We start from the raw sequence: 138,746 nt of genomic DNA, 5'->3' as shown, positions 1-138,746 counted from the left end.
TTGTTGCTAGCTAGTTAGCGATGCTACACACCTGTTACTCTAATAGTCTGTGTTATTGAAGGATCAGCACTCCTTAGTTTTTTTAACCATTTTTAGACAGCGATGAGATCATCTGCACACTCTACAGAGGCCCAGAGTTACTGTTAATATCAAAAATATAATGCTGTCCTTTGAGATTTTAACATTTAAGACTGAGTGTAATCGATCTGAAACTGTTTAAATCTCTAGTCTACAGCCTGGTAACATGGAAACTTTAAAAACAGCAGCCGAAGGTTTCAGTAGTGTAGTCTAATGTGTTTTTTTTTCATTTAATAATAATCCGTATTATGTATAACAGCTACATTCACCCTGGAGAGAAACTAGTGAGGGAGACCATCAGGACCAAGCTGGGTTTCTGGGTCCAGAGGTTTGGAGAAACTTCTTCCCTTTCTTTCATCACAGCTGTCCTGTGCCAGAAGTTCTGTTGACCCACTGAAAGAGGCTTCATTTAAGAAACACCAGGAACACTGAAGCTCATCGCATTGATCAAGCAGGACTCATGATCTTCACCAGCAGCTCCCTCACAGGGAAACCTTGAGAGCTCCTCTGTAGGCCCGCCCCAGAAGATGGATAAACCCAGCGTTTCATGAACACTGTGATGGAGACATTTGGTTTGTGTAATGTTATAAATACTCAGATACTCCCCAGAGGCTCCGGACTTTTACATAAAGATATTATATTTAGTCCTGTAGAAAGTTATATATTTAAGAATATATGATCCTCTCTGGTTACTCTGGTATGAATAACTCTGCATCACTTTATGGTAAATAACACACTATCTGCAAAAAAACTGTTTGTAGCTCAACAAACAAGTGACGACCTTTGACCTTCATCAGGTTTTATTTAATTGTGTTAGAGAAACTCAAACGTGCTCTTCGTGCAGCTGAGTACATCAAGCGTTTAAAACGGAAGCTGTGCAGGTCTGAGATCAGCAGCTTTGTGAAACACCAAACTGAGGTCCTGTTAATGCTGATATATAGTGACACAGTTACATGAGTGATTAATCCTTTAGGTTTTTTATCTTTAACTTTATCAATAAAACAGCTGCAGCTTTCACTACAGCACATGTGGTACTTTAACCTTTGTACTGTTTTGATCAGTTCATTTTGCAGTTAACATGTTGGATGATCTGTCTGCTGTCACTGGGTGGTGCTAAGGTCTGAATCTAAGGGCAGCTCCTGTAATCACAAAGACAACAGAACCATCAAACTCAAATATAAATTTTATCCCTCAAAATTGAAATAAAGCTGATTCTTCTGTCCTCACACACTCAGGATCTGAAGTTGTTCTCTTACATTTTTTCCAGTATTACAGTACACTACAGTACTTTAATCCATAGTTCCTGAGTAATGAGGAGCTTCAAGGTACAAGTAGAGCTGGGCGATATGAGATTTTTTCATATCACGATATGTTTTTTTCATTTCAGGCGATAACGATATCTATCACGATATGAGCCAAATAACTATATTTGTAAGATTTAAATGTGCCGTTGCTCACAAGTAAAATGTGAAATAATCAGCAGCTTGTTTTTATTTAAATATTTGTTTCCCATAATAAGTTCAACAGGGTAGATGTACTTAAGGAACATGAGACTTTTTCAGATAAATAAAGGCAAATATTACAAACTACACAAAAGGCAGCCGCTAAAGCGTTTAAGTTTCAAAATAGAACAAACGAAACAGACTACTAAATTGTCAATTCCACTTAGAAACAAAATATTAATTCTAAAAATAAATCTTAGTCAATTTTGTCTGTTCTTCTGTAAAACAAACTAACTTTTGTCAATATCAAATAAACTGAGAACTAAAAGGAAATTCTCAATCTCTCCTTGTTGTATAGCTGAGCTTTTCAAACAGTTTTAACAGTTACTTTAGTCTGACAAAAGCCGAATGACGAATTAGCGCTTCCAGTCAGAGACTGAGGCTACGTCCACACGTATTTTTGAAAACGGAGATTTTCCGTTTTCGTTTTAAAAAATAATCCCGTCCACACATAAAGGCAGAAATGAAGGAAAATGCTGCTATGAACATGCCAAAGCAGCAGGTGGCGCTAGATTCCTAACCGTGCAGAAATGTTGGCCAATCAGAAGTATAGATGCCTCGGTGGGAAAAAGTAAACAAAGCTGGGGCATAGAAGCAGAACTGAGTCGTATGTGTGGAGGGACAGTAACTGTGTGTATATGTAAGCATTTAAACACTGCAGAGAGTAGAATTAACAGTATTGTAGAAATTCATTTCACCGAAACAATAACGTGGCGCACAGTGTGACGTCAAAAAATGCACACACCTTTGACGCTGCGTTTTCTCCGTTTTTCTAGTCCACACGTAAATGCAAAAACTGAGTTTTCAAAAATCTTTCAAAAAGTTTTCAGTGACCAAAAACGCTGTTTACGTGTGGACGAAAGGTGCAAACGCATAGAAAAATCTGCGTTTTCAAAAATACCCGGGTACGTGTGGATGTAGCGCATGCACCAGTTTATTGTATTTCCAGACTTGCTTTCGGCACAATTTACAGTGCACGCTACTCTGTTTTTTGTCAGACTTGAAATAGCCGAAATACCTTCACACTACGGAACTTCTATGGCTCTTCCGTTCGACAATCTCTCCGGCATTGGAACCTTCATCTGTTTTCTTTTCGGTAACCTTCGGTCACGCTCGGTTGATTTTTCTAGTCGGCACACTCATTTCCTCCATTACCCGGGCGGTACGGTGGCTGGCTGCTTCCCAAACAAACACACATGTGCGGCTTGGCACTTGTGCTGTACGTAACAAGTCACGTGACGTGACGCTGCGGCTGTGATTGGTTCGGCTCTGCGCTACTTAATTTGGATTGGCTGACCTCTTTTTTTTTTTTTTTTTTTTTTAAGAGGACAAGAGCGGCGAGGTCTATCGCGATAGTTTAATTTTTCTATCGAGAAAAAGTTATATCGCGATACATATCGTTATCGTTCTATCGCCCAGCTCTAGGTACAAGCTTTTTTTTTTTTTTTTCAAAAAAAGTTACTGTCTTTACAGATGTGGCAAGAAACTGAAAACATGCTGTTGTTTGCACATATTTAATAATCAGCTCTGCACAGGAGCTGAAGCAGGATGCAGCCTGTTGCTTTTACAGTATAATACTTGTAATAAAAGTACAGTAACAGTAATTAGTGACTGAGCAGCCCGGAGCGTTTCTCTTGATTTCTTTAGTCAGGGTAAATTCATTCACCTGCATGGGTTAGCTAAACGAACCCTGACAGCCGAGTCCTCATCTTAGCTAGCTAGGTCTCAGGACCGAGCTAAGGACGGTAGTTACGGATTAGCTTACAAACACGTTTAACTTACCGAAAAAGTGCAGCAGGGCCTCGGGTCCTTCTGTCGGGTAGTCCAGTTTACTGAAGAACACCTCAGGCTGTCAGGTTAAAACACTCGGTCATGTTTTCGTAGCGTAAACGCTGGCCCTCCTCTCAGAGCCTTCGCTCTATCTGCTATTCCCGAACAGAGATACGCAAGTTTCTCCGTGACTGCAGCTGCCAGTCAAAGCTGTAATGATGACGTTTCACCCCAATTTAACATCACCGCGGTAGGAATTAGAATCAGACTTATGGGAGAGGAGACCCCTTGGACATCAATCAGCGTGATGAGAACTATTGAAAACAAAAGAAAGAATCTTTGGAAAAAAATTATCTGAGGAGAATAAATTTATTATAGTCTGACCCCAGTCCCATCCGCTAACATGGAGGAGGCGGGGTTTATGACCTATACTGCAGCCAGACACCAGGGGTCGGTAGAGACATTTTGGCTTCGTTTTTGGGGAGCTGTCGTGTCGTCCCATGTTTTATACAGTCTGTCACTACCCGATCCGTACCGGAAACCCGATTTATTTATATATGTTTATATATAAATATATGCGGTGGCCCCTAGAGACAAAACACGTACAAACTCCAAAACACATTTCTAGCATGAACTGAACTTCCAAAGCAGAGCTACTAGATCACTTAAATTACACAATTGAAAGCATGAAAGCATATGTGTATTGCTTGTGTATTTATACACAGGCACTCATATATATTCAAATAATTTAAAAACAATGTTCATTTACCTGTTACTACCACACACCAAATCCGGTCGTTGGTACTTGCTGGCTTGTGTAGCCACTAGGTAACAAAAGCTCAACACTGCACCTAGCATCCTGGAGCACTTCTGTTGTCTTTTGTACGTGTTTTGAGTTTTTACGTGCTTCGGAGTTTGTACGTGTTTTTACGTGTTTTGGAGTTTGTACGTGCATCAGAGTTCGTACGTGATTTGAAGTTTGTACGTGCTTTGTCTCTAGGGGCCACCGTAAATATACTTTTATTTATTCACTCCACATAAAATGTAATAAATAAATCATATAATACAAAAATCAACTATTCACATTTCAACTTTTAACTAATTAAATTTTCAGTTTTTTCCTTTTACAAATTTAAAGTAAAACAACACAAAACACTGCAAACCACAACACAATTAAATATAAATTAAAATATGAAAACTAAAAGAACATGCACATTCTCTGTCATATGGACCTGCATGAATAAACTTTCTGAATCCTTTATCATCTGCAACTGAAAATAGTTGTGGATGATTACTATACCTTTCTAATGTGACGTTGTTGTCCCTGGCTCTCTTTCTCTCCCTCTGGCTCTGTTCCTGTGCTGAGTGTAACTACCGCCCCTCCCCCCTCTTCCCAGCGTAAAGCACACAGCTCGCGTGCGGAGTGAAGCGAAAAAAAGTGCTAGAGAGAGGTTGAGAGAAAGGAAAAAAAAAACCATGTGACGACTCGCGATAAGGAGCCGGCTCGCGTCGTTCACGTCAAAGAGGCGGTTCTAAGAGCCATTTCGTTCACGAACGACCCATCACTAGTACCGATCGGGTTTCCGGTACGGATCGGGTAGTGACACAGTCATTGGTTGCAACAAGCTTAGCTTCTGTCTTGCTAGCGTGTGCTGCGCTCAGTGGATCGACAGTGCAGCATAGGCGGAGTAGTCGAACTCAGATCCACTGAGCTCTCAACAAGACGAGAAGAGACAGACAGCATTGTCAGAAGAAAAGCTGATTACCCTCCCCCTGGCTCTACCCGTGGCTTCATGTCCTGGGGTGGGGGTTGGCTGTTCTCTTGCCCTGCACTCCATTCTTTTGTTCATATTCCAAGATAATTTTTTCTATATGTACTCTTACCCTCTAGCAACCGCCATATTAGAATATTGCAAGCAATCACAAACGCTACAGTCTCTCTAACTTCAATGTATAGTAAGCAATCTATTATTCTCACTAGAGAAAAACTCAACATAAACTAAAACCACATCAAAGTTAGCTCCGTGCTTACCTTTAGATGAGCTCACAAACGAGAGAACTCTGTGATTAAGCTACAATCCAAGAGACAACGGTGGGCAGATCGATGCAGGTATCGATTGAAAAGTAGGTAGTTGTATATGTTCCTGTAAGTTTACTACTTTACTCCCGTTTCACGAAAAAGCAGCAGTCTCTGCTCGACTCCTCTCCTGCACACGCACTTTGCTCCGCCCCCTTTACCCAGCTCTGCAGCGATTTTTTTTGCTGTGCGGCCACGTGACTAAGCTGCGCAACGTAATCACGTGGTGCGTTATTTCAAAATTAGCGCAGATAGCGCTCCTATGGGATCAGAACATTTGCTGTGTCTGAATTCAGGGGAAGGATGCTCATAAGGACACTACCCACCTACGTCACAAGGTAATGTCCTTAGACAAACTGGTAGTCAGAAAGTGAGCGGCTGTGGATCGCCCCCTTTTTTCAAGAGCGTCTGGCTGCAACCACCGGGAAGCGTCATATTGCGACTTCACACTAACCGGAAACACGTGACTTCCACAGTAACCGGAAACACGTAACTTCAGTTAAATCGACTTTGACAGCTAAAACGAAATTGTGTTTTTTTATTATTCATGCAGCTGATAAATAAATTTGGTTCTAAGTGGGGTTTTTTAACAATATGGGTTTATTAAAAAAATCCATCTCTTCAGCTTGTTTGTGGAAAAAGTCTTATGTGCTACTAAAAAGTTCAAAAATCTCTGTTTTCTTTGTTATACTTAAGGATGACATTGATGCTCGAAGGGAGGCCCTCATCAAAGTGCTCCACATGTGTGTGAAAGACAATTGCAACATCTTGGTGCAGGAGTTCATGGTGAGTGTTTTATGAGTAGATTGTGGCTTTGCAACATTTAAAAATGCATTTAGTTATCCACTTGATCCTCATTGGACTGGTTAGGACCAGTAGTCGTCTTTAATAATTTGAAGTTCACATGAGGCCTGGTAGTGAAGTCAGCCACCGGCCCTTGAGGCCCCACCCCCACCCTGTATTAGGGGTCACATCAGTGTGAAAAAACTTTAAATTTGTCATTCTAGTGAACAAAGGAAAATCCCACCAATATTTACATTAGCTTTTGTTTGAAAAAAAAATGACCAACTGACCAACAGCTAACCAAATTGTGAGGCTGAAAGTCTAAATTCTAACATCTTCTGAGTGACATAACCTGGATTTCTGATGGGCCGGTGTCTTTCTAACAAAAACTAATGTAAAGCATTTTAAATTATTATGTTTTTCACTCTCTCTTAGAAACTCTGTTAGACCATGAATGGCAGCATGGCAGGCCACTCTTTGGCTATAGCTATTTACTAGTGATGGGCAGATGAAGCCCCATGAAGCACTGAAGCTTTTCATCCAATTGGTTCACCCCAACGCGAAGCTTCATGAAGCTTCATTTGCTCTAGCAGGACACCTACTGGACGTAAAAATAATAGCTGGCATGAATTTGAAGAGTGTGGCATTTTGCACACAGCCTGTAAATGTCAACAACAAAAGGAGTGTGTAAAACATGTATATTGTAGTGATGGCAGTATACTGTGTATATTTATACTGGCAGTATGGAAAATGATTATTTGGAAATGCTTGAAATGGAAATGATCATTTACTGTGAGGTGAGGTGTGGTTGGGGTGTGGACAGTGGTTGTGCTTTTGTAACGTTGAGGTATGGACAGCTACACACTGAGGCTTTGAGCCTCAGTCCTGCCTGTTCACATTTTATTCTGTAAAAACTAAATTTTCACTGCTTTTATGACCTTTTTAGTGGGGAGAACATAGCTGGGATTTAATGATTTAACAAATCTTTTGAATCCTTTGTCCTCCACAATGCTAAATGGCTGGGAGTCCTCAATCACCATGCTGACCAGGTCTTCATCTATTTGAGATTGTTCTCCTGAGGAAAGACAATAAAGATAAAGCACAAATATAAATATCACACACGTAACTTATAACAGTTGTATAATATTGTTATATCATTTAGTAACATTACTGCATGCTATATTATCATTGCATTTGATGGCTCACCTGGTCTTGCTCCACAATCGGTGTTCCCTTATTCTCATGCAAAGCTCTGTAGTGCCTAAGCATGGATGAGGTGTTGCTGTTATATCCCAGCTCCCTGGCACATAGCAAACACTTCACCTTGTACAAAAGTCAAGACAGCTCAACATAAATTGTATTGCACCATCAGTATCATGAAAATACATCTTCTGTAGAAATTTACATACCTTGTTGGGAGGAATAAGATCAAAATGTTCTCACACAGGGGAGGACATCCTCCTCTTCTTAGCTGGCTCCATTCTCTCCTGACTTTCTCTCTTCACTCTCATAAACCTCCAAACTGTCTCCAAACTCTCACTAACCGCAACTCTCCATCAAACACCCACATTTTTGAATGAAGTCTGAGGGGTTTATATCGCTGTCATATCTCGCGGCAAAGTTCGAACCACTTCATGAACCAGTCACGTGGTACAGCCGGGCAGCGAGGCTTCGGACGTCATCATTTTCAGCTCCTCCCATAAATGAAGCAAGCCTCGATACGCGCTTCGCGGAAACGCCCCCTCCATTACTCGACACACGCTCCGAAGCCTCGATACAGAACGTCCCATCACTACTATTTACTATGTTGCTTGCATTGGTTTAGAGAGTTTAAAAAGGAATCTTAAAGAAATGTTTTGTGTTTAACCAGGACTTGACTGTGGCCACTGCACAGATTGAGAAAACCACAATGAACATCTGTCTCCAGAGGATGCGCCAGGCAATGACTTTTATGATGTTGGCATCATCATCGAGGGTATAGTAGTTCTTCAAGATCTGGATAACGTGACAGGGCTGGGGGTTTTTTTTGTTGTTGTTGTTTGTTTTTCCTGTTGCTCTGTACAAGTTCTCTGTTTGTCTGTTTGGCAGCATTTTTCAATTTCTGTTTGTATTTTTCTTTCTTTTACTAGTGAAGAGATGTAGCGTGAACAGTTATACAGTCTAAATATCCCATATGTGGATATGGTATTTTCAGTTTCATTCGGTTGAAGTAAAGAACGTTGAATATTTCTAAGTTTGCTGTTTTGAACCAAGATGTCACAGTATGATCAGTGCTGTAATTTTTGACAGTCACTGTATCAATGTTATTTTTGCGTCTCTTGAATAAAGGTTTTGACCTGCAAGTGCTAAATTCTTTAGTTATTGGGGTAAAATGGGTAATGTTAATAGGAAGGTGTTTGCCAATTCAGTAACCTAATTCAATGTTAATAGAAACTAACATTACCTCAAATTGTTTAGTTATAATTGTTGTTTAACTGAATCTTGATGTCACAGGCCTTAAATAGAATGTTTTGTATTGCTCTTTCCCAAGATGGTTAACTGCAGAGATGGGCAGTAACACGTTACTTGTAACGCGTTACTGTAATCTGATTACTTTTTTCAAGTAACTAGTAAAGTAAGGGATTACTATTACAAAAACGGTAATTAGATTACCGTTACTTTCCCGTAGGAACGCTGCGTTACTGCGTTACTAAAACCGTAATTTTTTTGCGAGAATGTCTCACGACAGTGACGTAAGCAAGTGCGACGTTCATGACAACAGCTGTGTGCAGATCAACAGTGGATCATATAGCAGTGTGGGAGAGGGTATGAGCGTGCAGCGTTTAAAGTGTGGAAGTACTGACCTTATTTTAAGTTTGATTCCATAAAAAGTGACAAAAACATTAGTGTCCGTTGTGCGTGGGAAGTGTTACGGATTCAAATATTGGGGATGGATACAAGAGGAAAAACCACAATAACAACACTGGTCCGGCTGGGTTGAGTCAAACGATGATTTTAATGATCACACGCGTGGGAGATGGACACTGTACGCAGACAGCATTAGATCTCGAAATGGTGGAGCATTGATCAAACTCTTATAGCCTCTAGTGGCCCCCACCTAATCATAAAAGCCTAAACATTCACATTCTTTCTCTCACACAGCGCCTAAGCTACGACCTTGGCTCCCTGTTTATCTGCTCCTGCTGAGATGGGGCAGAAAACTCCAGCATGTTCTGTTCTCTTCTACTCAGACAAATAAGGCGATGACTTTCTGCAAACAGTATTTCTTATAACTCAGCAGTATAATGCATCATAAAGCAATATCATTCATTCACAATAAATCAGCAGTCTAATGTAATGCAAATCAGTTTAACAAATGCAATAGTTACCACCTTCTTCTAATTCAGGAGAATAATGCAAACTAAAACTACATAATAATTCACAATCTTTAATTAGGGGTATAACATGGCATAAAATAATATTATAATCCCACAGAAGAAAACTTCTTTTTCAGCGAAAAAAAACCCTAAACTTCCGAGCAAGCACTGAGTGCGCTACCACTTAATGGGAAATTCACAGAGAAACTCGCGGATTCTTCCACTGACCGCTGCGGTACACCTGCACCAGGATAAACCTCCGCCTACCCCACTCCTGCTTTACAGGTGATTATAGAGCAACAGGACCGCTAGTCTTTGACTTTATTTATTTTCTGCTGTGTTTTACTTGCATCTATTTGAAAGACTGAGTGTAAACACAAAAAAAGATTTTATTTTATGTGCTGGAATGTGCAGAAAATAGGTTTAAATATTAAACAAATTTCTTCCAGTCAGAGAATGTTGCATATAATTAAATTTTTGCTTGATGCATAAAGTTAAAAGGTTAAAACTAATAAAACAAGTTTTAAAAAGAGACTTTTCCATTTGATTACATTTTGTATGATGGATTATGCAGAAAAAGTAGAATTGGGCTGAAAGATCTATCGCTTTATCGTTGTAGTCTCTGCTCGTTAGCACATTTAAAAAGATCTCCATGTCCTCTGCAAACTGAAAAACAAAGAAAAAGAAGTCCCTCTACAAAAAAACACAGCAGATGACAGGCCAGGCAAACATCTATTGACCTGTTTGAATGCCTCCTCCTCATGTGAGCCTTGAAGTTTTTTTGTAAGAAGACTAAGACCACAGTGAGGGCGTTTCATTTCCATGGACTTTCCACAAGCCGCAGTTTCATTTAGCACAGAGGGTAGAGCACATGTATGTTCTACCGAATATTCAGAAAATGGTTTAGATGCTGGAGACAAGACATCGAGAGGGAGACCAGGCTCCACGGAGAGTTCAGCAGGAGCAGTCCTGAATGCTGACATGACAATAATTGACTTGCCATATCCCTACGCTGTATGACTGTCATGTTGCAGACAGGGCAGTGAAAGTACACCGGCATATCATTTTGTCTGTAAGAGAGAAAATAAACAAAGAAAAACAACAACATGTAATTTAAATGTAGTTATATAGGGCTTTGGAGCGTGATGCCACAGGGGTGTGCGTGGAAAGGATTTTGGCCCGATCCACCATTTTGGGGGTCTAGCGCAAGTGAAAAGGGAGCACGACCGGCAAGAGAATAAGGTTGAAAATGGTTTTCAATGGCTTTCCCAACCTGGAAGCAACATGAGGCAGCTCGTGTATCAATGTTACCAAACGAAGGTGTCTAGCCTGTAATAATGTGAATTATTGTTTGCAAGATGTTTTGTTCCACAATAGATTGTGTTGCTGCACGGACGTTTTAGAGTGTCACACAAGTAAGGATTGTTAGGCTGTATGTTGCTGTTGTACATGGCAGAGGACCAATCTGAGTCACATGACTTGTTAATAAAACTTACTACCCCGTTGGGTAGGAAATAGATATTCTGGAGTCTGTCGTGAATGAGACCAGAATATAACATAGCCTGGATAGCAGCTGTGAGACGAGCTGACGTGCAGTTCTCTTCCATCTCCAAATATCTGTTGGTGCTCCAGACATTTTCATTCCGGTAAGTTCTAAATATGTTCATATCACTCTTTATAGCCTATTAGTTTTATTTTCGATGCGCTCTGAGGTCATAACAAATTAGTACAAACATCCTACTGAGTGATTTTGCAGAACTACCTTCTATTTATAGAGTTGCTAATTATTTGGCATTATTGCAGCAAACCAGCCTATGAAATGTATGAAACATCATGACTGGGTTCCAGCGCTACACAAGGGACCTGCTTCAAACATACCACCATGCCAATCAGATTACTTCTTCCATGTGAGAGTGAAGAGGTGACCCTTCTGGATAAGATGGTGAAGGTTTGCTGCGTTTTGGTGAACAGTGTGGTAATAAAAACAGGGAAAAATGAAACCTGCTCCTGTTAAATATTCTTAAGTATTGTGCTGTTAAAATTGCTGTATTTTTTCAAAAGATACAGTAAATAAAGTAATGATAGTAGTGGGGGATATCATGTAAACACTCATGATTTTGTGTAAACATTTTGTCATTTGTAAACTATAAATGACATGGATTCTACATTGTAACTGATGTGATGTTCTATAAGGTGGCTTCAATAAAAAAAAAAGAGGCAAAAATTAGTTTGTTTCTTTATTCAACTTTTGAACAGTGGTACTCAGTCAGTACATATTCAGTAAATGCAAATTATTTACACGGCAGTGCACTACAGGCATAAATCTAGACCCCTAGATAAAACACTATGGGTCATTCCCCCTGAGTGGATCCGGGGCAGGCGTGGGAGGTTTGGGGTTCGGGGGTGCTTCGCCTCCGTGCTGGGGCTCTGGCTGGGTCTTGGGGGCTTCGGTCCTTGTCGGTGTGTCACCGAGGTTGTGAGCGGGTGGGTGCACGGGGGCTTAGCCCTGGAGCAAGGGGCCTTTTGTGCATCGGACTAACTGGGGGGCTCTTCAACTGGCGGGGAGGTTGTTCCATTCTTGCAGGAGTCCACTCTGCAGGTGGGGGAGAGACATAGGAGAGGTGGAGAATAAACTTAACCTGGGTGTCTGTTGTCTTGTCAAATCAAATCAAATCAAATCAAATCAAATCAAATCACTTTTAATGTCACATCACATGTGCAGGTACATTGGTACAGTACATGTGAGTGAAATTCTTGTGTGCGAGCTTCACAAGCAACAGAGTTGTGCAAAATACAATAATGTAAACAAGCAAAATACAAGAATGGCTACATCTGAACTAATAAATATATGTAGAATATATAATAGTATATGCATTTCTGGATGTGTATACTAAATATTTTTCTACGTGTGTGTGTGTGTGTGTGTGTACACATATTTTACAAATTAAATAGAGTAAACAATAAATAAAATATATAAAAAATATACAGAGTTGAGACATGTGCAAAACAGTGGCATTACTGTACAGTATGGAGTGCATAATGTTGAAGTTCCAGTAGTGAAGCTGAGTGTCTATGACGTGTTCAGCAGTCTGATGGCCTGATGGAAGAAGCTGTCTCTCAGTCTGCTGGTACGGGACCGGATGCTGCAGAACCTCCTTCCTGATGGAAGTAGTCTGAACAGTTTATGGCTGGGGTGACTGGAGTCCTTGATGATCCTCCCCGCTTTCCTCAGGCAGCGCTTCCTGTAGATGTCTTGGAGGGAGGGAAGCTCACCTCCAATTATTCGTTCAGAGCGCCGCACTACTCGCTGGAGAACTTTGCAGTTGTAGGTGGTGCTGTTGCCATACCAGGTGGTGATGCATCCAGTGAGGATGCTCTCAATGGCACAGTGATAGAAGGTCCTGAGGATGCGGGGGCTCATGCCGAATCTTTTCAGTCTCCTGAGAAAGAAGAGGCGCTGCTGCGCCTTCTTCACTGTTTTGTTTGTGTGTACTGACCACGTAAGATCCTCAGCCAGATGTACACCAAGGAACCGGAAGCTGCTCACTCTCTCCACAGCAGCGCCGTTGATGGTGATGGGGGTGTGTACTTCTCTGCACCTCCGGAAGTCCACTATCAACTCCTTTGTCTTTGCGACGTTGAGGGTGAGATGGTTGTCTTGACACCAGTGGGTCAGGGCGCTGACCTCCTCCCTGTAAGCCGTCTCATCACCATTGGTGATAAGACCCACCACTGTAGTGTCGTCCGCAAACTTCACAATGATGTTGGAGTTGTTAGTGGCCGTGCAGTCGTAGGTGTAGAGTGAGTATAGGAGAGGGCTCAGTACACACCCCTGTGGAGCACCAGTGTTCAGTGTGATGGGGGATGAGGTGATGCTGCCCAGTCTGACCACTTGGCGTCTGTCAGACAGGAAGCTAAGGATCCAGCTGCAGAGGGAGCTGCTCAGTCCTAGATCCTGCAGTTTCCTGTCCATGTTCGAGGGAACGATGGTATTGAATGCTGAGCTGTAATCTACAAACAGCATTCTCACATACGTGTCTCTCTTCTCCAGGTGTGACAGGGCAGTATGTAGTGTCAGGGCTATGGCATCATCAGTGGACCTGTTGTGGCGGTATGCGAACTGTAGAGGGTCCAGTGAGTCGGGTAGTGCAGAGCAGATGAAGTCCCTGACCAGCTTCTCGAAGCATTTGCTCACGATGGGGGTCAGGGCTACAGGTCGCCAGTCGTTCAATGAGGAGATGGTGGAGGATTTGGGTACAGGGACGATGGTGGCCATTTTGAAGCAGGCTGGGACTACAGACAGAGAGAGGGAAAGGTTGAAGATGTGCGTGAACACTCCAGCCAGCTGAGCCGCGCATGACTTGAGGACGCGGCCGGGAATCCCATCCGGACCAGTAGCTTTGCGTGCGTACACCTTCCTGAAGCACTTCCGCACATCCTCCTCAGACACAGTGTGCGCACTGACGTCATCCGCGGTGCGCACACTGTCCGGTCTCATGGTGTTCGCTGTGTCGAATCTAGCGTAGAATACGTTTAGATCCTCACACAGAGAGGCCGTGGTCTGCGGTGTGCTGGGTTTCCCTCTAAAGTCTGCGATCGTGTTTAGTCCCTGCCACATACTCCGAGGGTTGTCAAACTGTTGCTCCACCCTGTCCCTGTACTCACGTTTGGCTGCTTTGATCGTCTTCCGGAGTTGGTAATGTGCGTGTTTGTAGTCCGATGTGTTCGCGGAGGCAAAGGCGGTGTTCCGTGCCGCCAGTGCCGCGCGAACATCTCCATTAATCCAGGGTTTTTGATTTGGGAAGGATTTGACTGTTCTGGATGGGACGACATCTTCCACACATTTCCTGATAAATCCGCAGACTGAGTCTGTGTACTCATCAATGTTCCTAGCAGCCACGTGAAACATTTCCCAGTCCGCGTGATCAAAACAGTCCCGCAGCGCAAACTCCGATTGGTCCGTCCAACAGTGCACCGCCCTCCGGGTTGGAGCTTCCTGTTTCAGCATCTGCCTGTAGGAGGGCAGGAGCAGGATGGAGCGGTGATCTGATTGGCCGAATGGGGCGCGGGGGAGGGCTTTGTACGCATCCCGGAAAGAGGTGTAGCAGTGGTCGAGAAGCCGGTCTCCACAAGTGTTGACGTGGATGTGTTGGTGGAGTTTGGGTGAAACTTTCTTCAGGTTTCCCTTATTAAAGTCCCCGGCTGTGATAAACGCTGCCTCTGGGTGTGCGGTTTCCTCGCTGCTGATCGCGCTGTACAGTTCCCTGAGTGCTCGGTCAGTGTTGGCTTGTGGGGGAATGTAAACAGCCGTAATAATCACTGCTGTAAATTCCCTCGGTAGCCAGAATGGCCGGCACTTAATCATCAGGTACTCCAGGTCCAGTGAGCAGAAGGATTTGACCGGGTGCACGTTCGCATAATCACACCAGCTGTTGTTGATCATGAAACACACACCACCGCCTCTGCTTTTCCCAGTAAGATCCTGTGACCTGTCCGCGCGATGCACGGAGAACCCCGGTAGTTGTATTGCGGAGTCCGGTACCTTGTCCGATAGCCAGGTTTCTGTGAGGCAGATCACGCAGCAGTCCCGCATCTCTCACTGGAATGAGATCCGTGCCCGAAGCTCGCACAGCTTGTTCTCCAGAGACTGCACATTAGCCAGTAATAAACTGGGTAACGGTGGTCTGTTAGTGCGCCGTCTCAGTTGAACCAGAACGCCAGATCTTCTCCCTCTGTGTCGGTGTTTGCGGCCTCCAGGGCCAGAGAACAAAGGCGTCTCAGGTGAGATGAATGGGGGGTCTGCGAACGGAGGGTCCGTGTTGCAAAACTTGAACTCCAGAAAGTTATAAGAAAGACCGTCTTTTATGTCCAGTAAGGTTTGTCGGTCGTACACAAGGAGACATGTGCTACTCGCGAAAAAATGAAGGGAAAGTAAAATTAAACACAGAAAAAAGCTGTTGCTTGGGGGAGCTTGCGACGAGGCTGCCATACTCGGCGCCATCTTGGGTAAACATCTTGTGTAGTCTGGGAGACGATTGAATGTTGGGGTGGGTACAGTTTCCTCTGCGGTGGGGTAGGGTGGGCTGCCCCGGGTCCTGTGGGGCTTGGCAGTGCTACCGTAGGCCCCGGGCTGGATGGACCTGGGCTCCCTTGCCTTGGTGGGTACCAGAGGACGGGGGTGCCTACTGGGGTCAGCGGGGGAGCTAGCCCTAAGGAGGCGCATCCTCCCCTCCCTCCTTTTCCTCCCCATCCCCGGCTACCTCCCTCTTCCCGCTCCACCACACTCACCCACACAGGTAGGGCCTTGGGGTGCGGGTGTGTCACGAGGGTGCAGGGGAGACGTTCCCCCCCCTCTGTCCCCTTCTGGCCACCTGTGCCTCAATTTTATCTCACAACTTAGACATCCACATTACTTACACTCTCACAACACACACATATATATAGGGCCTTGAGGGTGGGCACGTTAACGGCGTCCAGTGGATGGTCTGTGTACTCCAACCTACCTCTGGCGCTGGTGCCCACCTCTCAATTTTAAATCCATGTAGACATTGAGGGTTCTCGGGAGGGGCCGTGCTAACACCTGCTGCTCTCTGGCATGCTCTCCCTTGTTTTAAATGCACTTAATACAGGGGTGTCAAACTGAAATACACAGTGGGCCAAAATTCAAAACTGGATCAAAGTCACGGGCTAACATTAATATTTATTGAAAAAAAAATCTTCCTCCAAATATAACAAGGAATCTTTTCTTATGGACTCAAACAAGTTTTGCTGAAAAACTGAGTATGGAACAAGCAAAGCTTAATACTAAACAATACATATAACTTATATAAACGTATATATAACTTAATATTGCACACATGCAAAATCGAAATTCCAATTAAATAACACATCAGTGGAATTCATTTCTTAAATAAAAATTGTATTTGCAGCCAAAACACCAACAGAGCATTCTGGGAATTGTAATATTAGCAGTACATGAACTGTATAATACCAGCAGGCCAGCTCTAATAGTAATTTTGTATGGCTTCGCGGGCCAAATGTAATTAGGCTACGGGCCAAATTTGGCCCGCGGGCCAGAGTTTGACACGTATGCTTTAGAACAACACGCAGCAACACTACACATGAGCGGGAGGAGGGAGGTATGGGGTCTTCACACACCCCCGTTCTCTGCTAGCCGTCGGGGCGGGGGGGCTGGGAGGAGATGTTGGCTGTCCGATTGGCCTCCCTGCTGCTGCGGAGCCTGGGACGGTCTGCTTGCCTCCACCCTGGGGGGAAGGGTAACATCTCTTGGGTCTGGGTTCTGTTTCCCCCTCTGGGGGCGAGGGTACCTGGGCCCGGGGTGTAGAGTATGTTTGGGGAGTGTGATTGTGTGTACATGTCCATTTATGTCAGTCCTTACGTTGGGTGAGTGCTGAGTGTTTGTGTCAGAATGCATGTTTGTGTCTGTGTGTGCCTGTTTGTCTGTGTCTATATGTCAGGTCAGGTCTTAGACTCCACCTCTCTGGGAACTCCCAGGCCCTCCAAGGCCTATCTCCCCTCACCACACTCCCTGCCGGTGACTGATGCTCTCAGGGGTCGTACGTTGGTGGTTCTTGGTGTCCGGGGCTGGGCGCTCTGGTATGTACCAGCTCACTCCCGGGGGCTACTTGGCGGGGCCTGGCACCTGTTGCTCGGTCAGGCCTCCTCCGGGGTGCGGGGGGCCCTCGGGCCTCCGGCTTCTGGGCCTGCAGCTCGGTCACTCTGGCACAGCTGGCTACCGGCAGAGCCGGCGGGCACGCCGGTGCAACCCCTCTAGTTTCTGCTCGGTGGCTACTGGGTGACGCCTCGTCTGGGGATCCTCAGCCCTTCCCATGAAGGTGGCACGGATGACCCTCCGGTGGTCCTCCTTGGGCTCTCGTGCTCTGGGGCCTCTGGATGTCTGGGGCCTGGATCTCCTCCATGCCTGCTTCATGCCCTGGGGGACGGGGCTATGGCTCGCTACATCCTCTTGCAGACCATTACATGTGGAAACCATTTGAATACAAGCGCGCTGATCCACACAGGTATGCACACGGATGTTCACTGCTCGTAGACTTAAATTACACCTTTCTTGGCTGCTACTTCAAAGCACATTGTGCGCTGTCTGTCCTGCGTGCTGCACAACAACATTGAATATTTAATATTTACTGCTGTTTACACTTAGCTAGATTAATGCGATGGTGTTGTGTTTAGTATGTTGCTTTGTTTTGGGTTTTTTTTTTTTTTTTTTCTTGTTTTCTATTCTTCTTCTCTCAACAGGTGATCCAGGAGATTTTTTTTTCTCCCCTCCTTTCTCACTGTCCCTCTCCCCTTCTGTTTTTCCTTTCCTTCCTCTTTCTCTCTCCCTTTCCTATCCCTCACTCATGTCTGTCCCGTCTGTAACAACTGAAAATAAAACAAAATAAATAATAAAAACAAAGGTCGATCAAATGGACCAATACGGCAATGCCACGATGATCCATTTGGCAAAGTAAATCCACTGGGTATCCTTGTTGGTCTCTAGACAACAATTCTGATGGCTAAAGAACCAAATGGGACAGGCAAAAAAAAAAAAAAGGAATAGAGAGTATTAGTATTTATAAAAGTATAAATCTCTTTGTGACAAACTTTACAATGTTGATGCAGGTGAAATGAGAGACATGAATAAAGCACAATATGCAGTAAATGGAACAATGTGCATTGATGTCAGATAGTGAAAAGCAGTGAAGTGACTTTGTTCAATAACAAGCAAAAATCAAATATGTTTGAAAGGGACCACTAAATGCTAGTCAGAGGTGTAAAAAGTGCACACATTCCTTACTTAAGTTTAGATACCTCGGGGGTATGACCCATATGGAAAAGACACATATAAATCTTAAAAAGTTTGTATCTGTCTTGTGTGGAACTTGAGTGAAAACACATATAAGATCCCTTGAAAAATTATATAATGAAACTTGTATGTTTTGGATACTTACTAAAACAATATATGAAAGTAATGAGAAAGTGGCCACTTTCATGAGTAAATCATGTAAGTTTTTACTATTTCTTTTCCATATGGGGACTGTTGTTGTAACACTAACAAAGTGCCAGTGCCAGCGGTCCATTGCAGAGGGATTCCAGGAGCTCTGGAACTTTCTTCTCTGCTGTGGAGCTCTGGATGGGAAGCACGTCCAGACAAAAGCACCCCATATATCATATAGAGATTGAGAATGTGACGTCATTCAGGGGTAAAACTGCAAAGGATTATGGGAACTCATGGCAAGAGGTACTAGCGCACGCAGGCTTTCAATTTAAATCATTTACACAGCGATAAAAAGGTACACAAAAAATGGCAAGAAGCTGTTGTATTATTAACTGCAATAGCCGAGAGGAACAGAAGACTGCCCTTAACAGCCCTATAACTAAGACCGAAGTGTTTAAGGCTATTAAATCACTACGAAGTGGAAAGTCACCAGGGCCTGATGGCTTCTGTTGTGAATTTTATAAACAGTTTCGGGATATTATTGTGGAACCGCTTCTTGATATGTTCAACCACTCCTTCATTACGGGTGAATTCCCACAGACACTGAAGGAAGCCAACATTTCCCTAATTCTAAAGAAAGGGAAGTGTCCTGATTTGTGCGGATCCTATAGACCTATAGCCCTCTTGAATGTGGATAGGAAACTGCTTTCTAAAATTCTGGCCTCCCGCTTAGAATTTTTTTTACCTGTGCTGATAAGGGAGGACCAGACAGGCTTCATAAAGGGTCGAAACTCAGCCACCAATGTTAGACGCTTACTGAACGCTATTGTAGCTTTCAAGCAAAAATCTATTGACGGCCTGGTGCTTTCTCTCGATGCGGAGAAAGCATTTGACAGAATTGAGTGGTCTTATTTGTTGTATACTCTGGGCAAATTCGGCTTAGGGGAGAATTTTATAAAATGGGTCAAAGTTATCTACAATAATCCACATGCAGCAGTCCTGACTAATGGACTTAGGTCTGATTACTTCAACACTCATAGGGGAGTTATGCAGGGCTGCCCCTTATCGCCCCTTCTATTCGTTCTGGCCATAGAGCCTCTTGCTGAGGCCATAAGGGCGACGCCCACAATACGTAGTTTAGAGATTGGACAGCTGTGTCATAAAATAACCTTATACGTGGACGACATCTTGATTCTTTTGACTAACCCTGTAACATCCGTACCCAGTCTCATTGAGGTGATTGACAGGTTTAGCCATTTCTCTGGCTATAGAATCAATTTGGCTAAGTCAGAGGCCATGCCTCTCGGTACTCTTTTCACAATGCCGGCTACTGTTCCTTCTTTTCCTTTTAAATGGTCTCCTAATGGATTTGTGTATTTGGAGATCTTTATTACCCCATCTCTCGACCAATTGTACAAAGCCAACTTCACACCCTTATTTGGCAAACTCAAACAGGACCTAGAGCGGTGGGCGTCACTTCCTGTCTCCTGGCTAGGACGCATTGCCCTGATCAAAATGAATATGCTGCCCAGGCTATTGTATCCTATCCAAATGATCCCCGTCTTGTTCTCTAAGAGAGTACTGAAGGACATAAATGGTTGGCTCACCTCTTTCATCTGGAACAAGCGCAGACCCAGACTCAAGATGGCAGTGTTGCATCTGCCAAGCTCCAGGGGCGGCTTGGATCTACCTAATATTAGATTGTATCAGCTTTCTGCCCATTTAAGATTTGTGAGCGACTGGGTTAGGGGTAAAACCTCAATCTGGTCGGATATTGAGACAGCTCTGTCACAATGCAAACTGAGCGATCTATTATTTTGTAATGATTTTAACGGAATTAAGGCCCTTTGTACAAATCCTGTAACAATCAACACCCTAAAAGCGTGGCGAATTGCCCGCCGTCTTGAGGGAAGATCGAGAATAACATCAACCTTTACCCCTATAATGAATAACCCTGCTTTCCCTCCGGGTTCCTTGGACCCCGGCTTTCAACGATGGTCTGATAAGAATATTAAGTCTCTTGGTGACCTTTTCTCGGGTGGTGAACTCATGTCGTTTGAACAACTTACCAACAGTTACGGCTTGCCTAGACAGGTTTTCTTTCGTTTTTTGCAAATATGACACTATATCACTCACAGTACAACCCTTGCTGAGCACCCTGAAGTATCTGATGTTGAGAAGGTTTTGTTTAGGCAACAGCTGAAGGTGTCTCTGAGTTCATTTTATCATGTGCTTAATGCTTTGACTACCACTGATGCGCAGGGGATTAGAGGTGTGTGGGAGAGGGAACTGTCGGTAACCATAGATGAAGATAAGTGGGATACCGTTTGGTCTCTCGCAAAAAGGATTTCAATTTGTACTCGGACAAGAGCAATCCAATTTAAGATTTTACACAGATTACACGTATCCCCTCACCGCAGACACCTCTTCAACCGCTCTCTTTCCACTGTGTGTCTTAAGTGCAAAACTGATGTAGGGACTTTAACTCACTGTTTTTGGTCCTGTTACAAGCTTCAAGAATACTGGGCTGACATTACAGGTGAACTGGGGAAAATCTTCCACGTTGATATAGAGATGGACCCTTTATCCCTGATTCTAGGTCTTCCAAGTGACCGCCTAAAAGCGGCGGCCAACAAAAGATTGTATAACACTCTAACATTTGCAGCCACCAAAATATCCTCTTACAATGGATCAATGATAGGACTCCCACTGTCTGTGGCTGGCGCAAAATAATTTTTGAACTGATTCCTCTGGAATACCTCACACACGTTATACACCACAGTGTGGGTCAGTTCTATGGGATATGGCACCCCTTTTTGGACTATATTGGACCGGACCTTTCCGCTATCTTATTCAAAGGACTACTATGCACATGATCACCACCCGGGCGCTGTAAGACTTACTCACCACCTCTTGTATGTTATATTTTGTATTTTGTATCTTGTATTATGCCTTATTTAAGAGCTGTTGTGTACGTTTTGTGTTTGTGCTGTTTTGTTGTTCTGTGTCTAATGTCAAGACACTGTCGTGTTAAAGGAAAATCTGCAATAAAAACAATGATGAAAAAAAAAACTGCAATAGCCGGTGGCATGACAGCCACAGGAAGCCGACGGATAAAGAGTTCGGTTGTTATCGGATTACGTCGTTGAAGAGAAATTGTTCGAGCCATGTTTCCGAAGTAACAAAGAGCCACGGATGGCCTGGATTGCAGGCGTTCGAAGACCAAATATAACGTCCCAGACCACTCCAGCTCACATGTTAGTCTGCTCCAAGCATTTCCACAGAGGTCAGTCTGCTGTTGTAGTTAATGCGTCATTTTTCTTAACATAATTGGTGATATTGTTTACAAGCAAGTCTGGCGCTGAACAGAAATTGTCGCGCTTTGCTCCTTTGTTTATTGCGCGTAAATAGTGAATTTCCTGACACAAAATTGCGTTTCGCTTCTGTTATTACCATGGTACACTGACAAAAACATATACTTTTATTCACAGGATAAAACAGGGTTTTTTTTGTATCATTAATTGCCCAGTACGATTACAGCATACAATATTATTGTCACTGCTACATTTCTGTAACACGTACTGTTAGAGTGAATTGTTAAATGTTGTCATTTCTATGCTTGCCAATGTAGCCGGTCTGGCCTTAAACTCTTATTGCTGTTAGTTCTCTGCGTTGTGTTGTGCGAATGACCAGAGGAGTCAGCTCTCACTTTGCCAGCTGGGTGGATTTATTCTCCCAGAACTGTTTAAAATAAAAACAAAACAGTACAGCAACTTCACTTTACTGGACTTCTGCATGAACACCTCTCCTCAGCGGGGCCTCTCGACGACTGAGGTGCAACATTACAACAAATCCAATTACCAAATAATACTGCTAAAATGTATTTATATTCACATATAACAAACAAAAATGCACTGCATCGTGAACATATAGTGACAATTACCTCATCAACAAAATTATACTTTAGGGAGACTTCATTTACCAGTGGCAATTTTACATATTTACAGTAAGTTGAAACAGTGAACATGAATCACAAACAAGCAGAAGATATAACCAGTTCACATGACACAAAAATAAAAGAGGGAGCTCACATACCTGTTTAAAATAAAAACAAAACAGTACAGCAACTTCACTTTACTGGACTTCTGCATGAACACCTTCAAGGGAGAGAGAAGGATAGCGGACCACATGAGAAGCCACGTGCATGCTCCTATGCTCTCATCTGAGACATGCTAACTAGCATGTTACAATAAAGTGCTGTACTCGACAGACAAACAATAATTCACGCTAAAACATCAAACAGAACTATGAGACAAAATGCACAAAGGGAACGAGCAGTGTTTGAATTACTTTTAGTTACTTTAACTGTGTTTATTCGCTCTGTAACTGAGAACACTAGCGTACGCTCACCTCTCCTCAGCGGGGACGACTGAGGAAAATAGCGCGCAGCTACAGGAAGTGACTTCGTGGGAAGTCAAAGGTCACACAAACAAAATAAAAGCTCCCAAAATATAAATACAGAAAATAAACATATATAAATAAACACATATACATAACCAATACTGACAAAGCGAGATAACACTGCAGGATGGATCTTTGGTGAAATATAAATTATTTTTTAATACACCCGTTACACCAACTCTGATGAAAGGAATTCCACTGTCCTTCCCCCCAGATTCTCGAGGTTCTGGGTGGGGGGCTGTAGTGTTTTATTGCAGATACAACCTATCTGGAAGATCTGCTTCTTGTGATGTTGCTCCTGCTTTTATGACCACACGCACACTGTTTTGAGTTTTGTTCAAAAAAGAATTACTTCATATAGGGAAAAATATATATCACATATGCAGGACACCTTAAACTAGTTTTTTAATTAAGCAGCAAGGCGGAACAAAGTTGGGGCTGCATCAAGACACGAGGACTAAACCCCAATTCAACCAGACCCAGAACTGATCCGGAATTAAAACAGGACTACAACAGTTCGAAATCAGGACCACTTAGGATTTAACCAAGACAGAACCAGAATCAGAACTAGATGATAATGGATTGGATTTATATAGCGCTTTTCAAGGCACCCAAAGCGCTTTACAATGCCACTATTCATTCACTCTCACATTCACACACTGGTGGAGGCAGCTACAGTTGTAGCCACAGCTGCCCTGGGGTAGACTGACAGAAGCGAGGCTGCCATATCGCGCCATCGGCCCCTCTGGCCAACACCAGTAGGCAAGTAGGTTAAAGTGTCTTGCCCAAGGACACAACGACCAGGACAGAGAGCCCAGGGATAGAACCGGAGACCTTCCGGTTACAGATGCGATTCCCAAACCCCTGAGCCACGGTCGCCCCAAATGATGATAGTAGCACAAAAAATCATCATAGACCTGCACTTCACTTATTTTTTTAATTCTACCAAAGTCCACTATTTAGATTGAGAAAAGTTTATATAATTATTTACCCTTGTTGTGCAAACAAGCCCCCCCCCCCCCCAACCCCCCCAAAATAAATAAATAAATAAATAAATAAAATAAAAACATCCCACATGCATACTACCTTTAGGGCTAAGCCCTGGGTGTTTCATATGTCTGGCTCTGCCTCTGATACAAAATACGAGTAAATGTATCCGTTACAGTTACCGCTCAATAAGTGATATTGAGAATGCATTTACTTTGTTGAAATAAATGGATTACATGGCGGTATTTTCCTGTTTCATATGTTAGGCTATGGCCTCTCTATTTTTGGTAATTCCACACCGGTTGAAACCCAAACAAAACACGCAATAAGAGCCTCTAAAAATTATTATATAAAAGTGATTTAATATGAAGGCAATAGCAGAGTGTTACAGGCATCGCCCTAAACAATGTAGCCTCATGGGCAGTGTAGTCCGTGCTGCAGGGAGAATGGACTGCCATACCCGTTATGTGTCTGTGAGCGAGGGAGGGAGAAAAAGGAAAAGTACGAGCTGTCACGGAGCAGAAACGGGAGCTGGAAGCATGTAAATATAATAATAACCACTAAAGCCAAGAAGAGTGCCTGACGAGCCCAGCTGTAAGTAAGCTGTTAAGATTCGACTGTACACCGTGTTCATGTTTTCCTCCGAAACAATAAGCAGCCTTTCAATGCCTCTCTCTGTCTCTCGCTAGCTAACTTGACCCAGACAACAAAGTAAAGCTAGTTTTCAGCTACGAGCCCGACACGAACCCGACGTATTAGCCAGAGGTCCCTTTACGGTTTGGAGCCGCTGACCTGTTTTATATATGCGCTGAATAGTTTTCTACACGAGATCGCTGCAAAAAGTGCAGCCTTACCTAATGTCCACCTACTGTTACTCATTTATATTAAGATTTTAACATCTAGTTGGTATTGGTATGGCGAGTAGCCTTCAGTAATAGTAATAAATCACACAGCAATAGGACATTCATGTAGTTGTAAAGTATTCAGAATACATTACTTCTATAATCTTTGGTGGAATACATTTTAAAATTAACCTTCCCAACACTGTCAACAGGTTAGCACCTCATACCACAGTGCATCAAAGCAGTCTCATGAGCGCTGGGAAGGATGAGCCCAGAGCCCAAAACAGACAGTGCAGGAGATGACAAGGTTAGTAATTGTATGGTGAAAATTATACTTTGTTATCTTGATTGGCAAAAGAAAAGTAAATACAAAATCTGCTTCTCACATTTAGGGCATTTCCAAGATTTTTTTTTTTTTCAAAACTTCTTCAATTTCTTTCATTACAGCTGTCCTGTGCCAGAAGTTCTGTTGACCCACAGTGAGAGGCATCATTTCAGAAACACCAGGAAGACTGAAACTCATCGCCAGGATCAAGCAGGGCTCGTGATCTTCACCAGCAGCTCCCTCACAAGAAGGATAAACCCAGCATTTCATGAACACTGATGGAGACCATTGCTTTGTGTAATGTTAGAAGTACTCAGATAATCCTCAGAGGGTCTGGACTTTTACATAATATAATAGCTTTAAGTCCTGTAGAAAGTTAAATATATGTTTCCTTCTGGTTACTCTGGTATTTATGACTCTGAATTACTTACTAAATAACAAACTATTGTCAAAAAACAGCTTTGTGAAACACCAAACTGAGGTACTGTTAATGCTGATGTATAGTGACACAGTTACAGGGGTGATTAATCCTTTTGTCTTTAAATTTATCAATAAAACAGCTGCAGCTTTCACTGACAGCACATGTGGTACTTTAACCTTTGTACTGTTTTCTTCAGTTAATTTTGGAGTTACTACAAAGATTGAAGATATAGGATGATCTGTCTGCTGTCACTGGGTGGTGCTGAGGTCTGAATCTGAGGACAGCTCCTGTAATCACAAACAGAACAGAATCATCACAAACTGAAATATAAAGTTTATCTATCAAAACTGAAATAGAGCTGATTACTTCTCTGTCCTCACACACTCGGGATCTGAAGTTGTTCAGTCCTATAGTTCTGCCAACAGCTGTTTATTTTTTTATTTGTTTTAAAGGCTTTACTAACACATTTTCTAATATCATGTTTACCTTTGAGTTGTTGATGCTTTATAAATGGACATCTGCAAAGATGAGATGATGGAGCAGGTTTCAGTCGAGGTTCAGTCTGCTGCTGCATCCTGGTCACAACATACAGAGGTGTTATCAGCTCAGTATTGAACAAGAAATATTAATGTTTCAAATTATTTGTCCTAAAGGATGCAAGCTGTACAGAATACTGCACATGTGACTTTGTGAACATAATTCATTAAAAGTAATTTGGACAGTTTTTTTAACCTGAATATTTGTAACAAACTCAGTAAAAAAAAAAAAAAAAAGCTGAAAAAAAAGCTGAAAAAAATAATCAGGGGAAAAATATAACATTTTAACTTAAGCTGACAAGTGGAAGTAGTTGGTTTCAGAGGGGAATTTAAAAGTTGGCGTTAATGTCCTTGCACATGTGGAAAGCGACAGAAAACATGCTGCTGTTTGCACATATTTAATAATCAGCTCTGCACAGGAGCAGAAGCAGAGTCCAGCCTGTTGCTCTTACAGTATAATAAAAGTACAGTAACAGTGGTTAGTCACTAAGCAGCCCGGTGCGTTTCTCTTGACTTCTTTAGTCAGGGTAAATTCATTCCCCTGCACGGGTTAGCTAAACGAACTTTACAAAACATGTTTCCCCTACAGCCAAGTGCTCATCTTATCTTCCAGCGCCGCTCTGAGCTGGCAACCAGCAGCTCCAACCTGACAGAGTCCTTTTTTCTCTTTAATATATGTTTCTCTGTTGTTTTGTGTTTTTGTTTTTCTATTGTGGACTGCTTTCTCCCACAATGGAGCTCAGAATTCTATGGACAATGGTATTCTTAATTACATTTTTTACGGCGTCTTTGTCCGGAGAGCGCGTGGAGGTCCGATCTCCCAGATCACAATCTGGTTCATCTCCAGCCTGTGTATAAACCTCTAGTACACAGAGAACCAGTTGTGAAACGCACAGTAAGGAAATGGTCGGCAGAGACTGAAGAGGCCCTGAGGGACATTTTCTGTTCTACTGTGTGGGACAACCTCTGCAGCCCCCTGGAGGATGACCTCAATAGCATCACAGACTGCATTACGGATTACATGAACTTCTGTGTGGACAACACCGTAACCATCAAAAAGGTATGTTGTTTTTCTAACAACAAGCCATGGATAAATCCTAAAATTAAGGCTCTCCTCAAGCAGAAGAAGAGAGTCTTTAGATCTGGAGACAAACAGGAGCTGAGAGTTGTTCAGAAGAAGCTGAAATGGAAGATAAGGCAAGGAAAGGATAACTATAGGAGGAAGATGGAAGAGCAGCTGCAACAGGACAACGTCAGAGGGGTTTGGAACAGCCTGAAGACAATCTCAGGACAAAAACCAACCCCCCAGGCTGCAGGAGACTTGGGGTGGGTGAATGACCTAAATAAATATTTTAATAGGTTTGATCAAACACCCACCCCTTCCACAGCACCGTCCCCCCCTGCTGCAATCTCCTTCATCTTCAGGTACTGCCTGTCCTTCATCTCAGGACTTCACACCTCCCAGCTCCTAGTCATTACACCCACCCCCGGCTTCTGTGGACTCCAACATACACACCCCTCCCCCAAAATCCACTGTTTCTATCTCAGCACTTCAAGTGAGGAACGAGCTTCGCAAGATCAAGGTGCGGAAGGCTGCAGGTCCAGATGGTGTCAGCTCCAGACTCCTGAGATGCTGCGCAGATGACCTGTGTGGCATCCTAGGTTATCTGTTCGACCTGAGCCTGTCACTGGGGAAAGTACCACAGCTGTGGAAGACCTCCTGTGTGGTACTGGTACCAAAGACCCCCCATCCCAAGGACCTCAGCATCTGATGAAGACCCTCGAGAGGTTGGTTCTAAACCATCTGCGCCCCCTGGTAGGTCTTCATTGGATCCGCTGCAGTTTGCTTACCAGCCTGGCATCGGGGTGGAGGACGGCATCATCTACCTCCTGCACCGAGCTCTGACTCACCTGGAGAAGCCTGGAAGCACTGTGTGGATCATGTTCTTTGATTTCTCCAGTGCTTTTAACACCATCCAGCCACGACTTCTGAGAGACAAGCTGGAGCTATCAGGAGTGGACCACCACATGTCCCAGTGGATACTGGACTACCTCACAGAACGTCCACAGTATGTGAGGTCACAGGATTGTGTCTCTGACAAGCTGGTCTGCAGTACGGGGGCCCCACAGGGAACTGTGCTGGCACCGTTCCTCTTCACCCTCTACACTGCAGACTTCTCCATCAACTCCCCACGCTGCCACCTACAGAAGTTCTCTGACGACTCTGCCATAGTCGGCCTCATCACAGGTGAGGACGACTCAGAGTACAGACAGTGGACTCTGGACTTTGTTGACTGGTGTCAGCAGAACCACCTGCTGATCAGCGCCGGGAAAACGAAGGAGTTGGTGGTGGACTTCCGGAGACACAGACCCACCACACTGACACCGGTGAACATCCAGGGAGTGGACATTGAGATAGTGGACTCTTATAGGTACCTGGGTGTTCACCTGAATAATAAACTGGACTGGAGCCACAACACTGATGCTTTACAGGGAGGGTCAGAGCAGACTCTACCTGCTGAGGCGGCTGAGGTCATTTGGAGTCCAGGGAGCGCTTTTAAAGACCTTCTATGACTCTGTGGTGGCATCTGTCATTTTTTTACAGTGTTGTATGTTGGAGCAGCAGTTTATCGGCAGCTGAGAGGAAGAGGTTGGATAAACTCATCAGGAAGGCCAGCTCTGTTCTGGGATGCACCCTGGACCCAGTGCAGGTGGTGGGAGACAGAAGGACTCTGGCCAAAATAACATCTCTGATGGACAGAGTCTCCCACCCCATGCCGCAGAGCTCCTTCAGTGACAGACTGCTGCATCCTAGATGCATGAAGGAGCGTTTCCACAGGTCCTTCCTCCCTGCAGTTGTCAGACTGTACAATCAGAACTGCTCCAAACAAACATAGAGGTTTACATCCGCGCTGTAACTTGCACTATTTCATCAACCGATTCACACTACAACCTGGTTTGCCTCTTAGCTGTAATTATTTTTATTTAATTTAATAACTATAGAGTAGGCTACTCTCTGTTTATAGTAACCATTGTCCTTAATGTAAATATGTAAGAAAAATTGTGTATGTTTCTGTTCCGTGTCCTGTGTACTGTTTGTTTGTATATTTGTCTTTTTGGCTGCTTTTACAACCAAATTTCCCCTTGTGGGATCATTAAAGGACTATTCTATTCTATTCTATTCTATCTTAGCTAGCTGGGTAGCTAGAGGACCTTAATTACGGATTATCTTGTGAATGTGAAAAAAGTAACATCCCTGCTTGTGTCAAAATTTGATTGATGACCCTAGCCTTGACCTTTTGACCCTACTGGAAGTACTCCGGAAGTGTCTAATCGATTCCATATGTGTGACTAATCGCATCCAGTGGGAATCGCGGAAATGCGAGGCAGCTGCTGAGTTTGGGCAGGCTGGGCTGATTATAGTTTATCATTTTAATGAATTATAGTTGATATAGAGGAGTCCGCGGGAAACAGCTTCATCACATCATCACTGGAGACGTTCTTACCATGGGAACATCGGACGTACAGCTCACCTGTGAGAAGCTGTGGTGGATTTTTTGTCGAGCTTGTCCAAGAAGTTTGTGCTTTGGTTTTGTGAAGTGCACTTGAGGCTGCAGCTGGAGTGCAACTTAACCCTGAAAAAAGACCGGGCTCCTCCACCAGCCTGAGAGGCTAGCTGCAAGGCCAGGCCGGGCTCCACCACCAGCCAGAGCAGCTAGCTGCCAGGCCAGGGCAGGCTCCACCACCACCAGCCAGAGAGGCTAGCTGCCAGGACCCGCCAGGTTCCACCATCAATAGGTGAGGCCAGCTGTCAGAACATGTCAGCCATGAGCACCAGCCAGTGAGGATAATCGCCTAACCCTACCAAGCTCAACCACCAAACAAAGCTCAGAGGCAGGCTGGGCCACGCACCACCAACAGCCAGTGAGGCAAACTACCAGGACAGGCCCGGCTTAGGCAAGCCACAAGGGTGCTTCTCAACTAATAGGCCTTAACACCGAAAAGATGGAGCAAAGTCAACAAGGAGGAACTGGAGGACATAAAGAAATCCCCCATTGAAGCTTCTCGGATGAGAGGTGAAATGTCTTCAAGCAACTTAAAGAAGTCCAGACGCTTTTCTTTCCAAGCTATTTGGAGGACATAAAGAAATCCCTAAACTTTATGTCAGAAGAACAACATTTTAAAACAACAAAAACTGATACTTAATTTAATGGAGGACATTAAAGAACTAAGAAGGCAGACTGAGGAAAAAGACAAGAAGATTGCTATGCTGGAAGGAAGGGTGTCAGATCTGGAACAATATTCAAGAGTAAATGATGTGATACTGACTGGACTAATTAATTAAAATGTGAAATAAATAAATAATCATAAATATTTATGTAATTAATTATTTCCAATTTTAATTTATTATTGCCATATTTAATTAATTATTTAATGGTGTATTTAACTAATTCATTATGGCAGTCCTGCCGTTCCATAATATTGTGGTGGGGCTTGTTTATTTGTTTTGTTTATTTATTTGTTTGTTTGTTTTGTCTTTGTTTTACTTTTCCTTTATATGTTGTTTGTTTAATTTAAGGTTAAAAGAAAATAAAATCAATGAGAGGTAAAATTTGAGGGGTAGTGACTAATAAGTGTATACTTCTGCCTACTCCTTTTCAAACAAAAGAATGGAACTATATTTGTAATGATTGTGAATGCACATGTTTGAAATAAAAATGAATTGAACTGAACTGAACTGAAAAAAGGAGGGGTTGTTCCTGGGGGGATGATTCTGATCAGAGAGGGAGGGGTTCCTGGGGCATGGAGCATTCGGAGGGGTGACGCAGCAGATTTCTGTTGAGTCAGTCTGTCAAAAAGACAGAGCAGCAGTTAGTTTTTCCACAGACAAACTCATAGTTTGATTTCTGTTAAAATGTTTCAGTATTATGACAATGATCTTGATATCCTTTTTTTCGGTAAAGAGCTATTTCTTTTTTCAATAGAAATAGCTTTATTTCAATAGCTTTATTTTGCTTTCTTATATTAACCTTATTACAGACACAATAAAATAAAACCTTTAAGATTATCCGACTAGTAACGGATTGCATTAATATAACGCTTTGTGGAGGCAAGCTACATCCTTGTATGTGTTAAAACAATAATATCCCTTAGTGAAAAGAGCACCGCGCACATATTCAGAACACTGTCCTACTTGAACAATTAAAACACCCTGATGAAGTATTTTGGTTTTGTGCAGACATTCCTTCCCAGACCAAAGTAAAGAGTTTTTCTTCATTTTTGAGCTACTTTTACAACAGGGTTTCTCAATAGAAAGAAAAACAGAAACCCTAAAAGAAAATGACATCAAGATGTCAGACGACCGTCGGTTCATCCCAGTCAATTACCTCCGAGTGCTCAGGATGCTTCAACTTCCTCCATAGGATACCATAAGCACATAAGAAAAAATCCCCAGAAAAATTATTATTTTTCAAGACACACAGAGAGAGAGAGAATCAAGCAAACTTTTCCACAACACGTTATACCACTCCGGGTCAGGAGGGGCGATATAGCACAGACCACTCAGACGACTACGCCAGATGGAAGCATAACCGGAAGCGTCCCGAGGACTGTCCTTTTGATCCTGCTCCATGATAAGCCGTTAAATGTTTCCTCAAAATTGCTGTAATGTAACAACAAAGTTAGTTTTTTAAGAACAGACAGGGTTACAGTCCCAAAACATTCCTTACACATTCCCACAGTCACCTAATTAGCATCTGTGAGACAAATAAGCTTCAGGGACTGACTTTTTTTTTAGAACCGACCTTAAGAGGCCTTTGACACATGGATGCTGGCTTAATTTTTCCCCAAAGAGAAATTTGACCCCAATGAAAAAAAAAACCCTCGATACTGTGGTAACCACTTACCTCAACTTTGATGGATTTTTTTCACAGCTATTTATTTTGAAAAAAAGTGAACATGTTACAAGGACACAATGCACATTGCAGAGTACATGAATAGGATGTAGGAATTCCTCCTCTCTGTACTTACACTCCTCCCTAACAATTGCCAAGTCATCATTTCTATATTGTGTGTCCCACTCTTCAAGTTTCATTGGAGTATACTCAAGTGCACAAGATGTAAAAACAATGTATTAGTTTTTTAAGTCATTCACCAAGTCCCTGTCAAGATGCTATTCATTTAAGAGACTAATAATTTTTTGAATTTAAATTGTGCCAAATTCAACGCAGTAACATTAAAAATAAAAAAATATCAGAACCCATTTTTGTTGGACACAAGAACAACTCAAGCATCTTTTTCATTTGTGAATTTACTAATTTGTTTTTTAACTGCAGTTTTCACAAACTGCAGATGATGAAATCCTCTGTATTGTAGAAAATATCTTTAAACTATCGCTCTTCCTACTTACTCAGTTTCTGAGCTACTTCTTTACTATGTGAATAAACAATTTGAACAAGAAAGGATTTAAAGACACATCTGAATTGAAGCAAAGGCAAAAAAATTGTAATGAAATTTATGTGACCATTCTTCTGAAATCCGGCAGAGAGTGAAAGTCCAAGAGCTGCTGCAATCCCCTGCATTAATGATCTTTCTGTTTCTCTCCTTCTGCGTGTGTGTGTGTGTGTGTGTGCGCGCGCTCTCACAGAGGGGAGGTCACGGCAGGAGTTCCCTGAGTATGAACCATAAAGTCAGTTTGGACTGAGGAGCATTTGGTAAACTACATTTAGTGTATACAAAATTACTTTTTTATCCAAAGCATGCACAAGACGGTGGAAAAAAGATGTATGTCTCTAAGGAAGCTCTTAAGACTAGCTGGAAAGTCTATCAGAGAGCAGTAAATTCTGCCAAGCACTCCTATTTTTCCCAAAGTATTGCTGCCAGCTCGCATAACCCTCGTGGTCTATATAACACTATAAATTCTGTACTTAATCCGGAAGGCTATATTCTTTTGCACTCTTCTGCGGTTATGTGCAATAAGTTTCTTACTTATTTTGTGGACAAGGTTGCTAGTTTGAGACATCCGACTCTATCTATTGCCGACCCAGCCATGCATGGTTCTTGCTCAAGTTTGTTCTCTGCCTTTCTACTAATTGTTTTATCTGATTTAGAGAAACTTGTGTTGAATGCTAAACCGTGTGGCTCTCCAAATGACGTTGTTCCTCCCCGTTTTCTTAAAAAGGTATTTCCTATCATCGGACCACACATTCTGAACATTATTAATACTAATCTTTTGTCTGGTCAAGTAATTTAAGCATGCAGTCATACATCATTTACTTAAGAAACCGGGCTTAGACAGTTCAGTCATATCAAATTTGTTGAAGCCCCATGTCCCCACTCGTTCCCTTCGGTCAGCTGAGCAGTTGCTGCTTTCGGTGCCAAAGTCACGGCTGAAACTTAGAGGAGATCGAGCGTTCTCTGTTGCAGCACCGATGCTTTGGAACAACCTTCCTCTCCATGTTAGACAGGCTACATCTGATGTAAAAACCTATTTTTATTCTCTGGCTTTTAACTCTGTGGGTAACTGATATATATATATATATATTTTATTGCTATGTTTATCGCTATGTCTGTTTTTTATTACTATGTGCATATTAGTATTGTACAACACTTTGGTCCACCATGTGTGTTTTTTAAAGTGCTACATAAATAAATAATGATGATGATGATGATGATGACGACAAGAGTCCAAATCTCTGTATCACAATGATTTCAATAAAGCCTTATTATTTTATGGGGGAAATATCACAAATTACCGTAGTTCATTAATAGGGAACAGAAAAGGAGGATCACATCAGCAATGGGAGACAGAAGTCTTGACACGTGTTTATAACTTAAAACACAAAAAAACCCAGTTACACCTGGTAAGATTTATGGTATAAAGCAGACTTTCACAGTCTGCATCTTTACAGGGGGTTTTCTGCTTTTGTTCACTCCTGGTGTGATTAACAAACAACAACCACAAACACAGAGCCCGCTAACTATTAGCCGTTTTCTCCCCTAAACAGTCAGTTGACTGAGAGAAATGCAATCCATTATTCTGAACGCTGAAGGAGATGTGCTCCATAGTCAAACTTATATTTCCTTCTTGTTATATTTATTATCATCACAGTACCGTATAAAACCGTGCGCTCACTTCTTAATTACCTGGAAGCACCTTAAAGACAACCAGCCCCTCTCAACAGCTGGGACAAATCATCTGGCAAACAGATAAGCATAGGAGACCAAACACTGAGGAACAAATCCTCATTTCATCCTATGATAACAGCATTTTCACCATTTCAGCCAATTCCTTTTGCACAATTTGTCTCTTGTGCTCTGGCAACTTGTAGGGCCATGAATGCACTTTCACACCAGGCTGGGTTTCAAATTGGTGCTGCATGAGAGTCATGCAGACACGCAGGGGGGACAACACATCTGCAAATGGCTCTTGCAATGCATGACCTTTTTGTCCTTGAAGATCATTTCAGAGTTTTTAATGAGCTGCAGGAACCGTGTTCACTGTGAGTGGAGAACAGCCAAGTCTCCTCCTCTGATAAAGCTCCACATGTACCACTGAAAACAGTTAAATTAGTTTGAATCTGAAATCATGGCTCAAACTACTTGTTGTGAGATCATTTCTTTATTTTTCACACCAAACTGTTTAATAAGACAAACTATACACCGAGTTCATCAAATATAAGTAACACTTTAATATTATCAGGATTTCATTATAAAAACTTCAAATCAACAGGAAAACAGCTGCAGAACATGTGGATCAAAATGAATTCATTAAAAACAACACGTGGACTTCAAAAACACAGTAAATATACTAAAGTGAAAGGAGGAGTCAAAAATAGAGCTTTAATAGAATTTGAATTAACTAAGAGTAGTCACCTGTGATCTTTAAAATGGTCCTGATGTGTGCTGCTGTTTTTAACTTTTAACAGTTCTTTGCTGCCACTGTGAATAAGGTGTTTTTTTCACTAATTAAACAAAGGTTACACAGCCTCACTGCTCCATCTTCTGGTACAAACTGGTATTACATGGAAATACAGCCCCAAACCAATTTAGCTTTTGTGGACATGAAGTCACAGCAGGTGTTGTTTCAAAGATGGTGGACAGATTTAGTTCATTTTAGAAGTTTTAATTGCAACTGCTGTGTAATTATTTGCAGTTTTTGGAGAAAAGGATTTAAGAGAAGATTTTACCACAGCAAAAGTTTAAATATGAATGAAGGATTGAAATTTAACTTAGGTGAAACATAAAATGAATACATACAAAAAGAAGTTAATTGGGAAAAAATAAGAATGTTCAAATAAAAGAAATTGACATACATATCCATATCTGCAATTTTGATACAGTATCAGTTTGGTAAACAAGACATACCTATAACTTTAATAATACAGTAAGTACAACTACAAAACACTACTGTGTCCTAAGGGAACAAAGACTAAACTGTAATAGGGATAAAATTTTAGAGAATTAAAATCCCTCAAAGGAAAAACCATAAACTCGATATACATATCTATACATGCAGGTAGGGCTGGGCTATATCATACCATTCACGGTAATACTGGTGTAATGTTGGGCAACAATAAGAAAATGAAATATCGTAATAGAATATGGGTAAAACGCGCATGCGCAGTGTCTTTGTTTACATACACACATGGCGGCGACGCAGAATGAGAAGAGTGAAAGCGGATCGTTGAATGAAACGGATGAACTAGAATTGGTTTGTAAAAATGCTGCAACTTCAGTGGTGTGGAACTGGTTTAGCTTTCGTCCCTCAGATACACAACAAAATACTATTTTTGGTAGAGCATGCTAGCGGGCCATCATTATTACAGTGTTTTTTGGAAAATACGGCACACTTAAAATCAATCCTTTGATTTTTCTGAAAATCGACAGTGCCCCTTATAATCCTGTGTGCCTTATGTATGAATTCTGGTTGTGTTTACTGACCTCGAAACGATTTTATGTACACGGCGCTCGAAAATCTGTCAAATGTTTCAGTACGACTCTGCTAAGCTACGAAGCCGTACCGCTTGATGGATTGTCGGAGCATTACGGCTATCGTAGGCAGGAGCCTCGCGGAGTGATACGTACTGTGCTTCAACATACCGTATTTTCACAACCATAAGGCGCACTTAAAAGTCTTAGATTTTCTTCAAAAAGTACGGCGCGCCCTATAGCGCAGTGCGCCCTGTGTGTTGTAATGAGGACGTAGTAGAGAACACCATGAGAACGCTAAAGGGTGAAGTGCGTGCGTTGACTTCATCGCACATACCTGTATAAAAGAACAGGTATGTGCGTTATGCAGGACATCGTTGTTTTAACAACCCTGAAAATGGCAAAGAGACACGCTTATGAAGCACAGTTTAAACTGAAGGCCATCAGCTATGCGGAGGAACATGGAAATCGAGCAGCGGCGAGAGAATTTAAGATTAACGAATCGATGGTTCGCAAATGGAGGAAGCTAGAAAACAAGCTCCGGCAGGTCAAGAAAACGCAGCTGAGTTTCCGCGGACATAAGGCAAGGTGGCCCAAGTTGGAGGAAAGACTCGAGCGGTGGATCATCGAGCAAAGAACGAGCGGGAGAAGCGTTTCGACGGTCATCATTCGGCTAAAAGCAGTTTCACTAGCTGAAGAGATGAACATTGAACATTTCCAAGGAGGTCTGTCTTGGTGCTTTCGTTTTATGAAACGGTGCCATTTTTCCATCCGGACCAGGACTACGGTAGCGCAGCAACTTCCAGCGGATTATAAGGAAAAGCTGGCCATCTTCTGCTCCTACTGCAGCAAACACATCGGCGACAAAAACATCCAGCCCAGCCATATCACAAACATGGACGAGGTCCCACTCACTTTTGACATCCCAGTGAGTCACACTGTGGAGAAGAAGGGGACCAGCACGGTAGCGATACACACAACGGGGTATGAAAAGTCTTCTTTCACTGTTGTGCTTGGCTGCCATGCTAATGGACAGAAACTGCCGCCTATGGTGATTTTTAAGCGAAAGACTTTGCCTAAAGAGAAGTTTCCAGCAGGAATCATCATTAAGGCAAATGAAAAGGGCTGGATGGATGAGGAAATGATGAAAGAGTGGCTGAGGGAGGTGTATGTAAGGAGACCAGGTGGTTTTTTCCACGCATCACCATCGCTCTTAATCTGTGACTCTATGCGTGCCCATCTCACAGCCGATGTGAAAAAACTAATGAAACAAATGAACTGTGAGCTTGCTGTCATTCTGGGAGGCCTGACAAAGGAACTCCAACCGCTGGACATCGGTGTGAACCGCCCGTTCAAAGTAAGGCTGCGAGCGGCCTGGGAGCGATGGATGACCGATGGAGACCACAGTTTCACCAAGAGTGGAAGGCAGCGCCGGGCGAGTTACGCCACAATTTGCCAATGGATTGTAGATGCTTGGGCTAACATGTCTGCTGGCACTGTTGTTCGAGCTTTTGCAAAAGCCGGCATCATTTCCGAGGAGCCGCACGGCACGGAAAGTGACTCTGACAGTGACGAAAGTGAACTTGGCATGTTTGATGGAGATTTAGCGCAGCTGTTCAATTCAGACACAGAGGATGAGGACTTCGATGGGTTTGATTGATGATAAAAATGTGAGTACCAAACTTTGTTTTGCTCCTGCTTAATTTTTAAATACGCACACTTGTATGCTTGTGTGTTGTTGATGATGGCGATTACCGGTAATAGAAATGTGAGTAAAGTACCGAACTCAGGATTGCTCCCGCTTTATTTTTAAATACGCATACGGTACTTGTATGCGCCCTATAATCCAGTGCGCCTTATGTGTGTGTTAAATACAGTAATGGCACACATAACTGAGACTGCACCTTTTAGTACGGTGCGTCTTATGGTCGTGAAAATACGGTAATATTACCGTATTGTGTGTGTGAATAACCTCTTTTTAAGTTTTGTGGATATTATACATGGTTATGCTGAGGATATGTCAGCCAGTTTCCACTTGAAATGCCTTTTGGTTAAACTGTCAGCAAGGAATTTGTGTTTGCACTGTTAATTTTTATATAATTTTAATGAAGATAAAAAAAACAGCTGCTTGTTTAAGTGAAAATACATTGATGGGGTTTTTACAATACCACTATTCATTCACTCTCACATTCATACACTGGTGGAGGCAGCTACGGTTGTAGCCACAGCTGCCCTGGGGCAGACTGACAGAAGCGAGGCTGCCATATCGCGCCATCGGCCCCTCTGGCCAACACCAGTAGGCAAGTAGGGTAAAGTGTCTTGCCCAAGGACACAACGACCAGGACAGAGAGCCCAGGGATCGAACCGGCGACCTTCCGGTTACAGATGCGATTCCCAACCCCCTGAGCCACGGTCGCCCCACTAATCACAGATGTGCTTCATCACCACACTGTGGAAGAATTTGTGTATTTTAATGTACTTGGTGTGTGGAAGCCTCTCCCACATTCTTTGTAATTGTTCATTTTGTCTCCAGTGTGTCTACATTGATGTGGTTTTAGGTCCCATAATTGATTGGACGGTTTTCCACAAAGCTTACAAAGAAACTCTTTCCCACCACCACAGTGACGACAGGGTTGAGAACTGGATCCATCTGTGTTGCTCTGCTTCTAATCAATATATTATAACACTGAGCTTACCGGGCGAAAATGACTCTTCATGTTTCCAAACAGTTCATTCAGTATAACAGTTCATTCTGTATAACTCCATAAGTTTACTGATCAGACTTGTTCCAAACAATCAGGTTAAAATAACAAGATAAAAAAAAAAAAAATCCATACCTCACAGTAACTGCACTTGTAGAGTTACTTTCAGGAGTGGATCTGTTGGTGTTTGTTCAGCTGATGTGGAGCTTTAAACGTCTTCTCACACAGGTCACATTTATAAGGTCTCTCCTCAGTGTGGGTAAACATGTGTTGTTTTATCTGTGCATCTGTTGCAAACAGTTTCCCACACTGATCACAGAAGTAAACATCATTTCCAGTGTGAATCCGTAGGTGAATATTTCGGTACCGTTTGTCGCTGAAACTTTTGCCACAAAAGTCACAGCTGTACGCCTTAATTCCAGAGTGGGTAACTAGATGCCTCTGTAAGTTTCTATTTCGAGCAAAAGACTTTCCACACAACTTACAGCTGTAAGGTTTAACTCCACTGTGGATGAGTTGGTGTATTTTTAAGTCTCCAGCCTTGGTAAAAGACTTTCCACACAAGTCACAGCTGTAAGGTTTAAATCCACTATGGATTAAGTGGTGTGTTTTTAAGCTTCCAGCCTGGGTAAAATAATTTCCACACAAGTCGCAGCTGTAAGGTTTAACTCCACTGTGGAGGAGTTGGTGTCTTTTTAAGCTTCCAGCCTGGGTAAAAGACTTTCTACACAAGTCACAGCTGTAAGGTTTAACTCCACTGTGGATGAGTTGATGTTTTTTTAAGTCTCCAGCCTGGGTAAAATACTTTCCACACAAATCACAGCTGTAAGGTTTAACTCCACTGTGGATGAGTTGGTGATTTTTTAAGTGTCCAGCCTGAGTAAAAGACTTTCCACACAAGTCACAGCTGTAAGGTTTAAATCCACTGTGGATGAATTGGTGTGCTTTTAAGCTTCCAGCCTGGGTAAAAGACTTTCCACACAAGTCGCAGCTGTAAGGTTTAACTCCACTGTGGATGAGTTGATGTTTTTTAAAGTTTCCAGCCCGGGTAAAAGACTTTCCACACTCATCACAGCTGTAGGTTTTCTCTCCCTTTCTTCTGTGAGGTTTGTCGGCCTCCCGAGAGCGCTGACTTCTTGCTGCATGTTGGTCCTGCAGTGACAGAGATACAAACAGAGGCAGTGAGTGAAATGCAGTCCTGGAACAAACTGAAACTCCCTCCGTTGGTGGATTCAAACATGTCAACAAACACATTGATTGTGTGTTACCACCACCTTCTGGTCATAGTATCACATTACAATGATGTGCTTCAATGAGAGTTGAAAATGACATTATTGAAGAAATATTGATCAGTGGAGAAAATCTTTCAATTCATAAATAATTGTGAGTTGAACTGATGATATTTTTTTATTTGTGTGCTGATAAAATATGACCTTTGTATGTTCTTTTAACTTCTGCGGTTTTTGGTTGAGAATGTAGATTCAGTACAGAGATTGAAAATACGACGTAAAATGGGAATCCGACGAGTAAAGAGATCGGTTTTTATCAGATTACATCATGGAAGAGAAATTGTTTAAGCCATGTTTCCGAAGAAACAAAGAGCTGACGGATGGCCTTGATTGCAGACCAAATATAACGTTTCAGAACACTCCAGCTCACATGTTAGTCTGCTCCAAGCATTTCCACAAAGGTAAGTCTTCTGTTGTAGTTATTACGTAATTTATAATAACATAATTGTTGATGTAGGTTACAAATAAGTCTTATATTGATTTGAATTGAATTTGTTGCGCTCTGCTGCTTTGTTCACTGTGGCTTTGCGGGCTAAAGTTTGTTGTGTTTTGTTGGAAAACCAGCCTACAAAGTGCAGGAATGTACAAATCACCAAAGTAAACTGGACTTGGGCTTGTTGCAGGGATCTGAAGTTACTAAACATTTTGTGAGTGTGTGCACTCACACTTAGGACTATATAATAATAAATATGTGCGTGATGAAAGTTGGGCAGCACAGTAACATCCTTATTCCACTCTGTATGCTTGTATGGGTCTAACCCTTTCATTCAGATATTTTCCTTGTACTTTTTTTTATGCCTTTTCGTCAACTCTGTCTTTGTACAGACCTGCCGTGTTCACCATCGTTTTGTACATAACTGTTTTTGAGGCTAATAAAATGCAAGTTGGGATTAAAAGCACAAAATTTATGATTACAGGTGCTGGAAATGCTAGTGCTTGATGCGGTGTATTGATTTTATTGCCACTCGTACCCACAATGAAATGCGCAAAAGTCACATGGTCTGTCAATCTCTATATATGGATGAGCCCAGGATGGAAATATAAAGCTGGTGTTAAAGAGTTTTTAAAAACCAACCAGCTGTGCACACAGTTTCGATAACAATGTAACTGTGATATTTTTCTCACCTTTTGTGTTGAAGTCATTGTTTCCTCTGTAGTGGCTGAGCTGAGTCCAAATGGCTGAAATTGTTCCTCTGCTGCTCCACCAGACTCTTCTGCTGTTACTCAGCTGGGGCACAAAAAAGTATATATATTTATTTTATTCCTGATAAAAAAGAAGCAGAGCAAATAAACATTACTACACTCCTTAGTGACAACAATACCTATGAAACTTCAAGGTGAAAGCCCAGAAGCAGCTATAAAAAGAAAGTCATTGTAGGCAATTGATGACTTTTTCTTGATGACTTTTTCCTTTTCAGGTGCTTGTAGGCCCTACAAGCACCTGAAAGGATAAAAGCCACTGACTGTCCTGTATGTCACCGCCTTTACCCAGGGGATGCTACACCCTGTATATACGGACTTCCATAGTTCCACAAAGGAGTCCCGCTCAGACTCATTGGTAGCAGTATAAACTCAGCCACCTACAACATTTCCAAGCACCTCATAAAACATTTCAAAAATCTCTTTGCTAATGTGGAATTCAAAAATGACTTTACAAATGCAGAATTTATTCTACAATTCATTATCTAAGCACAGAATTCTGTTTTTGAAGTGTGTGGCTATTGTATTCCTCCATATAGGGGGAGCAAAAATCAGATAGGAAGTGGCACACATCATGAGGGGGTACCTGTTAACAACAAACAGTGTGGTTGGCTAAGTTAACTCGCAAACAGGAGTTAGCTGTGCCTGACTACGATAGAGACTTCTTTCTTTTTTAATGTTAATGAAACAACAAGCTAGCTATAGAAACTTAATTCGAAATAAGAAGTTCTGCTATCAGCAATAAAGATATAGAGACTGACTGGACTGATAATGGGGACAAATGTTTGACTGACTTTACACTGATATGCAAGATTGCAACTTCTCCACCCACACAAGGAAAAGGGTGGATGTATGCATGTTTTTCAGGAGCAGGAAGATGACAGCAACATCCTAGGGTCGCATGAGCTTGTGGGCCATGCAGACTTAATCTTGTAGTTGTTCATTTCTGTCTGTATTTACCAGCGGTATGTTATTCACGGGGCGATCGTGGCTCAAGAGTTGGGAGTTCGTCTTGTAATCGGAAGGTTGCCGGTTCGAGCCCTGGCTTGGACAGTCTCGGTCGTTGTGTCCTTGGGCAAGACACTTCACCCATTGCCTACTGGTGGTGGTCAGAGGGCCCGGTGGCGCCAGTGTCCGGCAGCCATTGTGGCTACAATGTAGCTTGCCATCACCAGTGTGTGAATGGGTGGATGACTGGATATGTAAAGCGCTTTGGGGTCCTTAGGGACTAGTAAAGCACTATATAAATACAGGCCATTTACCATTCATGATGTGGTGGCAGATTTCTTTTCTTATGTATTAATCAATTTTCACATTAGTAATAGTGCTATTATTTCCTCACTTTAGTGTTCACCAGTTGTAATCATGCATGTAGAATGCTATCACAAGTGGACCCCTTGTTATTGCACCTTCACGGTGGACCCATTGTAGACTGGAAGATCTCCAGACATCCTGCTTTAAGGGAGGTTACGGGTGGTCATAACCTTTCTAAGAGATGGAGAAGGTCAAGGATGAGCTGGACTGAAAAACCCATCTCCACAGAGACTGTGTCAGCTCCCAAAAAGACAAAAAACAAACTAAAAACCAGCAATAAACAACTTAAACATAAACAATTACAAAGAAAGAACAATACAGTATCCACATCTGAACCAAAGAGTAAAACAGTGAAAAGTGGATTATTAAATATTAGGTCTCTCTCCTCCAAGTCTCTGTTAGTACATGACTTAATAATTGATCAACAAATTGATTTACTCTGCCTTACAGAAACCTGGTTGCAGCAGGATGATTATGTTAGTTTAAATGAATCAACACCCCCGAGTCATTCTAACTACCAGAAATCTCAAAGCACAGGCCGAGGGGGGGGTGTGGCAGCAATTTTTCACACCAGCCTATTAATTAATGAAAGACCAAGACAGACTTTTAATTCATTTGAAAGCCTGATGCTTAACATTGTCCACCCCAGCTGTGAAACTCAGAAACCGGTCTTACTTGTTATCTATCATCTATCGTCCACCTGGGCCCTACACAGAGTTTCTGTCTGATTTTTCAGACTTTTTATCTGATTTAATCCTCATCTCAGATAAAATAGTTATTGTGGGTGATTTTAACATCCATGTAGATGCTAAAAAGGACAGCCTCAACATTTAATCTGTTATTAGACTCAATTGGCTTCACTCAAAATGTAAAAGAACCCACCCACCACTTTAATCACACTCTAGATCTTGTTTTAACATATGGCATAGAAACTGAACATTTAACAGTGTTTCCTGAAAACCCTCTCCTGTCTGATCATGTCATTCTGTAATATACTTACATATCTACATTATTGCTAATATATATTGTATATTGTATATTGTGATATATATTGTAATATATCTATATCACTAAAGCACTTCTGGATGGATGCAAACTGCATTTCGTTGCCCTGTACCTGTGCATGTGCAATGACAATAAAGTTGAATTCTATTCTATTCTATTCTATTCTATCATTTCCTGGTAACATTTACATTTACAATAATTGATTACACAGCGGTGGAGAGTAGACTTTATCACAGTAGATGTATTTCTGAAAGCGCTGTAACAAAGTTTAAGAATATAATCCACCCACTGTTATCATCTTCAATGCCCTGTACCAACACAGAGCAGAGCAGCTATCTGAACGCTACTCCAACAGAGATCGATTATCTTGTTAATAATTTCACCTACTCACTACGTACGACTCTAGATACTGTAGCTCCTGTGAAAACTAAGGTCTCAAATCAGAAGTACCTGACTCCGTGGTATAATTCTCAAACACGTACCCTAAAGCAGATGACTTGTAATCTGGAGAGGAAATGGCGTGTCACAAATTTAGAGGATCATCATTTAGCCTGGAGAAATAGTTTGCTGCTTTATAAGAAAGCCCTCCGCTTTTGAGCCAACCATCCCTTTAACGTTAACTAGTAATGACTTCATGAACTTCTTCACAAATAAAATTTTTATCATTAGAGAAAAAATTACCAGTAATCATCGCACAGATGTAATATTATCTACAGCTACTCTTAGTACCATTGATGTTAAGTTAGACTCTTTTTCTCTAATTGATCTTTCTGAGTTAACTTCAATAATTACTTCCTCCAAACCTTCAATGTGTCTTTTAGACCCCATTCCTACAAAACTGCTCAAAGAAGTCCTGCCATTAATTAATTCTTCGATCTTAAATATGATCAACCTATCTCTAATAATCGGCTATGTACCACAGGCTTTCAAGGTGTCTGTAGTTAAACCTTTACTCAAAAAGCCATCTCTAGACCCAGCAGTCTTAGCTAATTATAGGCCAATCTCCAACCTTCCTTTCATATCAAAAATCCTTGAAAGAGTAGTTGTCAAACAGCTAACAGACTCACTATCTATTAACAGACCTCTCTGCATTGAATCATATCTGTTATTAACCTCTGTCTCTCTTCCACAGCATGTCTTTTATCCTGTCTTCCTTCTCTCACCCGAACCAGTCGCAGCAGATGGCCGCCCCTCCCTGAACCTGGTTCTGCTGGAGGTTTCTTCCTGTTAAAAGGGAGTTTTTCCTTCCCAACGTCGCCAAAGTGCTTGCTCATAGGGGGTCATATGATTGTTGGTTTTTTCTCTGTATCTATGAAGCGCCTTGAGGCGACTTTAATTGTGATTTGGCGCTATATAAATAAAATTGAATTGAATTGAAGGTATAGGTATGCATGATGTGCTGTGGAATATTCGAGAGTATCTGTGATGGTGTATATAAGCTGTAAGGGTGGTGGCCATTATTTAGAGATGATCCCTGTGTTTGGCTGGAATGTGTCACATTGTAATATGCTTATTAAACGTACTTCAATCAAGCTCACAAGGTGTGGTGCAGGTTGTTCTTAAAATTTCCATAACAATTTGGCATTGGCACGCAGCTAACTGACTTAGCGTGACTACGCTAAGTCACATGGTCTGTCAATCTCTATAGATCAGAAGAAAAGGAAACGATTTGTAAGTGTGTGTTTTGTTAGGATGACTTTGTTAACCCCCGTTTAAAGTATAAAAATGATACCACAGCAAGAAAGCAAACATTTCATGTCATCTTAAATCTCACAAGAATGAGATTAAGTTGCTGTACCCTTGGGAATATTTAGATGTGACACAATTAAAATTACCACTACAAACAATATTAGGAGATAAAAAAAATATATATTTGGAACAGAAAAACAATCTAAACGAGTGGACTAAAACTCCTTTAAAGATATGGTATGATGAATGCGAAAGCTTCAAATCAGTAGCCAACATGAAACAACTCAGATGGGTCACATATGATAGGGAATTTATCCCTGCACAAATAGATGGACGTTATACAAATTGGTTAACAAGGGGGATTGGACCATTTTGGTCAATGTCAGGAAAAGAAGGATTACATAGTTTTGCTATGTCACATTTGTCTCTTAGCAAAAATATGTAATTTGCATAGTTTCGCTAAGAGACACCTATGGTTTGGAAAACTAAGTTTTTTTTTCCAATATCTCCAGGTCAGCTCCTATTTTAACAGTAACATAAAAACTACAGAAGAACATAGTAGAGGCCTAGTCCCTCTTATAATAGAGGCTTATAAAGGTAAAGCTAAAGGTAAAGGTGATGATGAGATGATGATGAGATAGCCATTATTTGTCAGTTGCAGGTCTTTTGCCCACAACCGAGATGACAGACCTTGCCAACCGTACATACAATACAAACATCACATTGGGGAGACAGGTCAGGCCAGGTAGCTAGAGGTAAGATTTGTCATGAATCGCTGTGTGGCAGGCAAGCAGGAGTGGTGGACCCAAAAGCGCAGCTTTATTGCTGGGAAAAACCTCGTACAAACTAAACTCACCAAAAGAAAACCAAAAGTCAGAACAGAGGAACCAAGGACTGAAACACTGGAAAGAAACACTAAACTGGAGCAGAAGACCAAACACTAGGAACATAGAAGCAGAACACACAGCTAGTTGAGGGTACGACGCGACACTAACACAGAGAAACACAGGGCTTAAATACACAGATGGCAGTAATCAAGGGATGAGAGACAGGAGGGGAACACACCTGGGAGAAATCACAGCTGACGAGGCAGGGGAAACGTAAATTGAGCACACTCACATATGACACAGACCTTCACAATAAAACAGGAAACTCAGACACATGGAACCAGACAAGACACTGAACTAAACAGACAGATTCACAAACAGATGGGGAGACACCATAGACAGACAGAGACACAGACTCAAAGGCAGACCAAATATAACACATAGAACTCAAAAAATAATAATCATCATCATAAACTAGAAAATGATAACCAAAAGCGCTGGGTCACTGACCCAGGGCCATGACAAGATTAAAAATAAATTGATAGCTAAACTTATAAAATATTTAAATATGTAAGAAAAATTGAAAAGAAATCAGATGAAAACTACTAGTTCGGGTTATTGGAATTGGAATTCACATGGAGGGAATTCACATGGAAAAATTTTATTAGTTTTTTTTTTATAACCCCCAAAATAAAATACAAACAAAAAGGTCAACCGAGAGATGGATCCTGCTGGAGAAACTGTGGGGAAACTATGGCAGATCACCTTCATATATATTGGAAATGTGGATTTATAATTTGGAAAAACTATAAAACTTTCAATGAAAATAAAGTCTAAAAAAAGCCAGATAAACAGCGTGGAGGACAGGCCAAGCACCCCACTCTATGGCTGTATCCCAATTCAGGGTTGTAGCCTGAAGGCCACCAATGGGCCCTTCACTTTCCCGGATTTGAAGGATGGGTCAGGTGTATCATTCGCAGCCCAGTATATCCCAGAATTCATAGAGCAGCAGTGGCTTTGGCTAATTTTTTCACAAAAAAAACCAAACAAGCAGATGGCTGAAGCGTGGTTGCCGAAAAGTAAACTTTTAAAACTAAGTATTGAATGTTATACCACTTATTTATGTGCAAATGTTAAATAACAAAGAAGATTAAAACATTACTGTTGGCCACACGCTGGCAAAGGTATGTGACATTAGTGATGTTTGTACTTTGTGCGTTAACTTGGTTTTAAAGCTTTGACTTTAAAATATACGCCGTTCAATAGTCGACCTTAATATTAGAGTGAATGTGATGATTTTATGGATAATTAAAGTCAGATATATATCCACAAACACATTAAGCTGAAAGTCAGTGAATGCTGCTCGGTTTGCAGTCCTGAATATCACGGCACAAGCAGGATTCACTGCACTGTTAATGTTAGCTATGTTATATTGCTGCCTCTGTTCGGTGGTGTCGAGCCAAACAAACTTCAACGTATGTTTGAACGAGCTGACGGTTCACTTGTTAAGCTGAAAGAAAGATGCTTTCAGCTTAACAGTGGTCACGCATGTGTCCACTGTACCATCTGGGAGCTCTTCTTGTTTAGCACTCTGTGGTGGAAAATTTCTTTTCTCATGTAATAATCACATATTTAACCATATCACATTAGTTATAGTAATATCGCTTTCTCAGAGCACTCCTGTAACTAGTTCACATACATGTGGAATGTTAACACAGTGAGGCCATTGTAATGGGAGAAGTTAAACAGATAGTGAGACTCCTTTGTAGGGATGGGTATCGTTTAGGTTTTATCCGATACCGGTGCCAAATCGGTACTTTTGAAACGGTGCCGGTGCTCAAATGGTGCTCAAACCGGTGCTTAAAGAATGGAGAACACAAAATTGGTCCAAAAACCTCTCATCTTCAGCTGGTTTTTGTAAAAAGATAACAATGTTAGCCTTTTCTGCAGCTATGGGGCATATATGGTATCACTCTTGGCTAGAAGGAGTGCTTAACCAATGAAAAAACACAAACTTTGTCCAAAAACCAATCATGTTTAGCAGTTTCCCTCTTTTTCTTTGGTCATTTTAGCCTTTTTGGCCAGGGTGAAGGGAGTATCTGCCATCAAACAAGAAGACAGCCGCATGTAGCTATGATGATGTTTGCTAGTTCACCTTACCTGCATTAATGTAATAACGTGATTAGCCTACTCAACGTAAATTACACTCGAACAACATTAAGCTACTCACGCAGAGAAGAACAGCTGCTGCTGCATCATCATCCTCATCATTTCTGCTACACTGGCAGGGCTAGGGGCCAGGACTCTCCTCTTCATGTTTTTGGGGATGTTGCTAACTCCGGGTCCGATAACAGGCACCACACCCGCAGTAGATGCGCTCGGTGTGAGGTCTCGCAGCAAGCTATCAAATACAGCGCATTTCTTGGCTTTTAAAAAAAAAACGCTATGCGTCGCCAGGTGTTTCATCGGATTCTTGGTGTTACCTCCTTTGACAGTATCACAGTATCAGCTTAAAGCACTTGTTGCAGGCTGCTGAGTTTTGCATATTTTGCTTCGAAGTACAGCCAGACTTTTGACCGCTTCGCCTTGGACATTTTTAATCTGTAGCTCTGCTCTAAAAGAACGTACGTACCTGGACCCGCCTACTATCCTCGGAAACGTAAAATGATTGGCTAGAAGTGTATCACAGCTCAGGAAAAAAAAGCACTGAAATAAAGCACCGAAATGTGCTTTATTTCACCGGTACCCATCCCTACTCCTTTGGCTTATCAGGGATGTAAATCCTTAGGTGATGGCCACTCAGAAAACAAGGTCATAATTCTCTCTGTGAGGGAGGAAGTATAGCCCCCTGTGAGAGAAGCCAACATGTGTGTTTGTGGAATGTTCTTTGTCTGTGTGTCTTTATATAAGATGTAAGGTTACTTGTAACGCGTTACTGTAATCCGATTACTTTTTTCAAGTAACGAGTAAAGTAAGGGAATACTATTGCAAAAACGGTAATTAGATTTTTTTTTTTTAAAATTTTGCCTGTCCCGTTTGGCTCTTTTGCCATCAGAATTGTTGTCTAAAGGCAAAGAAAGATGCCCAACGGATTTACTTTACCAAATTGACCATCCCAGCCTTGCCGTACTGGTCCATTTGATTCACTTTTTATTGTTTATTTTATTTTCACTTACTGAATATGGGACAGACTTAACTGGGGGAAAGAAGGGGAGAAAGAAAGAGGGAAAGAGAAACAGCTAAGAAGAGGGACGGGGGAGAAGGGCAAAAGACAAAAACCAACAGAACGGGCAGAGAAAAAAAAATGCATATATCGATCACCTGGATCACCTGCTGAGAAAGAAAAAAGAAAACAAGCAGAAGAGAACAAGAGTAATAGAATAAACAACATCACAATGATATATGGGAATATGGCAGTAAATACTAAATGTTAAACATTATTGTGCAGAACATAAGATCAACAGAACACAGTGTGCTTTGAGGTAGGAGCCAAAAAGGGTGTAGTTTGTGGGTGTGATCACCCGTGTGTACACCTGTGAGCATGGACGCGCTTGTTTTTTTTTTAAAAGGTTCCTTCATGTAATGATCTGCTAGAGGGTGTGGGGGGGCCACAGCCCCGTCCTCCAGGGTATGAAGCAGGTATGGAGGAGATCAAAACTCCAGACATCCAGAGGCCCCCAGAACACAAGAGACCAAGGAAGACCAACTGAGGGGCAGCCGCGCCACTGTCCCAGAAAGAGCTGAGGAGAGTCCCAGATGAGGGCTCACTCAGCAGCCGCGGAGCAGAAGCCAGGGGGAGTTGCAGTGACGTGCCCGTGAGCTCCGCCGGCAGCCAGCTGTGCCTGAGTGACCGAGCCCCAGGCCGAGAGGCCGGGGGCACCCCACCTCCGAAGTGGCCCGAGCGAGCCCCAGGCTCCAGGCCCCGATAAGCGGCCGCCAAGGAGTGAGCCGGTGTGTACCTGGACGCCCATCCCCGGACACAAAGAACCACCAGCGCACCGATGTCTGAGGGAGTCCGCCACTGGCAGGGGAAGTGGTGGTAGGGGGAGATAGGCCTCCAAACCTTGGAGGGCCTGAGATGTCCCCAGAGAGGTGGCGCCTGATACCCAACCTGACATATAGACACAGACATACAGGCACACACATATACAAACATCCATTCCCACCCTCATGCTCTCATATGCACTTAACGGTAATTAGATTACCGTTACTTTCCCGTAGGAACGCTGCGTTACTTTTTTACCAATGAGATGTGGCCATGCAGTCACATGACCAGTTTGAAACTGTGGTGGGCAGAGCGGCCCAAGCGTTTCAAAGTAGCGGACACACGGAAAGAAGAAACATGAAAACATGGCGGAGTCTACGCTAGAGCTGAAGAGGATGAACAACCTTGGCCTCACATACAAAGAATGTTTCACTTAAAAGCAGTACAAAAGAACAGATATGTCTTCAGTGCTGGTGTCTTCAGTGAGAGCCAAAACGAACCTTTTCTTTTTTCAGCGTGAAACAACTCAACTCGTGTAACCTGAGGAAACAGTAAGTTTTCTCTAAATATCTTTTTAGCTGTGGTTAGCTGGATGTCAGTCTTATGTTACAGCAGCGGTGTTGAGCTCGAGCTGCGAGTCATATTTTCGGCGCTACGTTGTAGTGAGATAAGTTTGTGGGTGTTTTGTGCAGCTTCGGCTGTCCTTTTTGCTGGTTAGCCTATAAGCTAACAGCTTGCCTGGTTAATGACGCTAGAGTTCCACACACATGCAAACAGCTCGTCTCTACTGCTTTAACTGTTAAAACAGAAGGCAATACTGCGGCTGACAGGGTTTATTATGTGAAACAGCAGCTTGTTTAGTTTAAACAGTCTGCATTAAGCTGGGCAAACACTGTGCGATTTATTTTCAGTCACGTTATTCAGCTCCTGCTCAATCTGTACAATTAAATCTCAGGGGTTAGAAGTTCATAGGTCACGATGCAGGGTCTCACACTATACGGCCTGATGCTCTGATGCAACCTGAGTGCTCAAACTGTGTGTCCATAACTGAAGGTTATCATACAAAATCTGTCTCTCGCTCTCCCTCTTTGTGTCTTTCACTCACTTACACAGACACCACCACCGTCAACTTTGCTAAATTACTAATGTAAAACATTGACCAGGCAGCTGTAATTGAGCAGCAATGTCCATCCAACTCTTTTCATGGTTGTTGAAGTCGTGATAATTTTGTGAGGCCACATTGAAAGGCCTCAGATACGGAAGCGTAGAGTTACCACCCAGGCAAAAGAAAAATAGAGCTATATCACGTTATAACATGAAAAGTATATTATTATTGTTCTAACAATATACCTTTCACGTTTGAACAATATAATATCACGTTATTACAATATACATAATTATCACATTCGTACAATATAAATATTATATTGCACAAACATGAAAAGCATATTGTCAGAACAATAAACTTTTAAGGTTATAACGTGATATGGTTCTATTTTTCTTTTGCCCCGGTGGCAGCTCTACGCTTATGTACTCAGATGGGCTTGCCTCATCCTACAAGTTATGCCTCCATTTCTTGTGTCCAGATCACACGCTGCACTGCCGTGCTGCTCCACCTTTTCTCTTTCATTTCTGTGTTTGTGCGTGCGCAGTGTGAGAGGCTGCGTTGAGAGGCGACAGGATTTCAAACAGGTTTGATTATCATGCAACCATACGATTGATGATTGGGAGCTGGTCGTGAGGTGTTAACTGCTTTTAGTTACCCCATGTATACTACATGATGCACACACGATTAAGGCAAAACATGGGCCGATCCCCAAAACGGTTGCGCGACTGAAAAATTGGCTCAAAATGGGCCACAAATCACACAGTGTATGCCCAGCTTTTGGAGGCTAGCTCCAAACAAATATCCGCAGCTTGGCAGTGTATACAGCACTATAATGACCAGACCTAATTCTTTTGAAAACCACACATCTTTCCACAGGTCTCCACTTCATCAGACATCACCTAGACAGAGAGCTGGATGAGGCCAGCACAAATGGCAGCCTAACCGACGAAGATGATGGATCCATGGGGTCAGGAAAGCCAGAAGCAGGTAGGGCTGCCACGATTTGTCGACTAGTCACGATTACGTCGACGACTGATTTAATAGTCGACGCGTCGTTTGAAGCTTTGTAAGATCGCAAAAGACGCAGGAATAAGTAGCAGGATTTAAGAATGTAATAACGGACTGAAACAGAAGATGGCAGCACTGCATGTACAAGGATGCCAGCTGCCGTTAAACCCAGAAGAAGAAGCAGCTGTGTCCCAGAATTCATAGCACGGCCCAGCTTAGTTTCCAACAATGGCGGTAGCTAGTTAGTTTTAATATTACTCTTATTATTCTTTCTGGGTCACAAAATAAATGTTTAACATATTTTCAGGCGAGAATGTAGCAGTGTAAACCTCAAATATCGGCTCAGTTTATCGGGACACCACATATTTTCAAAAGCGCTCCGACGTTTTCGGAGACGTCTGTTACCCACTAGCTCGATAGCGAGCCGGGGGCTAGGTCACTAGCGCCGTGAGAACACCGGACTCCCGGCAAATTGTTTTCAAACCCACCGCCGTCTTTCGCTACTCAGGTTAAATATATATGAGTCACTTAGATAAATTAAAAATGTTGTTGTTTGGCTTTTTTTTTTTTTTTTTAGTATTTTATTTGTTCTTGAGTAAATCGGTTTGTCTGAGATTAAAGTTATAGTTTTTACACAGCTGAATAAACGTCAAGCAGACAGCTGATTATCAGAAGTGTGAGATGCTGGGGAATATACTCCGGTGTCCTGTTATATTTTAGATAGCAAGGAGTTTATTAAACTTTACCGAAACAATCTGCAAATTTCATTAAAATTGAATAAACTATCATCTTGTCTTTATTTTTAGTTAGCACCTTAAAAGCTTAAAGCTGTAAGCTAATGATAGTTATATAAGAGCAGATGCTGCTGGTGCAATAAGCTGTAGTTTTACGTGCAGTGGATGATGATCTGATTAGTCGACTAATCGCATAAATAATCGGTGACTAGTCGACTATCAAAATAATCGTTTGTGGCAGCCCTAGAAGCAGGGGAGCTGGAGAGGTACCTTTCATGTCCATTCACTGGAGGTGTGGATCTATTGCATAGCATTCCTCACATCAAGAAGCTGTTGATCAAAATCAATGCAGCTCTTCCTGCATCTGGAGCTTGTGAAGGACTTCTTAGTCATGCAGGACTCCTGTTCACTGCTAAACAGTTACAGCTTCACAGAAAGAACCTTGAAAGCAAACTGCTGCTAAACCTTAACCATCACCTCACTGAGTGAAGAAATAGCACATTTTTGCTAAATATGCAGAAATACATGCACACCCATAACTTATGGTAAACTGAGCTGCCTTGTATGTACATATGTTGAAGATGCCTCGTTCTGTTTTCTCTGAGGCTGCTGTGCCATTTGGAGCAAAAATGAATATACAGTTTACAGCATATCTTGTCACTGGAAATTGTTGCACTGTTTATATGTTTATATTATTTACTGTATTGGTGAAAAAAGCTTTATGTTGTGAAAAACTGAAATCTGGAAATTAGAGTTGTTGTGTTGTTGTCCTTTTGTCCCCACAGAGGGATAAAAGGACAAGGACACCCGAAACTCTGGCTTATTGGGACCCGCACCCAGTTTCACACCTTGGCTCCGGCGATTAGAGGATCATCAGGGGGTCCTTTTGTCCCTCTGTGGGGGGATACTCCCACTAGGTTTATATCTGGGACTCTCCACCATTTGACCTTAGAATTGAAGAAGCTTCTCGGATGAGAGGTGAAACGTCTTCAAGTAACTTAAAGAAGTCCAGACGCATTTCTTTGCAAGCTCCTTTGACTACGATGACCTGGATGACTGAGAACCTTCACAGACAACGCATTCTGTACTGTACAGCAGCGGTGTCCAACCTTTTTTGCACCACGGACCAGTTTAATATCAGAAAATATTTTCACGGATGGGCCTTTAAGGTGTTGCGGATAAATACAACAAAATAAAATGATACAGACAAAGACAAAAACTGTGGTATTTTGTAAATATAATGAACGCAAATTCAGCTGTGTAATTGGGCAACTTTATTAGCATTGTTCTCCTGAAATGCACCAACAGCATCGAGAGTAACATCCTCCTCTCTGCTTCTTGACGCTCTCTAGTCACTATAGTAATGCGTAAATAGTTCTTTCAAAATAAGATACACAACTACAACACGGGAAAAGACCCAGGGAACCAGACTTAACGATTAAAAACCCTGAAAACCATACACTTCACACCCGAGCCTCAACTCTCGCGACCCGGTACCAAAGGAGCCCTGATGTTGCGGACCGCTGCTGTACAGGAGACATGGCACTAGATTGATTGACAATGGTCTACAGCAATCAGAATGCACAACACAATGTGCTGTAAAATCCAGTTAATCTAAGCGCCAGTTAATCTGGAACACCAGTGTTCCAGATCTACTGCCGTTTAGATCGACTGGCGTTGGTCGAACAGATGTGTGGCAGACTTGCGTTTCAGGAGCTGCTACCGACAAATCAGCAAAAAAAAACAAAACAAAAAAAAAAAAACGCCAAATGTGTCATCTGTGACACTTGTGAGGTTATCTCAAACACACTCTGTCAGTCTTGATGCTGTTGAACAACAAAATGTTTAAAAATGTGGCGACTTTACCTGCTAATATCCTCATGCGCGACACAATCACGAAAACAGCAAACAATTAACACCACGCCGATGTTGTCCACAGGACAGCAGGAGTAAACGAGCGGGAGACTCTTGTCGTCGTAATCGTTCCCCTCGCACGTTTTATTTCTCCGGTTTCAGCGTTTTTGCTTCACAACTAAAGCGAGCAGTTTACTTTGTGCACTAATATGGACTCGAGTCAACCAGCGCCACCTCTGGCCAAGTGCCACAGCCTACAGCCAGATCAACCTGTGACACACATCTGCAGCACGTTTGAATTCGTTTCTTGCACAACACATTTGATTGCCTATATTTCTCTGGAAATGAATATTTCCAGCCAATATAGGCAATCCTTCAACATGGCTGGAGAATTGGTAGTTATATACAGTCTGTATAAGTGTGGTTAATCTAATGAACATTTGTAAGGAGATGGCAGTTACTGTGAATTCACAGCAGTTACACAGTGATTAGTACTAAACAGCCAGAAGAAGAAAGAAGAAGAAGAAGAAGAAGAAGAAAGAAGTGTACTTTATTGGTCCCCGTGGGGAAAATCCCTCTCTGCATTTAACCCATTCACTCAGTGAAACAGTGGGCAGCCATTGGGCGCCCGGGGAGCAGTGTGTAGGGACGGTACCTTGCTCAGGGGTACCTCAGGGTAGCTGTTCAGGGGAATCGAACCCCCGACCTTCCGATCATGGGGCCGCCACTCTACCCACTGAGCTATCCCTGCCCTACAGTGAGGGTGAGTGGATATAAGAAAGTCAGTGACTCAGGTGTGTCGCTTGGTTTGTCATCTGTTTGTGAGACTGGAGGAGACGTAGAAATCTTTTGTTTTAAATCTTAGTTAGGAAAGTTCCTGTTTTAAAACAAGCACTTTTTGTGAGAAATGCAAGAAGTACATCTACAGAAAGCACACAGTTACATTCTGTCCATCATGTCGACAAAACTGAAAATGTTGAACATTGAAAAACTGAGAACGTTGGGCAAGTTCAAAAGAAATGTGTTTGTAAGAACGAAAAACCAAATTGTTCCTAAAATAGTTATGGAAAGTCTAACTGTTGTATGTCTTTGTTCTACATGTTTATCTCATGGGAAATAAAGTTGCTATTGTTTCAGTGCAGTTTTTTGACAATTCTGAGTGGATTGACACAGTACAGGTCAAAATGACCCGCAACAAAATCAATGTCACTTTTTTGTTCTTCAACATAATACAAGGGTTAACCCTGGTACATCCAAATCTACCCACAAACATGTTGAAAGATGCAATCCCAGCAATGTGGATTGTCAACACTAAAAACAACCAGTAAGCAAAGACAACAGGGATCAATTTTCTCTGTTTATTTAGCACCCACAACATTTGTAGTTGCCTTCTGCACAAGGGAAGTCCACACACACTGTGTGGTACCACTTTACGCAGAAGGTGCAATCTGCAAGATTGAATGAGATTGTCAGAGTCATTGTCTGACTGTTTATTACTAATCACCTGCTGTACATTCACAGTAACTGTCATCTCCTTACAAATGTTTATTAGATTAACCACACTTATACAGACTGTATATAACAACCAGCTCTAAAATGTTTGTTCGCAGAGAAAAGACGCAGACAGACTGCGCTAACAGCATGTGATGTTACAAAACTAGTGAAATATTAGTGTCATTTTCAAAGGTTTATTTGCATGACGCACAAACAGACACAATTGAAAGGTACAAATGTGCATGAAACGAATTCAAACGTGCTGCAGATGTGTGTCACAGGTTGATCTGGCTGTAGGCTGTGGCACTTGGCCAGAGGTGGCGCTGGTTGACTCGAGTCCATGTTAATGCACAAAGTAAACTGCTCGCTTTAGTTGTGAAGCAAAAACGCTGAAACCGGAGAAATAAAACGTGCGAGGGGAACGATTACGACGACAAGAGTCTCCCGCTCGTTTACTCCTGCTGTCCTGTGAACAACATCGGCGTGGTGTTAATTGTTTGCCGTTTTCGCGATTGCGTCGCGCATGAGGATATCACCAGGTAAACTCGCCACATTTTTAAACATTTTGTTGTTCAACAGCATCAAGACTGACGGAGTGTGTTTGAGATAACCTCACAAGTGTCACAGGTGACACATTTGGCGTTTTTTTGCTGGTTTGTCGGTAGCAGCTCCTGAAACGCAAGTCTGCCAAACATCTGTTCAACCAACGCCAGTTGATCTAAACGCCAGTAGATCTGGAACACCGGGTCTAAAGTAGCCTGCGTTTAATATGGCTTTTGTGCTGTTAACATGTTTAATGTTATGTAGGAACACGGGCCGATTTTTTAGTTTGTTTTTTGTTAAGTCCTATTCTAAAGGCTGATTGCCCTCCCCCACGCTTGTACCTGTGGCTTTCTGTCCTGGGGGTGGGGGCTGGTTGTTCTCCTGCCCTGCACCCAATCCTTTTGTTCATATTCAAAGACTGTTTTTCTGTATGTATTCTTACCCCCTAAAAGCCATTATAATGTTGCAAGCAATCACAAACTCTACAGTCTAACTCCAGTGTATACCAAGCAATCTATTATCCTCAACAGAGCTAAACTCAACATAAACTGCACCCACATTAAAGTTAGCTCGGTGCTTACCTTTAGATGAGCCCACAAACCGAGAGAAACTTCGTGATGAAGCTGGAAGTTTTTCCAAACACAGGGAGCAGAGACCCACGTGATTCACGCTGATCTCAGCTACGATCCAGGAGACAAGGGTGTGCAGATCGATGCAGATATCGATCCAAACGTTGCTAGTGGTATATGTTCCTGTAAGTTCACTACTTTACTCCCGTTTCATGAAAAAGCGGCTCTCTCTGCTCGACTCCGCCTCCTTTCTTCTTCTTCTGTGTGTTTAACGGCGGTTGGCAACCAACGTAAAGGAGCATTACCGCCTCCTACTGTTGGGTCAGACCAATGGCTGTATCCCAATTCAGGGTCTGCAGCCTTAACGTACGCAGCCCCAACGATCCTCAAGGGCCGCGTACTTAAAGACCGCTAAGGCCGGAAGTCCGAGCCTTGTGAAATGGGACGGTCTCCGTTGCGCTGCCCAGGTTGCCTAGCAACCATGATACTAACAGCTGGAAACGTGTCATACAGCTTTGTTTGACAGGAATGAAGGAGAAAATATTTTGTTCATTTGTTTGTTTGTTTCTACATGAGCTTTGATCATTCTCTGTAGGATTAAGCTCAGCTATTGAACGGCGTGTTAGGTTTTGTATTGTTGATTGTCATTTATGCTTAGAAATATTTAACCATATATGCTTAGAGGTGTATAATCAATTGTGTAGTGATAGGACTGTAATCTTTAGCAGGCTGCAAAGGCTTGGTGTGCATTCTAGAGTGGAATGCACACCCACATCCTAGGAGCATAAGAGAGGTCCTATCTTCTCTTTGTTGATATAGCAAACACACATATATCTCTCTAAATATAAGAGCCTTTTGTTCAGATGGACCCGCTAGACTCCTGGCACCAGCTTTGGGGAGTCTTCACAGGGTCACATCTTGACCTCACACAAATCACTTACACACACACACACACACACACACACACACACAGTATTCTTTCTTCACATGTATACCTATGTAAGATGTTATATGTTAATGACCCTATGCATATTCATGTGACCACAATAAAAGGAGTGCTATGGGGAACCTGGCTGAGAGTCTGACGGAGGTCAAGTGGTGGAATGACACTTGGCTCCAGGCAGGTCTCCCTCATGCATGAGTAACATGAAGATCTTTGCCTACTTCGGGTCTTGCTTGCTGTGTAATTATATTGTCCTCAACGTTCCAGCGAATAGGTTCAAGCTACAAACCTATCACGGCGTATATTTTAAAGTAAAGGCTTTAAAACCAAGTTACCGTATTTTCACGACCATAAGACGCACCGTACTAAAAGGTGCAGTCTCAGTTATGTGTGCCATTACTGTATTTAACACACACATAAGGCGCACTGGATTATAGGGTGCATACAAGTACCGTATGCGTATTTAAAAATAAAGCAGGAGCAAAACTGAGTTTGGTACTCACATTTCTATTACCAGTAATCGTCATCATCAACAACACACAAGCATACAAGTGTGCGTATTTAAAAATAAAGCAGGAGCAAAACAAAGTTTGGTACTCACATTTTTATCATCAATCAAACCCATCGAAGTCCTCATCCTCTGTGTCTGAATTGAACAGCTGCGCTAAATCTCCATCAAACATGCCAAGTTCACTTTCTTCACTGTCAGAGTCACTTTCCGTGCCGTGCGGCTCCTCGGAAATGATGCCGGCTTTTGCGAAAGCTCGAACAACAGTGCCAGCAGACATGTTAGCCCAAGCATCTACAATCCATTTGCAAATTGTGGCGTAACTCGCCCGGCGCTGCCTTCCACTCTTGGTGAAACCGTGGTCTCCATCGGTCATCCATCGCTCCCAGGCCGCTCGCAGCCTTACTTTGAACGGGCGGTTCACACCGATGTCCAGCGGTTGGAGTTCCTTTGTCAGGCCTCCCAGAATGACAGCAAGCTCACAGTTCATTTGCTTCACAAGTTTTTTCACATCGGCTGTGAGATGGGCACGCATAGAGTCACAGATTAAGAGCGATGGTGATGCGTGGAAAAAACCACCTGGTCTCCTTACATACACCTCCCTCAGCCACTCTTTCATCATTTCCTCATCCATCCAGCCCTTTTCATTTGCCTTAATGATGATTTCTGCTGGAAACTTCTCTTTAGGCAAAGTCTTTCGCTTAAAAATCACCATAGGCGGCAGTTTCTGTCCATTAGCATGGCAGCCAAGCACAACAGTAAAAGAAGACTTTTCATACCCCGTTGTGCGTATCGCTACCGTGCTGGTCCCCTTCTTCTCCACAGTGTGACTCACTGGGATGTCAAAAGTGAGCGGGACCTCGTCCATGTTTGTGATGTGGCTGGGCTGGATGTTTTTGTCGCCGATGTGTTTGCTGCAGTAGGAGCGGAAGATGGCCAGCTTTTCCTTATAATCCGCTGGAAGTTGCTGCGCTACTGTAGTCCTGGTCCGGATGGAAAAATGGCACCGTTTCATAAAACGAAAGCACCAAGACGGACCTCCTTGGAAATGTTCAATGTTCATCTCTTCAGCTAGTGAAACTGCTTTTAGCCGAATGGTGACCGTCGAAACGCTTCTCCCGCTCGTTCTTTGCTCGATGATCCACCGCTCGAGTCTTTCCTCCAACTCGGGCCACCTTGCCTTATGTCCGCGGAAACTCAGCTGCGTTTTCTTGACCTGCCGGAGCTTGTTTTCTAGCTTCCTCCATTTGCGAACCATCGATTCGTTAATCTTAAATTCTCTCGCGGCTGCTCGATTTCCATGTTCCTCCGCGTAGCTGATGGCCTTCAGTTTAAACTGTGCTTCATAAGCGTGTCTCTTTGCCATTTTCAGGGTTGTTAAAACAACGATGTTCCACATAATGCACATACCTGCCCTTTTAGACAGGTATGTGCGATTGTCCGGTATATACGATCAACGCCCACACTTCACCCTTTAGCCTTCTCATGGTGTTCTCTACTACGTCCTCCTTACAACACACAGGGCGCACTGCGCTATAGGGCACGCCGTACTTTTTGAAGAAAATCTAAGACTTTTAAGTGCGCCTTATGGTCGTGAAAATACGGTAGTACAAACGTCACATAACTTTGCCGACATGTGGCCAACAGTAATGTTTTAATGTTCTTCGTTATTAAACATTTGCACATAAATAAGTGACATAATATTCAGTACTTTGTAACACTGATGTAGCACTAATGAGTTAATACAGGCTAGGGATTGAGTGTGATTATTATTAATCAGAAGATTTAGGAATGCTACTGGAGCTGATGGGCAGTAATTAAATACACACAACACAAAATGCTTTTGCAGGTACCATGTATTTAACCGAAAGCAAAGAAAATTAAGAAAAGAAAATGAAAGCTTAAATAATCATTCCTGCTGTAGCTATTTAATTAATAGAAAAACCCAGTGGGGGTGCACAAAAACAACTAAGCAAATTCTTCTGGCTTATACCAAGCAATATAGATTCTCAAAAAAAGTTCCCCATAAATAACACATGTTAACATCGAAAACACTGATCCACACTGAAGTCCATGAGTTTTATCTGAATATCCATGAGAGATGTCCAAGCGCTATTGTCCATAAACGGGGGAACTGGTGTGTATGATTGTGGAAATCAGTGTATTCGGAAATTACGGGACAGAGCGTCGCCTTTGATAGCTTCCTACCAGTCCAGTGGAAGCTTCAATGCAGAATGAGTCCTGCTCCTAGCCGTTCATTGGCTCGCCATCCTTTTCCATACCCAAAAAAGGTTCACCTGGCCTGCATTAAATAAACAAGGCCAATAAGAAATCACAAGAATAACATACAAAAATGTCAGCCAATTAAGCTAAATACATTAAGTTATTCTTGTTCCTGTGTACACAATTTATAAAAATAAACAAACAATATATTGGTTAAATATAATATTTCTAACCAATAAGGATTTAACTGAAAACATTTCAACTGCTACATACATACATACTATGTAGCTCCACAACATTTGTTATTCAACAACTATCAGTCAAATCAAAATCAAATTGTTTGGACCGGCAGCAGCCGATTAGGGTCAGCTGGTAGCAATACAAACAGTCAATTAAAAGTTCAAACTCACCAATTCCGTTCTGTTCAGTGCACAACAACATTATGGCTCTGGCTCACAGTAATCAGCATCTAAGTTGCATAAGTTAGTTGGTGTTAAAAAAAATGCATTAAAACGGGAAAAGCAAATGTTTGCCAATACACACCTGCAACAGCTCTGTCACCTGGCTTGCCTCCACGCATCTGACGGGAGGAAGCCGGGACAGGCTTACTATGACCTACATGCCATTCGATTGGCTGAGCAAAGTCATGTGGTTGGAGTCATGCATTTGTGATGCGTTCAATGGCAGGAAATTACTCTGGGTTACAACTTACTTAAAGTTTACTCTCCGGGCGCCCCTCATCCGCCGTTTTTTTTCGGCAAAATTATCCACACCCACCGCCGCGCTATGCATTCTGGGATACGTTGGGCCATGAAGTCTACACTGCCACGTCCTTAAAATTCAGGGAAATGAAGGACGCATTTGAGGGCCGCATTTCGATCAGCCTTCGAATTGGGACAACCTTTGTCGCGTCGCTGTGACGCAATCGGCCTTAAAATGCGGCCTTAAAGGCTGCAGACCCTGAATTGGGATACAGCCAATGGCTGTGTCCCAATTAAGAGACTGGATGCGGTCGATTTCCCCAAATATCAAGCGTGGTCCGGTGCATGCTTCGTGGTCCCATATATCCCACAATTCATAGCGCGGCGGTGGGTGTGGAGAATTTTGCCGCAAAATACGGCAGAGGGAGCGGCAGAAGAGGTTGTTTTTTTTTTCCAAACTTTATTAAAATCATAAAGCGAACAGTCAGTCATTCCAGTTCAGTTAGCACAGTAGACATACAAGGCAAATAAGAGTAACAATATACAGTACAATGAAATAAGATGGATAAATAAATAAAGGAGAAAAAAAGAAAAAAAGTGGGGAAATGTGACAGACAGTTGTGACAGGTCATTCGTTAAACATTTCTGAATGAATTTCAATCAATGATAAACCTTTTTTATTGGAAGTTAATTTAAGAGAGTTTAAGTAATATTCAATTTCAATCAAAAACAAATTAAATGATGCAGTTGAGTTTTGAAATTTACATTTATGTATATGGCATTTCCCTAATAAGATGGAGCGGCTGAAGAGTGAACTGTCGAAAGTACTGAATATGACGTCACTTATTTATGTGCGAATGTTTAATAATTAAAGTCAGTTATATATCCACAAACACAACATATATATATATATATATATATATATATATATATATATATATATATATATATATATATATATATATATATATATATATATATATATATATATATATATCATAAAAATCTGACAATACTATAATATTGGCCATACTATATTTACATTGCCACAGTGAGATGACTTTAATCTCATGAACAACATTAACTAATTGTTATTTACTAACTAATCTTAAATGACTGTTCAGCACAGAAATGAAGCCCAACAATCATGTTTTACAGTCCTGTGGTCTCAGCCTCAGATAATCAACTAATCAAAGTGATGTCATGACAAAAATGAATGACCAACAAAACATTTTTCTCCTTCATTTCTGTCAAACAAAGCTGTATGTAACGTGTCTCGCGGTTCGTATCATGGTTGCTAGGCAACCTGAACAGCGCGACGAAGCGTATACCGTCCCATTTCACAAGCTTCTCACTTCCGCACTTCTCGTACTTATAGTACGCGCCGTACGTAGTACGCGTAGTGCACGTACTTCAAGCGTGCAGACCCTGAATTGGGACACAGCCAATGACTGTATAAAACATGGACGACGCGACAGCTCCTCAAGAGTGACGCCAAAACATCTCTATCGCCCCCTGGTGTCTGGCTACAGTATAGGTCATAAACCCCGCCTCCTCCATGTTAGCGGATGGGACTGGGGTCAGACTAGAATAAATTTATTCTCCTCAGATAATTTTTTTTCCAAAGATTCTTTCTTTTGTTATCAATAGTTCTCATCACGCTGATTGATGTCCAAGGGGTCTCCTCTCCCATAAGTTTGATTCTAATTCCTACCGCGGTGATGTTAAATTGGGGTGGAACGTCATCATTACAGCTTTGACTGGCAGCTGCAGTCACGGATAAACTTGCGTATCTCTGCTCGGGAATAGCAGATAGAGCTTAGGCTCTGAGAGGAGGACCAGCGTTTACGCTACGAAAACACGACCGAGTGTTTTAACCTGACAGCCTGAGGTGTTCTTCAGTAAACTGGACTACCCGACAGAAGGACCCGAGGCCCTGCTGCACTTTTTCGGTAAGTTAAACGTGTTTGTAAGCTAATCCGTAACTAACCTACACAAGTGTCTCATTGTTGTTTATTCACCTGACTGTTTGTTAACTGTAAATCTCTGACAACCGTCCTTAGCTCGGTCCTGAGACCTAGCTAGCTAAGATGAGGACTCGGCTGTCAGGGTTTGTTTAGCTAACCCATGCAGGTGAATGAATTTACCCTGACTAAAGAAATCAAGAGAAACGCTCCGGGCTACTCAGTCACTAATTACTGTTACTGTACTTTTGTTACAAGTATTATACTGTAAAAGCAACAGGCTGCATCCTGCTTCAGCTCTTGTGCAGAGCTGAATATTAAATATGTGCAAACAACAGCATGTTTTCAGTCTCTTGCCACATCTGTAAAGATAGTAACTTTTTTTTTTTTAAAAGCTTGTACCTTGTAGCTCCTCATTAATCAGGAACTATGGATTAATGTACTGTAGTGTACTGTAATACTGAAAAAAATGTAAGAGAAGAACTTCAGATCCTGAGTGTGTGAGGACAGAAGAATCAGCTTTATTTCAATTTTGAGGGATAAAATTTATATTTGAGTTTGATGGTTCTGTTCTCTTTGTGATTACAGGAGCTGCCCTCAGATTCAGACCTCAGCACCACCCAGTAACAGCAGACAGATCATCCAACATGTTCACATGTTAACTGCAAAATGAACTGATGAAAACAGTACAAAGGTTAAAGTACCACACGTGCTGCAGTGAAAGCTGCAGCTTTATTGATAAAGTTGAACACAAAAAAACAAAAGGATTAATCACCCCCTGTAACTGTGTCACTATATATCAGCATTAACAGGACCTCAGTTTGTATCTCAGACCTGCACAGCTTCCATTTTAAACACTTGATGTACTCAGCTGCATGAAGAGCACATTCGATTTTCTCTAACACAATTAAATAAAACCTGATGAAGGTCAACGGTCGTCACTTGTATGTTGAACTACAAACAGTTTTTTTTGCAGATAGTGTGTTATTTACCATAAAGTGATGCAGAGTTATTCATACCAGAGTAACCAGAGAGGATCATATATTTTTAAATATATAACTTTCTACAGGACTGAATATAATATCTTTATGTAAAAGTCCGGAGCCTCTGGGGAGTATCTGAGTATTTATAACATTACACAAACCAGAGGTCTCATCACAGTGTTCATGAAATGCTGGGTTTATCCATCTCCTGGGGCGGGCCTACAGAGGAGTGCTGAAGATTTCCCTATGAGGGAGCTGCTGGTGAAGATCATGAGTCCTGCTTGATCAATGCGATGAGCTTCAATCTTCCTGGTGTTTCTTTCAGTGGGTCAACAGAACTTCTGGCACAGGACAGCTGTGATGAAAGAAAGGGAAGAACTTTCCCCACACCTCTGGACCCAGAAACCCAGCTTAGTCCTGATGGTCTCCCTCACTAATTTCTCTCCAGGGTGAATGTAGCTGTTATACATAATACGGATTATTATTAAATTAAAAAAACACATTAGACTACACTACTGAAACCTTCTGCTGCTGTTTTTAAAGTTTCCATGTTACCAGGCTGTAGACTTTTTTTTTGATATACAATTTTTATTCGTTATCAAGAATAGCATAAAACATAACAACCAAACAGAAAAGAAAGAAAAAAAATTTACACATCCACACACACACACACACACAAATAACATATTTTCACTCAATTACCCACAGATATAGAAAGAGAAAAAGATAAACTCCAAGAATGAATTGTCCTTTACACTTACTTCCTATTTAACTGAGAACATCTTAATCGCAACCACCCCCCCTCAACAGTTGGGACAAATCATTTGGCAAATAAGAAAGCAAAGGGGACCAAACATTGAGAAAGAGACCCTCATTTCCTCCTAAAATAGCAGCAGTTCTTTCGTGAGGAATAACTTTAAATAATTCTCTGTACCACAACGTCACAGAGGGAGGTTTATCCTTAACCCAATTAATGAGAATACATTTCCTAGCTACCAGCAATAGTTTGTGACATAATTTGCGCTGCAAGTGATTCAATGTTACTTCTTTTGAGGGTAGACCAAGAAGAAAATACCCGGGGTCCCTTTGAATCAGGTTGTTAAAAATATTACTTAGTTCTTGAGAAATGAAGCTCCAAAATCTTTTGATTAATTTACATTCCCAAAAGTAATGAAAAAAAGTGCCATTTTCTTTATAGACTAGAGATTTAAACAGTTTTAGATCCATTACACTCAGTCTTAAATGTTAAAATCTCAAAGGACAGCATTATATTTTTGATATTAACAGTAACTCTGGGCCTCTGTGGAGTGTGCAGCTGATCTCATTGCTGTCTAAAAATGGATAAAAAAAAAACCATAAGTGTTGAAGACTATTAAGAGTAACAGGTGTGTAGCATCGCTAACTAGCTAGCAACAAGCCTCCAACACAGTGCATATGCTAGCGGCTAATGTAGCAAACAAATTAACAGTGATTTTAGAACTATAAGATGATAAGCTGTGTGTCTTTTTTTATAACAGTGACATGGTTGTATTTACCTTAATTAAACGAGTCGTCAGTCGCGGAAAACCAGCAAAAAACTCGAACCACAGGTGCTACGTAAAAAGTGTAGGGGGCGTGTTTGCGGTCATGTCCAGCAGGTGTGTGGGCGGGAGTGTTACAGTCGCTCCACCTCAAGTCACTACTGTGCAGACTCTGGCTGTGTCCCAATTAAGAGACTGCACGCTTGAAGTACGCATTTTAAGTGCGGTTACGTCACCACCACGCAACGACGGCTGTCCCAATTCGAAGTGTGCTTCAAATGCATACTCCAAATGCGCCGTCGATTTCCCCAAATATCAAGCGTGGTCCGGTGCACGCTTCGTGGTCCCATATATCCCACAATTCATAGCGCGGCAGTGGGTGTGGAGAATTGTGCCGCAAAATACGGCAGAAAGGAGCGGCCGAAGAGGGTTTTTTTCCCCAAACTTTATTGAAATCATAAAGCGAACAGTCAGTCATTCCAGTTCAGTTTGTACAGTAGACATACAAGGCAAATAAGAGTAACAATATACAGTACAATGAAATAAGAAGGATGAATAAATAAAGGAGAAAAAAAGAAAAAATGGGGGGGGGGGATGTGACAGACTTCATAACAACTTTGTAGTTGAAAGTTGTAACAGCTCATTCGTCAAACATTTCTGAATGAATTTCAATCAATGATAAACCTTTTTTATTGGAAGTTAATTTAAGAGAGTTCAAGTAATATTCAATTTCAATCAAAAACAAATTAAATGATGGGGTTGAGTTTTGAAATTTACATTTATGTATATGGCATTTCCCTAATAAGATGGAGCGGCCGAAGAGTGAACTGTCAAAAGTACTGAATATGACGTCACTTATTTATGTGCGAATGTTTAATAATTAAAGTCAGTGATATGTGTGTGTATCACTGCATGCATGCATGCATACATGCATACATGCATACATACACACACACACACACACACACACGTATATATTAGGGGTGCAACGATACACAAAATTCATAGTTCGGTTTGATACTTTGGTGTCACGGTTCGATATTGTTTCGATACAAAAAAATGTTTGTGCTTTTTTAATTTGTCATTTATTAAAATTATAAATATATATTTTAACTCAAAAGTACAGTTTTTAAATTTAATGTTGCTGAACCAATAAAGTAATAAAAAAATAAATAAATCTGATTGAGAAATCCCTCATCTTTGGAAAAGAGAGTTTATTACAGAGAAATGGCTCTTTCCAAAATAAAAGCTATACTATACGCTTCTTCAGGGCTATATTCTCATCAGCATATTAAACATGTCAGGTCCCCATAAGGAGAATCATGTGCTAATGGCTGTCTAAATGACTCGGGTAAAGTTTGTAGCATGCGTGCTTGCTTGTTTTTGTCTGCTTCCACTTGTCTTTGCACTAGGATGATGTCGGCGTAAATGTGCAGTCATATTCGTTGTTTTCCCGCTAGTGCTGTCAGCATTAATCTGAAATGACGTTAACGCCACAACACGGCAAATCTCCGTAAACTGCGCTAACGCAGTAGTTTCCACCCATGTAATTGAGCATTGCGTGGCACATCCAACATACTGTTTTACTTTTGTCCATGACACGCATACCTTCAGAGTCATATGTCACATGAAGACCAAAATAGTTCCAAAGGCCAGATCTGAATGAGGGTGGGGGAGGTTCAATTTGCCATGTTGCAACCAATGACTGTATAAAAGATGGACGACGCGACACCGCCTCCTCCCATTGTGCAAAAATGAAGCCAAAATATCCCATTTGTGGAGGCTGCCATCTTGCAAATTTGGAGCCAGAGTCTGCACAGTAATGACTTGAGGTGGAGCGACTGTGTAACCGACCGCAAACACGCCCCCTACACTTTTTACGTAGCACCTGTGGCTCGAGTTTTTTGCTGGTTTACTGCGACTGACGACTCGTTTACGGTAAATACGACCATGTCACTGTTATAAGAAAAGACACACAGTTTATCATATTATAGTTCTAAAATCGTTCTGTTGTTAATTCGTTTGCTACATTAGCCACTAGCATACGCACTGTGTTGGAGGCTTGTTGCTAGCTAGTTAGCGATGCTACACACCTGTTACTCTAATAGTCTGTGTTATTGAAGGATCAGCACTCCTTAGTTTTTTTTAACCATTTTTAGACAGCGATGAGATCATCTGCACACTCTACAGAGGCCCAGAGTTACTGTTAATATCAAAAATATAATGCTGTCCTTTGAGATTTTAACATTTAAGACTGAGTGTAATCGATCTGAAATGTTATAAATACTCAGATACTCCCTCAGATACTCCCCAGAGGCTCCGGACTTTTACATAAAGATATTATATTCAGTCCTGTTTGTGCCGAGACGAGGTTGGGATATAAAGTAAATACTCTTCAGTTTTAAAGAACGACAACGCCACCCTGGGAATCTCACCCAGAGAATACTGGAAATAACACTAAATCAACAAAAAGGCACTTAGGTTTGCTATACTCAATCCAGAGACGAGGTTCAATAATAAACAAATTGACAATTTATTGGTAATTATTTAAAACACCAAATAAAAGCATAATCATAAATATTCAAGTACAAAGATGCTTAAAACGCTGGCCCTCCTCTCAGAGCCTTCGCTCTATCTGCTATTCCCGAACAGAGATACGCAAGTTTCTCCGTGACTGCAGATGCCAGTCAAAGCTGTTATGATGACGTTTCACCCCAATTTAACATCACCGCGGTAGGAATTAGAATCAAACTTATGGGAGAGGAGACCCAATGGACATCAATCAGCGTGATGAGAACTATTGATAACAAAAGAAAGAATCTTTGGAAAAAAATTTATCTGAGGAGAATAAATTTATTTTAGTCTGACCCCAGTCCCGTCCGCTAACATGGAGGAGGCGGGGTTTATGACCTATACTCCAGACAGACACCAGGGGGCGATAGAGACGTTTTGGCTTCATTTTGGGGGAGCTGCAACATCGGCTGCAGACTCACCCACCCCCACTGCTGCTGTTCCACCTCAGACACTTCACACCTCCTCTATTCACCCTGCTCACTCCCCCCCACCCCCAACAACAGCATCCAATACACACTCAACACAAGGCTCCAGCCTGTCTCTCTCAACCACCCAGGTTAGGAGGGAACTGAGGAGGATTAATGGCAAGAAGGCAGCGGGTCCAGATGGCATCAGCTCGAGGGTCGTCAGGTCCTGCGCGGACCAACTGTGTGGGGTGATGGAGCACCTCTTCAACCTGAGCCTGAGGTTGGGAAGAGTCCCACAGCTCTGGAAAACCTCCTGTGTTGTACCAGTGCCAAAGACTTCACGCCCCAAGGACCTCAACAGCTACAGGCCGGTGGCTCTGACATCCCACCTGATGAAGACCCTGGAGCGGTTGGTCCTGGCTCAGCTTCGGCGCCTAATAAGCTCATCACTGGACCCACTTCAGTTTGCCTACCAGCCTGGCATTGGAGCGGATGATGCCGTCATTCACCTCCTACATCGTTCCCTCGCTCACCTGGAGACCGCTGGAAGCACTGTGAGAATCATGTTCTTTGATTTCTCCAGTGCCTTCAACACCATTCTTCCCTCGGTTCTAAAGGACAAGCTGGTGAACTCTGGAGTGGACCATCACCTCACTACCTGGATCCTGGACTACCTCACCGACCGACCACAGTATGTGAGGACTCAGGGCTGTGTGTCGGACAGGGTCGTCTGCAGTACGGGGGCCCCACAGGGAACGGTTCTGGCTCCGTTCCTCTTCACCATCTACACTGCAGACTTCTCCCACAATTCCACCCAGTGCTTCTTGCAGAAGTTCTCTGATGACTCTGCAATAGTCGGCCTCATCCCTGATGGGGACGACAAGGAGTACAGAGGTCTGACCCAAGACTTTGTGGACTGGTGCCAGCTGAACTACCTCCAGATCAACGCCAGTAAAACCAAGGAACTGGTGGTAGACTTCCGCAGGCACAAGCATTCTCCACTGCAACCACTGAACATCCAAGGTATGGACATTGAGGCTGTGGACAGCTACAGGTACCTTGGTGTTCATCTGAACAATAGACTGGACTGGACTCATAACTCAGACGCCCTCTACAGGAAAGGGCAGAGCAGGCTGTACCTGCTGCGGAGACTCAGGTCGTTTGGAGTGGAGGGCCCACTCCTGAAGAAATTCTATGACTCTGTTGTGGCTTCTGCTATCTTTTATGGCGTGGTCTGCTGGGGCGGCAGCATCTCTGCTGGGGACAGGAAGAGACTGAACAGGGTGATCCGAAGGGCCAGCTCTGTTCTAGGATGCCCTCTGGACCCAGTGGAGGTGGTGAGTGACAGGAGAACGGCGGCTAAGCTGTCATCCCTGATGGACAACATCTCCCACCCCATGCAGCAGACTGTGACAACACTGAGCAGCTCCTTCAGTGGAAGACTGCGGCACCCACGGTGTGGGACGGAGAGATTTCGCAGGTCTTTCCTCCCCACTGCTGTCAGACTCCATAATAAAGACTTTAACTGATCAAGCACACACATCCATACATATGCAATAATACTAAGTGCAATAATCCTTTCTGTCATCGTTGTATTTTTACTCAGTTGTATATAGTATTTGTATTTGTATTCTATTTTTATCTTATTGTATATTTATTTTATTTTATTCTACTGTATATAGTATTTTATTTTATTCTATTCTGTACAGTTGTGTACTGTATTTATTCTTATTGTATTATAATTTTTGCCTCATAACTTTTGCACTGTCCACTTCCTGCTGTGACAAAACAAATTTCCCACGTGTGGGACTAATAAAGGTTATCTTATCTTATCTTATCTTATCTTATCTTATCTTATCTTATCTTATGTCCTCCCATGTTTTATAGAGTCATTGGTTGCAACAAGCTTAGCTTCTGTCTTGCTAGCGTGTGCTGCGCTCAGTGGATCTGCGCTCGACAGTGCAGCATAGGCGGAGTAGTCGAACTCAGATCCACTGAGCTCTCAACAAGACGAGAAGACACAGACAGCATTGTCAGAAGAAAAGCTGATTACCCTCCCCCACGCTTGTACCCGTGGCTTCATGTCCTGGGGTGGGGGTTGGCTGTTCTCTTGCCCTGCACTCCATTCTTTTGTTCATATTCCAAGATAATTTTTTCTATATGTACTCTTACCCTCTAGCAACCGCCATATTAGAATATTGCAAGCAATCACAAACGCTACAGTCTCTCTAACTTCAATGTATAGTAAGCAATCTATTATTCTCACTAGAGAAAAACTCAACATAAACTAAAACCACATCAAAGTTAGCTCCGTGCTTACCTTTAGATGAGCTCACAAACGAGAGAACTCTGTGATTAAGCTACAATCCAAGAGACAACGGTGGGCAGATCGATGCAGGTATCGATTGAAAAGTAGGTAGTTGTATATGTTCCTGTAAGTTTACTACTTTACTCCCGTTTCACGAAAAAGCAGCTGTCTCTGCTCGACTCCTCTCCTGCACACGCACTTTGCTCCGCCCCCTTTACCCAGCTCTGCAGCGATTTTTTTGCTGTGCGGCCACGTGACTAAGCTGCGCAACGTAATCACGTGATGCGTTATTTCAAAATTAGCGCCAATAGCGCTCCTATGGGATCAGAACATTTGCTGTGTCTGAATTCAGGGGAAGGATGCTCATAAGGACACTACCCACCTACGTCACAAGGTAGTGTCCTTGGACAAACTGGTAGTCAGAAAGTGAGCGGCTGTGGATCGCCCCCTTTTTTCAAGAGCACCTGGCTGCAGCCACTGTGGAGCTCCACAGTAACCGGAAACACGTGACCTCCACAGTAACTGGAAACACGTGACCTCCACACTAGCCGTAAACACGTAACTTCGGTGAAATCGACTTTGACAGCGAAAACTAAATTGCGTTTTTGTTACTATTGATGCTGCTGAGAAATAAAAAATGGTTTTAAGTGGGGGTTCTTTTTAACACTCTGGGTTTGTTCAAAAAAATTCACCATCCCCTAAATTGTTCGTGGCCAAAAGTGACACTTGCTGTTTCGCTGATTTTTTTTTTACAGTACATCGCGTTGTGATTGCTGTAGACCATTGTCAATCAATCTAGTCCAGTGTCTCCTGTACAGGAGCGGTCCCTAATAGGCCCACGGACCGGTCCGTGAGTCTTTTGGTACCGTTCCGCGAGGGTTGATCCTCCGGTGTGAAATGTATGGTTGTAGTTGTGTGTCTTATTTTGAAAGAACTATTTACGCGTTACCATAGCGACCAGAGAGCATTAAAAAGCAGAGAGGAGGATGTCACTGTCATTGTTGTTGGCGCACAGCTCAAGTTATGTTTATTATTACATTTAGAAAATACCACAGTTTCTTTTTTTTATTCTTTTGTTGTATTTATCCGCGACACCTTAAAGGTCGTTCCCTGAAAATATTGTCTGACATTAAAGTGGTCTGTGGTGCAAAAAGGTTGGGGACTCCTGCTGTACAGTACAGAATGCGTTTAGCTTGTCGAATTTACATAAATCTTCGATCGCTAGCAGTGTAACTCTGAAGTGCTGTACTGTATGTTTGTAAGTTTTCTCCCAAACAAACACAACAATGCCGACGAAACGTTTTGCACCCTCAAATGCACCTTTAGGTTTCATTCCATAATACTGGACTTATGTTTCTACGAAGGTTTGAACTCTAAGAGTGTTTAAACAAAAGAGAAAAGTGTGAAAATGTTCATGCCTGTCTGAGAAAAGTGTATAAAGCATGTAGTGAGGGGTTTTACAGTCTTAACATCTATAATAATTGTAAAAAATAAAGTTGGCTACTTCATGGATTTCACCTACCGCGGGTTATTTTTAGAACGTAACACCAGTGATAAACGAGGGGCTGCTGTATTATTAATAGTAGAGTCTGGGACATCTAATTGATTAACATCAACATTGATTATTATGCACTATTATTTTTGTTCAAGGAGAGCAAAAAATATAAAACTCTCTCTCAGCTTGTTTGTTGCCAAAAATGGCCACTTTTTGTGTATGTTCACAAAATGCTATAAAATGTAGATTTCTTAAAACATTTTTCTACTTTTACCGACGTGACTCTTTAAAATAGCACCAGTCCTTTTCATCAAAATCAAAACTGTATCTAAATGTTTTACTCTTTATAGCCAGTTAGGTTATATATTACCATTAACTTTTCAGATAAAACGGTGATAAAGTCCTAATGTTTTCATGAAACTTCCTTTTTTTTCCCCCATCTGAGCATCGGGGAAAAGGCTGTCTTGCAATTGTTGAGGTCACTAGTGTGTGCCCCGTTTCTTCCAGGATCACTCTCTTTATAGGTTTTAGTGGACTCCTAGTACTGCGAAGTGGTTTCATGGTACAAAGGGATTGTATTCCAAGATCTGGGAGACTGTAGAAATGAGCAGTGATGCCTTTCCTACCATCTTTCCAGAAAAATAAGTGATCTGGAAGCTGTTAGGCTTACTTACAGCAGCAGCACTTTCTGCACCTGCATAAACTCCAGGACACATTTACTAACGGTGTTTGTTGCTGTATGTGCAGCTTTGAATTTTTTAATAATATATATTTTGTTAATATTTTGGCTATGGTGTCTTGTTATGAAATGTAAAAGAGTAAAAGTGTTGTTAGCATGTGCTTCAAAGCTAAGTTTGACTGGGAAACTCAAAGCTCAATAGTCTGTATCAGCAGAAATTCACTGCAGCCTATGTAATATTTCATGCATCATAATTTATTCTACTCTATCTTGCAAATACATATTTGTGTGGCAATGTCATGCACAACACACACAACTATTAGATCCTTAAGATCAAACCCGTGTCATTGTTTTGGTCCACTGCAGTGCAGTAGTAAAAAAAAGAATAAGTGAAGTGTCCACAAATGGCCAGGATAGAGCCCAGAGTGTTAATGTTTAAAATGTATAAAAATATTATTGATTACAATTCTTTACTGTTAATATCAACAATAAGCTTTTTATTTTGAAAATACAAGTTTAAAAAAAAATGCTGTTACATTTACATTTAATGCTGTTACACTGTAATCCTTTATTATAAGTATGGACACAGAATAAAGTGAACAACATTTTGAAATAAGTTTAATTGGAATTTTGTACTATGTAAAAAACAAAACAAAAAAACAACAACGACGACATATTAAACAAACAAACAAACACAGCCAGTGCCTTCATTTGTCCATTACATGTCATAGCACTGACCCTTAGTCCCTGCTCATCAGCACATGCTTTCAAAAAGAGCTCCATGTCCTCTGCAAACTGAAAAACAAAGAGGAACAAGTCCCTTGCTCCAGTGTCTTCTTCCTCTGACATGTCTCTTAAGACCCTCTGCTGGTCCCCTTGATTTAAGGACAGATATTTTGGCATTGTTACGTGTCCACGGAAAAGTGCCTTATTTTGGACAACCCACTGCACAGCAGGACGCAGATCTTAAACAACTGCTGGCTCCTGTGTCAGGCAAATGGGGATAAAAACATAGTTATTTCTCTGTTGCAGAACAGTTTTTAACAGTTATTCAAATGTCACTAACCATGTAATTACACTACTGTTTAAAGTGAATACTGACCTGACTGACTTCCTGGAACTTGTGCTTTTTCAGTCTGAAAATGGGCACGTGTTGTCCTTCAAGCACAGCTTTGGCTTCCTCTCTCCAGTGTGCAAATAGCTTGCCAGAGCTACGAAGAGTAAGGCCACAGTGAGGGCATGTCATTTTCATGGACTTTCCATCAGCTGCAGTTTTATTGAACACAGAGGGTAGAGCATATGAATGTTCTAACAAAGACTCAGAAAATGGTTCAGATACCGAAGACAAAACCTTGGGGGGGAGCCAGGGCTCCTCGAAGAGTACTGCCGGAGGAATACGGGTCTCCTCGGAGAGTTCAGCGGGGAGCAGTCCTGATAATGGTGGCTGACTTGGCATTGAAGAATGCTGACAAGACAATATATGCCTTGCCATATCCCCACGCCGTATGATTGTAATCTTACAGACAGGGCAGTGAAAGTGTCCTGTTGTCCTACGAGGCAGCCTGCACCGGCATATCATTTTATCTGTAAGAGAAAAACAAACAAACAAACAAACAAACAAACAAGTAGACAGACGTAATTTAAATGTAGTTGTATAGAATGCAATCAATTTGTCTAGCAATCAGATTGTACATGTTAACAAAAACATCTAAGCCAACCTCAATAATGAAAGCAAAATGGTATGGATCACAAAAGTTATGTCAAGAAAAGTGGTGAAAAGTAAATAAAAATATATTTTATAAAAACACTATTTTTGTTGCAGATGAATGCACTGAACTGTACAATATCAACAGCAACTTTTATGTCAACAAAGATACTGCAGAAGTGCTTAAAAAAGTGCATATTTATAACTATAAAGTATATTTAATACAAACATACCTTTGAAAGGCAAAGCATTTTTTATATGCACACTTAGATGCTCCTCAATCTTTGCCCTGACAGTAGGGCTGAAAGTGGGGCACAGAGGGCAGTGAAAGAGTCCTCTGCAACACGTGTTGCATTCCTGCAATTCTGGCTTTAAGCCCGAATTCCAGATTGATATGTGCATCTAAAACAGAGAGAGAAACAGACAGACATATAACAGTCAATTGAACAGGGGCTAACTAAAATCTGGGCAATAAAAAAGCTGTACCGAAAAGAATGACGAATAGAAGTATTGATAAATATATAAATCTGTTTGTGACGAAATTTACAGTGTTGACGCTAACCAAAGGTGTCACAAGTACACACGTTCCTTACTACAGTTTAGATACCTCTGTTTAAAAAGCACTGACTCGACTTTTTAGTTAAGTCGAAGTAAGAAGTACAGGGTCTAAAATATAATTTATGTACAAAATTTTGAAGTAATCTTGCGTCCAAAGCACGCGTGCGGGGGGCTGATTTACAAATGTACGGATTACAAAGTACAGATACGCGTGCTAAAATGTGAGAAGTAGAAGTATAAAGAAGTATACAGTAGGCACAAAAAAGTACAGCAGTAAAGTAAAGATACCAGAAAATTCTACTTAAGTACAGTATTGAAGTATTCATTATTTTGCATCTCTGACGCCAACAATAAATCATACTCTAATGCAAAATGTGTTTTTTGCTTCTTCTCGCCCACAGAAGTCGTTAATCCAGCTCTCTTACTTAAACCAGGCCCAGGAAAAAGCATATCTGTGTGTTTCTCTGCCATGGAGCATGATGAAAAAACATTAAAATAAGGAGGAATGTTGTTGTAACGCAAAAAAAGTGGCAACATGATCATTGTAAGAAAACTAGACGATTCCTAGAATTATGAAATCACTAACGGCAAATTTATTTAAGAAAGACTTAACCAACCTTTGCGATCAACTTGTAAGACTTCCACGGTATCCATGCGTGTTTACGGCTAGTGTGGAGGTCACGTGCTTCCGGCTACTGTGGAGGTCACGTGTATCCGGTTACTGTGGAGCTCCACAGTGGCTGCAGCCAGACCCTTCTCCCTTTTTTCAAGAGCGTCTGGCTGCACCCACCGGTGAGCGCCATATTGCGACCTCCACACTAACCAGAAACACGTGACCTCCACAGTAACCGGAAACACGTAACTTCAGTTAAATCGACTTTGACAGCTAAAACGAAATTGTGTTTTTTTACTATTCATGCAGCTGATAAAGAAATTTGGTTCTAATTTTTTTTTTTAACAATATGGGTTTATTAAAAAAAATCCATCTCTTCAGCTTGTTCGTGGAAAAAGTGTCCATGTGTTATGTTTTTATTTCTTTGCTACTTTTTCTGCATAAAGGTTTTTTCATAAACATAAACTAGTCATTACTTTTTACATTTTTAATCCTTCAAACACCTTTTTCTAGTACAATGCACGTGTTTGAAGACAACCTCAAAACTCACCATTTCATATATCAGCAGTGCTACTGGAAATTGTTGTACAGTGGTCCCTATATATATGTTCTGGAAACGATATATCCATAAAGTTAATGTCAAACAGGAACTTTTGATATTGCTTTGTAGATGCTGGTGTTGCATGTTGACTGGTTTAGAAAGTCAAGAGTTTTTGTCTGCGATCATTTTCTTATGTGCTACTAAAAAGTTCAAAAATCTCTGTTTTCTTTGTTATACTTAAGGATGACATTGATGCTCGAAGGGAGGCCCTCATCAAAGTGCTCCACATGTGTGTGAAAGACAATTGCAACATCTTGGTGCAGGAGTTCATGGTGAGTGTTTTATGAGTAGATTGTGGCTTTGCAACATTTAAAAATGCATTTAGTTATCCACTTGATCCTCATTGGACTGGTTAGGACCAGTAGTCCTCTTTAATATTTGAAGTTCACATGAGGCCTGGTAGTGAACTCTTGAGGCCCCACCCCCACCCCTGTATTAGGGGTCACATCAGTGTGAAAAAACTTTACATTTGTCATTCTAGTGAACAAAGGAAAATCCCACCAATATTTACATTAGCTTTTGTTTGAAAAAAAAAAAGACCAACTGACCAACAGCTAACCAAATTGTGAGGCTGAAAGTCTAAATTATAACATCTTCTGAGTGACATAACCTGGATTTCTGATGGGCCGGTGTCTTTCTAACAAAAACTAATGTAAAGCATTTTAAATTATTATGTTTTTCACTCTCTCTTAGAAACTCTGTTAGACCATTAATGGCAGCATGGCAGGCCACTCTTTGGCTATAGCTATTTACTATGTTGCTTGCATTGGTTTAAATTACTCTAACATTAGAACTGGTAGATTCAAAAGAGATGAGCTTAAAAAGGAATCTTAAAGAAATGTTTTGTGTTTAACCAGGACTTGACTGTGGCCACTGCACAGATTGAGAAAACCACAATGAACATCTGTCTCCAGAGGATGCGCCAGGCAATGACTTTTCTGATGTTGGCATCATCATCGAGGGTATAGTAGTTCTTCAAGATCTGGATAACGTGACCTTTGCAGTAGCCATGCTGTTTGGACCTTTTTTATTCCTTCAATATGAGTTACCCATCACAAATCTGCTACATTTTTGAGGTGATTCAAAGGGTGTAATGGAGTAGCAACTCAGCTCTCAAGAAAAGCTCACAAGACAAAACTGCTCCTGCAAGGAAAGCTCACTGTTATGCATGTGAGGTGATCAGCTCTAGGTGAGAGGACATTTAAATCTCACACTCGTTCTGCAGCATTTTTCAAGTTCAATTCCAGAAACAGATCGCAGGGTTCATTTTTATATACTCTGCAACTGCCATGAGGACAGGGCCATTTTTTTAGTTGTTGTTTGTTTTTCCTTTTGCTCTGTACAAGTTCTCTGTTTGTTTGTTTGTATTTTTCTTTCTTTTACTAGTGAAGAGATGTAGCGTGAACAGTTATACAGTCTAAATATCCCATATGGGTCATGTGATGTCATACGGTATTTTCAGTTTCATTCGGTTGATGTAAAGAACGTTGAATATTTCTAAGTGTGCTGTTTTGAACCAAGATGTCACAGTATGATCAGTGCTGTAATTTTTGACAGTCACTGTATCAATGTTATTTTTGCGTCTCTTGAATAAAGGTTTTGACCTGCAAGTGCTAAATTCTTTAGTTATTGGGGTAAAATGGGTAATGTTAATAGGGAGGTGTTTGCCAATTCAGTAACCTAATTCAATGTTAATGGAAACTAACATTACCTCAAATTGTTTAGTTATAATTGTTGTTTAACTGAATCTTGATGTCACAGGCCTTAAATAGAATGTTTTGTATTGTTCTTTCCCAAGATGGTTACTTGCAGAGATGGGCAGTAACACGTTACTTGTAACGGGTTACTGTAATTCGATTACTTTTTTCAAGTAACTAGTAAAGTAAGGGATTACTATTGCAAAAACGGTAATTAGATTACTGTTACTTTCCCGTAGGAACGCTGCGTTACTCCGTTACTAAAACCGTGATTTTTTTGCGAGAATGTCTCATGACAGTGACGTAAGCAAGTGCAACGTTCATGACAACAGCTGTGTGCAGATCAACAGTGGATCATATATCAGTGCGGGAGAGGGTATGAGCGTGCAGCATTTAAAGCGTGAAAGTACTGACCTTATTTTAAGTTTGATTCCATAAAAATTGACAAAAACATTAGTGTCCGTTGTGGGTGGGAAGAAAACTTATTTTTACAGTGAAAAAAGCCCCCTAAACTTCCAAGAAAGCACCGAGTGCGCAACAACGTAATGGGAAATTCACAGAGAAACTGCTGGATTCTTCCACTGACTGCTGCGGCACACCTGCACCAGGATAAACCTCCGCCTACCCTGCTCCTGCTTTACAGGTGAAAATAAGGCAACAGGACCGCTAGTCTTTGACTTTATTTATTTTCTGCTGTGTTTTACTTGCATCTATTTGAAAGAGTGAGTGTAAACACACAAAAAAAGATTTTATTTTATGTGCTGGAATGTGCAGAAAATAGGTTTAAATATTAAACAAATTTCTTCCAGTCAGAGAATGTTGCATATAATTAAAATTTTCTTGATGCATAAAGTTAAAAGGTTAAAACTAATAAAACAAGTTTCAAAAAGGGCCTTTTCCATTTGATTACATTTTGTAAATGGCCTGCATTTGTATAGCGCTTTTCTAGTCCCTAAGGACCCCAAAGCGCTTCACACTACATTCAGTCATTCACCCATTCACACACACATTCACACACTGGTGATGGCAAGCTACATTGTAGCCACAGCTGCCCTGGGGCGCACTGACAGAGGCGAGGCTGCCGGACACTGGCGCCACCGGGCCCTCTGACCACCACCAGTAGGCAAACATGGGGTTAGTATCTTGCCCAAGGATATTTGGCATGCAACCAGGAGGCAGCCTGGGATCGAACCACCGACCTTCTGATTAGTGGCTGACCTGCTCTGCCACCTGAGCTACAGCCACCCATGATGATGGATTATGGTACCGGCCTGCTTCAAATCCACCTCCATCGTCCCGATACCCAAAAACTCCAACCCATCTTGCCTCAATGACTACCGCCCAGTAGCACTCACCCCCATCATCACTAAGTGCTTAGAGCAGCTGGTCCTAGCACACTTCAAATCCTGTCTCCCCCCCACCCTGGACCCCCACCAATTCGCATACCGCCAGAACAGGAGCACAGAGGATGCAGTCTCCATCGCACTGCACTCTGTCCTCTCACACCTGGACAACAACAACACCTACGCCAGAATGCTGTTTATAGACTTCAGTTCAGCATTCAATACAATCCACCCCTCACAACTCATCAGGAAACTGACAGACCTGGGCATCAGTTCCCTCATCTGCAAATGGTTACTGGACTTCCTGACCAACCGCCCCCAACATGTCCGGCTGGATAACCACTGCTCATCTACCATCACAATGAACACTGGTGTACCACAAGGCTGTGTGATGAGCCCTTTCCTCTACTCCCTCTTCACCCACGACTGCAGACCTGCTGATGGTTCCAACACCATCATTAAGTTTGCAGATGACACCACGGTGATTGGCCTCATCAGTGACAACGATGAGGCCGCCTACAGGGAGGAGGTGGATCGTCTGGCTGAGTGGTGCGACACAAACAACCTGCTGCTTAACACCGAGAAGACCAAGGAGCTCATCGTGGACTACAGGAGGAATGCTGACCCACATCCACCCATCCACATTAAGGGGACGGCTGTGGAGCGTGTGAGCAGCTTCAAGTTCCTGGGAGTCCACATCTCCGAGGATCTCACCTGGACGACCAACTGCTCCAAGCTGGTCAAGAAGGCTCACCAGCGCCTCTTCTTCTTGAGGACTCTGAGGAAGAACCACCTGTCCTCAGACATCCTGGTGAACTTCTATCGCTGCACCATCGAGAGCATCCTGACCAACTGTATAACAGTCTGGTACGGGAACTGCTCTGCCTCGGACCGGAAGGCGTTGCAGAGGGTTGTGAAAACTGCCCAGCGCATCGCCGGAGCACCACTTCCTGCCATAAAAGACATTTACAGGAAGCGGTGTCTGAAAAGGGCTGGGAAAATCATCAAAGACCCCAGTCACCCATCACATGGACTCTTCACCCTCCTGCCCTCTGGGAGGCGCCACAGGAGCCTCCGGACTAAGACCACCAGCTACCGGAACAGCTTCTTCCCCACAGCTGTCAGACTCCTGAACTCTGCCTCCTGACATCTGACCCACGTTAAACTCATGGACTGAACATACACACCCCCACAATGGACAACTGTACCCTCAAACACACAATAATAACATGGAGTGAACCACCACTCACAACCACTAGCACTTTATATAGCCTCTGTAGGAATTATATCTCACTTATCTTAACTGCACTACTGTATAGCTCTGTGTAAATAATCATTCTGTACATTCGATAATCTTTAATCCTACAACTGTTTACAACTTGCATAGTTCCCATTTCTGTATAGCTGTATATCCCAGATTCTGTAAAGTTATTTATTTCATATTCTGTATAGTTTTTCATATTTATATCCTGTTCATAGCCTGTACATAGCTTGTACTCACTACAGCCTGTACATACTTAGTTATAGAATATTCACAACATACTTCATACCGTGTACATTATAACATACCATAATAGACCCATTTCTGTAATATACTTACATATCTATACTATTGCTAATATATATTGTAATATACCTATATCACTAAAGCACTTCTGGATGGATGCAAACTGCATTTCGTTGCCCTGTACCTGTGCAATGACAATAAAGTTGAATTCTATTCTAATTCTATTCCTTTAAGCTCATGTCCAGTGGTGAAGGATGACCCACACTAATCACAGATGTGCTTTATCACCACACTGTGGAAGAGTTTGTGTATTTTAATGTACTTGGTATGTGGAAGCTTCTCCCACATTCTTTGTAATTGTTCATTTTGTCTCCAGTGTGTCTACATTGATGTGGTTTTAGGTCCCATAATTGTTTGGAAGCTTTTCCACAAAGCTTACAAAGAAACTCTTTCCCACCACCACAGTGACGACAGGGTTGAGAACTGGATCCATCTGTGTTGCTCTGCTTCTAATCAATATATTATAACACTGAGCTTACCGAGGTTAAAATAAAGAGACAAAAAAAAAATCCATACCTCACAGTAACTGCACTTGTAGAGTTACTTTCAGGAGTGGATCTGTTGGTGTTTTTTCAGCTGATGTGGAGCTTTAAACGTCTTCTCACAAAGGTCACATTTATAAGGTCTCTCCTCAGTGTGGGTAAACATGTGTTGTTTTATCTGTGCATCTGTTGGAAACAGTTTCCCACACTGATCACAGCAGTAAACATAATTTCCAGTGTGAATCCGTAGGTGAATATTTCGGTACCGTTTGTCGCTGAAACTTTTGCCACAAAAGTCACAGCTGTACGCCTTAATTCCAGAGTGGGCAATTAGATGCCTCTGTAAGTTGCTATTTCAAGCAAAAGACTTTCCACACAATTCACAGCTGTAATTTTTAACTCCACTGTGGACGAGTTGGTGTATTTTTAAGTCTCCAGCCTTGGTAAAAGACTTTCCACACAAGTTACAGCTGAAAGGTTTAAATCCACTGTGGGTGAATTGGTGTGTTTTTAAGGTTCCAGCCTGGGTAAAAGAATTTCCACATAAGTTACAGCTGTAAGGTTTAACTCCACTGTGGACGAGTTGGTGTATTTTTAAGTCTCCAGCCTTGGTAAAAGACTTTCCACACAAGTTACAGCTGAAAGGTTTAACTCCACTGTGGATTAATTGGTGTGTTTTTAAGCTTCCAGCCTGGGTAAAAGACTTTCCACACAAGTTGCAGCTGTAAGGTTTAACTCCACTGTGGATGAGTTGATGTTTTTTTAAGTTTCCAGCCTGAGTAAAAGACTCATCACAGCTGGAGGTTTTCTCTCCCTTTCTTCTGTGAGGTTTGTCGGCCTCCTGAGAGCGCTGACTTCTTGCTGCATGTTGGTCCTGCAGTGACAGAGATACAAACAGAGGCAGTGAGTGAAATGCAGTCGTGGAACAAACTGAAACTCCCTCCGTTGGTGGAATCAAACATGTCAACAAAGACATTGATGGTGTGTTACCATCACCTTCTGGTCATAGTATCACATTACAATGATGTGCTTCAATGAGAGTTGTAATGAAAATGACATTATTGAAGAAATACTGATCAGTGGAGAAAATCTTTCACTTCATAAATAATTGTGAGTTGAACTGATGATATTGTTGTTTATATATATTTATTATTTATATGTGCTGATAAAATATGACCTTTGTATGTTCTTTTAACTTCTGCGGTTTTTGGTTGAGAATGTAGATTCAGTATAGAGATTGAAAATATGACGTAAAACCACAAAGGATTGTGGGTATGAGTGGCAAGCGGTACTAGCGCAGTCTTTCACATGAAAACAGTCACACAGCAATAAAAAGAAACACAAAAAATGGCAAGAAGCTGTTGTATTATTAACTGCAATAGCCGATCACATGACAGCCACGGGAATCCGACGAGTAAAGAGATCGGTTTTTATCAGATTACATCATGGAAGAGAAATTGTTTAAGCCATGTTTCCGAAGAAACAAAGAGCTGACGGATGGCCTTGATTGCAGACCAAATATAACGTTTCAGAACACTCCAGCTCACATGTTAGTCTGCTCCAAGCATTTCCACAAAGGTAAGTCTTCTGTTGTAGTTATTACGTAATTTATAATAACATAATTGTTGATGTAGGTTACAAATAAGTCTTATATTGATTTGAAATGAATTTGTTGCGCTCTGCTGCTTTGTTCACTGTGGCTTTGCGGGCTAAAGTTTGCTGTGTTTTGTAGGAAAACCAGCTTACAAAGTGCAGGAATGTACAAATCACCAAAGTAAACTGGACTTGGGCTTGTTGCAGGGACCTGAAGTTACTAAACATTTTGTGAGTGTGTGCACTCACACTTAGGACTATATAATAATAAATATGTGCGTGATGAAAGTTGGGCAGCACAGTAACATCCTTATTCCACTCTGTATGCTTGTATGGGTCTAACCCTTTCATTCAGATATTTTCCTTGTACTTTTTTTTATGCCTTTTCGTCAACTCTGTCTTTGTACAGACCTGCCGTGTTCACCATCGTTTTGTACATAACTGTTTTTGAGGCTAATAAAATGCAAGTTGGGATTAAAAGCACAAAATTTATGATTACAGGTGCTGGAAATGCTAGTGCTTGATGCGGTGTATTGATTTTATTGCCACTCGTACCCACAATGAAATGCGCGAAAGTCACATGGTCTGTCAATCTCTATATATGGATGAGCCCAGGATGGAAATATAAAGCTGGTGTTAAAGAGTTTTTAAAAACCAACCAGCTGTGCACACAGTTTCGATAACAATGTAACTGTGATATTTTTCTCACTTTTTGTGTTGAAGTCATTGTTTCCTCTGTAGTGGCTGAGCTGAGTCCAAATGGCTGAAATTGTTCCTCTGCTGCTCCACCAGACTCTTCTGCTGTTACTCAGCTGGGGCACAAAAAAGTATATATATTTATTGTATTCCAGATAAAAAAGAAGCAGAGCAAATAAACATTACTACACTCCTTAGTGACAACAAGACCTATGAAGCTTCAAGGTGAAAGCCCAGGTGAAAGCCTTGTAGGCCCTACAAGCACCTGAAAGGATAAAAGCCACTGACTACCCCGCACATCACCGCATTTACCCAGGGGATGCTACACCCTGTATATATGGACTTCCATAGTTCCACAAAGGAGTCCCGCTCAGAAACATTGGTAGCAGTATAAACTCAGCCACCTACAACATTTCCAAGCACCTCATAAAACATTTCAAAAATCACTTTGTTAATGTGGAATTCAAAAATGACTTTACAAATGCAGAATTTATTCTACAATTCATTATCTAAGCACAGAATTCTGTTTTTGAAGTGTGTGGGTATTGTATTCCTCCATATAGGGGGAGCAAAAATCAGATAGGAAGTGGCACACATCATGAGGGGGTACCTGTTAACAACAAACAGTGTGGTTGGCTAAGTTAACTTGCAAACAGGAGTTAGCTGTGCCTGACTACGATAGAGACTTCTTTCTTTTTTAATGTTAATGAAACAACAAGCTAGCAGTAGAAACTTAATTCGAAATAAGAAGTTCTGCTATCAGCAATAAACATATGGGGACTGACTGGACTGATAATGGGGACAAATGTTTGACTGACTTTACACTGATATGCAAGATTGCACCTTCTCCACCCAGACAAGGAAAAGGGTGGATGTATGCATGTTTTTCAGGAGCAGGAAGATGACAGCAACATCCTAGGGTCGCATGAGCTTGTGGGCCATGCAGACTTAATCTTGTAGTTGTTCATTTCTGTCTGTATTTACCAGCGGTATGTTATTCATGATGTGGTGGCAGATTTCTTTTCTTATGTATTAATCAATTTTCACATTAGTAATAGTGCTATTATTTCCTCACTTTAGTGTTCACCAGTTGTATTCATGCATGTAGAATGCTATCACAAGTGGACCCCTTGTTATTGCACCTTCACGGTGGACCCATTGTAGACTGGAAGATCTCCAGACATCCTGCTTTAAGGGAGGTTACGGGTGGTCATAACCTTTCTAAGAGATGGAGAAGGTCAAGGATGAGCTGGACTGAAAAACCCATCTCCATAGAGACTGTGTCAGCTCCCAAAAAGACAAAAAACAAACTAAAAACCAGCAATAAACAACTTAAACATAAACAATTACAAAGAAAGAACAATACAGTATCCACATCTGAACCAAAGAGTAAAACAGTGAAATGTGGATTATTAAATATTAGGTCTCTCTCCTCCAAGTTTCTGTTAGTACATGACTTAATAATTGATGAACAAACTGATTTACTCTGCCTTACAGAAACCTGGTTGCAGCAGGATGATTATGTTAGTTTAAATGAATCAACACCCCCGAGTCATTCTAACTACCAGAAATCTCAAAGCACAGGCCGAGGGGGCGGTGTGGCAACACCAGCCTATTAATTAATGAAAGACCAAGACAGACTTTTAATTCATCTGAAAGCCTGATGCTAAGCCTTCATCCCCCCCCCCCCCCCCCCCCCTTCTTAATTCAGATAAAACTGAGGTTATTGTACTCGGCCCTGAAAATCTTAGAAATATGGTGTCTAAGCAGATTCTTACTCTGGATGGCATTACCTTGGCCTCCAGTAACGCTGTGAGGAACCTTGGAGTCACTTTTGACCAGGACATGTCCTTCAACGCACATATTAAACAAATATGTAAGACTGCTTTCTTCCATTTGCGCAACATCTCTAAAATTAGAAATATCCTGTCTCTTAGTGACGCTGAAAAACTAGTTCATGCCTTTATTACTTCCAGCCTGGACTACTGTAATTTATTATTATCAGGATGTCCAAAAAACCAGAGGTGTGGACTCGAGTCACATGACTTGGACTCGAGTCAGACTCGAGTCATTAATTTTATGACTTTAGACTTGACCTGAAAAAATGTTCTAAGACTTGTGACTTGACTTGGACTTTTACACCAATGACCTGGGACTTGAATTGGACTTGAACCGGTTTACTTGAAAAGACTTGATATTTCATCCCAAATATAAAATTTAACATGCATATTATATAGAGATTGAAAATGTGAAGTCATTCAGGGGTAAAACTGCAAAGGATTCTGGGAACTCGTGGCAAGAGGTACTAGCGCACGCATGCTTTCAATTGAAATCAGTCACACAGCGATAAAAAGAAACACAAAAAATGGCAAGAAGCTGTTGTATTATTAACTGCAATAGCCGGTCGCATGACAACCACGGGAACCCGACGGGTAAAGAGATCGGTTGTTATCGGATTACGTCGTTGAAGAGAAATTATTCGAGCCATGTTTCCGAAGCAACAAAGAGGCAACTGGATTGCAGCCATTCAAAGACCAAATATAACGTCCCAGAACACTCCAGCTCACAGGTTAGTCTGCTCCAAGCATTCCCACAAAGGTCAGTGTTTTGTAGTAGTTAATACGTCATTTTTCTTAACATAACTGGTAATATAGGTTACAAGCAAGTCTGGCGCTGAACAGAAATTGTCGCGCTATGCTCCTTTGTTTATTGTGCATAAATAGTGAATTGTCCTGACACAATATTGCGTTTCGCTTCTGTTATTACCATGGTACATTGACAAAAACATGTACATTTATTCACAGGGTAAAACAGGTTTTTGTATCACCAATTGCCCAGTACGATTACAACATACAATATTGTCAAAGGAGCTTGCAAAGAAAAGCGTCTGGACTTCTTTAAGTTACTTGAAGTTTTCAAGTAACTTAAAGAAGTCCAGACCTGGATGACTGAGAACCTTCACAGACAACATACAATATTATTGTCACTGCTACATTTCTGTGATGAACCAGAAATTATTTCCACTACTAATTAATTACCGTTGAGCTCAAAGGTTATATTGATAAACTGTTAACGAATGTGTATTTATGACGACGATTTGTGAGAGTGGTAAACTTATGATACGTACGATGGTCTTTCGTTCTACACGGTGCATTTCAAGGTCCTGCACCCATCCGTCAGTAAACTGTACCTGGGCTTGTTGCAGTGACCTGAAGTTACTAAACTTCACGAGTGTATGCACTCACTCCAAGAAGCGTATAATTATAAATATGCATATAAATATGCTACGATGAGATAGCTGACTTCATCAAACTAGCAAATCTTATCCAGGCTACGTTGGTGATGCAGTTTTTTTTTAATGTATATGATATTTTTGTCATGCGATTTTAAAGCCGGTCCTACAACCGCATCCAAGAATAACATGCAGCTTATCTCAGAACTGTCGGTGAAAATTATTCTAGGAGCTAAGTTTAATTGAGCTGCATTTTAAAGAGGTGCAATTTCACAATTTGTGTATATTTTCTAAGTTCACTATTTCGTCATGTGTTGAGAAAAACACAAATTTAAAAATTACATGGTCTAATATTTACATTTAGCATATAACTGCAATATTATTTTTTCGTTTTTTTTCAAAGACTCGAAAGGACTTGAAATTCAAAATTTCAGACTTGTGACTTTACTCGGACTTTTACACCAGTGACTTGAGACTCGACTCTGACTTGCCTGACATTACTTGAGACTTGACTTGTGACTTGAGGATAAAGACTTGAGACTTACTTGAGACTTGCAAAACAATGACTTGGTCCCACCTCTGCAAAAAACTCACTGAAAAGCCTTCAGCTAATCCAAAATGCTGCAGCAAGAGTACTGACAGGGACTAGAAAGAGAGAGCAGATTTCTCCTGTTTTGGCTTCCTGTTAAATCCAGAATTGAATTCAAAATCCTGCTCCTTACATACGAGCTCTCAAATAATCAGGCCCCATCTTATCTTAATGACCTTATAGTACCATATCACCCTATTAGAGGACTTTGCTCTTGCTCTGCAGGCCTACTTGTTGTTCCTAGAGTATTTAAAAGTAGAACGGGAGGGAGAGCCTTCAGTTTTCAGGCCCCTCTTCTGTGGAACCAGCTTCCAGTTTGGATTCAGGAGACAGACACTACCATGTGCAATCCTACCATGTGCATTCATGGATTTTTTTTTTTTCACATTCTGTCTCTCACAGTTGAAGTGTACCTCTGGTGCAAATTACTGACCTCTGTCATCATTTTAAGTGGGGGAACTTGCACAATCGGTGGCTGACTAAATACTTTTTTGCCCCACTGTATAGTTAGGGCTGGACCAGGTGACCCTGAATCCTCTCTTAGTTATGCTGCAATAGACGTAGGCTGCGGGGGATTCCCATGATGCATTGAGTTTTTCCTTTCCAGTCACCTTTCTCACTCACTATGTGTTAATAGACCTCTCTGCATTGAATGATATCTGTTATTAACCTCTGTCTCTCTTCCACAGCATGTCTTTTATCCTGTCTTCCTTCTCTCACCCCAACCAGTCGCAGCAGATGGCTGCCCTTCTCTGAGCCTGGTTCTGCCAGAGGTTTCTTCCTGTTAAAAGGGAGTTTTTCCTTCCCACCGTCGCCAAAGTGCTTGCTCATAGGGGGTCATGCTGCGTGCCAATGCCAAATTGTTATGGAAATTTTAAGAACAACCTGCACCACACCTTGTGAGCTTGATTGAAGTACGTTTAATAAGCAATGTGGAATGTGAAACATTCCAGCCAAACACAGGGATCATCTCTAAATAATGGCCACCACCCTTACAGCTTATATACACCATCACAGATACTCTCGAACATTCCACAGCACATCATGCATACCTATACCTTCAATTCAATTCAATTCAATTTTATTTATATAGCGCCAAATCACAACTAAAGTCGCCTCAAGGCGCTTCATAGATACAGAGAAAAAACCAACAATCATAGCTAACTGACTTAGCGTGACTATGCTAAGTCACGTGGTCTGTCAATCTCTATAGGCTGCGGCTGTAGATCAGAAGAAAAGGAAACGATTTGTAAGTGTGTGTTTTGTTAGGATGACTTTGTTAACTCCTGTTTAAAGCATAAAAATGATACCACAGCAAGAAAGCAAACATTTCATGTCATCTCAAATCTCACAAGAATGAGATTAAGTTGCTGTACCCTTGGGAATATTTAGATGTGACACAATTAAAATTACCACTACAAACAATATTAGGAGATAAAAAATATATATATTTGGAACAGAAAAACAATCTAAACGAGTGGACTAAAACTCCTTTAAAGATATGGTATGATGAATGCGAAAGCTTCAAATCAGTAGGCAACATGAAACAACTCAGATGGGTCACATATGATAGGGAATTTATCCCTGCATAAATAGATGGACATTATACAAATTGGTTAACAAGGGGGATTGGACCATTTTGGTCAATGTCAGGAAAAGAAGGATTACATAGTTTTGCTATGTCACATTTGTCTCTTAGCAAAAATATGTAATTTGCATAGATTCGCTAAGAGACACCTAATGTTTGGAAAACTAAGTTTTTTTTTCCAATATCTCCAAGTCAGCTCCTATTTTAACAGTAACATAAAAACTACAGAAGAACATAGTAGAGGCCTAGTCCCTCTTATAATAGAGGCTTATAAAGGTTGTTGGCGACTGTCAAGCCTTTGAGTCGCCGAGCAGCTGAATAGGGGAATAATGTTGACGCGCCCGCTGTTTAAAACGTTAGTCAAAGTTCCAAGTTAAAACTCCTTTATTTGTTGTTAAATCCTTAAAATCCGTAGAAAACAGTGAACAAAAACATTCTAAGCTTGAGCGGTCAGCAAAAGTCGACTTCCCCCATCACCCACTCATTCACAAAATTTCCCTCGGGCCGTGAACAGGTGATATAGCAATCACTATTACAGACACCACGTGACCCAAAGCTACGCCTATCCATAACAAAGGTAAAGCTAAAGGTAAAGGTGATGATGAGATGATGATGAGATAGCCATTATTTGTCAGTTGCAGGTCTTTTGCCCACAACCGAGATGACAGACCTTGCCGACCGTACATACAATACAAACATCACATTGGGGAGACAGGTCAGGCCAGGTAGCTAGAGGTAAGATTAAAAATAAATTGATAGCTAAACTTATAAAATATTTAAATATGTAAGAAAAATTGAAAAGAAATCAGATGAAAACTACTAGTTCGGGTTATTGGAATTGGAATTCACATGGAGGGAATTCACATGGAAAAATTTTATTAGTTTTTTTTTATAACCCCCAAAATAAAATACAAACAAAAAGGTCAACCGAGAGATGGATACTGCTGGAGAAACTGTGGGGAAACTATAGCAGATCACCTTCATATATATTGGAAATGTGGATTTATAATTTGGAAAAACTATAAAACTTTCAATGAAAATAAAGTCTAAAAAAAGCCAGATAAACAGCGTGGAGGACAGGCCAAGCACCCCACTCTATGGCTGTATCCCAATTCAGGGTTGTAGCCTGAAGGCCACCAATGGGCCCTTCACTTTCCCGGATTTGAAGGATGGGTCAGGTGTATCATTCGCAGCCCAGTATATCCCAGAATTCATAGAGCAGCAGTGGCTTTGGCTAATTTTTTCACAAAAAAAACCAAACAAGCAGATGGCTGAAGCGTGGTTGCCGAAAAGTAAACTTTTAAAACTAAGTATTGAATGTTATACCACTTATTTATGTGCAAATGTTAAATAACAAAGAAGATTAAAACATTACTGTTGGTCACACGCTGGCAAAGGTATGTGACATTAGTGATGTTTGTACTTTGTGCGTTAACTTGGTTTTAAAGCTTTGACTTTAAAATATACGCCGTTCAATAGTCGACCTTAATATTACAGTGAATGTGATGATTTTATGGATAATTAAAGTCAGATATATATCCACAAACACATTAAGCTGAAAGTCAGTGATGCTGCTCGGTTTGCAGTCCTGAATATCACGGCACAAGCAGGATTCACTGCACTGTTAATGTTAGCTATGTTATATTGCTGCCTCTGTTCGGTGGTGTCGAGCCAAACAAACTTTAACGTGTGTTTGAACAAGCTGACGGTTCACTTGTTAAGATGAAAGAAAGATGCTTTAATCACAGCAGTCACACATGTGTCCACTGTACCATTTGGGAACTCTTCTTGTGGTGGAAAATTTCTTTTCTCATGTAATAATCACATATTTAACCATATCACATTAGTTATAGTAATATCGCTTTCTCAGAGCACTCCTGTAACTAGTTCACATGCATGTGGAATGTTAACACAATGAGGCCATTGTAATGGGAAACGTTAAACAGATAGCGAGACTCCTGCTTATCAGGGATGTAAATCCTTAGGTGAGGGCCACTCAGAAAACAAGGTCATAATTCTCTCTGTGAGGGAGGAGGTATAGCCCCGTGAGAGAAGCCAACATGTGTGTTTGTGGAATGTTCTTTGTCTGTGTGTCTTTATATAAGATGTAAGGTTACTTGTAACGCGTTACTGTAATCTGATTACTTTTTTCAAGTAACGAGTAAAGTAAGGGATTACTATTGCAAAAACGGTAATTAGATTACCGTTACTTTCCCGTAGGAACGCTGCGTTACTTTTTTACCAATGAGATGTGGCCATGCAGTCACATGACCAGTTTGAAACTGTGGCGGGCAGAGCGGCCCAAGCGTTTCAAAGTAGCGGACACACGGAAAGAAGAAACATGAAAACATGGCGGAGTCTACGCTAGAGCTGAAGAGGATGAACAACCTTGGCCTCACATACAAAGAATGTTTCACTTAAAAGCAGTACAAAAGAACAGATATGTCTTCAGTGTCGGTCTCTTCAGTGAGAGCCAAAACGAACCTTTTCTTTTTTTCAGCGTGAAACAACTCAACTCGCGTAACCTGAGGAAACAGTAAGTTTTCTCTAAATATCTTTTTAGCTGTGGTTAGCTGGATGTCAGTCTTATGTTACAGCAGCAGTGTTGAGCTAGAGCTGCGAGTCACATTTTTGGCGCTACGTTGTAGTGAGATAAGTTTGTGGGTGTTTTGTGCAGCTTCGGCTGTCCTTTTAAGCCTATAAGCTAACAGCTTGCCTGGTTAATGACGCTAGAGTTCCACGCACATGCAAACAGCACGTCTCTACTGCTTTAACTGTTAAAACAGAAGGCAATACTGCGGCTGACAGGGTTTATTATGTGAAATAGCAGCTTGTTTAGTTTAAACAGTCTGCAACAGCCAACAACCCTGCGTCAGTGTGGAGGGGCCTGCAGGAATTCACCAGCTACAGACGCCCCCCACCCACTATTGAAGCAAACAAAGACCTGGCCAACGAGTTAAACACTTTCTATTGCAGGTTTGAGACGGACAGACTCCCACACCCCACCCTCCCCTCCCCAGGGACATTGCTTCAGACATTGACCCCCAACACACATTCCACCTCTCCCCCCTTCACCTTGCCCCTCCCCAATCAAGACTCAATGACCACCCCCACCCACCCCAATCCAGACTCAACGACCACCACCACCCTCTCCAATCCAGACTCAACGACCTCCACCACACCTCTCACCCCCCTTTCCTCCTCCCTGAAACTCAGAATACACACTCAGGATGTGAGCCGATTATTCCAGAAACAGAAGCCCAGGAAAGCCCCCGGACCAGACGGCGTCTTACCCTCCTGCCTCAAAACCTGTGCTGAACAGCTGGCTCCCATCTTTACTCGCATCTTCAACAGATCCCTGGAGCTGTGTGAAGTTCCCTCCTGTTCAAACGCTCCACCATCATCCCTGTTCCCAAGAAACCCACCATCACAGGACTGAATGACTACAGACCTGTCGCCTTGACGTCTGTGGTCATGAAATCCTTTGAACGACTGGTGTTAGCCCATCTGAAAGACATTACAGGCCACCAGTTGGACCCTCTGCAGTTTGCCTACTGGGCAAACAGGTCGGTGGATGATGCAGTGAACATGGGGCTGCATTACATGTTGCAACGCCTTGACCGCCCGGGAACTTATGCCAGGGTCCTGTTTGTGGCCTTTAGTTTGGCTTTTAACACCATTGTGCCTGAACTTCTTTCCTCCAAACTCTCCCAGCTCAGCGTGTCACCAGTTACCTGTCAGTGGATCACCAGCTTCCTGACAGACAGAAAGCAACAAGTGAGGCTGGGGGAGATCACCTCTGAAACCCGGTCCCTCAGTATTGGTGCCCCTCAAGGATGTGTCCTCTCACCACTACTGTTCTCCCTCTACACTAACGACTGCACCTCCAAGAACTCGGCTGTCAAACTCCTAAAGTTTGCAGATGACACCACTGTCATTGGCCTCATTCAAGATGGTGATGAGTCTGCATACCGGCAGGAAGTTGAGCGGCTGGTACTCTGGTGCAGTCAGCACAATCTGGAGCTGAACACTCTTAAGACTGTAGAGATGACAGTGGACTTCAGGAGGCATCCCTCAACTCTGCTCCCCCTCACCATATCAGACAGCCCTGTGTCAACTGTGAAGACCTTCAAGTTCCTGGGTACAACCATCTCCCAGGACCTGAAGTGGGAGACCAACATCAACTCCATCCTCAAAAAGACCCAGCAGAGGATGTACTTCCTGAGACATCTGGGGAAGTACAGTCTCCCACAGGAGCTGCTGATCCAGTTCTACACTGCGGTCATTGAGTCTGTCCTGTGCTCCTCCATCACAGTCTGGTATGGAGCAGCCACTAAACAGGACAGGAGCAGACTGCAGCGGACTGTACGGGCAGCAGAAAGGATCATCGGCACCCCCCTGCCCTCCATCCACGATCTGTACCTCTCAAGAACCAGGAAACGGGCAGGGAAAATCATCACAGACCCCTCACACCCTGCACACAGACTTTTTGATCTGCTGCCCTCTGGCAGACGGTACAGAAGCCTGCAGACCAGGACCACCCGACACAGGAACAGTTTCTTTCCCCTCGCCATCTCCCTTCTTAACAGTTGACCTGTCACACTGCTCCCACTGCCAGACCGCAACTGCACCTTATGTACATTTTGTAGTATTCATTCCACCTCATTCATTTCTGTATTTTATGTTGTTACGAGTTCAAAATTGGGGATGGAAACAAGAGAAACACCACAATAACAACTCTGGTCCGGTCGGGTTGAGTCAAACGATGATTTTAATGAACACACGCGTGGGAGATGGACACTGATGCAGACAGCCTCAAAATCTCAAAATGGTGGAGCATTGCTAAAACTTTTATAACCCCTGGTGCCTCCACCTTATCATAAAAAGCCTAAACATTTACATGCCTTCTCTCACACAGCGCCTAAGCTACGACCTTGGCTCCCTGCTTATCTGCTCCTGCTGAGATGGGGCAGAAAACTCCAGCATATTCTGTTCTCTTCTAATCAGACAAATAAGACAGTAACTCTCTGTGCACAGTATTTCTTATAACTCAGCAGTATAATGCATCATAAAGCAATGTCATTCATTCACAACAAGTCAGCAGTTTAATGTAATGCAAATCAGTTTAACTAATGCAATAGTTATCAGCTTCTTCTAATTCAGGAGGAAAATGCAAACTAAACTACATAATAATTCACAATCTTTAATTCGGGGTATAACATGGCATAAAATAACACTACAATCCAACAATGTATATAAGTTTAGGTTCGTTATTTATAGTTGGTTTTCACAGCTTTGTGTATGTATGTGTAATGTGTATATATAGACACGTACGTGTGTGTGTGTGTGTGTGTGTGTGTGTGTGTGTGTGTGTGTGTGTGTGTGTGTGTGTGTGTGTGTGTGAGAGAGAGATTTACATTGCTGTGCTTGAGAGCCACCATCTTCTACCGGAACCAAATTCCCTGTATGTGTCTGCACATATACTTGGCCAATAAACACGATTCTGATTCTGATTCTGATTCTGATTAAACTGGGCAAACACTGTGCGATTTATTTTCAGTCACGTTATTCAGCTCCTGCTCAATCTGTACAAATAAATCTCAGGGGTTAGAAGTTCATAGGTCACGATGCAGGGTCTCACACTACACGGCCTGATGTTCTGATGCAACCTGAGTGCTCAAACTGTGCGTCCACAACATGAAGGTTATCATACAAAATCTGTTTCTCGCTCTCCCTCTTTGTGTCTTTCACTCACTTACACAGACACCACCACCGTCAACTTTGCTAAATTACTAATGTAAAACATTGACCAGGCAGCTGTAATTGAGCAGCAATGTCCATCCAACTCTTTTCATGGTTGTTGAAGTCGTGATAATTTTGTGAGGCCACATTGAAAGGCCTCAGATACGGAAGCGTAGAGTTACCACCCAGGCAAAAGAAAAATAGAGCTATATCACGTTATAACATGAAAAGTATATTATTATTGTTCTAACAATATACCTTTCACGTTTGAACAATATAATATCACGTTATTACAATATACATAATTATCACATTCGTACAATATAAATATTATATTGCACAAACATGAAAAGCATATTGTCAGAACAATAAACTTTTAAGGTTATAACGTGATATGGTTCTATTTTTCTTTTGCCCCGGTGGCAGCTCTACGCTTATGTACTCAAATGGGCTTGCCTCATCCTACAAGTTATGCCTCCATCTCTTGTGTCCAGATCACACGCTGCACTGCCATGCTGCTCCACCTTTTCTCTTTCATTTCTGTGTTTGTGCGTGCGCAGTGTGAGAGGCTGCGTTGAGAGGCGACAGGATTTCAAACATGTTTGATTATCATGCAACCATACGATTGATGATTGGGAGCTGGTCGTGAGGTGTTAACTGCTTTTCGTTACCCCATGTATACTACATGATGCACACACGATTAAGGCAAAACATGGGCCGATCCCCAAAATGGTTGCGCGACTGAAAAATTGGCTCAAAATGGGCCACAAATCGCACAGTGTATGCCCAGCTTTTGGAGGCTAGCTCCAAACAAATATCCGCAGCTTGGCAGTGTATACAGCACTATAATGACCAGACCTAATTCTTTTGAAAACCATACATCTTTCCACAGGTCTCCACTTCATCAGACATCACCTAGACAGAGAGCTGGATGAGGCCAGCATAAATGGCAGCCTAACCGACTAAGATGATGGATCCATGGGGTCAGGAAAGCCAGAAGCAGGGGAGCTGGAGAGGTACCTTTCATGTCCATTCACTGCAGGTGTGGATCTATTGCATGGCATTCCTCACATCAAGAAGCTGTTGATCAAAATCAATGCAGCTCTTCCTGCATCTGGAGCTTGTGAAGGACTTCTTAGTCATGCAGGATTCCTGTTCACTGCTAAACAGTTACAGCTTCACAGAAAGAACCTTGAGAGCAAACTGCTGCTGAAGCTTAACCATCACCTCACTGAGTGAAGAAATGGCACATTTTTGCTGAATATGCAGAAACAGATGCACACCCATACAACTTATGGTAAACTGAGCTGCCTTGTATTAACATATGTTGAAGATGCCTCGTTCTGTTTTCTCTGAGGCTGCTGTGCCATTTGGAGCAGAAATGAATATAAAGTTTACAGCATATCTTGTCACTGGAAATTGTTTGCACTGTTTATATATTTATATTATTTACTGTAGGTATTGGTGAAAAAAGCTTTATGTTGTGAAAAACTGAAATCTGGAAATTAGAGTTGTTGTGCCTTATTTTGTTGATGTTTTTACATATATTTCTTTTGAAAATACTATACTTTGTATATTTATTTATTTTTGTTTTTCTGATAGCATTTATTTAAAAAATAAATCGGACATTTCAAACAGTTACTGGCTACTTGAGTAGTCTTTTCACCAAGTACTTTTTTACTCTTACTTGAGTAACTTTTTTGACGACTACTTTTAACTTTTACTTGAGTAATAATATTTTAAAGTAATGCTACTCTTACTCAAGTACAATTTTTGGGTACTCGACCCACCTCTGGTTGCAGGTTATTGTTAAATTTTCCACAACTACTCGTAATAACACAAACACTAAATCCTCCTTCTCTTGTGCTGTTGTGTAGCAGTGTATACACCTGAGACTGTCACCTGTCTGTCTGTCCTGCACTCACTCTATTTATCTTTCTCTCTGATTGTGTAATAAAAGTATGAACATGTATTTATAAGTTACACTTGTGTTTGAATCCTGAAGCTTATGACACATTTGATTTCCATTTTTGACAACTGCAAGGGTCCAGAGTGAGGACAGACTGAGGGACCCACTGCTATACATCATCTGTGAGGCTTTGCACCCCTGATGATCCACCAGGACAAACTCAGCAGTGTGTGAGGAAGAGGAGGTGGAAGAGCCAGCAGCAGCTGACAGATGGAGAGAATAGACAGACTGTTCCCTGTTTGTGAAGGACTGCTAGAAAAGTTTAACATAACTAATCGCCTGTCCTGAATCAGTCTTATTAGGTAATGTTCACAGTAAGTTATCTTTCTTGTAGAATTGTGCTCCAAATAAAGAACTTTGTGTTGACAAGATTGTTAGTTAATCATTTACAAATCAATATTTGAAATAATCAGTCAAGAACAAGCCAAGTCTCCTCCTGTGATAAACCTCCACATGTACCACTGAAAACAGTTTATGTACTTTGAATCTGAAACCATGGGTCAAACTACTTGTTGTGAGACCATTTCTTTATTTTTCACACCAAACTATTTAATAAAAAAACAAAACAACCTTTACACAGAGTTAAGCAAACATAACTAATGCTTTAACATTATCAGGATTTCATAATACAAACTTCAAATCAATAGGAAAACAGCTGCAGAACACATGGATCGAAATGAATTCATTAAAAAAACAAAAAAAAAAACATATGGACTTCATGTAGACTTCAAGCATACAGTAAATACACCAAAGTAACAGGAGGAGCCAAAAATAGGGGTTTATTAAAATTTTTGAACTTTTAACATTTCTTCGCTGCCAATGTGCTCTTTGCGTAATTGAATCAAGGTTACACTGACTCACTGACTCCATCTTCTGATACAAACTGGTATTACATGGACCTACAGGCCAAAACCAGTTAGCGGGAGTTTATTTTATTCTGGACATAAAGTCACAGCACAGTGTTGTTTCAAAGCTGGTGGACAGATTTAGTTCATTTTGGAAGTTTTACGAGCAACTGCTGTGTAATTATTTGCAGTTTTGGGAAAAAATGATTTAAGAGAAGATTTTACCACAGCAAAAGATTAAATATGAATGAAGGATTGAAATTTAACTGAGATAACACATAAAATGAATACATTAAAAAAAGAAGTTAAATTTAGGAAAAACTAAGAAAGCTGAAATAAAAGAAATTGATATACATATCTGATATGATACCAAACTGATAGATTAAAAGTTTGGTAGAAAAAAAGACATTCCTATAACTTTAATAATACAGTAACAAATACAACTACTAAACACTACTGTGTCCTAAGGGAACAAAGATTAAAATGTAACAGGGATAACATTTTAGAGAATTAAAATCCCTCAAAGGAAAAAACATAAACTTGATATAAATATCTATTAGGGGTGCAACGATACTCGTATCGACATTGAACCGTTCGATAAAGTGCTTTCAGTTCGGTACGCATATGTATTGAACAATACAAAATTTTAAATTTATTTTATCAACTTTTCTTCTGACGATGCTGTCTGTGCTGAGAGCTCAGTGGATCTGTGTTCGACTACTCCGCCTAGGCTGCACTGTCGAGCGCAGATCCACTGAGCGCAGCGCAAGCTAGCAAGACAGAAGCTAAGCTCGTTGCAACTTGGCAAATTGAACCTCCCCCACCCTCATTCAGATCTGGCCTTTGGAACTATTTTGGTCTTCATGTGAATATGACCCTGAAGGTAAGCTGTCATGGACAAAAGTAAAACAATATGTCGAATGTGCCACGCAATGCTCAATTACATGGGTGGGAACTACTGCGTTAGTGCAGTTTGCTCGTTAACGTGTTGATGCCGCCCAGCTGAAGCACGGGGCGATCTGCTTTGCCGTGTTGGGGCGTTAACGTCATTTCAGATTAACGCTGACAGCACTAGCGGGAAAACAACGAATATGACTGCACATTTACGCCGACATCATCCTAGTGCAAAGACAAGTGGAAGCACACAAAAACAACAAGCACGCATGCTACAAACTTTACCCGAGTCATTTAGACAGCCGTTAGCACATGATTCTTCTTATGGGGACCTGATATGTTTAATATGTTGCTGAGAAAATAGCCCAGAAGAAGCGTATAGTATAGCTTTTATTTCGGAATAAGCCATTTCTCTGTAATAAACTCTCTTTTCCAAAGATGAGTTATTTCTCGATCTGATTTATTTATTTTTTTATTACTTTGTTGTTTCAGCAACATTAAATTTACAAACTGTACTTTTGAGTTTAAATATATATTTACAATTTTAATAAATGACAAATTAAAAAAGCATGAACATTTTTTTGTATTGAAAAAATATCAAACCGTGACACCAAAGTATCGAACCGAATCAAACTGTGAATTTTGTGTATCGTTGCACCCCTAATGTCTATACATGCAGCTTCCTAAATGTAACATTCAGGATTATTCACTGCAGCTCCAGAAATCAGAGCTACCTCATCAGATCCAAGTGTGACATCAGCTGACACTCTTTACAGGAGATTCCATCTGAACCCTGTGGAGCCTGATCTCAAGGTTTTTAAGTCTGAGCCTGAAACCAGAAGAGGATCTTTCTCTCTCTTCAGATTCATTGTGATCCAGTGATTTCAGTCCTGCATGATCAGGCTGATGTTTGCACAGAGCAGATAATGAAGTGAAGGTTTTTGCACATTGGTAACAGTGAAACAGTTTATTTACAGCTTGGGATCGTTTGTGTTCGGATTATGAACTGAGATTCCTGAAACTCTTGTCACACTGGTCACAGCTTAAGTTCACTTCCATGTGTGTACGTTCATGTTTGTTACGATGACCTGATTGTGAGAAGCTTTTGTCAGTGTCTGCACTTGTATGGTGTCTCTCCTGTGTGGATTCCCTTATGCTTGTTCTTTAAGCTCTCGTGCAGTGGTGAAGGATGACTCACACTGGTCACAGTGCTTTTTGACCCCACTGTGGAAGAGTTCATGGATTTTAATGTACTTGGTGTTTGGAAGCCTCTCCCACATTCTTTGCAGTAGTTCATTTTGTCTCCAGTGTGTCTACGTTGATGTGGTTTTAGGTCCCATTGATGATTGTGGAAAAACTTCCAAAGGTCACAGAGAAACTCTTTCCCACCACAGAGGTGGGAAAGAAAACAGTTTCCACTTCTAAACAAAGACATTGTAAGTCAGAGAATTCCTTCAACAATTTTATCCTGAACATTGCCGGGAATAAAAAGCATCTCTGCCAACGTCCAATTACATTTTACTGTTTACATTATAACACTCAGCTTACTGGGCAAAAATTATTCTTCAATTTTCCAAACAGTTCATTCAGTATAATTCCAGAAGTTTACTGATCAGATTTGTTCCAAACACTCAGGTTACAATTACAATTACAAGATAAAAACTAAATACATCCTCACGGTAACTGCACTTGTAGAGTTACTTTCTGGTGTGGATCTGTTGGTGGCTTTTCAGGTGATGTGGAGATTTAAAAGTCTTCTCACACAGGTCACATTTATAAGGTCTCTCCTCGGTGTGACTAAACATGTGTCGTCGTAACTGTGCATCGGTTGCAAACAGTTTCCCACACTGATCACAGCAGGAAACATCATTTCCAGTGTGAATCCGTAGGTGAATATTTCGGTAGTGCTTGTCAATGAAAGTTTTTTCACAAAAGTCACAGCTGTAAGGTTTAACTCCACTGTGGATGAGTCTATGTTTTTTTAAGTTTTGAGACACGTTAAAAGACTTTCCACACAAGTCACAGCTGTAAGGTTTAACTCCACTGTGGATGCGTTGGTGTATTTTTAAGTTTTGAGCCTTGGTAAAGGACTTTCCACAGAAGTCACAGCTGTAAGGTTTAACTCCACTGTGGATGAATTGGTGTGCTTTTAAGCCTCCAGCCTGGGTAAAAGACTTTCCACACAACTCACAGCTGTAAGGTTTAAATCCACTGTGGGTGACTTGGTGTATTTGTAAGCCTCCAGCCTTCGTAAAAGACTTTCCACACAAATCACAGCTGTAAGGTTTAAATCCACTGTGGATGAGTTGGTGTGTTTTTAAACTTCCAGCCTGGGTAAAAGACTTTCCACACAAATCACAGCTGTAAGGTTTAACTCCACTGTGTATGAGTTGGTGTGTTTTTAAGCCTCCAGCCTGGGTAAATGAATTTCCACACAAATCACAGCTGTACGCTTTCACTCCACTGTGGATGAGTTGGTGTGTTTTTAAGCTTTGAACCTGGGTAAAAGAATTTCCACACAAATCACAGCTGTACGCTTTCACTCCACTGTGGATGACTTGGTGCTTTTTTAAGCTTTCAGCCAGGGTAAAAGACTTTCCACACAAGTCACAGCTGTAAGGTTTAACTCCACTGTGGATGAGTTGATGTTTTTTAAAGTTTCCAGCCCGGGTAAAAGACTTTCCACACTCATCACAGCTGTATGTTTTCTCTCCCTTTCTTCTGTGAGGTTTGTCGGCCTCCTGAGAGCGCTGACTTCTTGCTCCATGTTGGTCCTGCAGTGACAGAGATACAAACAGAGGCAGTGAGTGAAATGCAGTCCTGGAACAAACTGAAACTCCCTCCATTAGTGGAGTCAAACATCTCAAAAAACACTTCGTAGGTGTGTTACCATCGCCTTCTGGTGATATTATTACATAACAATGATGCGCTACAATCAGAGTTGTAATTAAAATTACATATTGAAGAAATACTGATCAGTGGAGAAAATATTTTACTCATAAAAAATTGTGAGTTTAACTGATGATATGGTTTCAATGTGTGTAGATAGAATATAGTCTTTGTATTTTCTTGTAACTTCTGGGGTTTTCGATTTTGAATATCGATTATGTACATATGGATGAGCCAAGGGTGGAAAAGATAAAGCTGCTGTTAAGAGCTTTTTAAAAAATAACCAGCTGTGCACACAGCTTCAAAAAGTGTAACTGTGATATTTTTCTCACCTTTTGTGTTGAAGACATTGTTTCCTCTGTAGTGGCTGAGCTGAGTCCAAATGGCTGAAATTTTCCTCTGTTGCTCCACCAGACTCTTCTCCTGTTACTCAGCTAGGACACAAAACGTATATATCAGGGCTCTAGACTAACTTTTTTATTATTAGGAATTAATAGGCAAGTTGTATTTTTGAGAAATAATTTTATTATTGAACAACAACCATGTTCTCAATGAACCCAAAAAACTCATTAATATCAAAGCTGAATGTTTTTGGAAGCAGTTTTTAGTTTGCTTTTAGTTTTAGCTATTTTAGGGGGATATCTGTGTGTGCAGGTGACTATTACTGTGCATAATTCAAGTCAAGTCAAGTCAAGTCAAGTTTAATTGTCAATTCTGCCACATGTACAGGACATACAGAGAATAGAAATTGCGTTACTCTCAAACCCTAGTGATTAGAAAAATGGAAATAAAATAATTAAAAAGTAAAGTTTAAATAAATACAATACAATTTTACGTATAACAAAAAAAGCTATGCAATATACAATATTCAAGTAAGGAGGCATAGTGGTGCAAAATAGGCAAATAGTGCAAATGGAGATTTAGTAGTATATGGTAAGAGATAGTGTAACAACAGAGTCTTATGAGGTAATGGCAGTCCAATGCTCCACAAAGTGACGGGAGCAGGCCAGTGAGTGCGTCAGAGAGTGAGTGTGTGTATGTGACAGAGTTCAGTGAGACCGTGGTGGAGAAGAGGGGAGAGGGGGGCAGAATCGGGAGGGAGTTAAGCTTCCTGACAGCCTGATGGATGAAGCTGTCCTTCAGTCTGCTGGTCCTGGCCTGGAGACTCCGCAGTCTCCTCCCTGACGGCAGCAGCTTGAAGAAGCTTTGCATTGGGTGCGTGGGATCAGCCGCTATGCAAAGGGCTTTTTTAGTGAGACGGGTGCTGTAAATGTCCTGGAGGGAGGGGAGAGAGACACCAATGATCCTCTCTGCAGCTCTCACTATGCGTTGGAGGGTTCTATGACAGGACGCATTGCAGAATCCAAACCACACAGTGATGCAGCTCGACAGGATGCTCTCGATGGTGCCTCTGTAGAAAGTGTACATGATGGGGGCTGGTGCTCCTGCTCTTCTTAGTTTGCGGAGAAAGAAGAGACGCTGCTGTGATTTCTTGGCCAGTGCTGTGGTGTTGTTCGTTAGTTATTAGGCAACTTAACAAAAAACAAATATATACCCATTTTAATTATTTATTTTTACCAGTGACACCAATATAACATCTCCACATTCACAAATATACATTTCTGACATTCAAAAACAAAACAAAAACAAATCAGCGACCAATATAGCCACCTTTCTTTGCAATGACACTCAAAAGCCTGCCATCCATGGATTCTGTCAGTGTTTTGATCGGTTCACCATCAACGTTGCGTGCAGCAGCAACCACAGCCTCCCAGACACTGTTCAGAGAGGTGTACTGTTTTCCCTCCTTGTAAATCTCACATTTGATGATGGACCACAGGTTCTCAATGGGGTTCAGATCAGGTGAACAAGGAGGCCATGTCATTAGTTTTTCTTCTTTTATACCCTTTCTTGCCAGCCACGCTGTGGAGTACTTGGACCCGTGTGATGGAGCATTGTCCTGCATGAAAATCATGTTTTTCTTGAAGGATGCAGACTTCTTCCTGTACCACTGCTTGAAGAAGGTGTCTTCCAGAAACTGGCAGTAGGACTGGGAGTTGAGCTTGACTCCATCCTCAACCCGAAAAGGCCCCACAAGCTCATCTTTGATGATACCAGCCCAAACCAGTACTCCACCTCCACCTTGCTGGCGTCTGAGTCGGACTGGAGCTCTCTGCCCTTTACCAATCCAGCCACGGGCCCATCCATCTGGCCCATCAAGACTCACTCTCATTTCATCAGTCCATAAAACCTTAGAAAAATCAGTCTTGAGATATTTCTTGGCCCAGTCTTGACGTTTCAGCTTGTGTGTCTTGTTCAGTGGTGGTCGTCTTTCAGCCTTTCTTACCTTGGCCACGTCTCTGAGTATTGCACACCTTGTGCTTTTGGGCACTCCAGTGATGTTGCAGCTCTGAAATATGGCCAAACTGGTGGCAAGTGGCATCTTGGCAGCTGCACGCTTGACTTTTCTCAGTTCATGGGCAGTTATTTTGCGCCTTGGTTTTTCCACACACTTCTTGCGACCCTGTTGACTATTTTGAATGAAACGCTTGATTGTTCGATGATCATGCTTCAGAAGCTTTGCAATTTTGAGACTGCTGCATCCCTCTGCAAGATATCTCACTATTTTTGACTTTTCTGAGCCTGTCAAGTCCTTCTTTTGACCCATTTTGCCAAAGGAAAGGACGTTGCCTAATAATTATGCACACCTGATATAGGGTGTTAATGTCATTAGACCACACCCCTTCTCACTACAGAGATGCACATCACCTAATATGCTTAATTGGTAGTAGGCTTTCAAGCCTATACAGCTTGGAGTAAGACAACATGCATGAACAGGATGATGTGGACAAAATACTCATTTGCCTAATAATTCTGCACTCCCTGTAATGTGTTTTCTGTATACACTGTGCTTTTTCAGCATTCAAAGATTGATGGCACCGTGTCAGAGCACTGGCTATGAATTTCAGACGGATCAGGCCTTAACTTAACAAAAGGTTATCAATAGTTCTTTTAATCTTTTCTTATTAACCAGAGCTACATCCACTTCTGTCAGGCCTAGGCTACTCACTAGGGCTGGGTATCATCACTGATTTCTACAATCCATTCGATTCCAGTTCTCAAAGTCCTGATTCGATTCAACTTAGCCTCAGACAGTCAGAAATATTATAATTCTGATCATTTATCAGTACTGACACATGTGAGACTTCATCAGAATTGTGAACATCACAGCAGATGCCTTTGTGTGAAAGTAACTGAGAACAAAACACAGAAAAACATGAAGGAGACTGGCCTGACTTTTTATAGCAGATAACCTTAAAAACATTCTGCAATCTTATGAATAATTTTAAAAAGTTTAAATTTGTTCAGTATTGAACAGCAGAAAAATTAGGCTTTCTTGTCCGAGGTCATTTAAGTGAAAAAAAGTAAAGAAAAAGACTGGCTGACAGCGCTGTAAACAACGGTAGACTGGTGGGTGATAAGCGAATGAATAATGCAGAAAACAGAGATTTGAGACGGGAAACTGTTCTTGAAGTACAGAGAGAGAGAGCGAGCTGTGCATGAAGTGTGATTTTTACCGTGGTGGAAAAAAAGAGGCAAAACTCATGACAACATTGATCATATGTCAAGCGCAGTTTGCTGCTTCTTTTGCTGCTGGTTTGGTGAATTTTGGTTGGAGAGAGACAAAACCTGCAGCTCAGAATCTGTGTGCAATCCGTGTACCTCATTTGCGGTGTGGTGGTTGTAGTTCATTTGGTGTGTGGTGGTTGTTGAAATAGTTCTGTGAGCTTTAACCTGAGAATCTGGTGTTTCTGGTAAAACACAGTTATATTTAAAAGTCAATTCAGGATTTAATGAATCGATATCACTTTATTCAAACTACTCACCTGCACTTTCAACTGGACCACGGCCAATCAGAGAGGTTCTGCCCCTGACTATCTCTGATTGGTTTATGCCACAATAGGGGAATAATGTGTGTCTGTTGTTGACCACACGGAGAGTTGCAGAGATTTTTTATTTATTTTTATTGTTTTTACCCGAACAGTTGGTCGCACCGGTGCAACCAAATATTTTTTTTAGTTGCACCACAAAGAAATTTGGTCACACTCTAGAGCCCTGTATATATATGTATTTTATCCCTGACAAAAAGAAGCAGAGCAGATAAACTACACTCCTCAGTGACAACAATACCTGAAGCTTCAAGGTGAAACCTCAGTACCAACTACAAAAAGAAAGTCATCAGGTGTATTCAAGAACTTGAAAGGGAAGAAGCCACTGACTGCCCTGCACATCACCGCCTTTACCCAGGGAATGCTACGCCCTGTATATATGGACTTCCATAGTTCCACAAAGGAGTCCCGCTCAGACTCATTGGTAGCAATATAAACTCAGCCACCTACAACATTTCCAAGCACCTCATTACCATCCTAATGAGGTTTTTTAAAAAAACATTTCAAAAATCACTTTGTTAATGTGGAATTCAAAAATGACTTTACAAATGCAGAATTTATTCTACAATTCATTATCTAAGCACAAAATTCTGTTTTTGGAAGTGTGTGGCTATTATATTCCTGCCTTTTAGGGGGAGCAAAAATCAGATAGGAAGTGGCACACATCATGAGGGGGTACCTGTTAACAACACACAGTGTGGTTGGCTGGGTCAACTTGCATGAATTTAGTTGTGCCTGACTAAGATAGAGATTTTCTTTTTTAGATGTTTCTGAATCAAGAAAGTGTAGAAAACAGTTTTGTTTGGGTAAAAAAAAGGGGGGGGGGTAATTAAAATTACATACATGAGCACAAAACGTATTAATCCTACTAACACATACACACATGCAATGAAGCTCATGAAGACCAGATGATTTTAAGCATGTTTTTCTAAATTTAATCATCTTGCTCGGTTCACTTAGTGCAGGGGTCTCAAACTCAAATGAGCCATGGTCCACTTCTAGCTTAATTGGAGGGCCACTTTAGTGTCCAAGTAGTACAACAAACAAACAAACACGAAAACACCCACAAAATGTACAACCCATTCCTAAAATGTAGTGTTTTGTTTGTTTTATTTAATTCCAAATATTGTGTAACAAGACAAAATTGCAAACATGAGCACAATTTTTTTCTCACTCTTAACTATCTGAAGCCTTTAAGTTTCATTTGTCATATGCAAGTTAGCACAGGAACTTGAAAGGGAAGAAGCCACTGACTCACAGGGTAGGGCTGGGCGATATGGCCTAAAATTCAAATCGCGATATAATTTGAAGCATGTGCGGTAACGATATATATCACGATATATTCTTTTCTTCTTTATAACGTATTTTCCACACTTTAAGGCACACTTAAAATCCTTTAATTTTCTCAAAAATCGAGAGTGTGCCTTATGTATGAATTCTTGTTGTGCTTACTGACCTCGAACCGATTTTGGCTGCAGAAATCTGTTAAAAATGTTTTAGTACAACTTTGGTAAGCCCCACCGCTTGATGGATTGTCAGAGCATTATGGCTGCCGTAGTGAGGAGCTTCGCAGAGTAATCTGGGTCCAAAACTCCGTCCAATTTAGGTCCCAAAGTCAAACGAACACTAAGAGTTAAAAACAGTCTAAATTATTTCATCTTTAATTAAATCATCAGCGTTGCTGCTTTATCGAGTGTAACATCTCTGAATCCATGAAAACAAAATTTATTAAATTTAACAGAGTTAGAAGTTAACAGGAAGTTAGCTCGCTAGTTTCCACCTAAACATGACATACCATGTTCTGACTGAGAGATTTTTGTAACTAATTAAAACGTACAGCTCTGCTATCACTTCCAACATAAATGAAGACAGAAAACTAAACAGCAGTGGCGTTTGTAGGGTTACTGAAGTTGGACTACCTGGTATATAATGTGCTACGTGATTGCTAGCGACACAGCTATGTTAGCATAACATTAGCACAGTGAAGCTGGAGGATGAACGCCAACTTTTTTTTCACTCGATAAAAGTTAACGTGACGGATTCTGGTGGTTAGGGACAAATGATATCACATAGCAGGATGCTGTACACGGGCCAAACTGCAGTCAGGAGAACAACTGAGATTATTCATCCGCAATATGAGGTTAGTTATTAATATACTGCAACAACATGGGAATAGAACAGCTGTGAGAGAATTCAACATTAATGAATCAATGTTATGGAAGTGGAGGAAGCGCAGTTTTTGGCTTTCCCCATATTTCAAAAGTGCTACGACTGTTGCCCGGCATAATTTGCAGACGATAATGGTTGTAGCTGCTGCGATGCTTTCGACCAAAACAAGCTCAGCTTGATGCCATCATCAACATGCGCTATCGCGATATAGTCAAAATCTCTATCGTTGGCCAAATTTATATCGTTTCTATCGTATATATCACCCACCCCTAGCACAGGGTCAACATTGTAATGAAATGTATTTGGCGAGCAGATGACAGTCACTCAGCAGTGCAGTACAGTAATTTCATTGAACTACCAAATAAACAACTCTTTCTGGCCAGACATGCAGCAGCACTTTTGCTACAATTTTGTTTGTATTTAACAAAATAAAACTGCAGGGATAAGCGTACACATTAGTTTTCAACTGTAAGTGAAAACTGTTTTCTTTCCAAAAAAAATCTCTCAATGAACTAACACAGCCAATCCCTCAACATGTTTGCACTCTCTTGTTACCTCGGCCAGGTCTGCGGCTCCTAACTGTGGTAAGGAGATCTCAGGCTAATACGTTTGGTTCCGTGTCGGGCTCATAGCCGGGAACTAACTTTATTGTCTGGGGCTGTGTTCCAATTATTAAGAGACTGCACGCTTGAAGCACGCATTTTCAGCCCTATTAATTCACAGTGACACGACGACGGCTGTCCCAATCTGAGGTGTATACCAAATGCGTACTCAAAATGAACCGTCGATTTTCCCCAAATATCAATATCGTGGTCCGGCGCACGCTTTGTGGTCCCATGCTTCCCGCAAATCATAGCGTGGCGGTGGGTGTGGATAATTTTGCCGCAAAATAGAGATTGAAAATGTGACGTCATTCAGGGGTAAAACCGCAAAGGATTCTGGGAATGAGTGGCAAGCGGTACTAGCGCAAGGAGGCTTTCACATGAAAACAGTCACACAGCGATAAAAATAAACACCAAAAATGGTAAGAAGCTGTTGTATTATTAACTGCAATAGCCGGTCGCATGACAGACACGAGAAGCCGACAAGTAAAGAGATCGGTTGTTATCGGATTACGTCGTGGAAGAGAAATTGTTTAAGCCATGTTTCCGAAGTAACAAAGAGCTGACGGATGGCCTTGATTGCAGACCAAATATAACGTTTCAGAACACTCCAGCTCACATGTTAGTCTGCTCCAAGCATTTCCACAAAGGTAAGTCTTCTGTTGTAGTTATTACGTAATTTATAATAACATAATTGTTGATGTAGGTTACAAATAAGTCTTATATTGATTTGAATTGAATTTGTTGCACTCTGCTGCTTTATGGGCTAATGTTTGTTGTGTTTTGTAGGAAAACCAGCCTACAAAATGCAGGAATGCGACCCAGGCTGGACACCCTCTATCAACCTGGGTCATACAGAGTTTAAAGCTGCTACCACAGCAAGATTTGATCAGTTAAGAGCAGTGTTGGGAATAACGCGTTATTAAGTAACGCGTTACAGTAACTACATTATTATTGTGGTAACGAGCACGGTAACTAGTTATTATGCCAAAATCAGGAACGCGTTAGTCGCTACTGGGATTTAGATAGGGTCGTTACTCGTTACTTTGTGTGGTGGTGTTAAGATTCAATATTGAGGAAGGGTACAAGAGGTGATCGAAGAATAACCACACCGATCCGGCCGGGTGAAGTCAAACGATGATTTTAATGAATACACGCGTGGGAAGACACTCTGTACGCAGACAGCCAGTAGTCTTCAACTTAATCAAAGCATGAACAGATATTTTATAGCATCAGGGTTTGTTTACTGACGCCCCTTCATACGTCACAGACACATTTTATACATAGATCAGATCAACATCATCATGACTTTTCACCCAGAAAATCATCTCCTATTTTCATGGCTTGGTACTTTCCGTTCTTATCTTAAAATGAATTGTTCCTCTTTCTTGTCGAGACAACAAGAAACGGTTCCTCTTTTACCGAGACAATTTTGTAGTTACAGCCAAACATAACTAACCTCTTCCTCTAAATAAATCTAATTTAAAGTGTGTGTGTGTGTGTGTGTTGACCTCACATGCTCTTTCTCAATTCACCTGTTGCACTTCTGACCTTTTACCAGACCAGAAGCTCACTGAGACTATGTGTATGTCTTCTACTAAATAAATGTTTTAATCAAGAACCTCTACTAAAACCTTAATATAAAATGATAAAGCTATCTGTTACATTGTTAAAGCCTCGTCTTAGCCTGCGGCTCAAAATAACTTCCTGCTTCTTTCTGCATACAACTTCCTGTCAGCCTGCAACTCAGTCTTTCTGAAAGAGACACTGTCTAAACCTTGGAATGCAATATCCATGCTGCAAATTATATTATTAATGCAATAACAATTATTTAACAATAGCAGTAAAATAATTTCCCTCCTCGACACTCCCCCTTTTGACCTCTGAAAACCAGAGGTCACAATACATTGTGTCCTCACGCAGACCCTTCTCTGGTGGTCTCGAACCTCGAGATCTCCAGGATCCTCGCCCCTCCTGTGGTCGCCGAGATCAGTCTTCTGCAAAGGAAACAAAACACCTTTTCTTGCATCTCCCTAACTTATCCTATCTGGGACTCTTTAATTAAAAGCATGATCCTAATTATGCTCTTAACTTATTGACTTGTATTTATGTATACTCTTCAACGTTACTCATCACTTTAAACTCTTTGAGCCCTGCTTTCACGTCCAGTTGCTCGCTCTATTTTCCCTTATCTGATCATCAACATCCTGTGCACAAATTGTCGCTGCTGCAAGTTAATCTACTCCAAAAGAAAACAACCACTTTAATCAATTAAGTTCAAGCATATAAGCAATTACTCCTGTATACATTTCATCATAGCTAAATGCTGCCTTGAAACAACTCCTATGTGTTAACACTAACTTCATTTTAAAACCTCACATTTCCTATGTTATCACCTGTTTCGGTATAGCCTTTTTATTTCATTTTGCTCCTTTTAATGTAACAATACCTCCTAATTCTAGTTTATCAGACTTAACCAAAATATATGCTTTCCTTCCTCTTTGGTCCTTCTTTAAGTTCAGTTAAAAGCTAAATGAATTTAAGGCCTTTTGCCTGGAATCAATACTGTCATGTGTGTTTCTTAACTCTGTGTCTGTAAGCGTGTGCAATCCTTCATGAACTCATATTATCCTCACAGTAGATTGGCTAATCATAGCGCTAGCCAAAGGCTCGTGACCCTCCAGAGACAAATTTGAGCCACAACTCCTTTAAAAGCACAAAATGCAATATGTATAAAAATCATTTCTATTTATAAGCTCCCCCTTTTATCCTAAAAATACCTCCTATGTAATATCTGTATGTGTAAGCCTACATTATAACCACTTCTTCTAAAGATCAAAAAATCAAACCTGTTCTACCCCTTCAACCCTCACTAATTTTCCCTCTAAGATTTATTCACAGCTTTGAAAAACTGGCATTGTATCTTCTAAACAGGATTCATGGTCCTGGGCCATGTTGGCCCAGCATTCTTGGTTCCTTGTATTTTCGCTCCTTATTTAGGCCAGGTTTTCTGAGGTGTCCTGTTGTGGTGTTCCCTAAGTGTTTTTTCCCTTTGTGACTCTTACCCCCTTGTGCCCCTCTGTCTATTTATGAGCTCTCGTCTCTCTTTGTGTTTATTCCATGTTTCCCCCAGCCTGTTATGTCTGTGTTCTCCCCGTGCTCTGGGTGTATTTAAGTTGTGTCTTCTGATATTGTAGTTCCTGGTTCGTCTATATTGTTTCCCCTCGGTCTCCCTGCGTCTCTTGTGTATTTCCCCGGACCTCCCTGCATCCTCGTTTCTGGTTTGTGTTATTAGCTTACCCAGTTTTCCGGTTTCTTGTTTTTCCACCAGTGCTGTTTTGTGCCCACCGTTGTAAATAAATATTCACCTGCACCAGAGCTGCCGCCTTTTGGGTCCTTTTCTACAACTCCACACGGCTTGCCTCGCAAACCGTGACAAGTTCACTTTTAATCCTTTAACCTTAACTTAAAAATACCAGTTTCAGTTTTACCATATCCAAATGATCAAAAACCCAAAAGGTCCTAAAATGATCCTAAATTATTAAGCAATTAAATTATTAAACCCTAAACCCCCCTTTATCTTGATACATTTCATGTGTCAAGATACTATACAAAACTTAAAACTGCTCAGTTTCCCCACTCATGATCCAATCTATGTCATAAAAATAAACTTAAAACAGAACAGTTATCAGTCATGTGTTTCTACAATTAATGGTAACTGAGTTACATCAAAAAATATTTCCCCTTTAGCATTTGGCATTCTCCCAACAATATACTATAATCTCATAATCTAACCCCACCTAATAAAACAAAACAGAAATTTTCTCTGGTAAAAACAAATTGTTTGTCCACATTTATTCACCCTCACATTCACTCACATGCAGTCACACCATATATTTGCTGATAGTGGAGCTTCCCGCACGATCAGATACTCCACCCTCAGCAAAATGAGCTCAGTCATTTTTATTTTCCATAGGGAAATATTTCTTTATGCTTTTGGACTGGATTGACTCGCATAAAATCCTTTTTACAGGGACTTACGACCTTGATCAGTCCCCACAGGTAGCTCTCCTCAGCCAATTGTAATCTGGAAAGCCCCCTTATATTTGCTCCTCCCGAGAACTTTCAGCGCCGTTATTCACTGTTGCAGGCCTGCTTAAAACAGAAATGAAAAAAAAATAGAGCTGATTGTTAGCTCATAAAAACAAAACAAAATCACCTGACAGGTTTTCTTTAAGTGCACTGTTACAAAATAATGGGCCCAATTTTAGACATGTCCATGTTTCCTAAAACTCCCTCTATTAAAAACAAAAATAACAACAACAACCTACCTGACAGAATCAACCCATCACCACAACAACCTTAAACACACAAATCTTGCCACCACATAATTTCACCTCCTCAATACACCAAAAGTCTCATTAAAACCACACAATTTGCACACAAAAATCACCCCCTTATGCTCTATAACATACTTCAATTCAGCATAAAACCCCCTTACGACATCATATAATCACTAAACTATAAATTTCCTACCCCAATCTGCACTTCTCGTCTCTGCTATGCTTCCTCTTCCTGAAAGTCACAGTCACACACACACTCCAGCTAATTTGCATACTGAGTCATCTCTCAAGAAGCTGTAACAACAGAAACATATGTTTAAACATTCCCAACTCATTAAATCATTTTATTTCTTCCAACAGTGATCACTAGTGTTGATCACTCAGTACGAGAGCACTCCTAAGTCACTCTTTTTTAAAACTACTTTAATCCCTTTTTCGTTTTCATAACTCCCTTTGTCATATGGCTTATTCTATTCCTCAATTACAAACTCAAATGTATTTTATTAAACATTCACACCCTTGTATCATTCATACAAAATAGCAAGCTGTTCTTCATTGCCTATGTTTGTGTTCTTAGCTAGGTTTAATCAGTGTCTATGCATTAAACTCCATGAGCTTGTCTTGTCTTGTCTTTATAAGTTTAATGCATTTTCTGTTTGTGTGTGTGAATTTGCATATGGTGCTTTTACAGTGTGTCAGACTCCTTCATAATTTTGCCTTTAAACAGTCAATTTTCTCCTCCCCAAATTTACTAACCCAAATTCTGATTTCCTACCTTAAATAGCAGCATTCCTTGTCCTCAGCCAGAAGGTAGGGCTCCACTTGCCACTTTCCACCTCCACCCTAGCCCAGCGGTCTTACCCGTCAGGTCCGAGAGTATTCGTGACTGTGCCTGCCTTAGGTTGTCCCAGGGTTTCGAGGTGGGATCTTACCCGTCATGGGCTATCCAGCCTTCCATACTCGCCTGATACGGGGCCCAAGTGGGCAGGGGAGGGAACACACTGGCTCTGGGAATTAAAGGAATGTAAGCTGCTTCCTTCATTGCATCTTATGTTAAACTATCTCTATAATAAGCTATCTCAATTCTGACTCCTTCCTAGAATAATTTCACATATGGCACTTTGTGTATGTGTGTTTTCTATTCATTAATGTAATTGTCAGTTATTTTCTCTCTTCATTTTACTTTATTTATCTGTTTGTTTGTAACGTTCTACTTTAGTTCTACTAAACCTTGATGTAAAAAACAATACTCCCTTATTTCACGCACACACTCTGCATTTTGCCTACGCACACACTTCTCTCTCAGACTTCCTCTGTTCACACATCACCTTGCACTCACTCTACTATCAACTTTCATAGTGTTATTATTATTTAGTATTTTGTACACCTCACACAGAATCATTCAAATCGAGTACTCACAGCATTCACATCACAACCTTCAACTTTCACTTTCGATCCTGCAAGACGCAGAGATGGACATCTCCTTCACCTAACATAAAACTAAATTACCATATCAACATACAATTACTGAAATTCAAACTCAAATACACCATCTGTTTTAATAAAGTCAAAGAGTAAACAGGTGTACCAAGTGTATGTACTTATGTGTTTTAAACTGAAAGAAAAAGAAACTCAAAACTCTCATAACATCACTCATGCATCTCTTAAATTAAAAACACTTTCAAACTTTAAAACCTCCTACTTTACATCACCAAAGAAATACCTCTCACACCTTCATTCATCATTCAAAACCTTCTAGTCACCGCATTCACACTTAAACTGTGACTAGAGTTGAAGAATATAACTCAAAACACAATTTCCTAAGAGTATTTTAGACATGCTTGTCATAATCAAAAAAGCAAGTAAAAAACAAACAAACAAAAAATTGAAACCTCCATTAATTCTCACCGCACACACAAGAAATTGAAAAAATAAAACCCACCAGCAGCTAATGCTGGAGAACAGTTACTACTGAAAGTCATGTGTTAGTCTTAAGTATATACAGTGCACTCAATATATTTATATATCTACATCCAAACTCAATCAATTACTATACATCCACTACGGCAACTCAAAACTTTATTTATAGTCCTTTGCTAAACATAAATGGCATTTTAAACACACACTCTACAATGTTTGCAGCAGTATTTGTAAAACCAACTGTGGCTTAAACAGTTCACTGCTTACTCATTTGCATTTTCACTCACACACACACCTCCAAAAATAGCAGCAGGCAGTCAGTGCATTACTGACTCGACACACAGAGATCTCTTATTACAAAGACGTCTTATATTTACAACTACTGTCAGATCTGTCAGCTTTAGCGCCTAACCAATTTAGACAAATTTAAAATAACCGCCCACCAATTAACCAGTATCAAGACTTTAACTGTTTCTGGCCTCATTTCTAAAATCCCTAACTCAATTTAAAAGCGTCAACCAACCCAAACTTTGCCTGAAGCTCTATTTTTGGCATTTCACAGCCAAGGCTTACCTCGAAGTGTTAAGTTAAAGTTACACGCCCGAAGACCAACTTCTCCTGTCCAAAAAAGCGCAGATACCGTTGCAAACGGTAAGGAGACTCTAACTCCTAGCTTAATTCCGGGATGCCCTGTACCCCACAGCTAAACCACACTGAACTAACCCTCTTCGCCGAGAGGTCAATGTCGCGCGTCCACGACAAGGAGGGAGCGTAACCTCCGGGCTCTGCGCTTCCTAGCAGACTCGAACTGCCGTTCTAGAATAATTTAGAATATTTTGAAACAACAATCAACACCCGAAACAAGTGTATAACTGAGGCAGGTGCAACCTAGTGGCCAATTTGACCGCTCAGGTCCACTCTTATGACCAAATTTGGACTCTAACCAACACAATAACCAATTCCCTACCAACTACTTGAGACTCTAACTCAATTTCTTTGGGACTTCAACCCATTATTTAAACTTTTCTTATCAGACTCTTAACTACTTTCATTTCTTCTTAGCAGAACTCTAACTGCTTCAACTCATGAGATTTTCATCAAAATCAAAACAGACATCCACCAGTAACTTCAGTGAGTAGACTTAAATTTTATCATGTCCAATTTGGCACACTTTGGAAATAATTCAACAGGTAGTGCCTTACCTTTTGGATAAGCCGGCTTATGCCCACTCACTTAGACCACTGGAATTCACGTCTGCCCGTCAGACCACCCAAGACCCCGGATTTCTCCGTCCAAACCTCCAACTCTCCTTCCCCAATAACCGGACGAAGCCCCCAAATGTTAAGATTCAATATTGAGGAAGGGTACAAGAGGTGATCGAAGAATAACCACACCGATCCGGCCGGGTGAAGTCAAACGATGATTTTAATGAATACACGCGTGGGAAGACACTCTGTACGCAGACAGCCAGTAGTCTTCAACTTAATCAAAGCATGAACAGATATTTTATAGCATCAGGGTTTGTTTACTGACGCCCCTTCATACGTCACAGACACATTTTATACATAGATCAGATCAACATCATCATGACTTTTCACCCAGAAAATCATCTCCTATTTTCATGGCTTGGTACTTTCCGTTCTTATCTTAAAATGAATTGTTCCTCTTTCTTGTCGAGACAACAAGAAACGGTTCCTCTTTTACCGAGACAATTTTGTAGTTACAGCCAAACATAACTAACCTCTTCCTCTAAATAAATCTAATTTAAAGTGTGTGTGTGTGTGTGTGTTGACCTCACATGCTCTTTCTCAATTCACCTGTTGCACTTCTGACCTTTTACCAGACCAGAAGCTCACTGAGACTATGTGTATGTCTTCTACTAAATAAATGTTTTAATCAAGAACCTCTACTAAAACCTTAATATAAAATGATAAAGCTATCTGTTACATTGTTAAAGCCTCGTCTTAGCCTGCGGCTCAAAATAACTTCCTGCTTCTTTCTGCATACAACTTCCTGTCAGCCTGCAACTCAGTCTTTCTGAAAGAGACACTGTCTAAACCTTGGAATGCAATATCCATGCTGCAAATTATATTATTAATGCAATAACAATTATTTAACAATAGCAGTAAAATAATTTCCCTCCTCGACAGTGGCTATCGCGGAGCTTCCACAGATTCAGTAACATTAGCAAGTGGTGTAGGCCAGCAGGTGGATGAAGGAAAAGGGAGGCAAGAGGAGAGACCCGAAGCAGCCGCCGGTCCGAGTGTGAACTGAACTTCAGGTAAGAAGTTATGGCCTGCAGTCTCTCTGGGTCAGATATAAACCAAGTTTAGGTGGAGTTTATTTTCGTTGTGCTGACTTTTTCCGTACTGCGTCCTAGCTAGCATGACGGAGTTTCTATACAGCTGGGTGGGTGCTATGAAGTTAATGATGTTGCACTTTATTTTGTTCATAAGTTATTAGAGTTGCCAACCGTCCCATCTGGTATTCAGAGAAAATATTACGCGTTTCTTATTGAGGTGAAAAGGAACAGTTTGTCCTGTAATTCAGCTACAAAGACAAAGACACAAAGCTGGAGTTATTCTGTGTCTTTGCTGCACAGCTGCCTCTCCTCTCATTCTCCCCCCTCCCTCTCCCGTTTCTACTTCAATCATGAAAACTGATCAGTGATCAGCTGATCGGCTCTCTTGTTTGTTTATTGCCCACTTTGCGCCGAAAGAGGAAACCAGAGGATATCGCGCTTGTGATGGCATGTCACATATGGTAAGCTCCACACCTCACCATCCGCTGTTCACTTTAGTTTAATTAACAGTCACTACTTTAAAATATTCTATTTATTGTTCAATATCGTTTCTTTATTAAATGTATTCATTTTTCCATCACACCTTCCAATGTTTATATGGCGTGCACACATATTAACCTTGCAAGGTCAAAGTTCTGTTTTATGTTATATTAATACATCTTTCTTTGTTTGAGTTACCTGGGGGTTGGTGTCTCCTCCTGTCTGGCAAAAGGTGTGGCAAGGGGCTGGGAGACCTGAAGTACTACTGACAGCCTAATTGGATTGCACCACATGCTTCATTGCCTGGGGGGTGTTTCACGTTTGTTTAAATGTTTTGTATTAGTTGGTTGGCAGCCATTTTGTTTTCCCCCGTGTGTGTCATTTGGTTTAGCTAAACCAGTATTTAAGTCCCCCTGTGTGTCATTTCAGCAGGTCAGTTTGTCATATGTTTGTTTGAGGTTCTGTTAATTATTATCTTGAGTTTAGTCTATTGAGTTGACCTCTTTTATTGGTCTGCCTGTTTAAGTTTTGGCTTTGTTAAATATATTTTCATATTTTTGGGTCAATAAAACCCATTTTTTGAATTAAAACCACCTGTGTCCTTTATGCTTTACTGCTTGGTCCCTGACAATTGGTGGCAGCAGTGGGATCATCCAGTATTGGACACAGGTCTTTTTTTCTTTTTTTTCTTTCTTCTGTTTTTCCCCATGAGGAAGAAGAATGCATCGTGGTGGCAAGAATGAAAAGAAAAAGGGATCTGCTCAGCAAACCTGCGAAGAAGAGGAAAATGGAGCCTCAGGAGTCACTGAAGTTGTGGAGAGAGTGGAAAAGGAGCCTACTTTGTCTGATCTAGTCAATATGCTACATGCTCACATGGAACAACAGGATGTCCGGGATGCAAAACAGAGTGAGTTAAATGCACGACAAGAACAGCGATTTAAAGCCTTTCAACATCAGTTTAGACTTCTGCAGTCAGAAATCCAAGTCAGAACATCACCATCAGATTCTGCAGAAGCTCGCTCTGAATCATTAGAGTTTGATATTCATCCTTCTTCCTCTGCTCAGCAGGCCCAGGCTGAACCAGTTATGACTAATTCCAATCCAGCCATTTCACCAGCATTTCAGTTTCCCCTACAAATAGAGGGCAGATTGGAAAGATTAACTGAAGCTGATGATATTGAACATTTCCTGATCACATTTGAACGTATGGCTACAGCTTATCGATGGCAGAAATCAGATTGGGTTTTTCATTTGATACCCTTGCTTACTGGTAAAGCTAGAGGTGCCTATGTTCACATGGACATTGATGATTCATTAGACTATGATAAAGTGAAATCAGCTATTCTGTCAAAATATGACATTAACCCAGAAACATATAGGCAAAGATTCAGATCCCTGGATGTTCAACCAGATGAAAGCCCTCGCGAGCTATATGCGAGACTGAAGGAGCTTTATGGGAAATGGATCCAGCCGAAGGGTAAAACTATTCATGACATTGGTGAAACTATAATGTTGGAGCAGTTTCTCAGAATGTTATCTCCTGAGCTTCAGGTTTGGATCAGAGAACACAACCCTGGTTCAGCAATGGAAGCGGCTCGGTTAGCTGATGTTTTTGTTGCTGCCAGAAAGAAGGGGCAAGCATGGAGCCATAATGCATGGAAGGCATCGAGGGACACCCGGAAGATACCTCAGCAAAACCATCTGGATTCAGCAAATACAAGCACCAGTAAGACCTCTCAGTCTACCACTAGACCACCAAAGGCCTCTGGTAAGAAGCTCATTTGTTATCTTTGTGGATTAGAGGGCCATACAAAACCTATGTGCCCAAGAAATTCTGCTAAAATGGTGCAAATGTGCTTTGCCCCTCGTTCTAATGCTGATCCTGAGCAGGAGAGTGACAAATCCATCAAAATGAGTCAGATTGAAGTGAATGGGGTTCTACTGGATCTCAGTGCAGCATTTGATACAGTTGACCACAACATATTACTCAAACGACTGGAGAACTGGACAGGTCTTTCAGGAACTGTACTAAACTGGTTCAAAACATACTTAGAAAACAGGAAATACTTTGTATCAATAGGTAACTTCACATCTGAGCAGACAAGTATCACATGTGGAGTTCCCCAAGGTTCCATCTTGGGACCCCTTCTGTTTAACATTTACATGCTCCCACTGGCACAGATTATAAACAACAACAAAATAAACTATCACAGCTATGCAGATGACACACAAATATATATCACAATGTCACCAGGAGACCAAGGCCCTGTGCAGGCTCTTGGTAAATGCATTGAGGAAATCAATGACTGGTTGTGCCACAATTTTCTCCAGCTAAACAAAACCAAAACTGAGGTAATAGTCTTTGGCGCCAAAGAAAAACGATTACAGGTCACCAGAGAACTTCAGTCTATACATCTAAAAACCACAAACCAGGCGAGAAATTTGGGTGTAGTGATGGATGCAGACCTAAACTTAGAAAAACACATTAAGACAATAACAAAGTCAGCTTACTATCACCTCAAGAATATTTCAAGGATAAAAGATCTGATGTCTCAACAGGACCTGGAAAAACTAGTCCATGCATTCATCTTTAGTAGGCTTGATTACTGTAACAGCATCTTTACAGGTCTACCTAAAAAAATCAGTCAGACAACTACAGCTCATTCAGAACTCTGCTGCTCGAGTCCTCACTAAGACCAAAAAAGTGGACCACATCAGTCCAGCTCTGAGGTCTTTACACTGGCTGCCTGTCCGTCAGAGGATAGACTTTAAAGTCCTAATGCTGGTCTATAAAGCTCTGAATGGTTTAGGACCAAAATACATCAATGACCTCCTGACCCAGTATGAACCTTCCAGATCCCTCAGGTCATCTGGATCCGGTCTTTTATCAGTTCCCAGAGTCAGAACCAGACACGGAGAAGCTGCATTCAGCTTTTATGCTCCTTATATCTGGAACAAACTCCCAGAAAGCCTCAGATCAGCTGAAACACTCAGTTTATTTAAATCCAGGTTGAAGACTCACCTATTCTCAGCTGCATTTGAATAAAGCACCAAATCCACACTTTTAAGCTTAAATTTCAAAACTTACATTTAACTACTGATTTTATCTACTGTTCTGATTTTATCTGTTTTGATTTTATATACTGTTTTGTTTGTTTGTTTGTTAATTAGTTAGTTTATTTGCTTGTTTTAATCAATTTTAAATCATGCTTTTTATTTGTTTTTGTTTCTAATGTCTCTGTAAAGCACTTTGAATCACCTTGTTGTTGAATTGTGCTATACAAATAAACTTGCCTACTCAATGCCCTTCTTGACTCTGGCAGTTCTCGGTCTCTTATTCACTCAGATTTTGCCCCACCTAATATTGTTCGCACCAGTGATACAATTTCAATCTGTTGTGTCCATGGAGATGAGAAAAGATATCCGACAGCTGACATCTACATTAAAGTTCAGGACCAGATGTATCTGCTGAATGTGGGTGTTGTGAACAGTTTGCCTTACTCTGCTGTGTTAGGGCGTGACCTTCCTGTGCTTTTTGATTTGTTGGAGTCTGAGCAGACTGAGGAGTGTTATGTAGCTGTTACCAGAGCTCAGGCTAAGCAAGTCAATACCCACTCTGAGACCCTGAGTGCCCTGCCTTTTTTTAATGAGGAGTTTGAGACAACTGTGGTGAAGCCACGGAAGACCCGCAGACAAAGAAGGCAGGAGAAATTCAAATTTTCACCTGTGGATACACTAACAGACGCTGAGCCAACACCGTCACCCCTAGGGTTTAATATTCCAACTGAAATTGCTGAACTCCAAAAATCTGATCAATCTTTAATATCTCTTTTCCGGAAGGCCAAAGAAAAGGAACCTGGAGTGGAGCAGGTTCTTAACAGTGAGTACATCTTGCAAAATGTCATTCTGTATCGTCAGCAGGGGTCGGTGCTGCAGCTGGTGGTTCCCCAGAAGGTTAGACACGCCATTCTCACCTTAGGGCATTCTATTCCGTGGGCTGGCCACCTTGGTAAACACAAGACCACAGCTCGCATCAAACATCATTTCTACTGGCCCGGTCTTAGCAAAGATGTGGCTCGGTTTTGTAAAAGTTGCCCACAGTGGCAGATAACATCTGCTAAAATCCCCCATAGAGCTCCACTCCAACCTCTCCCTGTCATCGGCACTCCTTTTGAGCGTCTTGGAATGGATATTGTAGGGCCTGTTGAGAGGAGCAAAGCAGGAAATCGTTACATGCTTGTTGTAACAGATTATGCCACAAAATATCCTGAGGTGTTCCCTTTAAAATCTATAAAGGCCAGGCCCATTTTGTTTAGTGCAGTTCTTTGCAAGAGTTGGGTTTCCACGAGAAATACTAACTGATCAAGGCACTAACTTCATGTCTACTTTGTTAAAGCAAGTTTATCAGTTGTTGGGTATCCGGAGTCTGAGAACTTCACCATACCACCCTCAAACTGATGGGCTGACAGAACGGTTTAACCAGACATTGAAACAGATGCTCAGGAAGTTTGTCAACGACAGTGGTAACGATTGGGATCAATGGCTGCCATATCTACTCTTTGCTTGTAGAGAAGTCCCCCAAGCCTCCACAGGTTTTTCACCTTTTGAGCTGTTGTATGGTTATGAGGTTCGCGGCCCTCTAACTCTGTTAAAGGAGATCTGGGAGGGAGACAAGGTGGAGGAGGGACCCAAGAACATTTTGTCTTATGTCATTCATATGAGAGAACAGTTGGAGAAAATGAGTGAACTTGCTCAATCACATATGGTGGAGGCCCAGCAGCAGCAGAAGTCTTGGTATGATAAATCTACTCGTCAGTGTGCGTTTGAGCCAGGACAAAAGGTGCTCGTGCTCCTCCCCAGTGACAACAACAAATTGTTGGCAAAGTGGCAGGGGCCATTTGAAGTCATGAGGAAGCTGGGACCCACCACATATGAGGTGTCCACCCCAGGGCAGTTGCGCTCCAGCAAGGTCTTGCATATAAACCTTCTGAAGGAGTGGGTGGAGCGTACCAGGCAAGGAGAACCTTACTGCTGACTATCTCTCTCGCTGTTCCAGCGAGAGCTCTGAAGAGGGGAGGTGTGTGATGGCATGCCACACATGGTAAGCTCCACACCTCACCACCCGCTGTTCACTTTAGTTTAATTAACAGTCACTACTTTAAAATATTCTATTTATTGTTCAATATTGTTTCTTTATTAAATATATTCATTTTTCCATCACACCTTCCAATGTTTATATGGCGTGCACACATATTAACCTTGCAAGGTCAAAGTTCTGTTTTATGTTATATTAATACATCTTTCTTTGTTTGAGTTACCTGGGGGTTGGTGTCTCCTCCTGTCTGGCAAAAGGTGTGGCAAAGGGCTGGGAGACCTGAAGTACTACTGACAGCCTAATTGGATTGCACCACATGCTTCATTGCCTGGGGGGTGTTTCACGTTTGTTTAAATGTTTTGTATTAGTTGGTTATATGGCAGCCATTTTGTTTTCCCCCGTGTGTGTCATTTGGTTTAGCTAAACCAGTATTTAAGTCCCCCTGTGTGTCATTTCAGCAGGTCAGTTTGTCATATGTTTGTTTGAGGTTCTGTTAATTATTATCTTGAGTTTAGTCTATTGAGTTGACCTCTTTTATTGGTCTGCCCATTTAAGTTTTGGCTTTGTTAAATATATTTTCATATTTTTGGGTCAATAAAACCCATTTTTTGAATTAAAACCACCTGTGTCCTTTATGCTTTACTGCTTGGTCCCTGACAGCGCTAAACAACAGCAGCACGTTTAAGCTTGATCAGTTGTTGTTAGAATTTATTTAATATTAATTTTTAGTATCAGCTGATGTTGGCTGGAGCCACAGCTGCAAAAAAGCTGCTGGTCATGATATGGTTTGGTTATCTGGTGAGAGGGAAACATGAAGATGATACCAGGAGATGTCCTTACTGGATCATCAGAGCTGAGCAGGTGATGGAGAAACAGGTTTATCTTTTAGGTGACATGAATGAGTTGAAGGGAAATTATGAACTGTTTCTGAGAGACAAATAACACCAGTATCCTTTTTTAGGTAGCTGACAGGTGGTAACTGTGCAGGGGCGGGTCTAGCAAAGTGTTGCCAGGGGTCCATGTAGGGCATTAACAGGGAGAGGGGGGCACAAAGAAGTACAGAAATACTTTTCTTTCTTATTCTCATTTAAAATGTCTAGCTTTAAAAAAATAATTATCTGAATCTTACAACAAACGATTGATAGATTAATGCATATATACCATCAAAACAGTGTACATCACTGTCACAACAGTGTTTATTTTCATTCAAAGGCTTTATGATTTTCCCTACAATGGTGGGCCAGTCTCTAGTCAAAATGCCCGGGCCAATTTTCTGTCCCAGTCCAGCTCTGTATGCAGCTCATGTGCAGTCTGGTGTTACCTACATCTTCCTATTCAGAAGGCAGAATTTCCGAGTTCTGAGTACAATCGAAAGCATCACGACTGCAGTTTTTGTGTTGGATGTAAAAGGCGCACATGACGCTGTGACGTAGGCTGGAATCATGGCAGCAGTCAATGACGGTCCAGGTGTGGGATTTCTCTCATGGAAATATGCACATTATCTTTTCCTGTCTATTGGTAGGTGGCACAGTGCACTTGTGGCAAGTAAGCAAGCTAGAAGACTGGCAAAGTTATGGAAGCAACACATTAACAAGAGAATTTTGAGTAAAACCAAAGTTACTTTCCCTAGTAACTAGTTACTTTGAAAGTAACACATAACTTCAAGTAACTGAGTTACTTTTGAGAGAACTAACTAGTAATGTAACTAAGTTACTATTTTAAAGTAACTTACCCAACACTGGTTAAGAGACAGCGCAATATCAACACAGCCACGAAACGTCCCGCATATATGTGCCCAAGTGTTGTATTGAATCAATCAAGTGATGAATAACTATTTTCCAGTATGTTGTTTTGATAGGTTTTTTTGGCATTGTTGATTCATTTTTTAACCAATGTAGCTAATAAAGCACAATGGAATACAATTTTGCCTCTTTCTTGTAAGATTCTATAGTAGAATGAAATAATAATGGCAGTTATAAATAAAGACAATAAATTGAATGAATTATGAAACACTTATTTTATTTCTATTAGATCTGAAAATTTTGTGTAATACTACAACGTGAAATGACAAATAGATAAAGAAAAAAAAATTAACAACAGCTGTGTATGAAGCGGTGTATGAAGAGTCAGATGTGGACAAGGCTTATGATAATTTTCTAGATATTTTTACTATGTGGTACAATAAACATTGTCCTATAAACGAACACATGACAAAGAAAAGGAAAAAAAAGATAAAAAGTCCTTGGCTCACAAAAGGAATTGTTTTTCTTTTTGCAAGCATTAATAATCTGTATAAACAGTTTATCAAAGTAAAAACAAAAGAAGTGGAACAAAGATATAGAGCATATAGAAATAAATTGACTGATATTATAAGAACGAGCAAACAATTTTATTATAGAAGAAGATTATATGAAAATAAAAACAATATTAAAGGAACTTGGGATGTGTTAAACAACTTAATTAAACAAGGATCTTCTGGAACATCATATCCTGAATATTTTACTGATGCAAATGGTGAAAATCACAACATGAGTAATATTGTCGATGGGTTCAATAAATTCTTCATAAATGTTGGCCCTGAACTAGCAGCGAACATCCCGTGTCATAAAAATGAAAATATCAGTAAAATCAAATCCCTTTTCACTGTTCCTCTCAGCTACAAATGAGCAAGAAGTAATAAATATCACATTAAAATGTAAAAGTAAGTCTTCAATGGATTATCATGACATAAATATGTCTGTAGTTAAACAGGTTATTCTGAATATTGCTAGTCCCTTAACATATATCTGTAATTTATCATTTCAGTCCAGTTGTTTTCCAAAAAAATGAAAATTGCGAAAGTAATACCACTATATAAAAGTAATGACAAACACAGTTTTACCAATTATAGGCGTATTTCTCTACTGCCTCAATTCTCAAAAATTCTAGAAAAACTTTTTAATTCAAGATTAGAAAAATTCCTTGAAAAACATCAAATAATAAATGTTGGTCAGTATGGTTTCAGAACGCAAAGAACCACTTCAATGGCGATAATTGAGGCAGTAGAAGAAATTACTAATGCACTGGATAAAAATAAATATGCAGTTGGTAAATTTGTTGATCTCAAAAAGGCCTTCGACACAATCAATCACTCAATTTTATTGGATAAATTGGAAAGATATGGTATTCGAGGGAAAGCTGGTAACTGGTTAAAAAGTTACCTAACGGGTCGGGAACAATATGTTAGCATAGGGCATTACCATTCAGAGAAACTTGGTATTACATGTGGTGTTCCCCAAGGGTCAGTGTTGGGACCAAAACTTTTCAATGTATACATAAATGATATTTTTGATGTTTCTCAAGTACTTATAAGCTCATACTGTTCGCAGATGACACCAACATATTTTTCAGTAGCGATGATTATACTGATCTTGTAATGACCGTAAACAGAGAGCTAAAATTAATTTTAAAAAAATGAATGGACATAAATAAAATATCATTAAATATAAATAAAACTAAAGCAATGTTTTTTGGTAATTTAAAATATAATATAGAATTACCAATTGTCATTGAAGGTGTACCAATTGATAATGTGAGTGAAAACAAATTTTTGGGAGTCGTAATTGACAATAAAATTTCATGGAAACCCCACGTCAGACACATAAAAACCAAAATTTCCAGAAGCCTCGCAGTTTTGAACAAAGTGAAACAATTCCTTGATAAAGATGCACTTCGTACTCTGTACTGTACCCTGGTTCTTCCATATCTTACATATTGTGTGGAAGTGTGGGGAAATATGTGGTGTGAAAATCTGGAACAGTCTGAGTTTACAATTGAAACAATGCAAAATATTCATAGATTTAAATTTCTCTACAAACAGTGGGTCTGCTCACAGTATACTCAATGATGGTTTTTAGTGTGCTCTGTAATGTCTTCTCTTACCATTGCTGGTATGGATTCCAAAAAATTAAAAAAAAAAAGTGCGTATGTATGTACATATATGTATATGTATGTGTGTTTGTTACTTGTAGTTATTACTGCCTGTTACCTGTGGTAATGCAATTTATAATTTATATATTCAGTTATGAAGGCTCTAATTGTTGTTTGCGAGCTGCCGTTTAGATGCTTGTATGTGCCCGGGGCTGTTGATGGGTCTGTATGCAATGATAGGCGTAGCTGCGGGAAGTTTATTGTTTTTTGTTTTTTTTTGTTGATGAGTGAGAATAGGGGTGGGATTCAATAAGTTTTCTTCGTCCCACTCCTTTTTCAGGCAATTTTTGTTTTTTGTTTTGTGCATTTTATGTTCAATATAGGTATTTGTTGTGCCTGAAAATGAACAAATAAATGAAATGAATTAAATGAAATGAAATATTTTAATGATACAAGTTTGCATATGGTAGAATACTGCATGTAATCATTTGTGTTTAGAAGCATATAGTTGGTGACATATTGAAAAAATGTTTCAGACCCCCTAGGATGAGACATTCTAAGGTGTTCTAGCGTCCACCCCCACATCCTGGGAGCATGGGAAGAGGTCGTACCTTGTCTTATTGTTTTACAGTAGGATTAACGTAGCTATGTCAGTTTTAGTCTAAGTGCTTTTTTACATAAACAGGGAGTGCAGAATTATTAGGCAAGTTGTATTTTTGAGGAATAATTTTATTATTGAACAACAACCATGTTCTCAATGAACCCAAAAAACTCATTAATATCAAAGCTGAATGTTTTTGGAAGTAGTTTTTAGTTTGTTTTTAGTTTTAGCTATTTTAGGGGGATATCTGTGTGTGCAGGTGACTATTACTGTGCATAATTATTAGGCAACTTAACAAAAAACAAATATATACCCATTTCAATTATTTAATTTAACCAGTGAAACCAATATAACATCTCCACATTCACAAATATACATTTCTGACATTCAAAAACAAAACAAAAACAAATCAGCGACCAATATAAACACCTTTCTTTGCAAGGACACTCAAAAGCCTGCCATCCATGGATTCTGTCAGTGTTTTGATCTGTTCACCATCAACATTGCGTGCAGCAGCAGACAGAAAGAAAGACGGACGCAACAACATTGTCATCCCCTATGTAGCCAGTGTATCAGAAAAACTCAGGAGGGTTTTCTCCAAGCATGACATCCCGGTGCATTTCAGACCCAGCAACACGCTCAGACAAAAACTGGTTCACCCGAAAGACAAAACGCCAAAACACAAACTTAACAACGTGGTGTATGCTGTACAGTGCAGCGAGGAATGCCCAGACCTCTACATTGGAGAGACCAAACAGCCACTTCACAAGTGCATGGCACAACACAGAAGAGCCACCTCCACAGGACAAGACTCAGCAATCCATCTGCATCTTAAGGATAAAGGACACTCTTTCGAGGATGCCAATGTTCACATTTTGGACAGAGAGGACAGATGGTTTGAAAGAGGAGTGAAAGAAGCCATTTATGTCCACTGTGAGCGACCATCTTTGAACAGAGGCGGTGGTTTACGACTAGAGATGGCACGATACCACTTTTTTATGTCCGATACCGATACTGATATCATAAATTTGGATATCTGCCGATACCGATATGAATCCGATATAGTGTTTTTTAATCAACAAAACTGTTTTTTAAAATATCTTGCTGCATTTTGCAAGTCTGCAAGTTCATACTCAAGTTTAAAACAACAACTACACTAAAGCTATTCTGTTATACCTGTGTACAAAAAAAATATTTAATAGTTCAGCAATACTGATCAATCTAATAAACTTAGACCTACACCATCCTCCCTATTCTGGTATTTTAAAGAGTACTTAGCGTAAATATTAAGCAACCTAACTAATAGGGTTCCAACTCCCAGCAACAACAAAAATAAATAAATAAAAAATAGGGAACCACCCCTCACGCTCCACCTCATGATGCTTAATCGACGTAATCAACCTTAATTTGATGCAGTGTGAAAAAAAATGCACAGAAATCAATTATTTTTCAAGAAATATTAAATAGATTCAACATCTTTCTTCAACAAAATTGCAGACTGCACAGATGGTACCTTCCCAAAGGAAAAAGTACTATAGCTTACTAGGGTATATATATTAGACTTAATAGTCACTATATACAGTAATTGACTTCTATTCATTTTACATCAAATTAAAACTTTGTGTGTCAGATAATTATTTATTAAAAGCTAGACATTTTAAATGAGAATAAGAAAGAAAAGTATGTCTTTGTGCCCCCTTTTCCCTGTTAATGCCCTATCGGCCCCCCTGGCTAAACTTTGCTAGATCCGCCCCTGCACAGTTACCAGCGTCAGCTACGTAGAAAAAGATCCTGGTGTAGAAAGTAATATTAAATAAATTCTAACAACAGCTTATCAAGCTTAAACGTGCTGCTGTTGTTCAGCCGCTGGTTTCCTCTTTCTGGTGCAAAGTGGGCCAAAAACAAAGACGGACTCGCGACAGAAAAGCCGATCAGCTGATCATTTAAGCAGTTTCACGATTGAAGTAGCAGCCGGAGAGCGAGAGGCAGTCGCTCGTTAAGCTTAACGCAGGAATGCTTTACAAACATTCAGAGATGGACTTACACACTTGCTTTACTTCTCTCGGGGATAACTTTGTCGGAGATGAAATGCCAGGTTGCTAGCGAAGCTCCAAATGCTATCCAGACCACAGGTCCCGCATGCCACAGCCGCTCTATCACGTGATGCATACTGCTCCGACATGCTAACGTTCTGAGGTGAGTTACGGCGTGTTGCAAGTTTTGTGAGGTGCTTTCGTGATATTTAATGGATCGGATTACATTTTTTATTTTTCTCCGATATCCGATCCAGTCATTTAGGTCAGTATCGGACCGATACCGATACGTAATATCGGATCGGTCCATCTCTATTTACGACACCAACTTTCTGCCATTTATAATCCAGTTTTGAAATCCCTTCCCAGACGCCTTGGCGGCCACTCACATCCTGGGCCATCTGATCTCAGGAATTTGCATGATAAGGTGGGGCCAGGTTTCACAATGAACTCACCCGAAACTCTGGCTGATTGGGACCCACACCCAGTTTCACACCTTGGCTCAGGTGATTAGAGGATCATCAGGGGGTCCTTTTGTCCCTCTGTGGGGGATACTCCCACTAGGTTTATATCTGGGACTCTCCACCATTTGACCTTAGAACTGAAGAAGCTTCTCGGATGAGAGGTGAAACGTCTTCAAGTAACTTAAAGAAGTCCAGACGCATTTCTTTGCAAGCTCCTTTGACTACGATGACCTGGATGACTGAGAACCTTCACAGACAACGCATTCTGTACTGTACAGCAGCGGTGTCCAACCTTTTTTGCACCACGGACCAGTTTAATATCAGAAAATATTTTCACGGATGGGCCTTTAAGGTGTTGCGGATAAATACAACAAAATAAAATGATACAGACAAAGACAAAAACTGTGGTATTTTGTAAATATAATGAACGCAAATTCAGCTGTGTAATTGTGCAACTTTATTAGCATTGTTCTGCTGAAATGCACCAACAGCATCGAGAGTAACATCCTCCTCTCTGCTTCTTGACGCTCTCTAGTCACTATGGTAATGCGTAAATAGTTCTTTCAAAATAAGATACATAACTAGGGCTGGGCCATATTATACCGTTCAAGGTAATACCGGTATAATGTTAGGCAACGATAGGAAAATGAAATATCGCGATAGAATGGGAGTAAAACGCGCATGCGCAGTGCCTTTGTTTTCATACGCACTGTACGCATTGTTGAGCGAAACAGATGAACCAGAATTGGTTTGTAAAAATGGTGCAACTTCAGTGATGTGGAACTGGTTTGGTGTTTGTCCGTCAGATACACGACAAAGCACATTTTTTTGCAGAACATGCAAGCGGCCGTCGTTATTGTCGTATTTGTCGGACTAAGATGCTCTTAAATCTGGGAGTAATCTGGGTCCTAAACTCCGTATGTTTCAGGTCAAACGAACACTGCAGCATCACTGAGTTAAAAACTGTCTCAATTCTTTCATCTTTAATAAAACGGTCAGCATTGCTGCTTTACCAGGTGTAACTATAAAGTTTAACTTCCAGGCATCCATGAAAAAAAATTTATTACATTTAACGGAGTCAGAAGTTAGCAGGAAGCTAGCAGAAGTTAGCTCGCTAGTTTCCTAAGCATGATATTGCATGTTCTGACTGAGAGATTTCTGAAAAAATTCAAACGTACAGCTCTGCTATCACTTCCAACATAAATGAAGACAGGAAACTAAACAGCAGTGACATTTGTAGGGTTACTGAAGTTGGGCTAGCTGGTATATAAATGATGTGCTACGTAATCGCTAGCGACACAGCTATGTTAGCATAACATAAACAGTGAAGCTGGAGCACGAACACTAACACTTTTCCACTTATAAAAGTTAACGTGAAGGTTCCTCATGGTTAGAAACAAATGCAATCGCATGGCATGATGCTGTAAACGGACCAAACTACAGTCAGGAGACCAACTGAGATAATCCATCCACAATACGAGGTTAGTCATTAATATACTGCAACAACATGGGAATAGAGCAGCTGCCAGAGAATTCAACATTAATGAATCAATGGTACATAAGTGGAGGAAGCAAGAAGAATGAGTTTAATAAAGTTTGATTTATCTGACTGCTTCGTTTCGCTTAATGTGCCTTATAATCCCGTGCACCTTATGGTCCGAAAAATCCGTACTGCACACTGCAGTTTAATGTTGCAAAGCACCTCTTTTTAACTTCAGTGGATATTATACATGGTTATGCTCAGGATATGTCAGCCCATTTCTACTGGAAATGCCTTTTGGTTAAACTTTCAGCAAGGAATTTGCATTTGCACTGTTACATTTTTATAAAGCTTTAATGTACATAAAAACCAGCTTCTTGTTTAAGTGAAAATAAAAGGAAGGTTGTCTTTTTGCGCTAGTAATGTTGTGGAGTTGTATTTTGTCTTGCATCAATTATATCGTCAGTTATATCGTTATCGCAAATTTTCAAATACATATCGTGATAAATATTTTGGCCATATCGCCCTGCTCTATACACAACTACAACACGGGAAAAGACCCAGGAAACCAGACTTAACGATTAAAAACCCTGAAAACCATACACTTCACGCCCGAGCCTCAACTCTCGCGACCCGGTACCAAAGGAGCCCTGATGTTGCGGACCGCTGCTGTAGAGGAGACATGGCACTAGATTGATTGACAATGGTCTACAGCAATCAGAATGCACAACACAATGTGCTGTAAAATCCAGTTAATCTAAGCGCCAGTTAATCTGGAACACCAGTGTTCCAGATCTACTGCCGTTTAGATCGACTGGCGTTGGTCGAACAGATGTGTGGCAGACTTGCGTTTCAGGAGCTGCTACCGACAAATCAGCAAAAAAAAAAAAAAAAAAAAAAAACGCCAAATGTGTCATCTGTGACACTTGTGAGGTTATCTCAAACACACTCTGTCAGTCTTGATGCTGTTGAACAACACAATGTTTAAAAATGTGGCGACTTTACCTGCTAATATCCTCATGTGCGACACAATCACGAAAACAGCAAACAATTAACACCACGCCGATGTTGCCCACAGGACAGCAGGAGTAAACGAGCGGGAGACTCTTGTCGTCGTAATCGTCCCCCTCGCACGTTTTATTTCTCCGGTTTCAGCGTTTTTGCTTCACAACTAAAGCGAGCAGTTTACTTTGTGCACTAATATGGACTCGAGTCAACCAGCGCCACCTCTGGCCAAGTGCCACAGCCTACAGCCAGAACAACTTGTGACACACATCTGCACCACGTTTGAATTCGTTTCTTGCACAACACATTTGATTGCCTATATTTCTCTGGAAATGAATATTTCCAGCCAATATAGGCAATCCTTCAACATGGCTGGAGAGTTGGTAGTTATATACAGTCTGTATAAGTGTGGTTAATCTAATGAACATTTGTAAGGAGATGGCAGTTACTGTGAATTCACAGCAGTTACACAGTGATTAGTACTAAACAGCCAGAAGAAGAAAGAAGAAGAAGAAGAAGAAAGAAGTGTACTTTATTGGTCCCCGTGGGGAAAATCCCTCTCTGCATTTAACCCATTCACTCAGTGAAACAGTGGGCAGCCATTGGGTGCCCGGGGAGCAGTGTGTAGGGACGGTACCTTGCTCAGGGGTACCTCAGGGTAGCTGTTCAGGGGAATCGAACCCCCGACCTTCCGATCATGGGGCCGCCACTCTACCCACTGAGCTATCCCTGCCCTACAGTGAGGGTGAGTGGATATAAGAAAGTCAGTGACTCAGGTGTGTCGCTTGGTTTGTCATCTGTTTGTGAGACTGGAGGAGACGTAGAAATCTTTTGTTTTAAATCTTAGTTAGGAAAGTTTCTGTTTTAAAACAAGCACTTTTTGTGAGAAATGCAAGAAGTACATCTACAGAAAGCACACAGTTACATTCTGTCCATCATGTCGACAAAACTGAAAATGTTGAACATTGAAAAACTGAGAACGTTGGGCAAGTTCAAAAGAAATGTGTTTGTAAGAACGAAAAACCAAATTGTTCCTAAAATAGTTATGGAAAGTCTAACTGTTGTATGTCTTTGTTCTACATGTTTATCTCATGGGAAATAAAGTTGCTATTGTTTCAGTGCAGTTTTTTGACAATTCTGAGTGGATTGACACAGTACAGGTCAAAATGACCCGCAACAAAATCAATGTCACTTTTTTGTTCTTCAACATAATACAAGGGTTAACCCTGGTACATCCAAATCTACCCACAAACATGTTGAAAGATGCAATCCCAGCAATGTGGATTGTCAACACTAAAAACAATCAGTAAGCAAAGACAACAGGGATCAATTTTCTCTGTTTATTTAGCACCCACAACATTTGTAGTTGCCTTCTGCACAAGGGAAGTCCACACACACTGTGTGGTACCACTTTACGCAGAAGGTGCAATCTGCAAGATTGAATGAGATTGTCAGAGTCATTGTCTGACTGTTTATTACTAATCACCTGCTGTACATTCACAGTAACTGTCATCTCCTTACAAATGTTTATTAGATTAACCACACTTATACAGACTGTATATAACAACCAGCTCTAAAATGTTTGTTCGCAGAGAAAAGACGCAGACAGACTGCGCTAACAGCATGTGATGTTACAAAACTAGTGAAATATTAGTGTCATTTTCAAAGGTTTATTTGCATGACGCACAAACAGACACAATTGAAAGGTACAAATGTGCATGAAACGAATTCAAACGTGCTGCAGATGTGTGTCACAGGTTGATCTGGCTGTAGGCTGTGGCACTTGGCCAGAGGTGGCGCTGGTTGACTCGAGTCCATGTTAATGCACAAAGTAAACTGCTCGCTTTAGTTGTGAAGCAAAACCGCTGAAACCGGAGAAATAAAACGTGCGAGGGGAACGATAACGACGACAAGAGTCTCCCGCTCGTTTACTCCTGCTGTCCTGTGAACAACATCGGCGTGGTGTTAATTGTTTGCCGTTTTCGCGATTGCGTCGCGCATGAGGATATCACCAGGTAAACTCGCCACATTTTTAAACATTTTGTTGTTCAACAGCATCAAGACTGACGGAGTGTGTTTGAATTAACGTCACACATGTCACAGATGACACATTTGGCGTTTTTTTGCTGATTTGTCGGTAGCAGCTCCTGAAACGCAAGTCTGCCAAACATCTGTTCAACCAACGCCAGTTGATCTAAACGCCAGTAGATCTGGAACACCGGGTCTAAAGTAGCCTGCGTTTAATATGGCTTTTGTGCTGTTAACATGTTTAATGTTATGTAGGAACACGGGCCGATTTTTTAGTTTGTTTTTTGTTAAGTCCTATTCTAAAGGCTGATTGCCCTCCCCCACGCTTGTACCTGTGGCTTTCTGTCCTGGGGGTGGGGGCTGGTTGTTCTCCTGCCCTGCACCCAATCCTTTTGTTCATATTCAAAGACTGTTTTTCTGTATGTATTCTTACCCCCTAAAAGCCATTATAATGTTGCAAGCAATCACAAACTCTACAGTCTAACTCCAGTGTATACCAAGCAATCTATTATCCTCAACAGAGCTAAACTCAACATAAACTGCACCCACATTAAAGTTAGCTCGGTGCTTACCTTTAGATGAGCCCACAAACCGAGAGAAACTTCGTGATGAAGCTGGAAGTTTTTCCAAACACAGGGAGCAGAGACCCACGTGATTCACGCTGATCTCAGCTACGATCCAGGAGACAAGGGTGTGCAGATCGATGCAGATATCGATCCAAACGTTGCTAGTGGTATATGTTCCTGTAAGTTCACTACTTTACTCCCGTTTCATGAAAAAGCAGCTCTCTCTGCTCGACTCCTCCGCCTCCTTTCTTCTTCTTCTGTGTGTTTAACGGCGGTTGGCAACCAACGTAAAGGAGCATTACCGCCTCCTACTGTTGGGTCAGACCAATGGCTGTATCCCAATTCAGGGTCTGCAGCCTTAAAGTACGCAGCCCCAACGATCCTCAAGGGCCGCGTACTTAAAGACCGCTAAGGCCGGAAGTCCGAGCCTTGTGAAATGGGACGGTCTCCGTTGCGCTGCCCAGGTTGCCTAGCAACCATGATACTAACAGCTGGAAACGTGTCATACAGCTTTGTTTGACAGAAATGAAGGAGAAAATCTTTTGTTCATTTGTTTGTTTTTTTCTACATGAGCTTAGAGCTGGGCGATAGAACGATAACGATATGTATCGCGATATAACTTTTACTCGATAGAGAAATTAAGCTATCGCGATAGACCTCGCCGCTCTTGTCCTCTTAAAAAAAAAAAAAAAAAAAGGTCAGCCAATCCAAATTAAGTAGCGCAGAGCCGAACCAATCACAGCCGCAGCGTCACGTCGCGTGACTTGTTACGTACAGCACAAGTGCCAAGCCGCACGTGCATTTGTTTGGGAAGCAGCCAGCGACCGTACCGCCTGGGTAATGGAGGAAATGAGTGTGCCGACTAGAAAAATCAACCGAGCTTGACTGAAGGTTACCGAAGAGAAAACAGATGATGGTTCCAATGCCGGAGAGATTGTCGAACGGAAGAGCCATAGAAGTTCCGTAGTGTGAAGGTATTTCGGCTATTTCAAGTCTGACAAAAAACAGAGTAGCGTGCACTGTAAATTGCACGCTACTCGGCACGAAAGCAAGTCTGGAAATACAATAAACTGGTGCATGCGTCACACTGTGCGCCACGTTATTGTTTCAGTGAAATGAATTTCTACAATACTGTTACTGTTAATTCTACTCTCTGCAGTGTTTAAATGCTTACATATACACACAGTTACTGTCCCTCCACACATACGACTCGGTTCTTCTTCTCTGCCCCAGCTTTGTTTACTTTTTCCCACCGAGGCTTCTAGACTTCTGATTGGCCAACATTTCTGCACGGTTAGGAATCTAGCTCCACCTGCTGATTTGGCATGTTCATAGCATCGTTTTCCTTCATTTCTGCCTTTATGTGTGGACGGGATTATTTTTTAAAATGAAAATGGAAAATCTCCGTTTTCAAAAATACCCGTGTACGTGTGGACGTAGCCTCAGTCTCTGACTGGAAGCGCTAATTCGTCATTTGGCTTTTGTCAGACTAAAGTAACTGTTAAAACTGTTTGAAAAGCTCAGCTATACAACAAGGAGAGATTGAGAATTTCCTTTTAGTTCTCAGTTTATTTGATATTGACAAAAGTTAGTCAGTTTTGTCTGTTCTTCTGTAAAACAAACTAAGATTTATTTTTAGAATTAATATTTTGTTTCTAAGTGGAATTGACAATTTAGTAGTCTGTTTCGTTTGGTCTATTTTGAAACGTAAACGCTTTAGCGGCTGCCTTTTGTGTAGTTTGCAATATTTGCCTTTATTTATCTGAAAAAGTCTCATGTTCCTTAAGTACATCTACCCTGTTGAACTTATTATGGGAAATAAATATTTAAATAAAAACAAGCTGCTGATTATTTCACATTTTACTTGTGAGCAACGGCACATTTAAATCTTAGAAATATAGTTATTTGGCTTATATCGTGATAGATATCGTTATCGCCTGAAATGAAAAAAAACATATCGTGATATGAAAAAATCTCATATCGCCCAGCTCTACATGAGCTTTGATCATTCTCTGTAGGATTAAGCTCAGCTATTGAACGGCGTATATTTTAAAGTAAAGGCTTTAAAACCAAGTACAAATGTCACTAATGTCAGATAACTTTGCCGACATGTGGCCAACAGTAATGTTTTAATGTTCTTTGTTAATAAACATTTGCACATAAATAAGTGACATAATATTCAGTACTTAAAGGTTCACTCTTCGGGCGCCCCTCATCCACCGTTTTTTTCGGCAAAAAATTATCCACACCCACCGCCGCGCTATGCATTCTGGGATATGTTGGGTCTTGAAGTCTACACCGCCACGTCCTTAAAATTCAGGGAAAGGAAGGACGCATTTGAGGGCCCCATTTCGAGCAGCCTTCGAATTGGGACAGCCTTCGTTGCGTCACGGTGACGTAATCGGCCTTAAAATGCGGCCTTCAAGGCTGCAGACCCTGAATTGGGATACAGCCAATGGCTGTGTCCCAATTAAGAGACTGCACACGGTCGATTTCCCCAAATATCAAGCGTGGTCCGGTGCACGCTTCGTGGTCCCATATATCTCACAATTCATAGCGTGTCGGTGGGTGTGGAGAATTGTGTCGCAAAATACGGCAGAAGGGAGCGGCCGAAGAGGTTTTTTTTTTTCCAAACTTTATTGAAATCATAAAGCGAACAGTCAGTCATTCCAGTTCAGTTTGTACAGTAGACATACAAGGCAAATAAGAGTAACAATATACAGTACAATGAAATAAGAAGGATAAATAAATAAAGGAGAAAAAAAGGGGGGAGGGGAATGTGACAGACAGTTGTGACAGGTCATTCGTTAAACATTACTGAATGAATTTCAATCAATGATAAACCTTTTTTATTGGAAGTTAATTTAAGAGAGTTTAAGTAATATTCAATTTCAATCAAAAACAAATTAAATGATGGGGTTGAGTTTTGAAATTTACATTTATCTATATGGCATTTCCCTAATAAGATGGAGCGGATGAAGAGTGAACTGTCAAAAGTACCGAATATGACGTCACTTATTTATGTGCGAATGTCTAATAATTAAAGTCAGTCATATATCCACCAACACAACATATATATATATATATATATATATATATATATATATATATATATATATATATATATATATATATATATATATATATATATATATATATATATATATATATATATATATATATATAAGGAGGTGGCTGATATCCAGAAATCCTACCAGTGGCTGGACAAAGCTGGACTGAAAGACAGCACAGAGGCACTAATCATGGCAGCACAAGAACAAGCTCTGAGCACAAGATCCATAGAGGCTGGGGTCTATCACACCAGGCAAGACCCCAGGTGCAGGCTGTGTAAAGATGCCCCAGAGACAATCCAGCACATAACAGCAGGGTGCAAGATGCTAGCAGGCAAGGCATACATGGAACGCCATAACCAAGTGGCCGGCATAGTGTACAGGAACATCTGTGCGGAGTATAACCTGGAAGTCCCGAGGTCAAAATGGGAGATGCCCCCAAGGGTGGTGGAGAATGACCGAGCTAAGATCC

The 138,746-nt window shown here is 41.2% G+C and overlaps 2 protein-coding genes and 4 long non-coding RNA genes across 11 annotated transcripts in view; 2 read left to right on the top strand and 4 right to left on the bottom strand.

Moving 5' to 3' along the window:
• LOC113010548 (uncharacterized) overlaps positions 1-57,677 on the bottom strand; it is a 75,694-nt gene extending 18,017 nt beyond the window's left edge. The window contains exons 1-3 of one of the 3 annotated variants that reach the window (XM_026149783.2): positions 57,361-57,677; positions 41,144-41,246; positions 34,702-39,881 (exon numbers count right to left, since the gene is read on the bottom strand). In XM_026149783.2, coding sequence (XP_026005568.1) covers positions 38,895-39,881; positions 41,144-41,161 — 1,005 coding nt within the window. In that variant the 5' untranslated portion in view covers positions 41,162-41,246; positions 57,361-57,677 and the 3' untranslated portion in view covers positions 34,702-38,894. Of the gene's footprint in view, positions 1-5,382; positions 5,522-34,701; positions 39,882-41,143; positions 41,247-57,360 lie in introns of those variants that run through there. The other 2 variants (XM_080299103.1, XM_080299102.1) reach the window with 2 other exon arrangements.
• LOC145425779 (uncharacterized) lies at positions 5,632-8,552 on the top strand. The gene is made up of 3 exons (XR_013906518.1): positions 5,632-5,765; positions 6,124-6,213; positions 8,081-8,552. It is a non-coding gene; the product is annotated as an uncharacterized LOC145425779 (long non-coding RNA).
• On the top strand, positions 24,291-25,736 carry LOC145425780 (uncharacterized). Its single transcript, XR_013906519.1, has 2 exons — positions 24,291-25,122; positions 25,263-25,736. It is a non-coding gene; the product is annotated as an uncharacterized LOC145425780 (long non-coding RNA).
• Positions 57,678-60,637: 2,960 nt separating the features above from the next.
• Positions 60,638-61,733, bottom strand: LOC145425777 (uncharacterized). The gene is made up of 3 exons (XR_013906516.1): positions 61,566-61,733; positions 61,433-61,491; positions 60,638-61,101 (listed from the first exon to the last, which is right to left on the bottom strand). It is a non-coding gene; the product is annotated as an uncharacterized LOC145425777 (long non-coding RNA).
• Positions 61,734-74,122: 12,389 nt separating this feature from the next.
• LOC113010540 (uncharacterized) lies at positions 74,123-135,497 on the bottom strand. Of its 4 annotated transcripts, XR_013906513.1 has the most exons (7): positions 135,210-135,497; positions 84,522-84,624; positions 82,254-83,093; positions 75,592-75,760; positions 74,993-75,237; positions 74,756-74,864; positions 74,123-74,637 (listed from the first exon to the last, which is right to left on the bottom strand). XR_013906513.1 is itself a non-coding variant. In XM_080299106.1 (4 exons), the coding sequence occupies exons 2-4, from the start codon at positions 122,054-122,056 to the stop codon at positions 101,065-101,067; spliced, it is 1,239 nt and encodes a 412-aa protein (XP_080155232.1). In that variant the 5' UTR covers positions 122,057-122,223; positions 135,210-135,487; the 3' UTR covers positions 98,141-101,064. The 4 variants fall into 4 exon arrangements, 2 of the variants coding, with proteins under 2 accessions (XP_080155232.1, XP_080155233.1); XR_003270488.2 differs by lacking the exon at positions 84,522-84,624 and having other exon boundaries at positions 135,210-135,496; XM_080299106.1 differs by lacking the exons at positions 74,123-74,637; positions 74,756-74,864; positions 74,993-75,237; ... (1 more) ...; positions 82,254-83,093; positions 84,522-84,624 and adding exons at positions 98,141-102,141; positions 102,589-102,690; positions 121,997-122,223 and having other exon boundaries at positions 135,210-135,487.
• On the bottom strand, positions 110,103-117,392 carry LOC145425776 (uncharacterized). The gene is made up of 2 exons (XR_013906515.1): positions 112,238-117,392; positions 110,103-112,206 (listed from the first exon to the last, which is right to left on the bottom strand). It is a non-coding gene; the product is annotated as an uncharacterized LOC145425776 (long non-coding RNA).
• Positions 135,498-138,746: the final 3,249 nt, after the last annotated feature.

This window comes from Astatotilapia calliptera, chromosome 3 (assembly GCF_964374335.1).
Source record: "Astatotilapia calliptera chromosome 3, fAstCal68.1, whole genome shotgun sequence".
In the NCBI taxonomy this organism is placed as follows: Eukaryota; Metazoa; Chordata; class Actinopteri; order Cichliformes; family Cichlidae; genus Astatotilapia; species Astatotilapia calliptera.
The sequence above is the reverse complement of the archived record's forward strand: the minus strand, read 5'-3'. Positions and strand labels throughout refer to the sequence as shown.

Bases quoted from the DNA above. Each gene is read 5' to 3' on its own strand.
- LOC113010540 (XM_080299106.1), bottom strand. From the start codon at position 122,056: ATGCGAGCTGTGGTCTTGTGTTTACCAAGGTGGCCAGCCCACGGAATA. The intron at 102,691-121,996 runs GTGAGAATGGCG...TTTGTGTCCTAG, and splicing joins ACGGAATAGAATGCCCTAAG to CTGAGTAACAGGAGAAGAGT. The intron at 102,142-102,588 runs GTGAGAAAAATA...CTGTCACTGCAG, and splicing joins CAATGTCTTCAACACAAAAG to GACCAACATGGAGCAAGAAG.